This window comes from Puma concolor, chromosome C1 (assembly GCF_028749965.1).
Source record: "Puma concolor isolate L17-30 chromosome C1, mPumCon1.1.hap2, whole genome shotgun sequence".
Taxonomy (NCBI): Eukaryota; Metazoa; Chordata; class Mammalia; order Carnivora; family Felidae; genus Puma; species Puma concolor.
The window spans coordinates 195,675,153-195,819,331 of record NC_141674.1 but is presented as its reverse complement, the minus strand read 5'-3'; the positions used below and the strand labels follow the sequence as shown (position 1 = coordinate 195,819,331).

General features: G+C 37.9%; 1 protein-coding gene and 3 long non-coding RNA genes across 8 annotated transcripts; 2 read left to right on the top strand and 2 right to left on the bottom strand.

Annotated features, from left to right (window-relative positions):
* The first annotated feature begins 56,124 nt into the window (after window positions 1–56,124).
* LOC147578655 (uncharacterized) lies at window positions 56,125–69,441 on the top strand. The gene is made up of 3 exons (XR_015255517.1): window positions 56,125–56,399; window positions 64,155–64,220; window positions 68,440–69,441. It is a non-coding gene; the product is annotated as an uncharacterized LOC147578655 (long non-coding RNA).
* Window positions 69,442–72,922: 3,481 nt separating this feature from the next.
* On the bottom strand, window positions 72,923–108,028 carry LOC112871753 (uncharacterized). Of its 5 annotated transcripts, none has more exons than XR_015255514.1 (6): window positions 107,903–108,028; window positions 102,952–102,990; window positions 96,884–96,957; window positions 96,088–96,214; window positions 74,570–74,713; window positions 72,923–73,060 (listed from the first exon to the last, which is right to left on the bottom strand). It is a non-coding gene; the product is annotated as an uncharacterized LOC112871753 (long non-coding RNA). The 5 variants fall into 5 exon arrangements; XR_015255512.1 differs by lacking the exons at window positions 96,884–96,957; window positions 107,903–108,028 and adding exons at window positions 104,037–104,110; window positions 106,409–106,452; XR_015255516.1 differs by lacking the exon at window positions 107,903–108,028 and adding an exon at window positions 104,037–104,118.
* Window positions 101,794–109,595, top strand: LOC147578654 (uncharacterized). Its single transcript, XR_015255518.1, has 4 exons — window positions 101,794–102,113; window positions 107,537–107,831; window positions 108,095–108,230; window positions 109,457–109,595. It is a non-coding gene; the product is annotated as an uncharacterized LOC147578654 (long non-coding RNA).
* Window positions 109,596–111,366: 1,771 nt separating this feature from the next.
* Window positions 111,367–114,547, bottom strand: LOC147578653 (gamma-crystallin F-like). The gene is made up of 4 exons (XM_086715225.1): window positions 114,392–114,547; window positions 113,848–113,947; window positions 113,477–113,742; window positions 111,367–111,639 (listed from the first exon to the last, which is right to left on the bottom strand). Exons 1-4 carry the CDS (start codon window positions 114,545–114,547, stop codon window positions 111,367–111,369), a joined length of 795 nt encoding a protein of 264 aa, XP_086571351.1.
* Between the last annotated feature and the right edge of the window lie 29,632 nt (window positions 114,548–144,179).

Below are 144,179 nucleotides of genomic sequence, written 5' to 3'. Positions count from 1 at the left end.
TGGGGCGCCTGGGTGGCTCAGTCGGTTGGGCCTCTGACTTCGGCTCAGGTCATGATCTCGCGGTCCATGGGTTCCAGCCCCGCGTCGGGCTCTGTGCTGACTGTCGGAGCCTGGAGCCTGCTTTGGATTCTGTGTCTCCCTCTCTCTCTGACCCTTTCCCGTTCGTGCTCTGTCTCTGTCTCAAAAATAAACAAACATTAAAAAATAAATAAATAAATAAATAAATAATAAAAACATATCCTAAGAATAGCAGATAGTTTTAACAGTTTGCCATTAACATTTGTCAATGAGAGAGAAAAGGATGTTTGTTTTCAGAAACAATAACCAATTTTTTTTCCAATTTTGTGCTTCCTCTTCCTTTATCTTCCCTTTTTTTCTTCTTTTCATTCCTAAATATCTCTCCAGGACAATTTTGTCCTAAAGCCCTAGGTAGAGACATATAGTGAGGGGGAGAGGGAAGAAGCAAAAAGACGGGGAGTGGGGGAGGAAAGTGAGGGGTCAGAGATCTAGGAAGGAGAAAGACAGCTGCGTTGAAGGGCTGCTTGGTGCAGAACCCCAGCAAGGAGAGGAGCAAGCTCATGTGACAGGGCACTTGGTGAGTGGTGTCAGAGCAGAGCGGGGGAGGGCATCCTTGCAGGCAGCAAATCTGAGGTGGGGAGTCAGAGACCATGCAGGGTAAGGACGGGATACATGTGGGGATTAGGGATGGGTATGGAAACCTGAGTAGGCTCAGGGTGCCCATACATACCCAGTGTGGAGCGCCTGAGCCTGAGTACTATGGTGAATGGCATCCCTGCAGTGGTGTCCCATGACCTTGAGCATCAAAGCCCAAACAGGGCAAGGGCAGCATGCACACAGTGGAGACAGATGGCACGGTGTGCAGAGTCACAGCCTGAGAAGCACATTTCTGAGTATCCGAGGCAACTCTGTGAGGGGTGGTGGACATCAAAGTGGGTCTCAGCACATTTGGATTTAAAACTATAGACAATATACCGAAAATCAGATCTACATCCCAGGAAGAAATACTTGGTCTTTATGGTTAGGACACAAAAGCATCCAAGTTGTGATGTTAATAACTGTTTTCAGTCATTGGGTTTTATGAAGCCCCACATCTTATAGTTCTCTTAAGTCAGGGTGTGTCAATGAGAAAGGAAGGGATGCTCTTGGAAAAGCTATCCTGGTCTCCTTGCTTTCTTAGAGAAATGCTAGCCAGAATTTTCCACCATTAGGGTCTGAGACTTCCTCATCAGGTTTGAGTGTGTTTAGAAATTCTGGAATATCCTTCAGACTTCCTCCTTTTTGCCCTTCTTGGTAAGTAAGGCACAATTGGGTTTTTCCACCTAATGCCGTACGTTGGAATGCACTTCATGTAACCTCTCGATGAAAACCCTTAGCTGTTCAGGGTTTCGGAATACCGTACTTTCCACCCACATTTTTACACCTCATATTTAAAAATTCAAACATAGAGTAGAGGTTTTAGGACCACTTGCATCTCTCATGAACTACTGAACAGCATCCCCTGCCCTACCAAGCTCACAAGTAGAGTTTAGGCTTCTGATTGCATATCTCTCATAGCAGAAAACTCATTACTCACCAGATTGCCCATTCTATTTCCTGTTAGAGTGATGGTTTTGCCTTGAAACAAAATTGTCTCCCTGTATCTTTGTCCCATCAGAGGCACCTGGGTGGCTCAGTCGGTGAAGCAACTGACTTCAGTTCTGGTATGATCTCACAGTTCGTGGTTTCAAGACCCGCGTTGGGCTCTGTGCTGACAGCTCAGAGCCTGGAGCCTATTTCAGATTCTGTGTCTCCCTCTGTTTCTGCCCCCTCCCGCTCGCTCTCTCTCTCTCAAAAAATAAATAAACATTTAAAAAAAAAAAAAGAAGGAACTCATTCTGTACCTTAAGATCACAAGAAATGGAATGTACACCATTTTCCCATGCCAATCATTCAGATACTTAGCATATGGCTCACTGTTCACCTGTGTCTTCTCCATAGTAAACAGCCAAAGTCCCTCCCATAGCTCCTTAGACAAGATGGTTTTCTAATCATGTAATCTCATCTATCTCATCATGATGTGTTTCTCTTAACATGATCCCATTTCTTGACCTACATGTGTAGAATGGAACATGATACTCCAAATGATTTTACCTCCACAATTTTGGTATTGATTTAAGAAATTTAATATATCTTTATATGAAAATAAGCTCTGCTCACTATATTTGCAATTTTTCAGTAACCTAAAACCGCTCTAAATAAAAAGTTTAATTAAAAATTGCTGAATTGATTTTAAATACAAATATTAATATTGAAATATTTATTTCAACATTTTTAATATGCACACATTCATATACATGAACACACTTTCATTGTTTATAGAAAAAAAATCTGAAATCCCACTATTAAACTTAATATGTAAGTTTAGTAAGTCATTTAATTTCAGAAGGCCAGTTTTCTCATCCAGGAAACGATATACTTGGATTAGATGTTCCTTAAATTTTGTACAGTTTTTAAGTTGAAAAAGCAACACTTTTTTTGACATATTATTTTCAGTAGAATTTGGAAGTTACACCAGGACATTCCAGATGTTCAGTAACTTAGTAGTACTTCAATAAACTTTTCTGACAGTTTCTGTAATCCTCCATGAGATGGTGCTATGTTACTATAAGAAAATTGTCAAATTTCCAATTTCACAAAGCTTGGCATCAATTATCCTTAGCTGTTAGAGTGCACCTATTTTTTTTTCAAAAAGTATTGGAGAAAAAATATAGTGAATCCATCTAACAAAGGAATTAATTTATGATAAATTTATGGATTAACTTTGATAAAAATCCATTACTTAAATTAGAGGTGGGCAATTTTTTTTAAAGGACCAGAGAGTAAATATGTTAGGATTTGTGGACCAGATTGTGATCTCTTTCTCTACAAATTCAAATATCATTGTTTGATGAAAGCAGCCAAAGACAATTTACAAATAAGTGCATGTGGCTGTGGGCCAGTAAGACTTTGTTTACAAAAACAGACAGTAGGCTCATGGGCTATAGTTTGATGATCCAAGATATAAATCACAGATGAAATTCAGCCACGATTTATGTCTGCTTGCAAACTGGCCTCCATATGCAGAGGGCAAGGAGAGACTGAAGAACGAAGCAGACAACTCCAGATTGGTAGGGGGCAAGTTTTAATAAGCAAAAGAACTTATGTATGATCCTTGCCTTGGGCAACCACAAGATGAGTGGGTCTCTGCACACAGTCTGCCAGAATCTTAAAAGTTTATATGGAGTCTATAACTGGTTAAGTCACATATTCAGTCCCGATGGTCTCAAAAACACCACAGTCTCTCAAGGTTGACAGTTCCCACTGTGAGAACGGTAGGTGGAATGTACATTTCTAAGGCAGGAGAAAGGGTGAGGGGCCTCTGATTACCTGGGTCTAGATCGTCAGTCCATCAGTGGTCATTTCCTCTCGGCAACCTCCCCCAACAATTTATTAGTGAACATGTTTACTGCGCTAACATTGGTACTTCTATAAGATAAACGGACTCCAGAGTGGCTCCTCCATGATCCTTGCCTCCTGGTATTCGTGAATTTTTGTGATTCTTTCCCCTTGTGTGTGGGCAGGACCTGAGACTTCCTTTTAACCCGTAGAATATTACACTGGTGTGGGGATGTTATCCCTGTAATTATGCTTTGTTAGGTAAGAGTCCATTTTGCTAGCAGACTTACTGTGGACGCTGTCCTTGCTGATGTGATTTAAAAAAAAAAAGCGACCATTTTGGGGGAGTCCACATAAGAAGCTGAGGGTCACCTCCAGCAGTCAGTAAGAAACTGGAGCCCTCAGTCCTACAGCCACAAGGAAATGAACTTTACCAGCAATCTAATTGTTGATAAGAGCTTGAATTGGAACATTTCCCCCAGGTGAACTTCTAGATGAGAATCCAGCTTTGCTGATACTTTAAAAAAATTTTTTTACTGTTTTGTTTTTGAGAGAGAGACAGAGACAGAGACAGAATGCTAGCAGGGAAGGGGCAGAGAGAGGGGGAGACACAGAAGCTGAAACAGGCTCCAGGCTCTGAGCAGTCAGCACAGAGCCCCACATGGGGCTCAAACTCATAACCGTGAGATCATGAGCTCATGAAGTCAGACGCCTGACTGAGCCACCCAGGTGCCCCTGGCTGATACTTTAATTGCAGTTTTGCAGAGGACTCATTTAGGCTATGCCTGGATTCCTGACCCACAAAACTGTGAGATTAAAGAATGTGTGTTGTTTTAGACTTCTATTTGTTAGGGGTGCCTGGGTAGCTCAGTTGGTTAAGCGTCCGACTTCAGCTCAGGTCATGATCTCACAGTTTGTGATTTCGAGCTCCACATCGAGCTCTGTGCTGACAGCATGGAGGCTGGAGCCCGCTTGGGATTCTCTCTCTGCCCCTCCCCTGCTCATGCTCTGTCTCTCTTTCAAAAATAAACATTGAAAAAATTTAAACTTCTATTTGTTATGCAGCAATAGGAAACTAATACACCATAGTTTCACATATATGCCTATATCTGTTTATAGCTATGACTCCATACATATGTATTTATGTGTATGTATTACATTTATATCTAAATATTTCTTTACTTCTCTGTCCCACTTCCGAAATTTATTTGGTTTGACTGTGGCTTTTTCATTGTTTCAAAGATGTTATAGGACAAAAGAATAAAAGCAAAGAAGACAGGAATTTTAAAAACTGAATTGTGGTTTTAGAGGTCTATATGTACTCTTAAGAGAACAGGAAAGACTCATGGAAAAAAACCAAAGGTCAACAATTGGTAGTTCATAGCCCAAATTTAGCTTCTGTTGTTTTCCTCTGATATATATTTTCAAAGAATTTGAATGCTGTTTGCCTAGCATCTTCATATTGATGTTATGTGTCTGAAAGCCTTTGAGTTTGAATTTCATGACATGGACAAAAAAAAGGATAACAAAACAACAAACACAAAACAAAGGAAAAAGGGAAGGAAGGAAGGAAAGAAGGGACCAATGTTAGTAAACTATCATATCTAGCTGGAAATGACTTGCCTTTGAGAGAAAGGAGAGGTCTCAATGAAAGCAATCAGAATTGCAAATGACAAGATGAATCCTAAGGTGAGGGATCTCCTTCTCTAATCATCAGGCTGAGTTAGGGAAAGTAGAACATAAAAGAAGGTGTCAAAACTGAAGGGTTCCCAGAGCAGATGTGCTTCCCTGAGACATTAACACCCATCTGGCCTCATCTCTCATGGCCACATAATTGCAGACTGTCGTTTCCTGGGGCCCTGAAAGCTTTGTGTTGGAGTCATGAGACTTGTACTATGTTGTTGTCATGTGGGTTGTGTTGATGTTCATCCTGTAACTATTTTTTTTTTTTAAATTTTTTTTTTTTTCAACGTTTATTTATTTTTGGGACAGAGAGAGACAGAGCATGAACGGGGGAGGAGCAGAGAGAGAGGGAGACACAGAATCGGAAACAGGCTCCAGGCTCTGAGCCATCAGCCCAGAGCCCGATGCGGGGCTCGAACTCACGGACCGCGAGATCGTGACCTGGCTGAAGTCGGACGCTTAACCGACTGCGCCACCCAGGCGCCCCCATCCTGTAACTATTTTTAAAGGTAATGAAATTGATGCTGAGTGGAATCTATCATGTCACACAAGTTTGATTTTTTTTAAGATTTTATATTTAAGTAATCTCTACAACCAATGTGGGGCTCGAAATTATGACCTTGGAATCAAGAGTCCCATGCTCTACTGACTGAGCCAGCCAGGTGCCCCAGAGTTTGATTTTTATTAAGATTCCAAGAATACTAATGCTGGTTGAGCAAACGGGGCATAGAACGACTGGAATTGGTAAAATAAGAGAACAGAGAAATCTGGAGCTCAGTGTCACGTGAAACCAGCAAATAAAAGAACCTCCAAAAAGAGGAAATAAGCAAAGGGGCATCAAGTAATTGAGGGAAGACTGGCCACATGTAAAGTTTGCCCTTGACTGAGTGAAGGTGGTGGTGGGGGTGGGGGCGGGGTAAGCCATGGCATCCACTCCTCTCCTCCCTTGATAAACTGGTTCTCTCTCCTTTTTCACATATGCCCATATCTCTACCCTAATGTTTCTTTTAAGATATGAGAGTATTTCATGATGTTCTGAGGCCACAGTTAACTGCTTAATGAACTGGAAGCTACCCTTAGGCCCCCACATAGAGAATATGAACTGAATGGATCCTGTCACCCTCACTGCATTCAAATTATTCACAAACCAATTACTTCATTCTGCCTTTGTCCTTCCTCTTTTCTCCCTCTATTTCTCCTTCAGTTTCTCCGTGTCTGTCTCTCTTCACACACACACACACACACACACACACACACACACACACACACAGCTTTGTTGAAAAGAGTATTTCCTAAGTGGCTTCCATGATATTGTTGTAGGGATGAAGAAGTGGAAACACAGATCTTTCCCACTTAAACTTGAATTTATTATTGAGTAAATTGCAGTGAAAATGACCAAGAAGAACTGCTTAGAGGACATAGATGTTTGCTGGCCGAGAGGTTTCCATTTTGGGAAAAAAAGCAATGTCAAAATAAGGGAGATAAAATACTGAACTGTGGCAAAATTTTTTATCACATCTTTGGCATGGCAGTTTGAGAATGGTTTCTAATCTGTACTGTAATGGTCTATCCCACAAAAACAATGCGAATGCTTTTTTTTTTCTTGAAGAATTTCAAAGAAAATTATCTTTGTCTTTAAATTTATCGACATAGGTAACTCTTCTTTATGGTTTTCATAACTCCATCATATATCTTTATCAGTGTTTTAGGGAAATATAATTCTTTTGACTTGTAGCAAATACTACCCTCTTCCAGACTCTAGAAGAGTCTCTTCCACATTTATAGGCATCACTCATATTCTGATTTCCATCTCTAAGCTGCTATGTCTCATAGAGAGTCAATGAAAAATGTGTTTTATTTGGATTTTGCAGTGTTAGATTTATGAACACTGCACATAACACAGTGTTAGAGTTATGAAAGATTTATACTAGGGATTCAGGATTTTTTTTAACCAATGTCATCCATTTAAAGATAATACTTATTCATTTGATTAATGACATTATCAATACTGTACAAGTACTCTGTGCGTATATTTTAAAGTTTATTTTCTCTTAGGGAGTTTTGTTTTCTGCTTTTAGTTTTCATTTTCTTCTTTGATAAATTTAAAGTAGATGCTGTAGAATAAAAGGCGAATACTTTAGAAAAAGTCAAAGTCTACACAAGAATATTTAAGAGAGGTAAGATTTATGCCCTACTCTGTAAAGCTGGTAGGCTCTTTATAGTTCCACCTGACGGAGGGCATGATAATCAATGGATCATTGCAAAGGAATGACTGTCGTCATTATGTGGCAACAATGACCCAAGCTTTCTACATTGACAAATTTCTCTTTCCTCAGAAAATAACATTATAATAAGCTTCTATCTAAGGGAAATGATAGCGGATGATGAAACACCCCTTTGTCACTAAATTGTGGGTGATAATAGCATCTGACACTTTGTCTCTCATTGACTACATTAACTAGCAAGAATCAAGTGTGCGTACATGTATACATACATTGTGTATTATTTCCTATTCTGGATTTTCAATTTTTCTCGGATCATAGTAGTTAATTATGAAAGTTAGTGGAACTGTCTGAATAGGTGATGTGATTTGATATATCACTGTCACTATCTGTGAAAGATGGCTGCACATAATTGGATAATTGGAATATAGAGATATAGAGATTTTTTTTCAGAAGCATTAGCATCTATTCACATTGAATCACAAGACAGAATTGCTTCGAGGGATATAGAAGAACAGAAAACAATCAGTTTCAGAATTTGCATTAAATATGAATCTGGGGGCGCCTGGGTGGCGCAGTCGGTTAAGCGTCCGACTTCAGCCAGGTCACGATCTCGCGGTCCGTGAGTTCGAGCCCCGCGTCAGGCTCTGGGCTGATGGCTCGGAGCCTGGAGCCTGTTTCCGATTCTGTGTCTCCCTCTCTCTCTGCCCCTCCCCCGTTCATGCTCTGTCTCTCTCTGTCCCAAAAATAAATAAAAAACGTTGAAAAAAAAATTTAAAAATAAATAAATAAATAAATATGAGTCTGGTGATTCAGTTTACCTCACAAGTAATGGTGTTTATGTAAAATAATGAGTGGTTCGATAAGTCAGTCAGAGTTTACCCTCAGATTAACCCTCTATCAGCTCTAAAACTGTTACAACTATACAGAATGCATTTCCTGTGTGGTTGCGGCTCCTAATATCCTAGAGTAACACAAATTAATATTACAGAGACGGTTAGGCCATAGAATCTCAGGGATGTGTCATCCTTCATGTTCTGAGCGTGACTTTTCTGATCAAGACTGTCTTAGAGATGGAGGCTTTCACAGAACTTGCACTGACTTCAAAATTGCAACAACTTCAGCATCTTTTTCAGCTGCTTCTTATTCCTTTTAACACCGTCAGTCAACCATCTCTTTTTTAGGGCCGCAGAGAAGAAAAGAAAGAAATCATTATTCAAAGAGCTTACAATCTATGAGATGTGGGGGATAAGGTATGATATCTGGAGACTTCTGCAAAATCTACACCAAGAATATAATCATAATGGCAAAGTGTTTCAAGTATGTACCTATTCTTTTAAAGCATGGAAGGAACGTGCTCACATTTTATAAGCCATCTACTGTTGCAAACCTTCTTACAAGGTCATAGAGTAAGTGGGAAACTGGGAGTTGGATTTAACCAGGGTGAGAGGGTGTGCTCTTAGTCACCAGGATGGAATGTGTCTTCTAGCACAAAGTAAAACAATGTTAAACTCATTGACCATCAGCCCACAACAACCCAGAGGGATCCATTGTGGACGGGACACTCCAGAATCTCTTTCCAAACCCAGAGTTGTGTGATACAGCGGGTCTAAATTTTCCAGGTCCAGAAATATGTCATACCAAATAGACACAATCCAGAGAATAGTGAAACCCTCACTGAGTAGAATGTTAAACATCAATTGGCGATATTGTCTGAAGGCAAATAAATTAATTCGAATCACTGGAAGGTAAATGTTGGGAATAGTAACGAAGGAATTCTTCTTTCCTTGAAGTCAGTGGAAAGTTGGAAGATTCAATTTACTTTCATTTCAATCCTCTTTTTCCCTCCTAATGGATAACAGTGAGAAAAACATCAGGATGTATTTGAGGAAGGAACATACTATGTTATGTACCTTTTAACTGGAAATGCAGTGATCCACTTATCATGCACATTGCATGTGATATGCATAAAGATAGAAATGGAAGTTCCTCTCATAGGTGGTGAAATTACACAGTGCTGAGTGCTAAATACCAGTAACATTTCTTTGTCTCCTGACCACATCTATGAAATCAAGAAGAGGCCCAAATATGTTGGACAATGTCACTTAATACTAGTTGGGATTTTAAGTTCTTAGTTGAGATGTATTAGCGAAATCAGATTCTATCATTTTGCAGGGCAGTCAGCATTGAACTTTCCACAGTGCAGTTTATTAGAATGTGAGGAATATTATTTTTGTTATTACTCAAACTTGTATGGAGACAGAACATATCTTTGACGAAGTTGTTAATTCCTGAAAGGGACCTCATAAAAGGACTAGAGCAAGTGCTTACATGCTAACAGATGGATTAAACATAACCAATGTCAGGGGCACCTGGGTTGCTCAGTCGGTTAAGTGTTCGACTTCGCCTCAGGTCAGGATCTCACAGTTCATAGGTTCAAGCCCTGCGTCAGGCTCTATGCTAACAGCTCGGAGTCTGAAGCCTGCTTGGGATTATGTGTCTCCCTGTCTCTCTCTGCCCCTCCCCTGCTCATGCTCTGTTTCCCTCTCTCTCTCTGTCTGTCTCAAAAATAAGTAAACATTAAAAAAATAACCAATGTCATCTAAACCAAGCATTTTTTACTCTCATAAATAGTCAAGAGATAGTGTATATGCATGTGTGTAGGAAGGTGTTTGTATCTGAAAGCCAGACACATTGACTAGGATAGTTAGCATTTTATGTGAGAAAAACTAAGGATAGACCTGATAAATTAGAGTATTTGCTTATCTTGCAATTAAAATTTTTATATTAATAAAACAGGTGTAGTAAAATTTTGTAAATAAATACAAATATAATTATATATACATATACATGTACATAAATGTATATATGCACACTATGTAGATGTACTATCAAACCAAGAAGAGTGAGCTCAGGAAGATTAATTACAAAATTCTATGTCCTCTGGTGCTTTTATTGGAAAATGTGCAATTAAAGTCAAACTTTGTTACACACTTATCTGAAAGAAACTTAATATATTTGCTTATTTAAATTTAAGTCTACAAATAAAATTTTAAGTAATCAGTAATCTTAAAAAGCAGAGATAAAAACTTCTAATATTCATAAAGCTATCCTCCCAACTCATTAAAAAAAGTATATGTGTGTATTTATTTGGGGAAAGAAATCTCTACATACTTTTTTATAGCTTATGATTTTACTCAAAAACAAGCAACTTTCTGTGTCAGCAGACAGACAGCTTTATTTAAAATGGGTTGCATACGTATCTCATTATATGTGCATTTCCTTATATTTGTATATTTTCACAGATCCACTTATTTTAGTATTTCAAAATATTGAACATTTTTGTAATAACTTTATTTGTCCATGTGCAATTATTTCCCAAGAGTATTTTTGATAATTAATACATGCCACCCTTTAGGCTCTGGGTGCATTTAGCCTAGTTAACTGCAGGAAGAGTTCCACTATATTAAGCAATAACTAAATAACATCAATATTTAAGAAGTTAATCTTCCACATTTTCATTAAAAATTTTTTTTAATATTTATTTATTCTTGAGAGAGAGCATGAGTGGGGGAGAGGCAGAGGAAGAGGGAGGAGACACAGAATGGGCAGCAGGCTTCAGGCTCTGAGCTGTCAGCACAGAGCCTGACATGGGGCTCGAACTCATGACCGTGAGATCATGACCTGAGTCCAAGTCGGACGCTCAAATGACTGAGCCACTCAGGTGCCCCCACATTTTCATTTTAATGCTATTCATTACTAATGGCCTATAAGCACCATAAATTATGATAAATCTTTGACCTTCGTATTTTCTGTAACCTGATAGATATGGTGTTTCTTCTATGTAGTGTATCTTTGTTTGCCTTTTAATCCAGGCTCAAAGGCTTTTTCTCATTGGAAATGTTTGGTCTACTTAGAGCTGACATAACGGGCTTATAACTACATTTTACTATTGTTTTATATTTGTTCCTCCTATTTTATGTTCACTTCTTTCTCCCTTCTTTTATCTCTTTTTGACTTGTGTTTGGAAGTTTTGTTTTTTTGCTATTTCCATTCTACGAACTTCCTTTTGTTTTAATTTTTTTAACCTTTATTTATTTTTAAGAGACAGAGAGAGACAGAGCATGAGCAGGGACAGGGGCAGAGAGAGAGGGAGACACAGAATCTGAAGCAGGCTCCAGGCTCTGAGCTGTCAGCACAGAGCCCGATGCGGTGCTGGAACCCACTGAACTGTGAGATCCTGACCTGAGCTGAAGTCCGACGCTTAACCGACTGAGCCACACAAGTGCTCCGCACTCTACAAACTTCTTAGTTTTACATCGTGATTCTTGTTTTAGTGGTTACCTTGAATGTTATAATATGCATCATTGTCTTATTGAAATTTAACATAAATTATCACATTTACCACTTCTGTCAAAATTCAAGGACTTTAGAATAGTTTAACTTAGTTTGCTTCCCTCTTGTATTTTAAAAATCATTTTGACATTTTTGTATACGTGTTTCAGACTCTCAAAATATTGTTGCCTATACAGCCAATATCCATTTATATTATTATACAGTTACTGTTTTTGATTTTTTTCCTGAGGCCCTCGACTTCCATCTAAGCATCTAAATTCATTTTCTTTATGCCTGAAGAATGCTTTTTTAGTAAAAACTGCTACTAATGATTTCCATTATCTTGTTTTTCTGAAAATGTCTTTATTTCACTTTCATGTAGATGGCTGTTTTTACTCTGTATCAAATTCTAGATTATTTATTTATTAGCATCTTAAAGATGTCATTTCATTCTTTTCTGGCTTCCATGTGTTCTGGTGAGAAATTAACTTTTGGTTTCATTGTTGCATCTTGGACAGTAATGCTTGGTTTACAGCAGTTTTACTATGATGTTCTCAGATGCAATTTGCTTTTTATTTATCCTGCTTGGAGTTCAGAGTGCTTCTTGCATCTGTGGTGTTCATTACTGGATCCATGAGATATTCCTCTCTTCCCTTTCAGTGATTCTAATATATATGTTAATCCTACCTACCTTTTCCTATAATGTTCTTATGATCTCTAGTGTGTTTTCCATGCCTTTTACTTCCCATGCTTTACTTAGTATATTTTCTATCTTCCAGTTTGGTAATTTACTGTTACATATATCTATGAAGTTCATAATTTTATTTTATTTTTTAATTTTTTTTAATGTTTATTTATTTTTGAGACAGAGACAGAGCATGAATGGGGGAGGGGCAGAGGGAGAGGGAGACACAGAATCGGAAGCAGGCTCCAGGCTCTGAGCCATCAGCCTAGAGCCTGACGCGGGGCTCGAACTCACGAACCGTGAGATCGTGACCTGAGCCGAAGTCGGACGCTCAACCGACTGAGCCACCCAGGAGGTCCTGAAGTTCACAATTTTAATTAGTCGTAGCTTTTAGCTCTGGACATTCCATTTAGCTTGCTTTTATGGTTTATGATTCTGTGCTCAAATTCACTATCTTGTCATTTAAATTCTTGAAAATACTAATCCAAGTTAGTATAGGGTCCATGTTTAAAAACTCCAATATCTGGATCTCCCATGGCTCTGTGTTTATTTTTGCCTGTTTTTATTTCTCAGGTTTTGCTAAATTTTCCCATTCCACTAATGTAGAACATGACCACATGACTTATTTTGCCAGTGGGATGTTAGTGTGTATGACACAGCAGAACAGCGAAAGGTGCTTTGTCTCTTAGATTCCTGTCACTACCAAGAGAACATGTTTTGGGTAGCCTGTTAGTCTCAGGAGAATGAGGCACATGAAACAGACCCACACTGATCCTGAAGTCTGACTGCAAGCCTTCTTTTTTTTTTTTTTTTTTTTTTTTAATTTTTTTTTAACATTTACTTATTTTTGAGACAGAGAGAGACAGAGCGTGAATGGGGGAGGGGCAGAGAGAGAGAGGGAGACACAGAATCGGAAGCAGGCTCCAGGCTCTGAGCCATCAGCCCAGAGCCCGACGCGGGGCTCGAACTCACGGACCGCGAGATCGTGACCTGAGCCGAAGTCGGACGCTCAACCGACTGAGCCACCCAGGCGCCCCATGGCCTTCTTGATTTTACGTGCAATCAGCTGAACCCCAGCAGATCTTAAGTCAGGCGACTGGAAACAAATCCTTCCTCTAGCGCACCATTGAGTTTTGGGGTTGTTTGATATACACAATTTGTGGAAATACTTTACAGATACACAAGTCTATAAATAATTTGTTAGTATTTGCTTGCTTGAAAATAATTGATAACAAGTTAACTCTTTATTCTTTAGTACTATTCACAACTCCTGGACTAAAATGCAAGACTAATTTGAATTCTGAGTAAATTCCAATCAGTTTTACGGGTTCTAAATTGGTTGTCTGCATCTCTTAGATTATTTTTTCTTTTCGCTTCTATCGATGTGGCCTTATCCATATCATGTTTTTCTTAGAAAAACTCTTCCAACTAATTTTCAATGTACTTCCCTTAAATTGGACAAATAATATTATTCAGAATTCAAGGGAAAGGTATTTTCTTTTATTGAATGACTCATATGGCAATTTCTTAGGCTGCCATTGATTATTTTCCAAAATGTTTTTAAAAATAAATTATTTTCTGTTCCATAGTAATCACACTAATTAGAATTTTCCAAGCAAGTATATTCTTAGAATTTATTTTAATGATAACATAACAATATGGAACACATGCTGTGCACTATTGCACCTTAAGTATTTAACCTGAAAATGAACAACACTCCAGTGCATTATCTGCTGATAAATAGTATCTTAATAACCTCAAGAATTATTAGTACATACATAACTTGCTATTATGGGGTAGTTTCAATACACATAAAAAAGGTCAAATTTTATGGGGCGCCTGGTTGGCTCAGTCAGTTGAGTGTCTATCCCTTGATTTAGGCTCAGGTCATGATCGTAAGGTCGTGAGATCAAGCCCCATCTCAGGCTCCACGCTAAGCCTGGAGCTGCTTAAGATTTTCTCTCTCTCCCTCTGCCCTTCTCCCCCACTAGTGCACTCTCTCTCTCTCTCTCTCTAAAAAAAAATTCAAATTCTAAGTAATAATAAAATCAATACCACAATGTTGAAGTTGTGTTTGCAAGGTGGTTTTTAGAGTCACAAAATTTGAGACTTAATTTTTTCAAGGTGTAAACACATCCCCATTTGTAAACTTCTCATCATATTGAAATTTTATTATGATCTCAGATTTTTAGGGTCTCTCGATGTCCTTCAGTCTCTACAAGTCAGTGTGACTTTGATAAATCATTGGTTGTGTTATAGCGCCCTATTGTTCACTTCTATAGGTAATACAGCAACTGATGCTAAGTGGGAACGAATGAGAGAAAAAGATAAAAACATTCTATATTGGGTCATTCTAAACTGAAAACATTGAAGAGACTCATGAGTGCTTCCTTCTCGTGTATTTAACACAGAGGCACAGATTGTTCTCTTTGCAGGTGCATACCTTGAGCCACACCACAATACCTGCATTAGGTAACTCTTCACAAGAAGTAGCATAACTATTTTTGTGAAACCTTCTCTAAGTGACCCACATAGATAGAAAGTCTTTGCCGCTCTGTTCCCCTTCCAGTTAGCTACTCTATTGTTTGTTAACTGCCTCTATTTTTGCTTCCCATTAGATGGTAAACTATGAGAGCAGAGAGCATGATTCACGCTAACATAATGTTAGGAATGTCCTTGAGACACAGAATGTATCTGTAGAATTAAAGGAAAACCTCAGACTCGGAACTAAGAAGAGGGATCTAGTTTTCCCCTTCTTTTGATATTGGAAAAATAAGCTACATATCTTAGCCAAAAATCTTCTTTCAACCACGTATATGAGTGCTGTAAGAGTTAAATATTTTTACTTCTAGTTTATTTGCTATTAAGTTGATATGAAAAAAATTGGCTTTGTGGTTTGGGCACTTGAGTGTCTCATGCATACTTAACAATATTCAGAATTATCTGGAGTACTTGCAGATATGGGTTTTTCCCATTTACTGAGCTATAAAGTTGGATCAAAATACTATCTTTGAATGCACTAAAATTATGTTCTTCAAAATAATTTCCCAAACCACAATAAGCGGTATCATTTTCCTGCTTACCTATTTCTTTATAAACATTCTAGCCCCTATTTCTTGGGAATTTCTTTTTCCAGCTTGTTACCATATGGCTTTTATGTTTTTCCAATATCATCATATTTTCTGCTCTTCTCAGAATTTTGACATAAATTATTACTTATTCCTTTCTACAGAAAATGTAAATGTTATATGATACTTGAAATGCAGTGAACCAAAGTTGGCAAAAGGCAGTAGCTCTTCTCTAACAATCCTCTTTTATGGCAGACATATTTCAGTTAATTCCACACCAAATAATTTAGAATACACAACAATAAAGTTTGAGGGGTGTCTGGGTGGTTCAGTTGGTTAAGCCACCAACTCTTGATTTTGGGTCAGGTCATGATCTCTCGGTCATGGGACTGAGCCCCACATGGAACTCTATTCTAAGCACAGAGCCTGCTTGGGATTCTCTCTCTCCCTCTCTGCCCTTCCCCGCTCACATGCATGCTCTCACTCCCTCTCTTTCTCTCAAAATGAATAAACATTAAAAAAAACCCGTGATGCTGAGCCTGCTTCTCCACACACATAAGTGGAGATAGAACCCTAAGGCTATTAGCTTACAGGAGATGGAGTGATAGTGTAAATACTCTAGGAAGTTACAGAATTAAGCTAATAAATATACTTTACATTTTAGTATGGTAATTGTAAAAGCTGAAAATGCCTAGTAGTTCTATGTTCAGACTTTTTTTTAAACTAACATTTGTGAATATACTCATGAGAAAGAACTGTTCATTCTACAATCAATAAGCTGCTAACAGGTTCTTAAAAGGGATTAACCATCTTGCTGATGGTGAGAGCAGGTGTTTCCAGGGTGTCTGCTTACCATTGTGTCTGCAATTCAGTACGTATTCAATGTCAAAACAGTCCTTTACGAAGAGAATTGTGGCTTTGGGTGCTAGTGGGAGACAGATGGTTAATATGACAAATAATAGATAGAAGTTTCATTAAAGCAATGTGTTTCACATATTTTTAGGTATGGACATATGCTCCATTGAAGGGAGAATAAATTCATCACTGGGAAACGTCTGGAACAGAAATGCATAGACATTCCAGTGCTCACGAGGTGCTGTGTCCACACGTTTGCACTAACTCCACACGAATCATCACCCGCTTCTGAATCGCTTCATCTCCCAAGCAGACAGAGTGTGCTGCCTTCTCACACTAATCATACACATTTTAAATATGTGAGGATGTGATACAATCCAGTGATTGGCCTTTTCAGAGAATAAGAAGAAATTGATCATTCCCTTTTTTTGGAAACCTATTCAACTGAAAAGAGTTTAGTTGAAAGGAAAGGATTTAACTGACGTGGATTTTTTTTTTTTTTAAATAAATGCTTGTTTCTTTATCTTTGTGTTTAGGTGTTGATGGAAATCTTTCAACTGCCAAAGTTGCCAATAGAAGGTGGTGTTAATTTTTAAATTTGGGGGTTTATTCTTTTGATCAATCAAGTAATTTTATCACATGGAAAGAAATAAGTCACAGACGCTAAAGACACAAATTGAGGATTTAACATCAGAGAAAAATGTAATTAATGTACCTGACTTCCCTTCAAAGGGAAAATTTAAATCCAACCTTAGCAGATTGAGTAGCATTATATCACAACAATTTGTCTTTAAGTTTTTTTAAAAATGTTTTAAAATATAATTTATTGTCAAATTGGTTTCCATACAACACCTGGTGCTCATCCTTACTTTAAGTTTTAAACTTACTTACCCAGTTGTGGGGATTTAACAAAAAAACCTTCTATCTTTAGATAACCGTTTGATTATTTTCATCATTATCTAACATGAGCTATGAAAAATTATAACATGCTATACTGGGTGTTCAATTCACTGAAAGGATCTATGCAATATGTGAGCTTATTGTGTCGGTTATATTGAACTGGTATCTGCTAAAGTTTACAAATCATAGCCTATTAGAAATGAAGCCACTTTTTAAAACAAATCGGTTTAAAAAACCAAATTGGTTTACTTTATTCTTGTTTACATTTGGTTACATCTTCATGAAACCATTGGAGATATCGGCCACCCATCATTATCACACTTATGAAGCTGACTTATGAGAGACTCAGTAACAATGAGACATTTCTGTAAAAGAATTATATATCCTGTTACCCTTATATTTACTCTTTCCTTTTTGCCTTAAAATTTCTCAGAGAGTGTCCGGAAATTTGTATTCCTTTTTTTTTTTTAAGTTTTTTTTTTTAATGTTTGTTTATTTTTGAGAGAGAGAGAGAAAGAGAGCACAAGCAGGGGAGAGGCAGAGAGAGAAGCAGACAAGAATCCAAAGCAGGCTCCAGGCTCCGAGCTGTCAGCACAGAGCCCATTGCAGGGTTTGAACTCACAAAAGGTGAGATCATGACCTGAGCTGAAGTCAGATGCTCAACTGACTGAGCCATGTGGAATTTGTATTCCTAATTACGATCTTCCCAAATGTTTCTGTCATTTTCTTGAGTCTATGGAGTGCATGAAGTTGGTTCTGGAGGAGGGTAACTTTATATATTACTCTTCGCTCACCTACCTGGTTAAACCCAGCTTCCCAGCTTTTTCTTGTCCTCACCGGGACCTTTGGAAGGCTGTTGTAGTCTTGGAAGCATCATCGTTGGCCAGCTGTCATTTACCCTCCCAGAAAAGTGGCTAAAACCCACCAAGGGACTAGCTATCTTCTTCTCTGGAATTGAAACTCATGGGGCAGTTTGTACATCTGCTGTATCTTGACATGCATGTCCCAAGCCTTAAAGAAGGAACCCAGTTTGTGATTCAAAGTACATTCGTATTTTTTACACATATTTTTAGCTTAAACTGTGCACTTGGCTGTTAGCTTCCATGGGCCCCTTCTGATTGGCCTGGAAAATTGAATGCATAAGCCTATTATGCACATTTTTTCTTTTGCTTTCCTGGCTTGGGCTGAACTTGCCCGTGTTTTTACATTTGTCTCACATCTGGATCTTAACTTTGACTTTATGTGATAGTGACATATTCTATTTCTAAAAGGATTATTCCTTGATCATAGTCAATAGGCTTTATATTGGCCTGAATGAACTTCCCTCTTGCCCTCACCTATTTGTAGATCTCTATGACTTTCTCTAAACAATGACCACAATAACCACATAGCATAGATTTTCCAGAATTATCTTCATTTTTACTGTATGTCTTATTATCAGGCCAGGTGACAGAAAATGTATGCCTATTTTTGATTTAGGAAACAAGAGTATCTAGGTTTGATCATAACCTACTGCTAGAGATTACTAAAGAAAATGAATAAACTTATAAAAAAGAAAGTAAAAAAGAACATCAGACTAGCCCCAATCTGAATGATCATTTATTCCAAATTAGAATGTTTTAGGGAAATGTGAATTATTTGTATATCTAAGACACTCATTTTCAAATATGACAGATAATAAAACATTTTCCAAAAACAAAATTAAATAGTTTTTCCCTTTTCTGGCAATTTGCGAATGATGGTATGTATAATATTCTGTTTTTAAATAGGGTTCTTGAATGTGTAAGAGACGACTCAAGAAACACACTATTCTATTTGGGTTCATCATATGATAAATATGACTTGAAAGATCTAGGTATTTGCTTCTCTTATTTTCTTGCTTCCTTATAATTCTTCCTCTCATTCATATCCGTTTTATGCTTGTGTCACTTTCCCAAAGCTACTTTCTGTTAAAATGACCAGTGGACTATTTGCTAGAGCTGCCATAACAAAGTACCACAGCCAGGCAGTTTAAACAAGTTTGTTTTGTTTTGTTTTGTTTTGTTTTGTTTTGTTTTGTTTTTCTCCTCACAATCCTGGAGGCTGAATATCTGAATGTAAGGCGTTGGCTAGATTGATCTCTTCTGAAGCCTCTCTTCTCAGTTTGAAGATGGCCATCTTCTCCCTGTCTTCACACTTTCTTATTGGTGTATGTTTGTGTCCAAATTTCCTCTTCTTATAAGGACTTCAGTCATATTGGATTAGGCCGTTATCGGATGATCTTATCTGAACTAAATTACCTCTTTAGAAACCCTATCTCCAAACATAGTCCATTGGCAAACATACGGCCATCTATAAACCATCTACAAACCCGGTCTGTAATACTTTGTTTTGGCAGCACTAGAAAGCTAAATTAAATTCAACGGATTAAATTACTCCTTGTTTCAGGTAAAAGGTGAAAATGTTCAGTGATTTTATTTACCACCCCACGTTTAAAGCAAGGTAGCTCACGAAGCATGAAGGAGGGAGGTAGTAAAAAGAAAACTTGAGATATAAGAGTGAGGCGTTTTTAGATAATGTGTTAGCCTTGGGACTTGTAACTTTAATAGACACAATATGAGACATAGATGAAGGCCACGTTCCTCTGAGTGAAGAGAGACTTAGAAGCCAGGGCTCGGCCATGAGGCGTTATTCAAGATCTATGGCCCTGGAGGAAGGAGGAAAGGAAAGCAATATTTGTTGGCAAGTAGGAGAGATATTTTTTCTTCAGAAAAGAGGAAAGAAAGAGAGGTGTGTGAGAATAAAGAGCAAATTAGTGGGTAAGATTTAATATATTGCCCCTAAGAGGTACATAAAATAAGGGCTAATTCTTTAAACCAAACAATATAATTTGAAAGACGAATTTTAGATTTCTGTGTGGATACCTGATGGAGATATTTCTGGATAGGGGTTTTGCGACATTCTACCCAGGTGGCTGCTCTATAAGATCAGCCTTGATTTTCTGAGAAATACCCATTAGAAGAGTCCTATTAAGTATGTTTTATAAACCTTCATTTTGAAGTCAGAAAGATTTTATTGGAAGCCTGGCTCAGTTCTTAGAGAGTTATGTAGCTTTGGGCAGGTTAATTAACATGAAATTGTTCTCTTCTATGGAATGTGAGTGTATAATGATGTCAACCTCATGGAGATGCTGTAGAATTCAGTGAGCCCAGGCATACTGAGAAGGCAATGATCCTGTTATGATCGATAGATGTTGATGTCAGCTGACTCTGCTAGAGCAGCACACACATTTCTTGTTCCTCTTCAAGCTGCAGATTTGAAAGCGAATTTAATTTAATTTAAATTAAAAATCAAGGGGCGCCTGGGTGGCGCAGTCGGTTAAGCGTCCGACTTCAGCCAGGTCATGATCTCGCGGTCCATGAGTTCGAGCCCCGCGTCGGGCTCTGGGCTGATGGCTCAGAGCCTGGAGCCTGTTTCCGATTCTGTGTCTCCCTCTCTCTCTGCCCCTCGCCCGTTCATGCTCTGTCTCTCTCTGTCCCAAAAATAAACAAACGTTGAAAAAAAAATTAAAAAAAAAATTAAAAATCAAAAGGAAAGTGCTGGCTGTAGAGACGAGAACCCAGCGTTCACAGAGACAAAGTCCAAGAATTATACATATACTTTCTGGTGTCTATTAGCTATTCACCATTGTATGAAATAGTTAGAAATAGAAATAGAAATAGAAATAGAAATAGAAATAGAAATAGAAATAGAAATAGAAATTAACTAACTAAATAAATACCTTACAAAATTGACTTTCTTTCCTTCCCACAAAAAGAGTGGTGGGAATTTTCGGAGAGTATTTTGCAGACTGTAGGAAATCTGTTTAATACTGATTTATACGATTTAATACTGATTTATATTGATTAATATGATTAATACCATATGCTTCCAAATCCATTAGTTCTCAAGTTGTATTTCACAGGACATCTGAAGTTCTACTTGTGATTGTCTCCATTTTGTGGAAGGAAGAAAAGGGGACTAGTGGTAGCCTAAAGAGGCAGAGAGTTCTCAGCAGAACATTTCTATGGTTATATACCTTTGGGAGAGAAGTTAAGAGCCAGTACTGAATATGTTCAAAGTTAGATATTGAGGGTGTTAAGTTTTAAAGAGGGAGGCCAGGCTAGAGGAATTAATTTTCCACATTATATAAAGTGACTGAGTCATTAGTCCTCTTCTGAGTATATGGTAGGAGCAAAGGAGGCTTAAAAGGCAAGCTCCCTCTTGTTGTGATGTAGAGACCTGAGAGATTAGAAGGGTTCAAAGACCTGTTTCTAGTAGGCAGGCATACAAAGGGATGCTCCAGAGAGTCGAGGGAGGATCCAATCCTGAGTGGGGAATGGAGTCTGCTTAAGAAGATTAGAATTGGAGGCTAAACAAGGCCCCTATGTAATAATCTAAAACAGACATGCCATAATCCAAGAACGAGCAGAAATATCACATATGTCAGCAGCCACATTCATCCTGAGAGAGATGCCTGAGCCAAGCCAGTGCCCTCTGCAAGGCGACAACAAGGGAAAATTGTCTTTGGTGCCACTCGTGTGATTTCCTTGCCTACAGAACCCTCATGCAGTTCCTCGCTGTTTTCTTTTTCCTCTTTTAAAAAATGCTGGCTGTTACCATTTAAACCAAAGGAGGATAAGAATGGTTTCAATGAGGTAGCTCAGAGACTGTTCTGTTCATCAAAGTCAGTGAATGCGAACCTGGAACTTTGAGCCCTGTGGTCAAAGCGTGGATATCAGTAAACAACCTCACGTCACTTGTTAAGAGCAAAGGACATTTTGTATATTTAAAGTTTATTTATTTTGAGAAAGAGCGTGAGCAGGAGAGGGGCAGAGAGAGGGAGAGAGAGAGAATCCCAAGCAGGCTTCATGCCTTCATTGTGGAGCCTGACATGGGGCTCGAACTCACGAACCGTGAAATCATGTCATGAGCAGAAACCAAGAGTCGGTCGCTTACCCTACTGAACCACCTAGCTCCCTACAAAGGACATTTTATATGACTGAAGCAGCGTTCGTATTCTCTCAGCTTTCTGAGCTTTCAATGAGGTGATAGCTTCAAAAGACACACTAAATAAGAAAAATAGAAACAAAATACAAAGTAATGAAAACACGATTTCCCACATTTATCTACTGAGCAAAAACTTGCTCTTCCCAGGTTGTCATTCTGTTACCTTTTAGAAACTTTCCTTAGCCTAAAAATTTGACAAGGATGAAGTATTTTGACTGAGATCAATTTATTATCCCTCCATTCCAGTGTAAATGGAAAAAAAAAAAAAAAAACCTAAAACTTCAAAGTCACTAGAATCTCTCTTAACCACAGTGGAAAGATTGCATGAAAGCCAGGAGCATTTTTCCCCCCATCTGTGTCAAAGATGTGATTACTGAATTGTGTGAGCAAGATAATAAACCAAATGACATTCTGCCTGAGTGTCAGTGTGCAAGCCTTACAAGTCTTTTGTTTTTTGTTGTGACAATGGAGGCACATTGAAGGCTGACACCAAATAGAAAAGTTAATTTTTGAAATCATATTAGTTTGATGAGGACTCCCTTGCCACTTTTCCGTCAAAATATGTTACTCTAAGAACCTCCACTCTGCTCTTATGGAGTTTGTATTCATTATTATTCCTGTCCTGGATGATAGGCCTTCTCTCCAAATAAGAGGTCCTATCTTCAGTCACATATCTAGATTATCTCAAAAGAGTAAAGTTATTTTTGCAGTCTTTTTTATAAGTGAATAAAGGAGCCAATTCTTCGACGTGTCTTCTTACATAATTACTAGTTTAACATTTTCACAGCAATTTTGAGAAGTTACTTAAAAGTGTTATGTATTTTATTGGATTAGTTTTATTCATTTTCTAATTGGTAGAAAATCTTTAGTATTGGTATACAGATTTATATGGGCCCATCAGATCATTCATATTTAAAAGGACTTGTTCCTGGGGCGCCTGGGTGGCACAGTCGGTTAAGCGTCCGACTTCAGCCAGGTCACGATCTTGCAGTCCGTGAGTTCGAGCCCCGCGTCGGGCTCTGGGCTGATGGCTCAGAGCCTGGAGCCTGTTTCCGATTCTGTGTCTCCCTCTCTCTCTGCCCCTCGCCCGTTCATGCTCTGTCTCTCTCTGTCCCAAAAATAAATAAACGTTGAAAAAAAAAAAATTTTAAAAGGACTTGTTCCAGTAACCACATCTACTTTCTTCCCACTCATAGATTCTGTTAATCAATTTCCTCACCTAACTGCCCCTTAGAAGGGAAAACAAAAATCTTTTTACATGCTCAGCCACACAGGGAACCATTTTGAAAAGCTTTTCTATGTGTTGATAGTTTTAAATTCATATTTTTGCCTGAAGCGAATAAAAATAAATACAGATAAGGAAAAATAGTAATATAAATAGTTTATCTTAGAGTCATATTAAATCCTTAAGAAGTTCCTTTGTTCTATTCTGTCTTTATTATAGACATTAATTAAACCATTTTAATGTATTTAATTTTATTCCTCCATTAAAATGAATTATCTTACTTCCCTAATTTCTCTCTGGAAGACATAAAGCTCATGCAGTGGTGACAGTGTTTCCAGGAATATGAATAGGGCTTGAGGCGCATAGTGGAAGATGAGAAGGAAAGGACTTTTAGCAGTACTGAAATAGTTGGGGTCACAGTACTGAGTCACAGTGGTGACTAGGAGTATTTGGAGACTGTGGCACAGCAGTAATGGACTTCAATTACTGAGGAAGGATTCAGGGCGGTGGACTGTGCATTTTAGTCAGAACCACACTGCTCTCGGCTTTCCATGTAGGAAACGCAATTTTAGTCTTTCCCCTGGCGATGATGTTAGAGTTAGGGAGGTGCATCCGCATTACTATTTGATTTCCCATTCACAAAGTAGTGGAAATGGTTTCCCAGAGCTAGACACTCAAAAGCGAATCCCCATGTTTCAGGGAACCACTTCAGATTCTAATGGAAATACAATTCATATTTATGTGGCAATGCAAAGGACCTTAAATGGTTGATCCAATTTTGAAAGACAAAGAAGGTAATTAAGACAATGTGGTATCACAATGACATTGATGGAATTGCTGATGTAAGTGTAAGATTTTACAAACATTTGGGAAACTATCTGGCAGTTTCACATGAGTTGAGCTAGTCATGCCATCCTTACGCAGAGACCAAAGAAGAACGAACGCATAGCCACGTGGCTAAAAGACTTGTACAAGAGCGTTCATGGCAGCGTTATGCCTAAGAGCCAAAACATGGAAGCAAGCATTGACAAGGGGATGGATAAACATATTGTGATATACTCATGTAGCAAAATATTCAAATCGCAAAATGCTCAGTGTGAAAGAGAACTGGATAATGACACATACGACAGTAAGTATAAATCTCAAAAACATGCTGAGGGAAGCACATGATGAAAGCCAACCTCATCACCACAAATACACAAGCATCAAAGAAACAAAAATTGTTAAGTTTGTCTGTTTCCCATTCCCTCGTTATGAAACTTGCTTGAATTTGTTTTCTTTTGTACCTCAGCTGATAGCTGAAGTATCTGCTATTTTTCTTCACTAGTGTTTCCCCCATTCTCTAGCATAAATGCCTAAATGATAAACACTACACTGGTTGTGTGATGGGATTTTATTTTTATTTGAAGAAGATTTGATCACATCTTATATTCTTTGGGGGCCAAAAAGAACTAGCTTCTTTTAAAAGAGTCTCTTGAAGTTGTATGGCAGTAAAGCAACTAGCTGTCAAACTTGCAGGATAAAATGTCCTCCTATATAAACCTTTTTAACATTTCAAATTGAATGCTTTTTCTTATAAAATATTTTGTTCATAATTGATCTGTAGCACTATTTTTTTAAGACTGAAAGCTCACATGAGAAGAAACAGGCAATGTGAATAGGCCTGTGCGTATTTGAAACTTGAATAAATAACTACTAATCTTCAAATGTAGAAAATCCCAGACTCAGATTTACTGACTGTTGAATTCTACCAAACGATTCGGGAAGAAGTTACACCAATTCTCTATCATTTCTTCCAGAAAATACAATCAGAGGAAATACTTCCCAAGTCATTCTTTGAGGTCCAAAATAAAATACTCAGAATAGTCTGCACAGTATTTAGGGAGAAGAACAAAGTCAAAGGACTGATTATTTGCAATATCAAGATTTACTATAAAACTGTGATAATAAAGGTATGTTATATTGGTGAACAATAGACAAATAGACCAATAAAACAAAGAGCTAAGAAATAGACCCAACAAATGTAGTTAACTGATCTTTGACAAAAGAGCAAAGGCAATAATATGGTGGAGAAAAGACAATCTCTTCGACAAATGGTGACAGAAAAAAAAAAAACCCTAAAAGTTATTATCTAGAATTTCTATTGTATTTTAGAATTTGAGGAAAAAAATACTTCAACTGGAATTTACAACAGTGCTATAAGATAGGGCTATATATTTTTCTTTTTTCTATCGCAGTAATGACCTCAAGCCCAGCAAGGTTTAATAAGTTGTTCAACACTTCTGATCATGTTAGCAATATGGCAGGATTTTAAATAACATCTAAACGTTAAACTACAGTGTTGTCTTTCCAACAAAGTAGAAATCTTTTTACCACGGGCACAGATTTCAAACACACACACACATACATTATTTGTTCTAATTCTTATGAACATAGAATTCTACTTTTTCATGATATAAATATATACATATCTCCGACTTCATGATTGTAAGTTACTCTGGGTTATTGTGAATACACATAGGAAAGTCCTGATAGATTTATGGGGGGGGGGGGATATTCTTCTCTCTTCCACTACTACAGCAATTGGAAGATTATCTGATTATCTTCCACATATGAAACAAATATCATTTATTTATTTGATTCTCATATTTAGTTAAAATGTGTATATTATTGTCAGTTTGGTATAATTTTGATGATCTTGATACTCATGAAATTTGTCTAAATTTGAATTAAAATTTTCCTCACATACTGTCATATTTACTTAGACACTGCCTTAGATGTTAATTAGCACATTATTACTATAGAGGAAAAGTACAAAGGTCAGACTCAAATTATCAAGTACAAAAATTAGCATATTGAAGAATGTCACCAGTTGCAAATAAATCAAGATGTTTAATTTCATTTCATCAGCAAAAAGTCCCTTTGCCACCTAAGGTAACAAATTCACAGGTATGAGGAATTAGGTCATGGGCAAAATTATTTTTTGCACAAGAGGGGTCACAAATCCACCTATCACACTTCTGTGAAAAGGTAGACTTGCTTTGAGCACTTTAATAGGGTTAAGATAATTTCAATCTGCTTCCTTCAGTTGTGAAGGAGTGGGAAAAATATTCATTATATTAAGATATTAATTCAGTACCTAGAACAGCATCTTTCACTCATAATTAAAAGCATCAAAAGACCCTCAAGAAAATAAATAAATAAAACGTTATATTTAACATCTACATTAAAAGTAAAATTGATCTGACACAATGTAATCATTTATGTGGAGGAGAAATTCTAGGCACTCACCCTGAAATTGGAGTAAAAAAAAAAAAGAAAAAATAGACAGAATGGATAGATTTAGAAATTAAATATTTTCTATTGAAGTAATAGTGATAAAAAATAATCTAGATTAATATAACAGAGATAAAACCTAGATCTAAAATTAAAATTCAAAAATACAGAGTTGGAGCTCCCAACTGCCAAAGCTAGAAACAGTTGGGCTACTAAGCATTTGTATTTTTGCTACACTCCCACGAATCATATACAGGGATAAAAATGAATAAAATAAATATCCCGATTTCATAATGATATAAATAACCATTTAAACGCATAAATATAAGAAAGGACACCCCTTCCTTACAAAACAGTACCACTAATTCATGTACAGAGAATGAGGGTGCCGTGGTCTGAATTGTGTCCCCCTAAAATTCCTACGTCAAAGCCCTAGCACCCAATGTGACTGTATTTGGAGGTAGGGTCTGTAGGAAGTCATTAAGGTTATATGAGGTTTTAAAGATGGGGCTCTAATCCGATAGAACTGGTGTCCCTATTAGAAGAGGAAGAGGCCAGAGATGTCTCTCTCTCCTTACTCACACAGAGAACATGTGAGGACACAGGAACAAACTCTATTGGTGCCTTGATTTGGGACTTCTAACCTCCAGAAGCCTGAGAAAGGGCATTAGTATTGCTTGCGCCACCTGGTCTGTGGTGTTTGGCCTTGGCCGCCAAGCAGGTTGAGACAGAGGAGAATGGAAAGTCACCATTAAAACCACCACAGTAATCCTTGCCGCGGTCAAGACCCACTGATAGATGCTAAAATTAGCGAGCACAAAGTTTGAGACATGGCATCTTTGCACAGTCTGAAAACATCTTCAGCAAATATACATACCCATTAAATATAAAGAAAAAAGTAATGAAAGTAGAGAAACCTGGCAGAGAACCACCTTAACCAAGCGAATGAATGAATGCCTGATGATACCTCATATGAATGGAATCATGAAATTATTTGTCTTTCTGTGGCTGGCTTATTTCACTTAGCATCGTGTCTTGCAGCTACAGTGACATTTCATTCTAGCAGGAGCAGCTAATCCCACTTGGCTCTTCTCCCAGCCCCTTGCACCAGCCTCATTATGCCTCTCAAAAATGTCAGCACCAATTTTGGTGCTTTCTCCTCAGATGTCTGGCTCCACATCTAAGGTTCTGAGGCCATAAGAGCAGCCAAACAGCACCCCCTCCTCAGAGATCTGAGTCTCAGCTTTGTTCTAGCTGTCATCCAAGCATCTATGTTTCAAAATTACAAACTGTTCCTCTTGTTCCCTCCTATTAACTTCTTTCTGCCCTGATTCCCAAAGTGCTACCATTGTGTTCTTCTTTTGCCCTTTGTTTCCTAATAACACCCAGTTAATAATTCTTGATAGTAAATTCTCTCCCTGTTGAAACAACAGATACGTTTCTGTATCCAGACTAGACTTTCATTGATACATATTCTATTTCTATGATAATAATATAGAGATAGATTATAGTCATCTAGTCTTGAAAAAAATTGGATACCATCAGCTGTGGACTTGCTGTAAGATTATTTTTGCCTCTTTTACTTTTGCTGATACACAGTCAGCTCCAGAGCATTACTTGTGTTTTGTGACTCATTGAAGGGAAATTTTATCTGAAATACGAAGGAAGTGTTGTCATAAAGCATCAGTTTATTTATCAGCAATAGTTTATTGCTCTTCTTCACAATTCACCGCATCCAACAGATTTAGAAACAAAATATTCTTTATAATGTTGGATATTGTAAAATTTGCAGCTCTTATTTCTCAGTTTATCAGGATAAATAACCTTTATCAAGAGAATTTTTAAAAAAAGGCTCTATAATTTCATTACTAAAAGTTTACCTATGGTACTTTAGAGTACATAAAGGTACTTTCTAACTGCTACTTCGCTCTGAAAAGTACTTAAATTGTCAACCTGAGATGAGGCCCTCACAGCAAATGTTTGGCCACATTGTGGCCACTTGTTGGCCACATTCTTTATGCTAAAGTGATGGCTTTCAGGCTGATTGAATGCTCTATGTTTATAAAATCCTGACTCAAACTCCAAAAAGTTTGTCATCATTACTTGATAAAAATGCTATAATAACCTGTAGACAAAAAAAAAAAAAAAAAAAAAAAAAATCCTATTTCATTTCTGCAATTGTTATTGACTTTTACAAGTAACCATTCTGATAATGGCAGTTTAAGTTCATTTTCACTTTTGTTCTTGGATTTTTAAGGGGAAAACACAAATGAAATGAATTGTCTCCAAGATATTATTTCATATAAATGGAGTCATGGTTGGCCTGTATATATTTTAGGCATCATAACTGCAGGGCCTGTGGATTAAGTTTGGCCCTTACTTGTTCTATCTTGTTGTTTTTCAATCTGTTGGACCATTTTGGATAATTTTAGGTAAAAGTGGAAGAAACATTTTTCAAATTGGCCTAAATAATAGGGAAGAATATTATCGCACAGAAAAGAAAGTCAGGAAATAGCGTGGATTTAGGGTCAGTTGACCAATGGCTGGAAGATCGATCACATCAAGTTCCCAATATTTTGTAATTAAATATTTGAGTTTACACAGCTGGTTGGCTCGGCCAATAATTGCTTCAGGGTATTTTACGTGCTATTTTATTTCTGGTTGAGAGTGGAATGGAATTAATCCTTAAGCTAATCAAACCTCAGTTCAAGAGCAGAACTTCAGCTTTTCCAAGGCACTTGGGTCATGAGTGTGTGTGTGTGTGTGTGTGGTTGGGGGGAGGAAGAAAAAATAGATTTCAGAATGATATCCAACGCTCTTAGGAAGGAGAAAGGGGAGAATGGATTTTGGGTAGGCAACCAAAATTGTTAACCTTTAAACACCAGAAAATTATAAATATTAATCTATATTTTTAGAGTATTTTGAAAAATCAAAACTCTGGTAAATTCCTGAAAGGAAACAATTGGCCAGAACTTCAAAACAAGGAACCCGTGACCCCTTAACCAGGACACCCTCTTGGGTAAGGTCTGTATTCCTCATTGCTTTTACTTTACTTGTTTAATTGTTGACTGGCTTTGCGAATCAACTGAATTTATGGCTCATGTTGAACTTTAACTATATTCCATAATATATGTTTCTTTTAACTTCCCTTGGACATTTTGTATCCTAATTCCTAATTCATGTGAGATTTTTCTTTCTAAGTGAAAACTCAAGATCCAATAAAGATCTTTAAACATCATTGTTTTCAGTATTAATGTTGTGAGATTAACACTTTGAAACTTCTGATTTTACTTCCAAAGTCAAGTTTGCTAAGAATAATAACCTCATGTGAAATTTATGGTATTCAGTATTGAAATTTAGACTTTTTTCCAAAACAAAATCAGCATTTCAATTACACACACACACACACACACACACACACACGCACACGTGTGTGTGTGTATAATTTTTTGTTTCTTTATTCAGCAATCCACTGTAAAATTTCTACATGATTTACAAATTTGTGTTCCTTACATTATCATGCCGTTCTACTTTTTATCTAATATAAAGAATAAATGAGCAAATAATTCAAATGAAGTTAAAAATTATTTATATACAACTATGAAATCTAAAACTTGAAGTATCCTGAAAGATATGTATAACTCATCAAATGTAAGAGTTTTATATTTCTGTGTAATTTTAGACCATGGCATACTAATATTACTATAACACTGTTACATATGCCAATGTTTTAAATCTTATTTTCCTTAAATACAATATTTTCCTTTTTATGCCATGTTTGCAATTAAAATTACTTAAGCATTAATGATTTTAAAATCCATTTCTCATCAAGGCTATGATAGAAAGTTGAAAATAATTTCCATTTTGTAGGTCCAAAAGTGGTCACCGAAAAGCATTCAGAAAATAATTTGCAATTGTTGTTTCAGCAACAGTTTTTTAAACAAACTGCTTTCACAAAAGGTGATTATTTTTCCACATTGCTTAATATTTTGCTTTTCCACGTCCTACAATCAGATGCAACATCTTGTTCAGGAAGAACAATGACTTGTGATTTGAATAAAACACCACATTTTATAATGATAATGTTCTGGTGAAAAAAAGAAGAAAAATAACAGGTACTAACTCCCCACAAAACCCATTTAACCAAGAACGTAACTCAACCCAGTATGAAGTGGGATGCCATGCTTACTCTTGCTAGCTCGCTTTATCACCTCCCCAGGAGGGTGAATACTTACTGTTGGAAAAGTGAGCATAAAATTATTATGGGTTAAAGTTAGGCTCATAGTTGTGTAAAGGCTCTTAAGGCTTCTATCAAAGTGGGATGTTTCCTTAAAAAGAACACCGGAAAGCAAAATTCTTGCAGCTTTATATAGTTCTACTCCTTCTACAAAGCTACTTTGGATCTTTCACTCTATCCAGAAATCCATTACATAAATAGACCATTCTTATACAGGTTCAAGTCACCAAATATTCTCCTGAGAATTTTTCCTGAAAAAAAAGTTCAAAGGGCTGTTAATTTTCCTTCAGAAAAATTAAAGGGTGGTAGGTTTAATGGTCAGATAAGTTTAGGAACGACGAAGTAAATTAAGTCAGTATTATGAATCCCAAGAATGGGGAAACTCTCTCTGTATCTGTTTCTGCACTTTTCATCACGAGTGCCTTAGAATATACTCCTCTCTCACGTTCTTAAGATGTTCCATATTGCTATTGCAAGATTTTTTATCTTCATGCATTTTAAATCTACAGTTTTCACCAAGACAGGAAATTCCAAGAAGCACATTTTCTTGGAGATGTTAGTTAACGTTTAATGGCATGAAAGTGGCCAGTGAACTGTATCTTGACAGTCTGTCCAACTCTCAAATGTAATGACATCACCCAAGAAATACTGAGAAGATTTTAAAGTTATACTTTGAGTAGAACAGTGCATTCTTTTAGAAACTAGTTATGTGAGATAACACTGATTAGCAACAAATATTTATGTTGGAGTTTGTAGATGGGATAATGATATTATTTGCTCTTCATGTCTGAGATGGACTCAGACGGAGGACTATTCTGACAAATGGAATTTGGCTTTGGTCCATCAGCCACCCTCTGGGGCCTAATATTCCCTCACATTTGTCCTTTGGGAAATCCCATCTGAAACTAAAATAGAGGACAAAAACAAAAGACCTAAATTGCAGAGCAGATTTACCAGAAAAGTACGAAGGGAGTTAATTTACTGCCTCACACTTACTTGGTCTGTTGGCCCAAACAGAGAAAGATGGGCCTTCGCATCTGCCTGATGAAGAAAAACTTGGATATCTCCTGTTGTAATTGCTGGCTAGATGGTGGAGTAAGGCAAGGCCCACCTGCTTTTGAAGCAGATAGTTTTCAAAGGGTCTGAGCCAGGCAAAAATCACTTTCTTTGCCCAGTCTCAATAAATCAAGGAAAAATTTAAGACAAGCAAAAATACAATCTTCTAAAGAATAGGTTAGGTGATGGGGTGGGGGAGAGGAAGGGCAGAAGATACCTTTCTAAAATAGTTTGACATCTTGTATTTTCTTTCAAATATTTCTAAATACCTAAATTTTAGTGTCAGGTACACAAAATGTTTAAATAGTCATCTATAATTTTAAATATTAATAAACTTAACATGATATATTTATGGGAAAATTTAATAGCAAAGCATTTTGGCTAAGGTCATTTAACAAATGGGGTGGGAGCTCTCAAATACTTACAGTCTGTGATATACAAAGCTCAAGTTGTGTTTCATGTTGGTTTAATGATGTTTTACTATCATCAAACTATTGAATAACACATGAAACATTTATCTAAAAAGTTGTTTATAAAAAGTAACTCTCAGGAACTCAGATTAATAGATGTAGCAAAAGCAACAACCATAGAAATACGACTATATTGAAAATATGAATGTCTATAGGTGATAAATGTACTTGAGTCAGTACATATAAAATAAACTATGTCATACATAAGCAATAAACAGTTTCTTATGTATTATGTAAGAAATATTTTGCTATTTTTTCATAAAACAGTTTCTTTTTCTTCAGAAAGTTCAAATTTTGATTGAACAACTGAGGTTTTATTTTTTTAAATTTTTTTTAACGTTTTATTCATTTTTGAGACAGGGAGAGACAGAGCATGAACGAGGGAGGGTCAGAGAGAGGGAGACACAGAATCTGAAACAGGCTCCAGGCTCTGAGCCGTCAGCACAGAGCCCAACGCGGGGCTCGAACTCACAGACGGCGACATCATGACCTGAGCCAAAGTCGGATGCTTAGCTGACTGAGCCACCCAGGCGCCCCTCCTTTTTTATTTAAAGACAAGGACTTTGTTGTACAATGAGAATGGGTTTTAACTATAATAGGCATGGTTTTTAATTTTTAATTTTATATAAAAAATGCATTGTTTCATACCAGCCAAAATCTGTGGTTTCATGTTAGGTATACAAACTAATGTTTTCCATTCATTTTCCATCAGGGTCATATATTTATTTGTAGTAATTCCTATTAAATGAATTTAGGACTAAAGACTTGGACACTTTGGAGTTGAATCAAGTTCTGCCATTTTTAAGCAGGATTGTGTAGAAGTAAAATATGTGACTTTGGAGTCAGGCAGCCTTAGTAGACTCCAAATGAATATTATTTTTAATTAATTTAAATTGTTTTACCACAACCGGCAGATTTTGAAATTGGTAAGGTAATTTTAAAAAATCAATGTGTTCTTTTTGCACAACACATGTAAACACCACATTTACAACGAGAACACGTGTAAATAAAGCTAGAAATTTTCAAAAAGATATTTTTAGTTAAAGCTGGAAGCATTTTAAATATTAAAATTTTATTTCAAATTAAAGTCTTTATAGAAAGAAATAAGATGGATCTAGCACATGGTCTGAAATTTCTTCTCTTGAAATTACTGCTCAAGGGCCTATGATTAATGAAAATCCCACGGAAAACATATCAGGGAGTAGGGTCTTATTGTATGAGCAAATGCCTGGGGTTGGGCTGCGGAGGTGCGGCGAGGCATGATGGGAAAAGGAGTGTGGAGATGGGGTGGTGTGCAAACAACTGTCTCTGGGTGTGAGAGGGCAGCTGATTTTTGCTTTTCTTCCACTTGTATATGCATTTAGAAACGCGTTTAATAGTAAAGGTGAATAAGTTTAAATCATAAAAATAGTCTAAATTTGTTTTAATATTTTAGTACCTGCACCCTCCTGCACGTACATGAGAGTTTATTTATTTATTTATTTATTTGTAATTTTTAAAAATGTTTATTGATACTTGAGAGAGAGAGAGAGAATGAGCGGGGAAGGGGCAGAGAGAGAAGGAGACAGAATCCAAGCAGGCTCCAGGCTCTCAGCTGTCAGCACAGACGCTGGCGGGGGGGGGGGGGGGGGGGGGGGGGGTGCAGGGCTCTAACCCACAAACTGTGAAATTATGACCTAAGCCAGTCAGACGTTTAACTGACTAAACCACCCAGGCACGCCCCAAAATTGTTTAAATTTAAAAAAAAAAAATGATAATTTAAATATCCTCCTACAATTCAGTTAGTTTTTTTTCTTTTAAATTAAAGAATTTAGAGAAATTTAAACTAAATTCTCTTTCTCTGAGGGAGAGAGAGCATGCGAGCAGGGGAAAGGAGCAAAGAGAAAGAGAGACTCTTAAGCAAGGCTCCACCGTCAGCTCAGACCTGGGCATGGGGTTCAATCCCACGACCCCAGAATCATGACCTGAACGGAAATCAAGAGTCAGACACTTAGTTTGAGCCACCCAGGTGCCCTTTAATGAATTTTTGGTACTTCAGTAATAGATTAGAAAAGAAGTTAATGCTCTTTGTATGTTTAGTTCCACGGGCCCATGGAATGTATGTTCATATTGTTTTGCCCGAGGGTTGGAAAGCTGTACCGAAATGCGCTTGACTTTGCTTGTATTTTGTGACTGATGGAATATCCTGGTGAAATTCTGGTAGAGGTGTTGTCTTCCTTGTGACACCAACACACCTGCTGTAGCTGGCGAGTGCACTCATACTGTGAACTTTATATACCCTGAACTTCATGTCACTGATACACTTGCAGAGTGAAATTTTTACATAGTTGGTAACCCTGAAAAGTTCAGGGTTAGTCTACCTTAAATTTTTTTCTTTCTGGCTAATTTTAAAGACTTTTAGGGGAGTTTCAGAGTATTCTGAGAAATTAATTTCTCCATTATTTTAAAATGGAAGTTAGGTGATGAATATATATGATTGTGTTCATAGAATAACAAAGAAAGTGATTAAACAATATATAATATCTAAATTTAAAAAAAAATTCCCCTGAGACCATTAAGTGACTGCTAACAAAATTTGCTTTTGCTAACAAACCTTCCCAACCAGTTTTTTGGATAGCATTTGTTGGGTGCTAACTATGTCAATATTGGATGCTAATAAATCCTATCAATGTATTTACTCATTGAATTCTTGAAAAAAAAAAAAAAACTTATGGGATAGGTAGTCCCAAGTTCCCGTTGTACAGATGAGGAAAATGAGGCATAGAGGTTAAATAACTTGCCCGAAGTCATAAGGCTAGGAACTGGTGAGCCAGGATTTAAACATAGACAGTTGGACTTCAGTTTTTACATTATTAATCTTTACACTGCACTGAAGTGTGATAAGAAATGAAACAACATCTTTAGCCTTGTTTTTCTTTGTCAAGTTATTCTAAGCAACTAAACATCTTGGATTCGAATGTGGGATACTAAGATACCTAATTAAACTGTCATTTATTTTTTAAATTTACTCAAAATCTACTCTTCGTGTTATAGTCCTGTCTTTTGTGGCATTTTATTAAGTAAGAGTATGACATGTTAAGTGGTATTTCCTGCCAGTTTAAAATTTCCAGAAAAAGAATTCTTCTTAAGATTTGATTGAGACATAGTATCTATTGTCACTAGTTTCAACTGTAAATGTTAAGTGAGAACAAATGCTTGTACTTTTAATGTCTTTTAAATTACCCATTAAGACTATCTTTATATTCTAACAAGCTTTTCTAAGTGAAGCAGGTAGTTTACAGAACTGTTTCAGGAAAACTAGGAATGCCTTGGTCTCCAACTTTGACATTCAATACTGTAAGTCCTAGAGCTAATTAATTGCAGACTAATTCCTGTGAATTTATATTCATGCTTTCATGTTGTACTTTTAACCATTAACATCATAAAAGTTAATAACAGATTCCAAATGACTAATACATAAGACCAAATTACCTTTTATAATAAAGGCAAAGGCGGTAAAACCATGTACCAAGGCTTAAAATCATTAGTGTTTAGTTTGATTAACTACAGATCAATATAATAAGTAAAACTTGCCATCTTCCGGAAGTCTAATCTTAGAATAAACCAAACTGATTGGATTTGCTTAGTTCAGATAACATCCAACAAGTATGGCATAAATGTGCCCTGTGTTTTAACGAAGAAGGTTTGTTGTGAAAGGTAGACGAAGCATTCTGACGCTGTGAACTAGGTTGGGGTTGCTGCATTCTCCCAAACAGCTCATAACACAGCTATGCTTTATGGATTTGTGAGCACACGTTAATATTCACATGCCTGTGACCATATGCTCCAGGACCCGAATGCCTGGAACACAGCAACTGCTCAATAGTCATTTTTGAATAGACAAAAGAAAAACAGAATCCAATTAATTAATCTTTCCATGGTTTTTATTAGGAACAATAATTTCCACGTTGGAAATGATTACACAGAGTAATTAAGAGAAAGCTCAAAAGAGACGAGAAACATGTCAGATAACAAATAGCTCTTTCAAATGAGCACAGGAATAAGTAGATTTAATTTTTAGGTGCTAAAATAATTTCTTCTCTGAAGTCTATTTCTTCTTTTTCTTTAAATCTTTTTAAAAACTGTTTATTTATTTTTGAGAGCGAGAGAGACAGACCGTGAGGGGGAGGGGCAGAGGCAGACACAGAATCCAAAGCAGGTTCCAAGCTCTGAGCTGTCAGCACAGAGCCCGATGTGGGGCTCGAACCCATGAACCATGAGCTCATGACCTAAGCTGAAGTCAGATGCTTCACCGACTAAGCCATGCAGGTGCCCCAAAAGTCTATTTATTTTTCTTACTAATGTACCAACTTCATCAAAAAATGACATGGAAATTTTAAAAATTTATATTTCTATTCCTCACTTCTCAAATTTTGAATTTAGTTTGAGATGGAGGTCCAGGAATCTTTATTTTGTCAAAACTTCCCAGATTTCAGAATCACCGAAAGTATGAAGCAAAGGGCTCAAGATTTGCTTTGCTCAAATGGAAATCACATTAACCCCGCATGATTTAAAGAAATGTTGAAGCATTCTCACTGCCTCACGTTTGTCATAAAGTGACTGACCGTACATATTCTGTCTTCCGCTATAGTTTCTCCCGTGTTTGAAGCAAAAGGTCCAAAGGTCCCATATTTTGACAGCAATTTCTATTGTTAGTAAAAATTAGAGATTCTCAAGTTAAGTCTACTTTTCAGCATTAAATTCCCATCTCTATAGTAAGTTTTTTCTGTACTAAATTGTCTCCTTTCCGTAAGTTCCTGGCATTGTCATGATCTCTCTACATAGAGATATTTAATGAATAGCATGGTGGGGAACTCGGGGACATTATTGCCTTGATATACAAATGGAAAGGGATGTGAGATTTTAGCGTTTTAGCTTGTCAAATGTTTTTATAGCTGCTGAGAAACAGACATTTAGATATTGTTCTCATGACTTTAAGTAATAAAAATGGTGAGTTCAAGTTTCCGAGAACTAACTTACCATGAACAATAGCACTTACCATTCATTCGCCTCGTATTCACTGCTCCATTTTACTTCAAGTGCACCTTGCTATTTAAACCACAACTTTACATCTTTTTAAGATACTCCACAAATATAATTTAATTTCTTCATGTAGGATTTCTATAAGTGTACATGTCTTATTCCTCTATGAAAATAAATCATTATTATTATAGGAAAGGAAGGAAACGTAAGTAGATTGTAGCATAAGCCTCCAGCAACTTACGTCGTTAGTAGGGAAGTGTTCTGGTAATTGTCATTATAGCATAGAGGTATTTGTTTTTTTCCCTTTGGAATCGCAGAACAGTAGTGAAGTTTTGATAAAAGTAAGAAAATGTTGGTCACTTTGCAGAATATCACTAAACATATTTTTATTTCTAGCAATCAGATATAGAAGCCGTTTTGTGACGTTTGATTGCATGATAGGCTTTCTGTAATTTTTAAACATTTTATTTTATTTTTTAAGAGACAGAGAGGGACAGAGCACAAGCAGGGGAGGAGCAGAGAGAAAGAGAGAGAGAGAGAGAGACAATCAGAAGCTCCAGGCTCCAAGCTGTCAGCACAGAGCCCCACGCAGGGCTTGAACCTGTGAACTGCAAGATCATGACCTGAGCTGAAGTCGGACGCTCAACCGACTGAGCCACCCAGGCATGCCTGCTTTCTGTATTTCTGAAACAGTTGAGCAAATTATTTTTTCTGTGTCCATAGAAAACAGTGAGACGCCCTTTGAAGTCCACTTTGTGTCCTGCTTTCTTATCACTTATGGCCTTTGTTATTTAGGTCTAGTATTAAAAATTTTACATGAATACCATCATAAAGCCTATTTCTCAGTATTTCTCAAATGAGATTGCACAGTATTCTGCTGTTGAATTGCCATTATTCTTCATCCACGTCATCAAATACAAATGAATGGAATAAACTTAAATGTATATTACTAGGCAAAAGAAGACAATATGAAAAGGCTGTATACTGTACGATTACAACTGTATGACACTCTAGAAAAGTCAAAACTATGGAGACAATAAAAATATCAGTGGTTGCTGGGGCAGGGGAGAGGGAAGGGGTGAGCAGGTGGAGCGCGGAGAATTTTTAGGGCAACAAAAATACTCTATGTGATGTTATAATTGTGCAGATATGCCGTTATACATTTGTCCAAGCCTATAGAATGTACAACACCAAGAATGAACCCTAATGTAAATTATGGACTGTGGATGATAACGATGTTTCAGTGTAGATCCATCAGTTGTAAAAAATGTACCACTCTGATTGGGGGTTTTGACAATGGGGGAGGCTTTGCATGTGAGGGAGCAGGGGATATATGGGAAATCTCTGCAACTTCTGCTCAATTTTACGGTAAACCTGAAACTTATCTAAAATATAAAGCTTATTTAAAAATGAATGGAATGCTAGTATATAAGATTTTTCCAATTCATCGTAATTTCACTATTTTCCACTGTGGTAACAAATGATGTCTATATTGTAAATTTGGATAATAAGCAAGCCCTTTGACAGAATAAAGGAATATGTTTTTCCAAATAGTAGCAAAAACGATGGATTAATTTGTTGCTCTATTCATAAAGAAAATAACGTCAAAGCAAAGATATCACTCAGACAGATTGGAGTTATACTCAAATCAGATACTTATGTTTGATTTTGATACAAATTTTCTGCATGGAAATAAAAAGTAGTTTTTATTATTCATTCAAACGATTTTGAAAAATTCAACCACAACTTCCTCCTTAAAACTGATTGCAACAAGTCAGGATAGATGTTCTGAATAGGATAGATCTTCCAGCCATATTAATTCAGCATGCAAGAATATGGGACAAGGGTGCATATTTCTGTGGGGCTGCCCGTTGCAGTGACACACATATTCAGAGGCGGCATCATCAGGACAGATCATGTTCCTGGGAACAAGCCACCCTAAACCATACTTCTGGAGTTGCCGCCATCTTTGCCTACTAGAATCTCACCTTTATAAATTCACTCATGGATATCTGTCTATATCTCAGAGCTGTTCAAGAATGACTCTTTGGTTATTGGCTGTGTAGATAGATGTACCCAAGCCTCGCAACCTAAAAGGTGACATGGTTTGAGGACTCTAACCCGGTAAGAATGCTCTGTGTTAGATGGTGACTACAGAATCTATTCTGATCCTCTTTCTTGGACATTGTGATGTCTAGAGAGGGCAGCAGAAGTAAGAGCTGCATGTAAACATGAGTTATTGGGGCAGAAACTTACAGGGCGCTGGTTTGTAAGCAGAGTGGAGTCACTGGAGTTGGAAGGAAGGGGAAGCTGGCTTTCAAAGGGATGATGAAACAAACAAGCACTTTTTGTTCATCCAAGTTGTCATTGTCTCTTGAATGTTACAAGTGGTCCTCCAGTCCTCCACAGGCTCAAATGGTTTCCTCAATTTCTCTAATTTCTGGGATACAGTTAATAAATCTCTGTCTGGTGACCCTGGCATGCCCTGCTCCTTGTAAAGTGAAAGACTCTATCACAGTGGTAAAAATGAAAGTAGTAAATGAAGTCTGTACTGGGACAGCATACATTCTAACAGTTGGGCAAAATCACACCGTACTTACTATTATAGTTTAGCCGTATGATGCTTCTAATGTACTATAGGAAACAATGATTATATTTTTGCAAAAATTATATGAGTAGTATTAACTGTTATTAGTTGAAATAGCAGCCCTTTTTATTACAACAGATATTTGTTTAAGAAGCTTACAAAGAAAACTAACTAGGAAATCTTGAGAAGGGATTTTATTATCTATGCTATATTAGAATGGTTATTATTTGAACTACAATATATACTTTAAAATTCCCTCTTGGAAATTTAAATAAACTCAAAGGAGACAAATAGTCATTTTCTCCATGGGCTCTCATTAACTGAAGATTAAATACTTTTGCAAACCTTCAGTATATTTGCAGTTAAAACTTCATGTCACCACAAGAATTGATGAACAGAAACACACACAGAATATGCAAAGTGATTTTGAAAGTACCTATGACTTTTCGTTAGATATTTAAGACTGACATTTCAACCCACACAGGCAATTAAGTAACAAGAGTACTAAAAGAAAATCTTCATCTGAATCATCTACATATTTTGGCTATTTCCAGGGATCTAGTATGCAGTTTCCATAGCTCATATTAGTTAGCAGATTGCCTCAGTTGTATTCAAGTTTAATAAATGTGGGATCCCTGGTTTACATTTTTTGTCCCTTCCCCATCTTGCCATATACTCCCATCCCATCCCCTTTCCTGGAAAATGTCTTTTAAAGAATCTACTCAATTATGCAAATGCATTTTGTCCCCTGGACAAGATTGATAGCTTTCTTTGGTACCTACAATCAACTTGAACTCTGGTAGAATCTAGATCATTTTTTAATAAAAGATGATAGCTGTTTTAATTTATTTTGCTTATAAATTCAACTTAGGGATATAGCACTCTACTCTTTTTAGATAGAACTGGCTAATTCAGGTCATATGAAAATATGTTTCCTTTTCCTATGTTACACCACTCTGCGGATTTCAAAGCATTTTACAAAGGTGACTAATTCACAAACCCAGATCTGTCATGCACATGTTATACTGGGAAAACAAAAACAAAAACAATAAGAGCCCTACAAATATATAAAGGTTAGATATATGCTGGCATTTTCACTATAAATTCACACACAAGAAAATAAGAACCTTAAAAATGCAGGAAAGTGACAAAAAGCTAATAAAGTATTACTGCCAGATTTTCTTTTTTAGCTCATTTTTTTTTTCTTTCCAGTCCTGAATGTACGGACTAGTATATTTGACTAGTTTAACATCCTGGAAATACTATGCATGCCCAGAATCTTGTTTTATTACTTATAGATTTTTTTTTTATTGACCCCTACCATTTTCACATATTTACTCAATAAAAAAATAATGTCTCGCATATGAAGACTATTTACCAGGGGAAATTTATATTTGCTCCAATAGTATTTTAATATGTTGCTACTTCCTTTCAAATATTTGTAAAGACTTCAGTGCATTCTTGAGATATATGTCCTCAGCTATTCTTTTTGGATTTTGTCCAACAGTTATTGAAAGTTGGAACATGATATCAAGCAGAAAACGTTGCCTTATTGCCTCACAGATTGCTATTTTGTGTCCTGAAATTCCACTCATATGAAAATTGGAAAAAAAATTCCCTCAGAACATTCAAAATATTTATTATGAAATGCTGCCAATTCTCAAGGTACGAAATGTATTCCATCTTTAATCAGAGGTAAAATACTAGTCTTTCTTTCAGAATTAATCAAATTGCCTACTTTTTCTGGGAATTTGTGATCATAGAGAAATTAAAGATCTTCATAAACCAGAAATATTATCAAAAGTGTATTCTTTTGCATCCACTTAAGTTATCCTAGTTAATTAAATGGAAAATTAACTTATATAAACATTTTCCAAAGTAAACATCATATTAACTTATGACATGTGCAATAATGGCTAGGTATCAGGGCTGTTAACATTCCCTGACAGCCTTGGCCATGAGTGTTTTGGTCTCCATAGATCTCTCTTGCAAAACATTTTCAATTAATAATAATTCCCCATTTTCATGTCACCAACTCAATAAAAAATTGATTGAGTATATTAAATAGTAAACTCTTTTAATGGCACCAGCGGAAAAATAGTAAAAATCACTCTATAGAAACATAGAAAAATATATATGTCTACTCAATACTAAGATACTAAAATAGTTTTATTGTTCCTTCAAAATTCCTCTTAAGTAAAAATCTGGTTGGAATTTCATTCTTAAAGGCAGTACCTTGCTGTAATGTGGTGGGAGGTGTTGAGGACAGGTGAAATCACCTGGGATCTGAGGTCACCTTTGCAGCTCACCAGTTCTGTTTTTTTTGTTGTTGTTTGTTTAATGTTTATTTATTTTTGACACACAGAGAGAGACAGAGCATGAGCGGGGGAGGGGACAGAGAGAGAGAGGGAGACACAGAATCAGAAGCAGGCTCCAGCTTCTGTGCTGACAGCTCAGAGCCCGACGCGGGGTTCGAACTCACAGACGGCAAGATCATGACCTGAGCCGAAGTCGGTCGCTCAACCGACTGAGCCACCCAGGCGCCCCACCAGCTCGCCAGTTCTGATCCCGGGACTACTCACTAAACATCTTGAAGGTTTGGTTCGCTTGTTTATAACATGGACATAATAATAGCTACCTTGCACGGTGGTTGTGAGGGTTAGCGACGATATACATAACTGACCAGTACTTGGCACATCAGTACGTTGCACTTCAAGCCGTGTAACAGAAGAAGCAGTTGACAACTGAAGATGTTGACCCAACTCCGTCGTTCTGTCTACACATCCTGCAGCTCCTCGGTGAGATTCTCAAGTGTGACTGCAGTTTATACCATCACCTGTCTTGAATGTTTAATAAGTAATAAATACCAGGCTAAGTTATTTTAAATGACAGTTTTTAACATTTATTCATTTTGAGAGCAGAGAGAAACAGAGCATGAATGGGGGAGGGGCACGAGTGGGGGAGGGGCAGGGAGAAGGAGACACAGAATCCGAAGCCGGATCCAGGCTCTGAGCTGTCAGCACAGAGCCCGTGTGGGGCTCGAACTCACAGCCCATGAGATCATGACCTGAGCTGAAGTCCCACACTTAACCAACTGAACCACCCAGGCGCCCCTAAGTGACATTTAGTGAAAACAGTTGCTGCCTTGCTGGGTTTCCATGGAAAACATTTTATATGAAACCAAGTATGGTATTAATGTTCTTTACACCTACTTTTTTTTGTTTTTTTTGGCTATAATATGGAGACACAAAGGGAGAACCATCTGAAAGCACATTTATGCAATTGAATGACGATATATCATCATAACTTTTCTAATTAGTCAAGGCTTTCAGTGATTCACTTAGACCCTGTTCTTTAGTTAATCAACTTTGGGACTAAAGAGCAAGTATGCAATTATTACCTGCCTTTTAGGAATACATTTACATTTTTCAGAGTCATTGAAGAGGCAATATAATAATATAATAATAGTAGTAAATATTTGGCTTAATATTTTTAATGGATTCTTAAAAACCTTAAGAAGGTTTTGAGACTTAAAATGGATTCAAACTGCATAGCTTAGAGATAATTGGTATAGAGTATTCCTTGTAGAAAATATCTAGTGTATTCTAACACAGTGAAAAGTATCTGAATTATTCTAAATCAATTTCAGCATTCCATTGGCTTTTTTCCAGATTTCATGCAGGCTCTCAATATAAACTTGAACACTATGTATCTTACATGAGCCGCAGATTTTTGTAGTAGCTAACCCATAGTTTAGTCATAAATATTAAATAAACAGCACAGGGCAAGTCTCCCTGACACAGTGTAGGTTCCCCCTAAAATGTTAATTTCCTCCAGCCTCTGTTAACATCAAGGACATTTATTTCTTTTCTTTTTTTTTTAAGTTTATTTATTTATTCTGAAAGAGAGAGAGAGAGAGAGAGAGAATGAGCCAGGGAGGGGCAGAGAGAGAGAGAGAGAGAGAGAGAGAATCCCAAGCGGGCTTTGCACTGTCAGGGCAGAACCCAACACCAGGCTCTAACCCACAAACCATAACATCGTGACCTGAGCAGAAACAAAGAGTCAGATGCCGAACCAACTGAGCCACCCAGGGACCCAAGGAACATTTATTTCTAAGTTAAATTTAAGAAGTTTCATGGAGTTACATAATGAAGAAATGCACCCAATATCGTTCACAGACTAAAATTCACAGACTACTCTTTTGTACATCATGAGAACACTTATAAGGGAATTTAAAATTTTTTAAATGCTCCTTTATCTTATCTCACCAGGGCTTTATCATGCTTCATGAGGCATGAATGACAGTAATTTTTTTTCACTTAGTATTATGAAGAAAAAAATACTTAGTTTCATTTTAGATAGAATCACTAATCATGCATGTATGTGATACTGTCTCATCTTATTTAAAATATTGATCCCTTTTCCATTTGGGGAATAAATATTTCCCTGAACACTCCTCATAGTTCTGTAGGAAGAGGAAGTCTCAATCTCCTTTTGTGTGGTTCATGCTGGTCTTGTGGAAACAGTAAGCTGGATACATTTGTATGCTCAAAGAGCTAAATTTCTCTTAGGTGGGCTAATCCAAAGTATACACTGGCAGTAGTTAGTAGATTGAAGCTATATTCTCTAACATGAATTTTACAGTATTAGAGGTGATGGCTTGATTTCCATGTGCTCAATTCCTGTCTGTGTCTGTAAACTGGTTCTGAATTTATTTGGTGATAAATGGTATGTTTTCTCTTCTCAATCCCCAACACTACTTTAAAAAGGCCTAAAGAAGTCAGTAACTACTCAAGTTTACACAGCAAATAGGACATTCAAATTGCAAGTCTACACCTTCGTATACAAAGTTCAGAGCTCTTTCCAAAAATATTAGGCAATGTATTTATAGTGCGTTTTTTGTTCACACATGTATATTTTGCCTGGAAATATTATTTCTTGGGCCGCTGCTTACTAGCTCTGTGATTTATGGGCTTTCTGAGTCCCAGTGTCCTTTCTACAGTAGAACTAGAAATAAAAATAGCCTCACCAGTCTGTTATAAGGCGTGTGTGTGTATGTGTGTGCGTGTGTGTGTGTGTAGAATATATCAAATATATATGATCAGAAATGTGTCCTCAGAAATGTGACTTTCTTTTTCTCCTTCACTCTATTTGTATAACTTCTAGTCCAAACAGTTTTATTTAAATGTTGAAGTTAGACTATTTAATTAAAATATGTTTCTAGGGGTCATCACTCCTGGAATTATGCATGTTCCTATTATTAATCTATGTAAAAAAAAAAGAATATCTCATTTCTTGAATGATTAGAAAAGATCACATAATTTATTTCATCAACTTCTTATTTATTTCTCTTATAATATAAAAGTACTTTATTCACAAATTTTGAATGAATTGTAGTGAGTAATCATTCTGCTACCACTTTAAATGTAGAGCAATTAAACCCTCCTCTGGTAATTACTATTTAAACAAAAAATAGGACCTTGAAAAGAAAATGTCACAAGACATATTTTCATTGAAAGTTTTGTTAATACATGAAAATCTCTTTGTAGAATACATGCAAATGGAGAAGCCAGCTCAAGAGATTGGTTGCCAATAACAGTGGGGGGGGGGAGTTTCTAGAAACTCACTAGGTCTCATTGTTTACTCTTTCCGCCTCCATGCCCTTTGTAGTTTCTCTCCCCAGTGCAAGTGAGTGTTTCCTCACCCCTTTCTTCTAAAAGATCACGTGCTTTGCTCCGCTCACTAAAATGTGATGGAAGTGGCAATGTGTTAGTTCTGAGCCTAAACCCTAAACACATTCCGGCTTGTCTGCTGTGCCTCGACTATCAGTTCCATGAGAATACAGACCAACTGGTTGAAGTGGGTGAGAAACACGTGGAACTCGGTTATCCCAGCCTACCCAAACCTTAAGCGAGGGGCAACCAGTGTGCAGGACACAGGGCCACCTAGCAAAGCACACCCTCAATCAACCAATCCCCAGCTGACCTACAGCTCTAAAAGCAAAAATGATTATTATTTAAGTCACACTGAAAGGACTACATTCGAAAAGGGAGTGAAAAGAAAGAAATGCCCTGGGCTTTCTCTTTTCCCACTCTCCTGCCTGTGGCTCCTATTCATCCGGAAGCCAGCTGGGAAGAAAGCACAAGTAAGGCAATCCAGAAGGGTCAGTCTCCCTTGTCACAAAGCAGGGCACAGATAGGTAGGGAAATCAGATTAGGAATGGCAGGCAGTTAATTGAGAATGAGCAACATAATAGATATAGGAATCAGGAGTTAGTATTGGGTTTTGACTTGAAAGAAATTTTTTTCCAAGTTTCCTCCTTCTGCCTTTCTTATTCATTCATTCATATTTTGTTTATTGAAAACGTTTGCAAGTTGGTAGACTTCTGTCCCATGCCACAGGACAGCCTTGGCTTGGGCAGTGGAGACTTTGACTTGTTTAACAGACATATATGTGTAATACACACATGTTGACAGATTATCCAGTTAATAAACATTTATTGCAACTTAGGCACCTTATTGTTATATCTCTGTCTATATATAGAGAGAGATACATATACAGATACATAGATAGATAGATATAGATATACAGATAAATAGATTAATATATATATTTAAAAATCTATTATTCCTGGATGGATGATATAACATACTTTTAGTGTTGGAATGATGAAATTTGTTCTTAGAAAGTAAGATGCTATGATTTGAGAGGAAATTACATTTATAAGACTATAAAAACCAAACAGCCGTGTATTTTACCAAAATGCTGTAAGAAATGAGCTAGTATATTGTGGAGTCATATCCAGGATTGAAGAGCACCATGATTTTTGTTTTATATAAGGCTATAAAAACTATTAAAATATTTTGATAGATCTGCCTTTAAGATATCTTTTGCTTAAATATAGTTTTCTCATTTCCAGCTGAACTGGCCTTGCAAAACTGCAGGGATTATGACCAAGTTCAGGCCATTCATCTCCCACACACTGGTAATTATTAAATGTGGTGCAGCATTGGGCCAGAAGGCACAGCATCCCAATCTTCAACTCGGAGCTTTTCGAAACCTGTTTTTCCTAGCTATTCATTTGAAGACTTTGTTTCTGTTGACTTATTTTCTGGGCATGTTGCCCACTTGGATTCACGCTTATAAAGGTCTATTTTGGTTTGGGAGGTTGGAACCATGAATTTTACATCTATAATCACTGCATGGTACTGTAATGTCAAAAGTCTTTGAAAAAAAAATAAACAAGTAAAGTATCTATACATTTGAATAGTTTGCTGCTAACCGGAGCATTGTTTTCAAATATCAAGCCACCGTGAACAAAACTTAAATACAGAGAAAATAATATACTGAAATATGACTCTGTTGAATGTAAACTAAAATGATTAAAAATACAAAAAAGTAAATGGTATGATGATAATATAATAAATATACAGAGCATAAAAGACTTTACACAATTCTAAATGTCACATAATTCAGACTGCCTTTCAACTTTCACATCATCTAATGGTACTTAATACCAATGATTTCTAAAGATTAATCTTCTTTTATATAAATTGTAATCTTTTCATTAACTTTTCTTTTGGTAGGATTTGTCCCACAATGCCTAGCATCGCATTGTCTTTCAGTTTATGATGGACATGTACTTAATAGATTAAACTTTAGTATTATTTGACTTTGAATAAAGTTAATTTTGGGGTGTTCTAAGTCAGGGTCCAGGTTGTACTTACCAATTAGATAAGCTACCTCAGTTCCTTACATGATTGTAGAGATGTCCATACGGGGAAACAAAAGACGAACAAAGGAAGACCTAAGAACCTTGAACATCCTGAGATAACAAAGTCACAGAATTATGCAGAATACAAGAGAATTCAGAAGCACTATGTACATGATACAAACAGTTTTTTCAAAGTATCTCCAACATTATTATATATTGAAATATTGAATAAACGTAAAGAAAAAATGGCCTATCATTCTTGTAGGATTTCATTTCTCATGTACCCTTTTTACTTCAAAAAAATCACTAGGTAAAAGAAAACAATAAGTGCCTAACTTTTGTTGAAATGGTGTCGTGTCTCAGGATCACATCCAGAATTTCTTTTTCTTCTTAGTATTTATGACTTCTTTCTTAAGATAAGCACTTTTGTATCTAGTGATGTTTGGATTCGTAACAGTGCTCAATAAGAAAATTCATCACAGGAATTGGCCAGAGGATTACACAGGGTAAAATTTTACCTTTTGAAGTAGTTTTACTGATGTATGAGCTTGAAATATGTTTGGCCTTGTGGCCTCTTTTCTGTGATACTTACATATCCTTCCATGAAGTAATTGTCTTAATTTCTTAACGAGATGTGATGATGGAACTAATACCACTGCTAAAGGAGTACAAGTGCTTTCTTAGGGACAAAAACGAAAAAATTCCTTTCAGTAGTGAATCAATATATTTTCAATTTACAAGACATACAGCAGACTACAGTTCTGACATATCACACTTTCAAGGAATTGGAACTGATCTGAGAAGAGATCACGGGCTCTTTTCAGTATTACCTATACAAATCTAAAGGCGTGTTTATTTTATTTACCAGAGATAAGTTGCATGTCAAATAAATGCTGAGAAATGTTTATGTCTAATCTCCTATGCAAAATGAGTCTTGATAGTTTCTATAAGGACATAGTGAGAAACTTTATTCTTTTTCTGATGGGGGGCAAGTTTTCTCATTTCAAATAATATTTTGACAGTAAATACTTCAGAGTTAGCCAATAAGAGGGAAGTATAACTTTTTGCAGAACAAAGCACATAGATTGATAGGAAACAGATTACAGTTTTTAATATCTGACTTTGCCATGTAGACATGCCTATGTGTGTCTCTTAGAGCCTCTGCCTTCTAATTCATTTTTCTTAAACCACAAGCAGCACTGTCTCAGTGTGCTGCACTGACTTCTACAAACCTTTACAAATGAACTAGAACTCTAGATAAAGAGTTACGAGAACTCTGCATTATCCATCAATCTCTGTATGTATAAATGGACGTTATACAGTTGGACAAAAATAATGGACAATTTAGTGCACACATTAAATCTATTTTTAGTGAGGACATTGGGAAATAAGTCTTTTTCATATAGCAATATTCTAAAAAATATTTTCTCAAAGGAGAATAAATATATTTCTTAAAGGAAAATAAATGAAAGGATATACCAAACCTAGGTTTTTGATATGTATTTCTGCTGATGTAACATATGTTTTTAACAGACTTTAATTTTGCATTCCTGCGTGGCTCAGTCAGTTAAGCATCTGACTTTGACTCAGGTCCAGAACTCACAGTTCATAAGTTCAAATCCCACATCAGGTGATTTCCAATCCCCCATTGGGTGAACTCATGTCCCACTTCAGGTGAACACGAGCCTGCTTTGGGTGAGCCCTACTTCTCTTTCTCTCCTCTCTATCTATCTCTTCTCCCTCTCTCTGTCTCTCTCTGCCCCTCATGGGATTCTTTCTCTCCCTCTCTCTCTATCTTCCCCTCACTCATTTGCAACCTCTCTCTCTCGTAAGGAGCATATCAGTTTATATACTCACAAATAAATAAATATATAAATAGACTTTAATTTTTAGAGAAGTTTTAGGTTCACGCTGAATTGAGTGGAGGTTACAGACGTGTCCCATATACCTCCTTCCCCTCCACATGCATAGCCTCCCCCATTACCAACATTTTCCACCAGAGTGCTACGTTTGTTATAATTAATGAACCTGCACTGACACATAATTATCACCCAAACTCTATAGTTTACATTGGGGTTCACTCTTAGTGTTGTACATTCTATGGATTTGGATAAACTTATAATGACATATACCTACCTTTATAGTATCATACTAAGTAGTTTCACTGACCTAAAAATCCTCTGTGCTCTACTTACTCATTCCTTCCTTCTCCCTTACCCCTGGCCACTACTGATACTTTTGCTATTTCCATAGTTTTGCCTTTTCCAGCATGTTATATTTTATAAATACATAGTATGTAACCTTTTTAGATTGGCTTATTTCTCCTAGGAATATGCTTGTAAGTTTTCTCCTTGTCTTTTCCTGGTTTGACAGCTCATTTTTTGATATTGAATAATACCGCATTGTCTGAATATATCAGTTTATCCATTCACGTATAGAGTAACATCTTGGTTGCATCCAACTTTTGTCATTATGAATAAAGTTACTATGAACATCTGTGTGCAAGTTTTTGTGTGGATGTAAGTTTTTAATTCTTTTGAGTAAATACTAAGGAATATAATAGCTGGATCATTTGGTAAAAGTATATTTAATTTTATAGAAACTGCTAAATTGTCTTCTAAAGTATCTGTACCATTTTGCACCACACTAGTAATGAATGAATATTTCTGTTGCTCTATATCATCACTAGTATTTGGTGTTGTCAGTGGTTTAGATTTGGACCATTTGTAGTTGTATATCATTGTTTTAATTTGTATTTCCTTGATGACATATGATGTGGAACATCTTTGCATATGCATAAATGGCCATCTATATATCTTTTGGGGGAGGGTAGATAAGTTTTCTGACCAATTTTTAAAGTGGGATTGTTTTCTTATTGCTGACCTTTAAGAGTTCTTTGTATATTTTTGGATAATAATCCTTTATTAGATATGTCTCTTACAAAAGTTTTCTCCAAGTTAGAGGTTTGTCTTTTCATTCTTGACATTGTCTTTCACAGAATAGAAGTTTTTTTATATTTAAATTCAAGTTAGTTAACATATAGTATAGTGTTGGTTTCAGGAGTAGAATTTAGTGACTCATCACTTACATATAATATCCAGTGCACATCTCAACAAATGCCCTCCTTAATGCCCCTTACCCATTTAGCCCATCCCCCTACCCTCTTCCCCTCCACAACCCTCAGTTTGTTCTCTATATTTAAGAGTCTTTTATGGTTTGCCTCCTCTCTGTTTTTATCTTATTTTATTTTTCATTCCCTTCCCATATGTTCATCGGTTTGTTTCTTAAATTCCACATATAAATGAAATAATATGGTATTTGTCTTTCCCTGACTGATTTCTCTTAGATACACTCTAGTCCCATCCACATTGTTGCAAATGGCAAGATTTCATTCTTTTTTATGTCTGAGTAATAGTCCATTGTACATATGTATACCACATATTCTTTATCCATTCATCAGTTAATGAACATTTGTGCTTTTTCCATAATTTGGCTACTGTTGATAGTGTTGCTATAAACATTGGGCTGCATGTTCCCCTTTGAATCAGCATTTTTGTATCCTTTGGGTAAATACCTAGTGCAATTGCTGGGTCATAGGGTAGTTCTATTTTTAACTTTTTGAGGAAACTCCATAATGTTTTTCAGAGTGGCTACACCAGTTTGCATTCTTACCAACAGTGCAAAAGTGTTCCCTTTTCTTTGCATCCTTGCCAACATCTGTTCTTTCCTGAATTGTTAATTTTATCCATTCTGATAGGTGTAAGGTAGTCTCTGTGGTTTTGATTTGTATTTCCCTGATGATGAGTGATATTGAGCATCTTTTCATGTGTCTCTTAATCATCTGGATGTCTTCTTTGGGAAGTGTCTATTCGTGTCTTTTGCCCATTTCTTCACTGGATTATTTGTTTTTTGGAATGTTGAGTTTGATAAGTTCCTTATGGATTTTGGATACTAACCTTTTATCTGATATGTCATTTGCAAATATCTTCTCCCATTCCATGGGTTGCCTTTCAGTGTTGTTAATTGTTTCCTTCACTGTGTGAAGCTTTTTATCTTGTTGAGGTCTCAATAGTTCATTTCCACTTTTGTTTCTCTTGCCTCCGGAGACATATGTAGTAAGAAGTGGCTGCAACTGACGTCAAAGAGTTGCTACCTTTTTTCTCCTCTACGATTTTGATGGTTTCCTGTCGTACATTTAGGTTTTTCATCCACTTTGAGTTTATTTTTGTGTATGGTGTAAGAAAGTGATCCAATTTCATTCTTCTGCATGTCACTGTCCAGTTTTTCCAACATTATTTGCTGAAGAGACTGTATTTTTTTCCATTGGATATTCTTTCCTATTTGTTGAAGATTAGTTGGCCATACATTTGTGGGTCCATTTCTGGGTTCTCTATTCTGTTCCACTGATCTGTGTGTCTGTTTTTGTGCCAGTACCATGCTGTCTTGATGATTACAGCTTTGTAAAACAATTTGAAGTCTGGAATTGTGATGCCTCAGCTTTGGTTTTCTTTTTCAACATTACTTGGCTATTCAGAGTCTTTTCTGGTTCCATACAAATTTTAGGATTGTTTATTCTAACTCTGTGAAGAATAGGGATTGCATTTAATGTGCAGATTGCTTTGGAAATTATAGACATTTTAATAGTATTTGTTCTCCCAATCCATGAGCATGGAATGTTTTTCCATTTCTTTATTTCTTCTTCAATTTCTTTCATAAACTTTCTATAGTTTTCAGTGTACAGATCTTTTATTTCTTTGGTTAAATTTATTCCTACGTATTTCACGGGTTTTAGTGCAGTTTTAAATGGGATCTATTCTTTGATTTCTCTTTGTGTTGCTTCATTATTGGTGTATAGAAATGCAACCAATTTCTGTACATTGATTATATATTCTGTGACTTTTCTGAATTCATGGATCAGTTCTAGAAGTTTTTTTGGTGGAATCTTTTGGGTTTCCATGTAGAATATCATGTTGTCTGTGAAGAGTGAAAGTTTGACATCTTCCTTGCCAATATGTATGCCTTTAATTTCTTTTTGTTGTCTGATTGCTGGGGCTAGGACTTCCAGTACTATGTCGAACAACAGTAGTGAGAGTAAATATCCTTGTCATCAGAACAGAATTTTTTAAGCTTTAGTGAAGTCCAGGTTACCAATTCTTTCTTTCATAGATCATGCCTTTGATGTTACATCTAAAAAATCATTGCCAATACTACTGTTATCTAGATTTTCTCCTATGTTATCTTCTAGGAGTTTTATAGTTTTGTGTTTTACATTTAAGTAAGCAATCCATTTTGAATACATTTTTGTGAGTAGTGTAAGGTCTGAATCTAGTTTACTTTTTTGCATGTGGATGTCCAGTTGTTCGAGCACCATTTATTGAAAAGACTACCTTTGATCCATTGTATTACCTTTGATCCGTTGTCAAACATCAGTTGATTATACATAGGGGATCTATTTCTTGTCTGCCTATTCCACTGATTGGTTTATTTTTTCACTCATACCACACTGTCTTGATTACTGTAGCTTTACAGTAAGTTTTAAAATTGGGGAGTGTCAGTTCTACAACTCTCTTCTTTTTCAATGTTGTGTTGGCTATTCCGGGTCTTTTGCCTCTCCATATAAACTTCAGAATCAGTTTGTCAATATCCACAAAATAGCTTGCTGGGATTTTGACCGGAATTGCATTTAATCTATGGATCAAGTTGGGAAGAACTGACATCTTGATATTACTGTCTTCTTATCCATGGACATGAAATACCTTTCCATTTATTTAGTTATTCCTTGATTTCTTTAAATCAGTATTTGTAGTTTTCTTCATATATGCCTTATAGATATTATGTTAGATTTATACCTGAGTATTTTTTTGATGATGATACAAATGGTAGTGTGCTTTTAACTTCAAATTCCACATTTTCATTGTTAACATATAGGAAAGTTCTTGATGTTTGTGTATTAACCATATAACTTGCAACTCTGCTATAATCACTTATTAGTTCCAGGAGTTTTTTTTTTTTTTTTCTACATAGATAATCATGTCATCTGCAACCAAAGACAATTTTATTTTTTTTCTTTCCAATCTGTAAGCTTTTAATTTTCTTTTCTTGTCTTATTATATTAAGTAGGACTTCCAGTAAAACGTTGTAAGAAGGGATAAGAAAAAAAAAAGGTTAGAGAGGGAGGGAATCAAAACATAAGAGACTCTTAAAAACTGAGAACAAACTGAGGGTTGATGGGGGTGGGAGGGAGGGGACGGTGGGTGATGAGTATTGAGGAGGGCACCTGTTGGGAGGAGCACTGGGCACTGTATGGAAACCAATTTGACAATAAATTTCATATTAAAAAAAAAAAGAAGTGGTGAGAGGGCACATCCTTTGGGAAGGGTATGAAGTAACTTAAGTCTTATTCTAGAACAGTTTTGTCCAAAACAAATATAATATGGTCCATATATGGAATTTAAAAGTAATGAAGAACAGGTGATTTTAAGAATATATTTAATTTCAGGGTGCCTGGGTGGCTTAGTTGGTTAAGCATCCGACTTTGGCTCAGGTCATGATCTCATGGTGTGTGAGTTTGAGTCCCACGTAAGGCTCTGTGCTGACAGCTCAGAGCCTGGAGCCTGCTTCAGATTCTGTGTCTCCCCCTCTCTCTCTCTCAAAAATAAATAAACATTAAAAAAAGAATATATCTAATTTAGTCCAATGTTTATCAATAACAATGATATAAAATATAATAGTGAGACACTGTATATTCTTTTTGTTGTATTATCATATTACATAAAGTTGGTATGTAATCCTTATAGCACATCTCAGCTTAAATACTATATTTGCAACAGAAATACATTTTAATTTGTGCGTATTAAGTAAATCCCCTAATTGTTATACCAACATGGTATTAATATTGAAATGAAGGAGTATTGAATAAATTGCAAAGCAATTTTAAATTTTGTATATAGCAAAGCAGTCTTCCAACTTATCTTGCAGATTTTGCAGCAAGTTTACATAATACTGCCGATAAAATTAAGATCTTCTGTATACTAATGTTAGGAATTGTTTAAAATTATTTGTACTGATTTGTATTAAGCTATTTTTTTTAATTTTTTTTTTCAACGTTTATTTATTTTTTGGGACAGAGAGAGACAGAGCATGAATGGGGGAGGGGCAGAGAGAGAGGGAGACACAGAATCAGAAACAGGCTCCAGGCTCTGAGCCATCAGCCCAGAGCCTGACGCGGGGCTCGAACTCACGGACCGTGAGATCGTGACCTGGCTGAAGTCGGACGCTTAGCCGACTGCGCCACCCAGGCGCCCCTGTATTAAGCTATTTTAAACTCACTATAAATTTTGGAGCCTCTTTAATAAGTCAAAAATAAGCTTTTACTTTCCTTGGAGCTTCAAATTTAGCTTGTTTATCTGTAGTGTGGTAGCAGTGAGAGAACATAAGTTACATTACTGTATTTTTGGCCTTTGAATATTGAATATTTGTCAAGGATTCTTTTTGTTTCAAACAAATTTTGTATAACTCTTCTGAAGTTAACTAATGAACATTGGCAAATAATACAAGACCATTAAATAAATCATCTTCTATTTTTCAATAACTGCATAAACTAGGGATAATTTGCATGTATATACTGCACAATGTTAATCAGTGTATCGGAGGCATTTTGTACAGCTTGCTTCAGGGGGATAAATAAATATGGATCACATAGTGAAATGTTGCAATAAAGGCAACAGAAGCTTGTTCCTAAATTTCATAAACTGAAGCATCATCCACCAATGATTAAAAATTCGTATTTTCATATCGAGCTAAAATTTTTCTTTAATAGGTGTAAGAAATTTAAGTTTCTACATCATGAGTTCAGTATTCTAGGCGGCAAATCGACATCTCTATAAATATTGAGGTGCTGATGTATTTTGAGATGGAGGCAATCAGAGAACTTGAGAGGGTTGTGGACAGTGCTTAGCACACAGGTGTCGCACACCACACTACCCAGGGCCTGCCTTGGCTGGTGGCTCTTCTGGACAGCAGGGAACTTTGAGACCACTCCCCGAGGACCCAGGGCGCCCCAAGAGACAGCGGGTTGGAAGCCGGTACAGAGTGGACAGAAGTAGAGACGGCGGGAGCTGCGGGTGGCGGCAGCAGCGCCCAGGGTCCGTGGCCCTCGGGTCCTCTGGGCTGCGGGACGCAGAGACTTTGAGGAGGAGTGCGAGCGTCCCCCCTCCCCTCCTGCCTCCACGCGGGGCGCGCCGGGATCGGGGGCGGGGGGGTGGTGGTGGTCCGAGAGCGCCCCCCTCTCCCACGCGGGCCTCGCGGGGCGGTGAGTCAAGGCCGGGAGCCGAGCCGCTCTCCCCTGCAGACCCGACCGAGGCGCGGGCGGCGGCGCGCAGGACGGGCATCCGAGACGCGCTCCCGCCGCCCCAGCTGCGCTGCGCTCCCGGCCACAAGTTTGCCCCGCGTTGGCCAAGTTGCGAGTGGGGAGCCTCTCCGGGCTCCGGGGTGAGCGTCCGTCTTCTCGCTCGGGCTGGTCCGGGCATGGCCGGGCCGGGAGCCTCGCCCCACGTCTGGGGGTGACTGCTGCTCGGAGGTTGCCTTCTCGTCGGAGCCCAGGTAAGAGTCCGTGCCCCGCGGCACCTGCTTCCCGGAGCCTCGCGGCGAGGCTTTAGGGAGACGGAGACCGAGGCACGCTGGGCTCACGCTGACACATCCGAGCACACACACACACACACACAGGGAGGAAGAAGAAACGGGAGGAAAAACTTTGTGATGGTAGTGGAAAATATTGTGTAGTAAAAAAAAAAAAAAAAAAAGAAAAAAGTTAAGTCAGTTTAGACGATGTGTGCGGGCTTATTTCACAGTGGAGCCTCTCCAATATGAAAATAACTGTTCATCCATAGATCCACTGAACCAAATAAAATGTCAGGTTTTCACTTACCTTTTTCGTTGAGTGAAAGAGTGTGACAAGTGATACTAGAGAAAGTTAATTCTGTGTTATTTCATTTTAGTTACTTCATGTTTTAACCACAGTACCATAGGGGGCGCGCTGAGACTGTCCAATGAAAGTCTAACGCGGCCAAGTCATTGATTCCTATACTGGTATGATCCAAAATAATACTGTATACACTTGGCTTTCAGATGATGAACGTTCAATTATTACAAAATACGACGCCCCCTTTAAACTACCTGTAAGTCCAGATAAGCTATTTCTACTAAAATAAAGGATCTTAGAGATCAAAAGTCTTTGGCTTTAACCAAAATATGGTCAGAGGTTTAAAATAGACTGATTCTAAAACCAACTCACTTGTGTTTGGTGTATTGGGTAACTATATGAGCAACAAATTTTTAAAAGTATAATTAACCTCACAATTAATTAATCTACTCTGAATTTTGCCCTGAGTTAGTGGGAGGAACATGAGTGCAGGGAAATCTATGTATCGATTTTGGTACTAAATTTACATGATAGTGGTAGAAAACAGATGGTCTTTAAAGCCTTTCTTTCTATTTCGTGAGAAACCTATGATAAATGTTTAAACACATTTCTTCCTATACATGATGCAAATGATGTATTGCCTTGTATGTTATTTATCAAATGTGTTCCAACTTACTTTTTCTAAGATAGTGGAAAGTCGTATTTTGTTGAGTAGAGAGAAATCACTACAGATTATATAATGTACAGTGTTTTGTATTGATAACCACAATTTGCTCCTAGCTTTAAATCAAACTATAGCTTTAGATAAAACTATAGTTGTAAATTTGGGCGCCTGGGTGGCTCAGTTGGTTGAGCATCTGACTCTTGATTTCTAATCAGGTCATGATCTTACAGTTTGTGGGTTCAAGCCCTCTGTAGGCTCTGCACTGACGGTGAGGAGGCTGCTTGAGATTCTCTCTCTCCCTCTCTCTCTTTGCCCCCTCCCCTGCTTGCATGCACACTTTCTCCCAAAATAAATGAATAAACTTAAAAAAAAGAAAAATACTTTATAAAAAACTATAGTTGTAAATGACTATATTTGCAATAATAGCTTCAAACTGATGTATATTTATGGTTGTAACTTGTAAATTATTTAAAATGATAATTTTTGATGACATACAAAATGTGATCAAGTGTTTGGTGCTTCAAAAAAATCTAAATGCTAAATTAAACGTGTTTACTTATTTATTTTTTTAATATGAAATTTATTGTCAAATGGGTTTCCATACAACACCCAGAGCTCATCCCAACAGTTGCCCTCCTCAATACCCATCACCCACCCTCCCCTCCCTCCCACCCTCCATCAATCCTCAGTTTGTTCTCAGTTTTTAAGAGTCTCTTATGGTTTGGCTCTCTCCCTCTTTTTTTTTCTTCCCCTCCCCCATGGTCTTCTGTTAAGTTCTCAGGATCCACGTAAGAGTGAAAACATATGATATCTGTCTTTCTCTGTATGACTTATTTCACTTAGCATAACACTCTCCAGTTCCATCCACGTGGCTACAAAAGGCCATATTTCATTCTTTCTCATTGCCACATAGCACTCCATTGTGCATATAAACCACAATTTCTTCATCCATTCATCAGTTGATGGACATTTAGGCTCTTTCCATTGGCTATTGTTGAGAGTGCTGCTATAAACATTGGGGTACAAGTGCCTCAATGCATCAGCACTCCTGTATCCTTTGGGTCAATTCCTAGCAGTGCTATTGCTGGGTCATAGGGTAGATCTATTTTTAATTTTTTGAGGAACCTCCACACTGTTTTCCAGAGCGGCTGAACCAGTTTGCATTCCCACCAACAGTACAAGAGGGTTCCCTTTTCTCCACATCCTCGCTAGCATCCATAGTCTCCTGATTTGTTCATTTTGGCCACTCTGACTGGCGGGAGGTGATACCTGAGTGTGGTTTTGATTTGTATTTCCCTGATGAGGAGTGACGTTGAGCATCTTTTCACGTGCCTGGTGGCCATCTGGATGTCTTCTTTAGAGAAGTGTCTATTCATGTTTTCTGCCCATTTCTTCACTGGATTATTTGTTTTTCGGGTGTGGAGTTTGGTGAGCTCTTTATAGATTTTGGATACTAGCCCTTTGTCCGATATGTCATTTGCAAATATCTTTTCCCATTCCGTTGGTTGCCTTTTAGTTTTGTTGATTGTTTCCTTTGCTGTGCAGAAGCTTTTTATTTTCATGAGGTCCCAATAGTTCAATTTTGCTTTTAATTCCCTTGCCCTTGGGGATGTGTCAAGTAAGAAATTGCTGTGGCTGAAGTCAGAAAGGTTTTTTCCTGCTTTCTCCTCTAGGGTCTTGATGGTTTCCTGTCTCACATTCAGGTCCTTTATGCATTTTGAGTTTATTTTTGTGAATGGTGTAAGAAAGTGGTCTAGTTTCATCCTTCTGCATGTTTCTGTCCAGTTCTCCCAGCACCATTTGTTAAAGAGACAGACTGTCTTTTTTCTATTGGATATTCTTTCCTGCTTTGTCAAAGATTAGTTGGCCATACTTTTGTGGGTATAATTCTGGGGTTTCTATTCTGTTCCATTGGTCTATGTGTCTGTTTTTGTGCCAATACCATGCTGTCTTGATGATTACAGCTTTGTAGTAGAGGCTAAAGTCTGGGATTGTGATGCCTCCTGCTTTGGTCTTCTTCTTCAAAATTACTTTGGCTATTTGGAGCCTTTTGTGGTTCCATACAAATTTTAGGATTGCTTGTTCTACCTTTGAGAAGAATGCTGGTGCAATTTTGATTGGGATTGCATTGAATGTGTAGATAGCTTTGGGTAGTGTTGACATTTTAACAATATTTATTCTGCCAATCCATGAGCACGGAATGTTTTTCCATTTCTTTATATCTTCCATTTCTTTCATAAGGTTTCTGTAGTTTTCAGCATACAGATCTTATGCATCTTTGGTTGGGTTTATTCCTAGGTATTTTATGCCTCTTGGTGCAATTGTGAATGGGATCAGTTTCTTTATTTGTCTTTCTGTTGTCTCATTATTAGTGTATAACAATGCAACTGATTTCTGTACATTGATTTTGTATCCTGCGACTTTGCTGAATTCGTGTATCCGTTCTAGAAGACTTTTGGTAGAGTCTATCGGATTTTCCATGTATAATATCATATCATCTGCAAAAAGTGAAAGCTTGACTTCATCATTGCCAGTTTTGATGCCTTTGATTTCCTTTTGTTGTCTGATTGCTGATGCTAGCACTTCCAACACTATGTTAAACAACAGCTGTGAGAGTGGACATCCTTGTCGTGTTCCTGATCTCAGGGGGAAAGCTCTCAGTTTTTCTCCACTGAGGATGATATTAGCTGTGGGCTTTTCATAAATGGCTTTTATGATGTTTAAGTATGTTCCTTCTATCCCGACTTTTTTGAGGGTTTTTATTAAGAAAGGATGCTGAATTTTGTCAAATACTTTTTCTGCATCGATTGACAGGATCATATAGTTCTTATCTTTTCTTTTATTAATGTGATGTATCACATTGATTGATTTGCGAATGTTGAACCAGCCCTGCAGCCCAGGAATGAATCCCACTTGATCATGGTGAATAATTCTTTTTATATGCTGTTGAATTCGATTTTCTAGTGTCTTGTTGAGAAATTTTGCATCCATATTCGTCAGGGATATTGGCCTGTAGTTCTCTTTTTTTACTGGGTCTCTGTCTGGTTTAGGAATCAAAGTAATTCTGGCTTCATAGAATGAGTCTGGAAGTTTTCCTTCCCTTTCTATTTTTTGGAATAGCTTGAGAAGGAAAGGTATTATTTCTGCTTTAAATATCTGGTAGAATTTCCCTGGGAAACCATCTGGTCCTGGACTCTTATTTGTTGGGAGATTTTTGATAACTGATTCAATTTCTTTGCTGGTTACGTGTCTGTTCAAGCTTTCTATTTCTTCCTGTTTGAGTTTTGGAAGTGTGTGGGTTTTTAGGAATTTGTCCATTTCTTCCAGGTTGTCCAGTTTGTTGGCATATAATTTTTCATAGTATTCCCTGATAATTGCTTCTATCTCTGAGGGATTGGTTGTAATCATTCCATTTTCATTCATGATTTTATCCATTTGGGTCATCTCCCTTTTCTTTTTGAGAAGCCTGGCTAGAGGTTTATCAATTTTGTTTATGTTTTCAAAAAAAACAACTCTTGGTTTCATTGATCTGCTCTACAGTTTTTTTAGATTCTATATTGTTTATTTATGCTCTGATCTTTATTATTTCTCTTCTTCTGCTGGCTTTGGGGTGTCTTTGCTGTTCTGCTTCTATTTCCTTTAGGTGTGCTATTAGATTTTGTATTCGGGATTTTTCTTGTTTCTTGAGATAGGCCTGGATTGCAATATATTTTCCTCTCAGGAGTGCCTTCACTGCATCCCAAAGCATTTGTATTGTTGTATTTTCATTTTCATTTGTTTCCATATAGTTCTTAATTTCTTCTCTAATTGCCTGGTTGACCCATTCATTCTGTAATAGGGTGTTCTTTAACCTCCATGCTTTTGGAGGTTTTTCAGACTTTTTCCTGTGGTTGATTTCAAGTTCATAGCATTGTGGTCTGAAAGTATGCATGGTATGATCTCAATCTTGTATACTTAAGAAGGGCTGTTTTGTGACCCAGTATGTGATCTATCTTGGAGAATGTTCCATGTGCACTCGAGAAGAAATTATATTCTATTGCTTTGGGATGCAGAGTTCTAAATACATCTGTCAAGGCCATCTGATCCAATGTATCATTCAGGGCCTTTGTTTCTTTATTGATCCTGTGTCTGGATGATCTATCCATTGTTGTAAGTGGAGTATTAAAGTCCCTTGCAATTACCACATTCTTATCAATAAGGTTGCTTATGTTTGTGATTAATTGTTTTATATATTTGGGGGCTCCCGAATTTGGCACATAGACATTTATAATTGTTAGCTCTTCCTGATGGATAGACCCTGTGATTATTATATAAAGCCCTTCTTCATCTCTTGTTACAGCCTTTAATTTAAAGTCTAGTTTGTCTGATATAAGGATGGCTACTCTAGCTTTCTTTTGACTTCCAGTAGCATGATAAATGGTTCTCCAACTCCTCACTTTCAATCTGAAGGTGTCCTCGGGTCTAAAATGAGTCTCTTGTAGACAGCAAATAGATAGGTCTTGTTTTTTTTTATCCATTCTGATACCCTGTGTCTTTTGGTTGGAGCATTTAGTCCATTTACATTCAGTGTTATTATATAAAGATATGGGTTTAGAGTCATTGTGATGTCTGTAGGTTTCCTGCTTGTAGTGATGTCTCTGGTACTTTGTGGTCCTTGCAACATTTCACTCACAGAATCCCCCTTAGGATCTCTTGTAGGGCTGGTTTAGTGGTGATGAAATCCTTCAGTTTTTGTTTGTTTGGGAAGACCTTGATCTCTCCTTCTATTCTAAGTGACAGACTTGTTGGATAAAGGATTTTCAGCTGCATATTTTTTCTGTTCCCCGCATTGAAGATTTCCTGCCATTCCTTTCTGGCCTGCCAAATTTCAGTAGAGAGATCAGTCACGAGTCCTATTGGTCTCCCTTTATATGTTAGAGCATGTTTATCCCTAGCTGCTTTCAGAATTTTCTCTTTATCCTTGTATTTTGCCAGTTTCACTATGATATGTCGTGCAGAAGATCGATTCAAGTTACGTCTGAAGGGAGTTCTCTGTGCCTCTTGGATTTCAATGCCTTTTTCCTTCCCCACATCAGGGAAGTTCTCAGCTATGATTTCTTCAAGTACACCTTCAGCACCTTTCCCTCTCTCTTTCTCTTCTGGAATCCCAATTATGTGTATATTATTATGTTTAATTGTGTCACTTAGTTCTCTAATTCTCTCCTCATACTCCTGGATTTTTTTAATCTCTGTTTTTCTCAGCTTCCTCATTTTCCATAATTTTATCTTCTAATTCACCTATTCTCTCCTCTGCCTCTTCAATCCAAGCTGTGGTCACCTCCATTTTATTTTGCAGCTAATTTATAGCATTCTTTAGCTCCTCCTGACTGTTTCTTAGTCCCTTGATCTCTGTAGTAGATCTCTGTAGTAGATGGGACATCCAACATTTCTCTGTTAAAAAAATGATGAAAAAAAGTATCTTTTTGTTTTCAATATGTATATTGCTTACTTCATTTTTTTCCTAGTCTTATTGTATTTGTAAGGCTCAGTACAGTGTTGAAAGGTAGTGGTTACAAGTGTGAAGTCTTACTTTAATACAGAATATCTAAAGTTCGTTTATGAAATGTATTTTGCATAACTATTTGGTAGGTATCATATCCTTTATAATCGTGATGATTTGACTAAATGTAATAAGAGTTTTGAATCAGAATCACCAGAAGAGATATAATTTTGCATTTAAAATTTACAAAACTTAACTAAAAATTACAAAGAATATACCATTTATTTTGAACATATGTAAATAAGTGATATGGGCCTCCTCATCCAGATTTTGGGCAGAGCAAGAAATGACCCTTCATAACTTGCTCAATGTGACTGGCATCTAGCAGACGCCCATCAAGTGTTAGATGATGTCTGTCTGGCTGTAACTATAAAAGCTATTATATACTTCACGTTGACAGTTCTCAGCCAACAGGTCAGAACTCTTGATAAGGAAGAGATGCAAACTGGTCACTTGAATTATTTATCTGGTTAGATTGCCTGTTTCCTATGAGGGAAAGTTTTGAGCTACTTGTCTTGCAATGTATTTGGACCAATTGAATGGGCATGAGATACTTCTGAGCTTGCAAATGTTTCTGCTTACACTAAAAGAAAACATGGTTTCTATAGTTGCAAAAAATACTCATACATATAAGTGGGTTCCAAAATGTAACTTCTAGTGTCATCACATATTCTGGCAGCTCATTTCCTGGATGAGTATCTGCAAGTTTATAAAAGCCTTCAATAGCCTGTGGTTGTCACACATGCAAAACTTGAGTGCATTTTTTTTCATATTGACTAACGTGGCCTAGAGCTATGTGAAAGTCTAAAGACATCTCAAGTGAAAACAATGCATGAGAAATTCTCTGGTTCTTTTTCTGCAAGATAAAGAATGTCTACGAAATCCATTTCAAGTATATCACAGAACGCCATTACCCAGCAGATTGGTCACATATTTGTAATGGCATTCTGTCTGTAGGCTTATTGCCTTTGAGAACACACACAGAAGTTGTTATATACTTTCTTGTATCGCAAGTACTTGAGAATGTATCATTCCTCCTAAACTAGCTTGATGGTTATAACTTTGGCAATGTCCATCACCTTCTGCCATGGTGCCCCCAGGAATATTTTTGCATGCGTTTGTGGAACAAATGAACTCAATAGTCCTTGCTGATGCACCAGTAGAATTTGGTCCAGAATGTAGTTGAATAACTGGCTAATGGATTTTCCACTCTTAAAATTCTTTTTTTCCTAGGTCATTTTATTTTCAAAACAACACATTGACTTAGATGCTGAGCACAATATTTATTGTGAATGTCCAGTGAGGAAGCCATGACCCATACCCCAGAGGAGCTCAGGGGAGGACATAGATGAATTGACACTAATGCCAGGATGTGCCCTTTGCTGCCACCCTTGACTTCGGTGTCACTCTCCTTTTCCTTGTCCTTAATGTTTATCATTTATGTGTTTCTATAACTTAAGTCCATGTGTGTGTGCACAGTGGATGTTATGCTTAAACCAGAGATGAAAAGGCCTACTTGATATATGTTAGGTCCTTCAGTATTTTAAATACTGTTGCTAAAATGGAAATTCATTTTCATACCACCTCTAAAAGATGTAGTCTCCTTGTGAAGGGAATTGGCCAGCAGCCTCCTTCATGTTAGATTTCTTCTCTTTGTATCTCTCCCCTCACCAAGTCTGTTCCAAAAGTTGTTCCCCAGTTTGCAAATACAACCGTGTTGTCCTGTCTGAACTAATTTCTCCTTGCCCCAGGAAGCTCTCACAAACTTTAACCCCTTGAAACACCTTTGTTTTTACAAGATGTTTAAGATTATATATTCAATTTATCACATTCCTTTCTGCTTTCCTGATTTTCTCTGATGTTATCTCTAATGTCCAAGAACAAATCCACCCTTTGCAACTTCTTTTTGGTCCATATCCAGATGTATTTTTATGACTATAACCGTTTATCGGAAATTAGGAATGCCAAGCTTTCATTCCAACTTTTACTCCATTGTTGAGTGACCATAGCAAGCAGTTCAAAATCCCAGGACTTCTTGGCCAGTGTTCTCCTGTGTGTGGTTCTTAAGACACATGTGGGATAGTTATGGACAATGAGGAATTGAGGTTCTAATTTTTCACTTTGGATGACTTTGCCTTATTGTTTTTGCACCAAATCAGCCTCCACATTGCACATTGCTATAAAAGGGGAGTTTCCACTAAACTGCTGTTACTTTCCAGATGCTCACGGCCATGTTAAATACCAAAAAGATGGAAATCAGCATCTCATCCAGTTTACTAAGGGAAATATTTTGGAAGCCTGGAGTAGTTGCACTTGTTACTTATGGTCATAATGGTAGATCCTACAGCCTGTCTATGTTGGCTTGGGGCTTGGTTCTCTGTTACTTCAAATTCTAAGTACCAAAGGCCTGAAGGATGTGATCTTTATGGGTTATTTGTCACATCTTTGTCAGAAAAGTACACTGATGCAGGCACTACTTTGGAAATACCCAAACAATCAGGAAATAGTAAAAATTTACAAAATAAGAATCCAGAAAAACTGGATTATGGATAATAAACCTGCTACAACCTTTAAATAAGATCTAATATTCACACTCCATCTGATCATCATCTAGGCATAAAACTTAAAAAAAATTTTTTTAATGTTTATTTTTGAGAGAGAAACAAAGCACAAAGAGGGGAAGGGCAGAGAGAGAGGGAGACACAGAATCTGAAGCAGGCTCCAGGCTATGAGCTGTCAGCACAGAGCCTGTCACAGGGCTCAAACCCATGAACCGTGGGATCACGACCTGAGCCATGAACCGTGAGATCACGACCTGAGCCAAAGTCAGACGCTCAACCAACTGAGTCACCCAGGCACCTCTAGGCATAAAACTTTTAACAACTGTAGTTCTTGGCAAATGAAGGGTATAAGAACTTTTCTTATAAAATTTTCTTTTCCTAAAAATTAGAGCTCACTGACTTTCATTGTGGCATGTGGGCCACTTTGAAATCTCTTGTGATGAGACAGCTAAAGTTGTCTTTTGTTATGCCAGTGAGGCAACTTTTGGACTGGGCTTATGGATGGGAACTGGTTGCCAGTTGAGCTAATCATGTAATCACATGATTAGACACACAGTTGAAACTTCAAGGCCCCCCTGTCCCCACCACCACCAACACCACCTCTGGGACAAGAGAGAGGCTGGAGATTGAGTTCTATCACCAATGACCAATGATTTCATTAATATGTTTATGTAATGAAACCCAAAACCCAAGAGAACTACTCAGGAGAGCTTCCAGGCTGGTGAACATGTGGAGGTACAAGGCGAATGGCTCCCTCAGAAAGGGCATGGAAGCTTGGTGCCCTTTCCCCACTCTTTGCATCTCTTATATCTGCCTCTTCCTAAGTTGTATCTCTTCATAATAAACTAGTAATCTAGTCAGCAAAATGTTTCTCTGAGTTCTGTGAACCACTCTGGCAAATGAATTGAACCCACAGAGCTGGTTGACCTATAACCAGTTGAATAGAAGCACAGGTGACAATCTGGGGCCAGAGGGCAGTCTAGTAGGACTGAGCCTTTAAACAATGGGACGTGGTGCTATCTCCAGGTAGACAGTAGGACTCCCCTACTCCCAGGTAGACAGTAGGACAGTAGGACTCTCCCAGTGTCAGAGAACTGCTTAGTGGTTTAGGAAACTATCCTGTCACACATTGGAATTGGTGACAGAATCATAATTGGGTACAGAACTTTCAGTGACTCTCTTCAGGAGGAGATAATTGCCAAGGGCAGAGCTGTTGGTGGTCAGTACTCCCCCAAATTGGGGGTGATAAACCTTCTGTCCTGAAGAGGATATTTCTATAAATTCTTGGGACAATAATTATAGTGGTTTTAGGTTGAAAGTGTGACAATTATTTGTTGCACATTCCACCTTTTATCTATTCACAATTGAGTGAAATTTTCTGGGAACTAAGAAAATTCATCTTTTGAGTGTGAGAGTGATTTCTCTATCAAGAAAATTTGTTGTATTTTATTTTAATGACAATAAAAGTAACTTTTTATTCCACTATACTTAGGAAAGTCTTACAATTTGCTCAGTTGTTCTTGTATTCTAACTATTTAAAAAATTATTTCAGAAATAATTACAACAGTTCCCTTCTTGCAATGGGTCAGTTAATAATATGGAGCTCAGAACCCATTAACCCTTCATACTTTTGGTTCTTTTAAGTTATTTTTCTCCTTTTTTTCTTTAAGCATCAGCCTATAACCAATTTTATTTAATTCTCATTATCTGCTTTGCTGATTGATTCATTAAAGCTCTCATTACAGATGCTGGGGACATAGTGTTGGAGATTCCAGGTGACTTCATCAACACTCAGTCCTAGAAACTATGGTGGAAGTTGAATAGCTTGAACACATACATATATAAAGAAGAATATTTGAAAGGCACTTTATTTTGATTTTGTGAGAGGTAGAACAGAGGAAACAGCCCAGCCCATTCATTCTTCTGACCTATAGAACTATGACATAATCAATTTGCATCATTTTAAACCACTAAATTTGTGATGATTTGTTACAACAGGAAATATATATATATTCTATAATTACTATATATATATAATATGATTTATATAATTATATAATATATATATATTTCCAGAGTGATACCTTATCCATATTCAAATGGAATAGCATGAATGATTTGTTTCTCTGCTTTGCCTCATTTTGGGAATTCAATTATTCAATCAGAAGCCTTAGAAGCCTTATAGGCATGGTGTGAAAGCAGAATTTTATAAACAAAGACTTAGGAGAAGGAAGTCTGTGGAGTGCAATTTTATTTTGAGCATAAATTAAATATTTAAAATCATATCTTTTCTTATCACCTATGTATCAAAACAAATCTAAATAAGCTTATTAAAATAAAATAATGAGCCTGATAGCATGTAAAGCACTTAAGCCCATCTGCATGGATATTACCTTCTCTGGAAGATTGATGATACTCTGTTAGATTGAGTTAATCTCTTGAGTGAAGTTGAAAATAAAAGGTGTGTGGTTGACTTGTGTTTGAACACATAAACACACATATGCACACAAACACATACACACACATTCACACACAAAGATTTCTACAAAACAAGTGTAACCCTCTTAGTACAGTTTTATAAAATTGAGCCTTGGATTAATTCAAGTAGTTATTTTAAATCAATATTGATGTGAAGAAAATCAAGGAATGATTCAGACCAAACATGGTAACTAACATTTTTTCCCCTACATCCTGTAACTCAGTGTCTTTGTGAGGCAAAACGCAATGGTGATTAGCAAAAGTGGATGAACATATACAGGAAAAATTCAAAATTTAATAGAGAAGTAAACTTGATGATTCTTTTTCAGTTTATGCAGATGTCCAATACGCATTAAATTAAAAAATTGACTTTTTTGTTTATGTATTTTGGTATAAATTACCCATTATTTATTGTATCATATAATAACAATACTATGTTTTAAGTCTGAAGCCACTACTTTCTTTTTGACTTTTCCCAGCAAGTACTCACCATCCCTGAGCCTCTTTCCTCATGTGCAATGGAAACCTTGAAAGAATGGTGTCTGGAAGAAATGAGACAACAGGTGCAAAAGCCAAAGCACGTCCAGTGTCTGTGCTCAATGGGCAGCTGCTTCATTTAGAGAGAGAACCTTTCTTGTTATACATACTCATCTAGGTACTTAAAAAGAAAAGGTGAAAGATGATTAAGACATGTCCCCAACTTTGGAAGAACCCACAATCTAGCAGATGGAACAGAAAACCAATCAGAGCATTAGAGTAAAGCAGATAGTGCCAGGAGGGAGTGTATATACAAAGTGCTGTGGGGATGTGGGAGAGAAGATTGCTTTAGCTTCAGGCAAAGTCAAAGAGGTTTTAAAGGAATGATGTTTCACAAATCAATGTGATACATCACATTAATAAAAGAAAAGATAAGAACCATATGATCCTGTCAATCGATGCAGAAAAAGCATTTGACAAAATTCAGCATCCTTTCTTAATAAAAACCCTCAAAAAAGTCGGGATAGAAGGAACATACTTAAACATCATAAAAGCCATTTATGAAAAGCCCACAGCTAATAATATCATCCTCAGTGGAGAAAAACTGAGAGCTTTCCCCCTGAGATCAGGAACACGACAAGGATGTCCACTCTCACCGCTGTTGTTTAACATAGTGTTGGAAGTGCTAGCATCAGCAATCAGACAACAAAAGGAAATCAAAGGCATCAAAATTGGCAATGATGAAGTCAAGCTTTCACTTTTTGCAGATGACATGATATTATACATGGAAAATCCGATAGACTCCACCAAAACTCTGCTAGAACTGATACATGAATTCAGCAAAGTCGCAGGATACAAAATCAATGTACAGAAATCAGTTGCATTCTTATACACTAATAATGAAGCAACAGAAAGACAAATAAAGAAACCGATCCCATTCACAATTGCACCAAGAAGCATAAAATACCTAGGAATAAACTTAACCAAAGATGTAAAAGATCTGTATGCTGAAAACTATAGAAAGCTTATGAAGGAAATTGAAGAAGATATAAAGAAATGGAAAAACATTCCATGCTCATGGACTGGAAGAATAAATATTGTTAAAATGTCAATACTACCCAAAGCTATCTACACATTCAATGCAATCCCAATCAAAATTGCACCAGCATTCTTCTCGAAGCTAGAAGAAGCAATCCTAAAATTCATATGGAACCACAAAAGGCCCCGAATAGCCAAAGTAATTTTGAAGAAGACCAAAGCAGGAGGCATCACAATCCCAAGCTTTAGCCTCTACTAAAGATGTAATCATCAAGACAGCATGGTATTGGCACAAAAACAGACACATAGACCGGAACAGAATAGAAACCCCAGAATTATACCCACAAAAGTATGGCCAACTAATCTTTGACAAAGCAGGAAAGAATATCCAATGGAAAAAAGACAGTCTGTCTCTTTAACAAATGGTGCTGGGAGAACTGGACAGCAACATGCAGAAGGATGAAACTAGACCACTTTCTTACACCATTCACAAAAATAAACTCAAAATGCATAAAGGACCTGAATGTGAGATAGGAAACCATCGAAACCCTAGAGGAGAAAGCAGGAAAAAACCTCTCTGACCTCAGCCACAGCAATTTCTTACTTGACACATCCCCAAGGGCAAGGGAATTAAAAGCAAAATTGAACTATTGGGACCTCATGAAAATAAAAAGCTTCTGCACAGCAAAGGAAACAATCAACAAAACTAAAAGGCAACCAACGGAATGGGAAAAGATATTTGCAAATGACATATCGGACAAAGGGCTAGTATCCAAAATCTATAAAGAGCTCACCAAACTCCACACCCGAAAAACAAATAATCCAGTGAAGATATCGGCAGAAAACATGTCTTCTCTAAAGAAGACATCCAGATGGCCACCAGGCACGTGAAAAGATGCTCAACGTCGCTCCTCATCAGGGAAATACAAATCAAAACCACACTGAGATACCACCTCATGCCAGTCAGAGTGGCCAAAATGAACAAATCAGGAGACTATAGATGCTAGCGAGGATGTGGAGAAACAGGAACCCTCTTGCACTGTTGGTGGGAATGCAAACTGGTTCAGCCGCTCTGGAAAACAGTGTGGAGATTCCTCAAAAAATTAAAAATAGACCTACCCTATGACCCAGCAAGAGCACTGCTAGGATTTTACTCAAGGGATACAGGAGTGCTGATGCATAGGGGCACTTGTACCCCAATGTTTCTAGCAGCACTCTCAACAATAGCCAAATTATGGAAAGAGCCTAAATGTCCATCAACCGATGAATGGATAAAGAAATTGTGGTTTATATACACAATGGAATGCTACGTGGCAATGAGAAAGAATGAAATCTGGCCTTTTGTAGCAACGTGGGTAGAACTGGAGAGTGTTATGGTAAGTGAAATAAGTCAGGCAGAGAAAGACAGATACCATATGTTTCACTCTTATGTGGATCCTGAGAAACTTAACAGAAGACCATGGGGGAGGGGAAGAAAAAAAAAAGAGGTTAGAGAGGGAGGGAGCCAAACCATAAGAGACTCTTAAAAACTGAGAACAAACTGAGGGTAGATGGGGGTGGGAGGGAGGGGAGGGTGGGTGATGGGTATTGAGGAGGGCACCTGTTGGGATGAGCACTGGGTGTTGTATGGAAACAATAAATTTGACAACAAATTTTATACTTAAATTAAAAATAAATAAATAAAATCCTAAGGAAATAAATAAATAAATAAATGAAGGAATGATGTTTTCGAGTAAAATTGTCAGTTGAAATTGACAAATTCCACTCCAGGTGGAAAAATTTCAGCAAAACAGCACAACGCAACGAGAGATCCACAGCAGTGCTGGTCCAACAGATGTGACTGCGGAAAGACATGAAGTGAGGAGAAAATATCACATATTGGAGAACAGTAAGTATCGAGGTCTCATTTTTCTGAACAAGACCTGGGAATAAAACTTTTTGATTTCTTTCCTTTCGTGGCTTTGACATCAGACACACAGCCACCTCCATGTGCTAGGCTGAAGCTAGAAGGCTATCATCAGTCAGTGCACTCCTGAGTCTTCCCATTAGACGGCTGCTCCTTTTCAGAGAGCTGGGCTGCAAAGATGTGGGTGGTTGTGCAAACAGTTGGATGGGTGACCAGATGTACGTCCACTGAATCTGTGCCCCAAGAGCTAGATGACTGTGTCAATGGAAAGGTCTATCTTAATGAGTGAAGAGACGACATTGCCCAATGCATATATTTAAAATCTGGCACAACAAGTAACTAAGTTCGCCATTCGCTACATTGAACCAAACTGGCTCTACACTTGTACATCTGTGAGTCTTTCACACCATATGTCCCTATGTTCCACTTTAACTTAATTTTCCGATGCCAGTATCTTAGAATAGGAACAATTGAAGTCAAGTTTTATTTAGGGGGGAAAAAAACCTTCCAGGAGTATGTAGAAATTCATAAAAATAGAGAGAAGACAAATTTCTATTTAGAATAATGTTGACTCGAAGACTCGAAGGTTTTTTCTTTTTTTGAAAGTGTAATTAACACTGTTTTCCCTTGACAGTTGTACTGAATTGAATTATAATGCAAGGATTATCCTGGTGCTCAGCCCAGCCCAGGCAGTGATCCAAGAAGGCACCCAAGTAGTTATGGCTTAGAAGTTGAATGAGCTTATTCCAGGGAATACATGACCGTTGAATTAGGAGACAGTTACAATTAAAGCTAAGGCCATATTAATCCAGTGCCTTTAACTTCATGGATATTTATTCCTGGATGCAGCCACGGATACAATGAAGTAACCACGTCTGCCTTAAAATTGTCCTTAGCTTGCCTAACTTCAGTCTTTCTCCTGTTCCTAGGCCCTGAGCTCCTTTCATAGAGCATTTACTTTAGAAAACTTGGAATTACAATGCTTTCTTTGCCCCTTTGTGTTAAAAATCTTTTTAAAGCCAACTAGCCAGTTTTATAACCCAGCACTGTATTTCTCAAAGACCTAGCAGCATATCTTTGAAATGTAATCTAATCATCAAGGAAGCTAGCACTCCCAGCTCCCAGTTTCTGTGGGAGAGGAGGAACCTAAATTTGGTGGGTGCCTTGCTCTAACTTATACAACTACCTGCTGTTTGAAGATAGGAGAAAGTTGTCTTTTCCTTTGTATAAATCCAGCTAGCAAACACATAGGGCCTACTATCTCTCCCTCATCCCAGCTCTAAAAATTTTTCTGTTCTTTGTTTCAGCAGAGTGAAGTGCAAAATGAATAACCTTGAATCAGGTTTTCCTAGTCTGTTTAACTTTGGTGAAGCTTTCGCTTCAACAGAGTCTAAAACTGTGTTTTCTAATTGAATGGATGTTGGTACCTCACTGTGTGAGTGAGGTAAGAAGACAAGGGACAGCTAAAACAAAGGGCACACTAGGGCTCCAGGGGATCTGTGAATGTGAATGAAGCAGATGGCCTTGAAACAAGAGGAGCACGTGGTCAGTGGAGAGATGAGAAAAGCAAAGGAGAATGGGGCGGAACACATGTTCAACTGCACACATTCAAACTGGACACTTGTCAACGATTGGTGCTTCTTTTGAGTTCCTGTATGATTAGAAGACAGTGATGTGATCTGGAAAATGGATAATAAATTATTTAGTAACATCGTAGAAGCGTTCCTATAGACTTTTTTTTTGCATGTTATCTTCATATATTAGAGATAATTAAACCAAGTCAAGTAATTTTTTTCTACACCTGCCAGCCAGATAATGTAAACCACTTATTTAATTGAATCCATTTCTCCTTATTTTTGATCCACTGGGCTTTCAATTCATTTACATTTCTTGTTTCAAAAGGGGAGCACCTAGGTGGCTCAGCTGGTTGAGTGTGTGTCTCTTTGAGTTCGGGTCAAGTCATGATCCCAGGGTCATGGGATCGAGCCTTGCATTGGGCTCCATGCTGAGTGTGGAGTCTGCTTAAGATTCTCTCTCTCTCTCTGTCTGCCCCTCTTCCTTGCTCACATGTTCTCTCTCTCTCTAAGACAAAAACAAAACAAAACCTAAAGGGAAGAAAATGAAAAACTGTTGGAGGAAAATCTAGAAAGAAGGATATTTAAATAGTCTTGGTTTAAAAACTGAGCTTCTCAGGACTTCAATGATTCAGAGAGTTTTCCTTGCCTTCAAGGGAAAAAGGGAGATATTTGAGACATTGAAAGGAGTCCTGATTTAACAGTATATTAAAAAAAGTAAAACTAACAAAATAACCAGCACATGGGTTTAGGAGGTGAGGAAAAGAATGGAAGGTCCTGTAAAACGCAAGAAGATGTATAAAATGTGCAACGTGTATAAGTTGCCAGCTTTGGGGATTTATTGGAGATTGTTGGTGTTGGTTTAAAAATGGACAAGAGAGCTGTATAGACAATTTGAGATATAATGCTTGCTGGTGAGGGAATGTGTAGAGAAAGAGAAAGAATGGGAAATTGACAAAGTAAATGTCCCAGGGAAGGGGTGCCTGGGTGGCTCAGATAGTTAAGCATCCAACTTCGGCTCAGGTCACGATCTCACAGTTCTCAAGCTGGAATTCACATCAGGCTCTCTGCTGTCAGCGCGGGGCCTGCTTTGGATCCTCTGGCTCCTCTCTCTCTGTCCCCTCTTTCCCCCACTCTCTCAAAAATAAACATTAATAAAAATAAATGCTCCAGGAAATAAATACAATTAGAGAACCAAAAAAAAAAAAAAAAAAAAAAAAAGAAAAGAATGCAATACGTCCCCAAGAAAACTGAAACAAAACAAAGACAAAAGGTGGTTAATTTGCAGTGATAATGATAATGACTGTTTATTGTTAAACAAGGTTTAGGACAGAGCAGAGGCATTTGAAAGTAAAATGAAAACTGTATCATCTAAACAATTAGAATGTAAATGAGGTTAGTAAGAGCTAGGCACTAATAATTATAGGAAGTAAAAACAAATGACCTTATTGAGAGTGGATAGGACCGAAAGAGGAGGGAGAAAAGTAAATGGTGACAAGTAGAAACAGAGAGGAAGAAGAAAAAGAATACTCTTGGCTCTAGTAAGGTTTGCCCCTCCCCCAAAGCAAGCTATCTTTACTAAAAATCATTTGAGTTGATTAATAAAAGACTTGCCATTGTCTTTCTGGAAACTCCACAGATGGACTCTGGTCCAGGTCCTGGTCTCCGGACCACATCACATCGTATCATATGCCTGCTCCACTCTTTCCCTGGGTGCCAGTGGGAGATCTGGATACACTGTGAACTCTTCTTCAACTCCTTTCAGGAAAAGAGTGCTTTTTGGAGATCTTGTTCTCATAAACGGCTTTTGCATCTTTGCACTCTCCTCCCCTACACCCTCTTTTCTCTGGTTTTAAAGCACTTGCTGATTTATAAGACTTGATGCACCCACCCGACTTAACTTTCTTACTTCAACTCAAGTCATGCTGGCCCTTGCCCATCAAGATCCCGCCATGTCAGTTTTCTTTCTATGACTCAAATATACCAAGCATATCCCTGCCTGAGGACCCTGTACTCGGATTTCCTCTGCCTGAAATGCCTTCTCCTTAGTAGTCTCAGTGTTGGCTCCTTTTCATTCAGATCTCATCAGCTGAGACTTTCCTGAAGTCCGATCAGTCATCCTCTAACGTAGCTAACACATCACCTCTTTTAATTACCTGCATAGCCCTTTTTACTATATTTTATTATTTTTTGGTGGTTATTTGTCATATTTTATCTGAACCATCTCATGCCAGAATGTACCCTCTGAGAGAACAGGGACCTCCTATGTCTCTGTCACCATATTGCCATCACCTTGAATGGACCTCGCACATGGGAGGACCAAATACATATTTTGAATGAATTTTATTTTATTATTTTTTTAAAGTTTATTTTTGAGAGAGAAAGGGAGAGAGTAGGGGGGTGCACACAAGTTGGGGAGGGGCAGAGAGAGGGAGACACAGAATCCGAAGCAGGCTCTAGACTCTGAGCTGTCAGCACAGAGCCTGATGCGGGGCTCGAACCCACACACCATAAGATCATGGCCCGAGCCAAAGTTAGATGCTTAACCGACTGAGCCACCCAGGCACCCTGAGAATGAATTTTAAAAATAACATTTTTGGCATGTAATATCTTACCCATTGTTTCCATGACTCAGAATCCAAATATTTATGAGTATACATGGGATTTGCGTCTTCTTTTCTTTTTTTGAATTTGCATCCAAATTAGTTAGCATGTAGTGCAACAATGATTTCAGGAGTAGATTCCTTAGTGCCCCTTACTCATTTAGACCATCCCCCCTCCGATACCCCCTCCAGTAACCCTCTGGAGTTACTTACGTTTTGTCCGCCTCCCTGTTTTTATATTATTTTTGTTTCCCTTCCCTTCGTGCATCTGTTTTGTCTCTTAAAGTCCTCATGTGAGTGAAGTCATATGATATTTGTCTTTCTCTGACTGACTGATTTCCCTTAGCATAATACCCTCCAGTTCCATCCACGTAGTTGCAAATGGCAAGATTTCATTCTTTTTGATTGCCGAGTAACAGTCCATTGTATGTATATATACCACATCTTCTTTATCCATTCATCCATCGATGGACTTTTGGGCTCTTTCCATACTTTGGTTATTGTTGATAGTGCTGCTATAAACATGGGGGTCCCTGTGTCCCTTCGAAACAACACACCTGTATTCCTTGGATAAATACCTAGTAGTGCAATTGCTGGGTCATAGGGTAGTTCTATTTTTATTTTTTTGAGGAACCTCCATACTGTTTTCCAGAGTGGCTGCACCAGCTTGCACTGCCACCAGCAATGCAAAAGAGATCCTATTTCTTTCTCTGCATCCTCGCCAACATCTGTTGTTGCCTGAGTTGTTAATGTTAGCCATTCTGACAGTTGTAAGATGGTATCTCATTGTGGTTTTGATTTGTATTTCCCTGATGATGAGTGATGTTGAGCATTTTTTCATGTGTCAGTTGGCCATCTGGATGTCTTCTTTGGAGAAGTGTCTATTCATGTCCTTTGCCCATTTCTTCACTGGATTATTTGTTTTTTGGGTGTTGAATTTGATAAGTTCTTTATAGATTTTGGATACTAACCCTTTATCTGATATGTCATTTGCAAATATCTTCTCCCATTCTGTCGGTTGCCTTTTAGTTTTGCTGATTGTTTCCTTCGCTTTTACTTTGATGAGGTCCCAGTAGTTCATTTTTGATTTTGTTTCCCTTGCCTCCAGAGATGTGTTGAGTAAGAAGTTGCTGCGGCCAAGATCAAAGAGGTTTTTGCCTGCTTTCTCCTCCAGCATCTTGAGATATTGTATTCTATCATATGTTTGGTAAATTTGTCTCTAAGAACAGGACTCAAATAGGAAAGAAAGCAAAATAAAGTTTGACTTTTAAAAGACTGGGAGATTGGGGTGCCTGGGTGGCTCAGTCAGTTAAGTGTCTGACATCAGCTCAGGTCATGATCTCAGAGTTTGTGAGTTTGAGCCCCGTATGAAGGCTGCTTTGTATTCTATGTCTCCCTGTCTCTCACTGCCCCTCCCCTGCTCATGCTCTGTCTCTCTCTCTCTCTGAAGTAAAGAAACATTTTTTAAAAAGACTAAAATAATAAAAATAAAAGTGAAAAGATAAAAAACTTGGAGAGAATAATTTTATATCTTGCTCAAGAAATCATGAAAAAGGAAGTTTTTTTGAAAATTCATGCATTTTAACAAAAGACAGTTTAGTGAATTTTTAGTTGCCTGAACATTCTGATTTCTTGTTCTCTGGGGTTTCTTTGTGTCTATTATCTACTGCTCCAGTAAAGGAGAGGTAAAATTAAAAGAAGGACACCCATTCAGAAAGTTCAACTCTGGTTTTGTTTTTCAGTGATTACCATCAATTGGATTAATAATTTCTTTAGACTCACCAGGAATCAAAGAATAGAAAATACACAAAAGGAAATGAGAGAAAAAATCAAAGCATGTCAATGCAAAATTTGATGAAGCACAAAGGAATGTAGCAAGAGAAGAAAACAAAGAGAAAATAACAAGACACAAAATAATTAAAACAATAGTCTTTCCTTATTAGTAATTACTTTAAATGTAAATGGATCAAACTCTCCATTTGGAAGACAGAGTGGCTACATGGATTAAAAAATAAGATCAAAGTCTCTTCTGGCCGCAAGAGACTCACTTTAGAGGTAAAGACACACATAGGCTGAAAGTGACAGGATGGATAAGATACTCCATGTAAACGGTAACTGAAAGATGGCAGAGGGGGCCATATGTATTAGGATGGCTACTATCAAAAAATACAAAATAACAAAATAGCAAAAATGTGGGGAAATTCAAACCATTGTGCACTGTTCATGGGATTATAAAATTATACAACCACTATGGAAAAGGATAAGAAATTTCCTCAAATATTTAAAAATAGAATTAGCATTGGATCCAGCAATCCTACTTCTGGGTATACATCCAAAAGAATTGAAAACTAGATCTTTGAGACAGATTTACACCCATGTTCACTGCAGCATTATTTATAATAGCTAAATTATGGAAGCAACCTAAATGGAAATGTGCTATAGAAATGCAATGGAATATTATTCACTCCCCAAAAAGAAGGAGGTCCTGGCATATATGCCTCAACAAGGATGAACCTTGATGACATTATACTAAATGAAGTAAGTCAGTCACAGAAGGAGACATCATGCATGACTATACTTACATGACGTTCTCAAGTAATCAGACACTTAGAAAGTTGAATGGTGGTAGCCAGGGTTGGTGGGGAGGGAAAACAGAGTTGCTCAATGGGTGCAGACTTTTAGTCATGAGAAATGAAAATGTTCCAGAGATCTATTGTACAATAGGGTGCATATAGTTGACAGTAATGTGCTGTACATTTAAACATTGCTACAAGGATATGTATTTACATTATGTGTTTTTTACTGCAATAAAAAAATTGCTAGAACGCACTGATATTTGGAAAGATAACACAACAGTTTCATATTCTAACCCATCCTTAAAATTGCATTCAATTGAAAATTCTGTAATGTCATTTTTGGGGGTCTAAAAATCTATTAAAATAGTTATTTGTCTTTTAAAACTTTAATCTGGCGATATGACAAGCTTAAATAGCTTAGGAAATTCTACTTTATATCTTTTTTGGATATTCAGTCGGTGTTCACCGACACTGTTGGATGTGTTTCACGTTTCCTTCTTTCAAATTTTAAATAGTTTGTAAGCCTATAATGAGAACTGTTCCAGTAGACTCCCTGCTGTTTCTTGCCTGATAAAAGGACTGGAAGTTACTGCATTCTACCTTTGTCCCCATAGAAAGACTTTGAATGAATGGCATCTCATTGAATGTGTATGTGTGTGGGGCAGGGGGGGAGGGGGTGTCTGTGTTATTTTGCCAATTGGTGACGGGGACATATTTTTGATGAAAATAACTTTGTTTTTTTCAGGTGACTTTGACTGATTTTCCACTGTCTTCAGTGGAACTTCCAAATTAGTGTCCTCTCGAGAAGTTGCAACAAGCACAATACAATAGCAGTAATTCAATTTTAGTATATGTGCTGCCGAAGCGAGCATTCAATAGCAGTAATTCAAATGCGAGTCTTGCCCTAACAAATGTATTCCTAGTGACCCTTCTTTCCTTTTGTTCCCTCTCTCTTCTCCCACAGTCCTTCCCCGCCTAGGAGAATCACAAGGAGGGTAGTCTACTTTCCCAGCAAGGTACTTTCCATACCAATCTTCTGCCCTTAGTGGGTGCTGATTTGTCCCTTATTCCTTCTAAACCCCCAGGTCCGCTTGCTTCTCTACAGACCTATCTCATATTTCTATTACTGTATTTCAAGTTATAGTGGAACACTGACCTTGAACAAACTCCTTAACATCATTTAAAAATACTTTCAATTTCAGGGGCAACTGAGTGGCTCTGTTGGTTAAGCCTCCAACTCTTGATTTGGCTCAGGTTATATCTCATGGTTGTGAGATTGAGCCCTGGGGTCTGTGCTGGGCACGGAGCCTGCTTAAGATCCTCTCTCTCCCTCTTTCTCTCTCCTGCGGGTGAGCACACGCGTGCACGCTCTCTCTCTCAAAAAAGAAAATTCAAAAAAAATACTTCTAATTTGGAAGTGATTTTATTAGATTTACAGAAGTGTTAGAAAACAGTGCAAAATTCCTTTGTATCTCTTGCCCATCTTTCCCTAAATTAATATCTTATAAAATCATGGTAGATCTATCAAAACTAGGAAATTAACATTGGAATAAAACTTTAAACTACAGACTTTATTCATATTTCACTAGTTTTCCCCTAATCTTAGATTCAGTGTTTCATCTTTAAAATGGATATAATGTCACCTACCTTGTAGGGTGTTTGTATAGAGAGTCTACAGTTAAAATCCCTGAGACACAGTGAACCCTCAATAGTATTTGTTATTTTGTTGTTGCACAGAAACGCTGTTCTTTATGCATTACAATTGTTGTTATAGAAATGGGCCAAACATCTGTCCAACAAGGTTGCAAGGACTCCCTGGTACACAGTGTGTGTATTGTGGCTTAGGTTCAGTCTGAGACGAAGATGTGGCGCGGGTGGGATCTCTCCATTGAAACGAAAAAGGCGCCCCCATGTGGTGGCCACAGATAAGGCTCAGTGCTCACCACCCATACTGAGCACCCCAACCAGTCTTGGATAATGGTGCTCATCCACCTCAAAGTGGCCAAGACAGTCAGCAGACACTGAAGGTCTTTAAGATGTCAGCATGGATAATTTATAACGTTATTTTGCAATTTCTCCAGAAGGGGTAAAAGACTACAGAGAGAAGTCACATTTTTGCTGGAAGAGAAAGGGCACAGAAAATCCAGATTATGGTAATGATACTCAGAGAAGGGAAAGCTTTCAAAGGCCACTCTTTTACAGAGCCCTGTGGTAGAGAAGGACACAGAGTATCTCTGGGGTGAGAGGGTGAGTAGTGCAAAATCAGAACAAAGAAGAGGGGGAGTCACAGACGACAGTCTGTTTTCAGAGGCAAGCTATGGCAGTAATCAAAAGATTATTAATCAAGCGTATGTGTAATCAAGTGTACATATAGTAAAAATAACACAAAGCATTTGGACATTGGATAGTGGAAGAACTAGGTTCCGGTGGAAGGGTAGACCATGTAGCTCGCCTGCAGAGAAGTGTGGAAACAGTAGGTCACATTAAGAATAATTATATCCCAAAACTCAGACATCTTATTCTGTGCTACTTATGGTGGTTGGGGTTGGATGGGATTGAAAACTGGAAATAAAAGGAAAAAAAGAAATAAAACAAAGGTGTCCTGCAGACTGATGACATTAGTGGGCCACAAACTGGGGACTGCAGCTTGGAGCGTAAGAACTTTCTGGGCAAACAAACTACAAGTCCAGGCTGTTGCAGTGTACATAGATATTTTCATGGTTCTCTTCTTAGCCCACTAACCTCTAGGGCTTTTCCAAGCACAGGAGAGCAACGTTTAGATGATCTTTGGTAGTATCGTAAGGCAGTATCTGCCTGTCTCCATGGTCACTCAAAATAGATGAATTTTTATAGATCTGATGTCAAGCCAGTGAGATTACCGATACTTTTGGCAGCCCTTAATGGCAGAGCTCATTAAGTAGGTTTTCACTATTACATGAGAGAAAAAGGAATAAAGGCAAAACTAATATTATATTACATTCATAAGAAAAATTATCATTTTGTGTCTCCTGGCCAAGAACTTACGGAATGAAAGAGAATAATAATGTTTTAAATTAATTATAAAGGTGAAACCAGAGCACAGCTCATGACTTTCTAGTTTGAGTAATGGACAATATTTTTAGAGCCATTTTCTTTAAATAGTTCTAATAAATAGCCTGTTATTCTAATTGAAGTCTTCTCCCTCAATGCTAATTTTGAGGTGCCTAGTGTAAATTGAGAGTCCTTTTGTTTTTAGATCAGTAACTTAATTTTTCTACAATAAATGCTAGTTGAAATTATCCAGACATTTTTAACATAGTTCTAAATAAATCAGACAGATGAATCATAATGTGGTTGGAAAAGATTCTCTTAATATAATGGTAAGTTTAAAAGGCGGATCCCAGAACAATGTGCATTAATTAGTGTCTTTTTTTTTTAATAAAAGTATGTGTTCATAGGTTCTTAAAGTTTTTGGAAGTTTTTAAACAAAATGCTAAACCTGATCATAAATGGATGATTTTTGGACTGTATATAATTTGTAATCTTTTCTCTAGTAAAACCTTGATTAGTTGCATAAAATTTTCTCTTCAGAAATTTAAAAATTTCCTCTTTAGAAAATAAAAGGCAAGACATATTTAAAGCATGGCCACATAGGATAGCATTGCTAAGAAGTCCTGTGATGTAGGTCTTTAAGAGTAACAATAATAAGACTTTCATAATTTCTTGTTAAGGTTAGAAATAGTATGAGAAATACACCAGGGTGCTTTTAAACACATTATATCATTGTATGGGAAGTGGAGAGATCTGTCCAAAAGAGCTTACTTTGGTGTTTTGATCACAGTAGCATAGTTACATAGTAACAAATTATTGTCTAGATGGACATTATGCACAGAGACAAAACTGGCATTTATAGGTCTATTGTACCATTTTGGAGAGTTTCTTTTTAAGTAACAGAAACTCTGACCCAATGTGGCTAAAGAAATAAGTGCAGAGGTAAGTTGGACTCAGGAGTTCATTGATAAAAATGGACTAATGTAGGCATCAGGGACTCTGCTTCTGTCTTTCCCTAGGCTCTACTATCTTTAATGTAACTTAACTAACATTAACTTAACATCCTTAACTTTTTCCTCCGGCTGACTGTAGAAAGGCTGCAGCAGTCCCAGGCATGATAGCCTGATATGACAGAGTCCAAAAACATCATGCTGTCCAATTCTTCTTGTGGCTGTCTTTTGGACTTGAAGCTGTCTTTTGGACTTGAAGCTAAACTTTCTAAGAAGTGACCAGAAAACTCTCCCATATCTGATTTGCCTTTCCTGAATCAATCTAAGAGTAGGAGTGAGCATTGATACAATATCCCCAACATGTATCACTTACATGGAATCCTGGTTGAAAACATTAGAAAGCCATAGTGTAGTAAAATGAATTCATGATACGAGGGTTATTTCCAGTTTGGGGTTACAATAAACTTTTCTGTACGTGTTTCCTTGGGCACATATATTAGTAGTATTAGAACTGATGGGCAGATATCTTTTCAATGTTATTAATTCTAAACTGTCCACAAACCGATTGAAATAATTTCCCTCCATTTTTTATTATGTGAGGCTTCTGTTGCTTCTTATTTTCACAAACACTTGTTAAAGTGATTTTTAACCATTTGTTATGTGAGCAATATCTTGTTATGATTCTATTTGTCTGGTTGTTAATGAATATATATATATATATATTTTTTATTTTATTTTATTCAACTCTTTTACACATTTTGTACTGGTTTTCTCCTCTGTTAGTTTCTTTTTATTTTCTAGATTCTAGGCACATCCTTATACTATCTTTTGCATATCTCCTTAATATTGTATTTTAAATTTATTTTTAATTAAAAAAAACTGCAGTCATCAGAATTCATGTTTTTGGCATACAGCTTTATGAGTTTTAAACATGCACAATTTTTGTAACTGCCACAGTGCAAAACAATTCTGACATCCCAAAGAATTTCCTTGTGCTGCCTTTTGTACTCAGACCATCTTCCCATCTTTGGCCAATGGTAACAACTGATCTGTTTTCTATTTTTCTATTTTTGCCTTTTTAAGAATGCCATATAAATGAAATCATCTTGTATATAACTTTCTGGAGACTGGTTTCTTTCATTCAATTTACTGCATTTGAGATTCATCAATGTTGTATCAATAATTCATTCTTTTTGTAATCGCTTAGTAATATTCTACAGTATAGATGATCACAGCGTGTTGATGTAGGCACTTGTTGAAGGACATTTATGTTGTTTTCAACTATAGGCATTCCTCGTTTTATTGTGCTTCACTTGACTATGCTTTGCAGATAGTGCGTTTTTTTATTTGTTTGTTTACAAATTGAAGGTTTGTGGTGACCTTGCATTGAACAAGTCTATTGATGCCATTTCTCTAACACCATGTGTTCACTTTGTGACTCTATCACACTTTGGTAACTTTTGCAATATTTCGAACTTGCATTATTATTATATTTGTTATGGTGATCTGTGATCAGTGATTATGACCTACTGAGAGCTCAGATGATTGTTAGCATTTTTTAACAATAAAGTATTTTTATTTTTTAAATTTAATTTAATGTATTTATTTTGAGAGAGAGGAAGCACACAAGCAGGAGAGGGGCAGAGAAAGAGGGAGAGAGAGAATCTCAAGCAGGCTCCACACCCAGTGCAGAGCCCAACTCAGGGTTCCATCTCACAACCATGAGATCATGACCTGAACCGGAATCAAGAGTCCAATGCTTGACCAACTGAGCCACCTGGGCGCCCCAAGTATTTTTAAATTAAGGCATGTACTCTGTCTTTTTGGACATAATATTATTGCACACTTAATAAACTACACTATAGTGTAAACATAACTTTCATATGTATTGGGAAGCCAAAAAATTTGTTTGACTTACATTATTGCTGTATTTGCTTTGTTGCAGTGGCCTGGAACCAAACCCACAATATCTCTGAGGAATGCCTGTACTGATCATTGCAAATAATGATCCTATGAGCATTCATGCACAGGTGTGTGAAAATGTTTTCAATTCTCTATGATAAACCCTTTGAATTGGAATTGCTGGGTCATATAAGTGTATGCCTAACTTTTTATGTTTATTTTTTTTTAATGTTTATTTATTTTTGAGAGAGAGAGAGAGAGACAGAGAGCAAGCAGGGGAGGGGCAGAGAGAGAGGGAGACACAGAATCCGAGGCAGGCTCCAGGCTCTGAACTGTCAGCACAGAGCTCGACACGGGGCTCGAACCCACAAACCGTGAGATCATGACCTGAGCGGAAGTCAGACGCTCAACCGACTGAGCCACTTAGGCGCCCCAGTGTATGCCTAACTTTTAAGGAAACTATTAAAATGTCTTTTGATGAAAAGAAGTTTATAAATATGAATTTTGGACGTTATGATTGGTGTTTTTGTGTGTCTTGCTTAACAAATTCTTCCCTTCTCTAGAGGGAAGAGGGATATCATGGAGATATTCCCTTACATTATTATCTAAGTGCTTTACAATGCTGGCCCTTTCGTTTAGATCTATAAACTACCTGTAATTGAGGTACAGGTGTTAAAGGTCATTATCTAGATGTTTAAGCATTCTGGCAATATAGTAGACTAATGTTTTGGTTTAATTTGTCAGCTATTTTTTCTATAAAAATAATTCTATAATAATAATTTTGCTGCTATTTTTCTATAATAATTTTCTATAATAATAATTCTGTCTAATGTTAAAAACTATTTTAAAGGAAAAACAAAGTCAAAACAAATTGGAGTGAATCTCACAATATTATTGTCATAAAATTGAAATGAATGCACAGATCTTATACATGGCTTGCTTTTTTAATTGTTTTTAGTGTAAGAATGATAATGGATACAGAGCTTTACTTTTCAAAGTAGGCAGCAAAAACATCGTCTTCTCTTTGTATTTTTCCCAAGAAGAAATAGTATTAATAAAACATTAGACAAATAAGAAAGTTAGCAGGAGTAGAGAAATATGATCTTGATTGAGACTTAAAACAAAATCATGCAATATCAAGTTACTTGATCATCGCTCTTGAAAGAGTTATCCTGTGTGAGCTTGGTTCACTACAGTGGAATCTTTCCTAGTAGCTGTTATGAAATTTTTGTATGGCCTTATTCCTCAGAATATAAACAGGCAAATGTTAACCTGAGGCTCTTTCCGTGAAATATGTTGAGGGCCATTTTGGGCACCTTTCCACCTGAATGTTATCTTAAGCTTGTTTTGGGGATCTGTACTACTTATGAATATATCCTTCATGGATTCAGGCTTCTGACTCCTGATATTGACTTTACTCTGTTGGTGACAGCTGTCAGGAAAAAACAAAAACGAAAAAACATGGACAGAAAGATCTGATGCGCCTAAGGCCTGGGTAAAACTAACCTCCTCAGCAAGACTTTTGAGTTTAAATTGGCTTTTATGAGAGTATGAGGATATGAGGACACAAGTTGGTGAAAAGTGGTTTAGTTCCCAATGTCACAGGAATGGATGCCCTTCCTTGCCTTTCAGGAAGGAAAGGAGAAGCTAGATTGGCATCGTGCTCTTTTTTCTGATTCTTCCTTTCTTCCTTCCCTGCAATCAAGTTAAGCTAACAATGTTTAACTTTTTCTTTTGAAATAAGTCACTTTTAATTTTGGTTAAGTCCAATTTATCCATGTATTTCTTTTATAGACCCTACATTTGGAGTTGCATCTAAGCAATCTTGCACTTTGAGACCCAAGGTCTCAAATATTTTTCTTTTTATAGACTATGCTCTACCTTTAGACTCTGTTCTGTTCCGTTGATCTATCTTCATGCGAGTACTGTACGGTCTTGCTTACAGTAGCTTTTGAAATCAGGAATTATTAGTCCTCCAATTTAGTTCTTTCTCAAAATTATTTTGGTTCTTCTAGATCCATTGAATTTGCATACAGATTTTGGAACCATTGTGTCAATTTATCCAACAACTTCGTAAAGTTCTGGTTCGGACTGCATTGATTCCACAGATCAATTTGAATAAAATAGACATTTAGAACATATTTAGTTGCACAACCCATGAGCAAGGTATATCTTTCCATTTATTTTGGTTTTCTCTAATTTATCTCACCAATGGTTTCTAATTTTAAGTATTCAGACATTCTACACGACTTGTACATGTTTTGTCAGATTTATCGCTAAGTATTTCATATTTTTGGCATCCCTATGAATGATTTTCTTTTTTAAAATTTTAATTTCTGGGGGTGCCTGGGTGGCTCAGTGGTTGAGCGTCCGACTTCAGCTCAGGTCATGATCTCACAGTTCGTGAGTTTGAGACCCTGCGTCGGGCTCTGTGCGGGCAGTTGGGAGCCTGGACCCTGCTTCCGATTCTGTGTCTACCTCTCTCTCTTTTCCTCCCCTACTCACGCTCTCTCTCTGTCTCTCAAAAATAAATAAACATTAAAAAAAACTTTAAAATTTCAATTTCTGATTGTTCACGTCCAGCTTATAGGATTACAATAGATTTTCAGATACATTGATTTTTGTTTCATATTAATTTGGGAAATGTTGAGGGTGTTTGTTAAGACACCTTTAATAGCAGTTAATATTCAAATGTCAAGAGGAGGATTTTCTTACTTTACCTGAACTATTAAGGATTTTCCCTTTGTCTGTTGTCAGCAGTTTGCATATTGATGTGGCATGTTTTTGAGTATGCATATGTGTGTATGTATTTATTCCATTGTTCTCTGAGTTTCTTACATCTATGATTCCATATCTGTTGCTATTTCTGGCCACTTTGTACCTGTCATTTCTTCAAATACTTCTTTTGCCCTGTTCTATCTCCTGTCTCCTTCCAGAATTTAATTATGTGTATGTGAGGACATTTGGTATTTTCTTATAGCTCTTGGCTATTTCGTTCTGTTTTGGGCAGTCTTTTTTAATCTTTGTATTTTGGTCTGGGCTATTTCTTTTGACCTATGTTCAAGGTCATCGGTTCTGTGGCTCTGCTGATTCTACAGATGAGCCCACTGAGGGCATCTTTCACCTCTCTACTATGTTCCATTGCTAGCATTCCCACCTGACTCATTCCTATAGTTCCATCTCTCTGCAAATTACCCATCCTATCTTGCATGGTATTCACCATTTCTGTTAGAACCTTTACCATGCGAAGCATAATTATTTAAATCCTTTTTCAGATAATTCTAATACCTGTGTGTTAATTGAGTCTGGTTGTTGATTAATTTTCTCTTAGCAAAAATTGGTTTTCTTGCATTTTCCATGTCACGTAGAACAGTGGAGTGAGGTAAATGCTTAGTTTGGAAATGGGCCTGAGCTCTTTCTGGTAGGCATTTAGCGTGAGATCTTGTTAGTCTAGTTGCAGTGTGATTCACATTTCTTTTCGCTGTACTTATCCTTGGTGCACAAGCTTCATAATTCTCTGCTGGCACCTGGTGTTTAGGGTGGGGGCTGATTTACTGGAGGATTTTTCTCAAATGATGCTTTTCCCTCAGTTTTAGTTCTTTGCTTGTTCTGTGCCTCAGAGACTATACATCTTTTGCAGCTTTTGAACAGTATTCGATTATTACTTATACTCCAGACTTATTAGCATAATGCTGGAAAGTAGCTAGGGGATGTCAAAAGACATTTTTGTCAGGGCACCTGGGTGGCTCAATTGGTTGAACCTCTGACTTCGGCTCAGGTCGTGATCTTGCGGTTGATGAGTTCGAGCCCTGCATCGGGTTCTGTGATGACAGCTCAGAGCCTGGAGCCTGCTTGGGATTCTGTCTGTCTGTCTGTCTCTCTCTCTCCCTGCCCCTCCCCCTCCCCCGCTCATGCTCTGTCTCTCTGTCTCAAAGATAAAATAAACATTAAAAAAATATTTTTTTTTAATTTTTTTTTTCAACGTTTATTTATTTTTGGAACAGAGAGAGACAGAGCATGAACGGGGGAGGGGCAGAGAGAGAGGGAGACACAGAATCAGAAACAGGCTCCAGTCTCCGAGCCATCAGCCCAGAGCCTGACGCGGGGCTCGAACTCACGGACCGCGAGATCGTGACCCGGCTGAAGTCGGACGCTTAACCGACTGCGCCACCCAGGCGCCCCTAAAAAAAATTTTTTTTAAAAGACATTTTTGTCTGCCAAAACTGGGCAGTGCTTTTAATATCTTGCATTCCAGAGTACAGCATTCCGCCAACAAAGATTTCTCTGCCTCAGAGTGTCAAATAGTGTCAAAGTTGAGAAACTTCCCTAGAGCGTAGAGGGATTTTTAGGTTTCTTTATTTCTGTTGCCATCTCTTAGCTGAAATGGGTTTTCATGAAGTCCTTAAGGGCTAGAGTTATATTATTATTTGTTTTTCTTTTCACCTTCTTCCCACTTAGATTCTTTTGCTTTATAAAGAAGGTGAAGATTCCAAGTAGTGTTTCTTCTCATTCTGGGGCATCTTTATTCCCAGGACTGTGCCCCTTCAGGTGGAAAGTGCAGAGAGTAAGGTTTGCAAGAGTGATGGAACCCCCTTCCCACATCACTCACGAGTTCTTGCCAGCCACATTCAGCTTCCACCAGTTCACCGCCAGTTTTAGCTGAATTATTTTTACCCCTTGACCAGCGGGGCTCCAGGTAAGAAGCATCCCTTTTCATCTAGTCTCTCCCTACAGGTCCCTGTCTCCCCCTAGAATTAGGGTTAGTTGGGTGCTCTGCTTCCTCAGCTCTCTTGTGGGGTCACAGAAACTCATGAACTTGCAATTGGCCTGAATTTATTTTTATTTTAAAGGTAGGAGCCATGTTCTTTCTAGTTCTTTTCAACCCCCAAGCAAAACTTGGAAATTGCACCATCACGTTTCTGTATGAAAATTAACCAGCGAGGCATATACCTTCTGAAGCAGATAACCCCACTTCAATATTTTGAAGTTTGATTTTGACATAAAAACATTTCAAATGACATTTATCTTCCCGCACTTCTTTTCTCCAGTATTTGCTTGAGTAAATAAGTAAATTAATGCAAGATTAATTTTGAATAATGTTCTCTATGTAAAAATATCCCTTGATATTTGTACCTAGTTAAGAAAATAATAAAAGTATATTCATACCTTTACGGTTGTTTTAAAATTTTGCAATGTGAATACTGATCTAACAATATCTACGAATTCTGCCTTTTTATGCATTTCATTGATCACTATTGACACTGCACATATTACCATACCATGCCTGTAACTCGGGAGTAGCTGAAAACCGGATAGCTGGAGGAATGGTTCTTTGAAGAATGCTCAGAGTATCAGAAATTTCTGTATTTTGTTCTCACTTCCTTGACCTAGAAAGACTTAAAAATAGATTGGACAATAGGTGGGTGACAAACGCTTTTCCCTTTCTAAAGTGTTCGAAACATGCTTGAAAGGAATGAGGTTGGAAAAGGGAAAAGAGTGAAAATGGGATCCCCACAACAGACATTTCTACACAAGGGTTAAAAACTCTGAATGAGTTTTCTCTTTTTGCCTCTTCCCCACTCTCCTTCCTTCCCCTCATTTTCTCCTTGTTTCACTTTTCCCAGAGACTGGACTGAAATGTTTTGATGTTCTCTGCTTCGTAATGAAAAGTAATTTCTTTCCACTTCTTTAATTATTTCAAAGTCATTAATAATTCTTGTACATGTGTTTAAACATGGAATTGAATGCAATATTGCTACTAATTATATTTGTTCAGCTGAAATTCTCTGTGTGGGAAGAACTCACTGTCAAAAGGGGAGAATGACGAATCACTGTGGGAAGGTTGAAAATTATCTAAATCTCTCAAAATGTCATGACCAAATTAAGGTTTAATTAAAAGCTAAAAAAAAAAAAAAAGAAAAAAAAAGAAATAAAGAAAGAAAAAAAGAAAGAAAAGTCACCTGATGTTGAATCCCAGAAAACTGTTTTAGAAAATAACTCTTTGTGATATTAGAATTCAGTATTTTAGCCTGTTTTATAATCCACATGTTATAAATTTGAATTTCAACTATAATGGATGCCTGCCTTTTTTGCAGCTAGAATACTAGGCATAACCTAAGTTTTACCCCTAGAAATTTTCTCTACCATCCAGCTCTAATGGAATTTTCTTGACTCAACTGGTCGATAAATGTCGCCGAATGTTCTCAGCGTAGGATTAGGGCACTTATAGCATGGTAACCTTGCCATAAATGCTGTGCTCTCTCCTTCTGCCCCACTCTGTTCTCACATAAATTGCAAAGCAATGAGGTGAAAAAACTAAAGGAATATAAGATGATCCTCAGACTGTAGATCTCAATAGCAGGGAACTAACTAACCAAAACGAATCAAAACAAGAGTAGCTGTTTAAAATACAAAGTATTTTAAGGCCAATGTATTTTATTTTGCATGTTAAGGCAAGTATAATATGCAAATAAATGTACATGTGCACAATACAGGTGTGCATTTTATAACCTCTGGCATGTGGGAGAGGATTTTAAATACCTACCCATGGATAAAGAACTATTTCTCACTAACCCCATCTCTGAATCAGGTGTGAAAATATGCCTATATGGGTGAGGTTGAATATTCTATCAAGCGTTTTATACCTTGTTAATGTGAAACTACTTAATGGAATTAAAATAGGTCACTGGAGGTGAACTTGTTATTAAGCTCCAATACTGACCAGCAGATACTATTTGGGATATGTTGGGTTTTCTGAAATTATTAAGTATATGAGAGATTTTCAACCAGTAAACATTTGTCCAACATTTGCTAGATGCCAGGTACTACTGTGGGCATATTGGAGGTGTCCACCAACAAATGGATAAAAATCTCTGCCTTTAAGAAAGCAAGGCTGGGGCTGGGGTGCCTGCACTAGCATGACCCTGAGCATCTCTTTACCTCACCCTAGACCAGCCCTATGACATGAACCTTATATTCTACAGGGGAAACTGGCAACACACAAGATTAGTGTGAAAAATATATGGCATTTTCTCTCTCTTTTTTCTTGTTTAAAATTTTAATTTCATTTAGTTAGCATACTGTTATATTAGTTTCATGGGGAAAATATAGCGATTCAACAAATATATGATATTTTAGGTTATGATAAATGCTATAGGGTAAAATAAAGTAGGAAAATAGATAGTAAGATTGGGGGGGGGCAGGAGGAAAGTTTGAAATTTCAGTTAAGAGTGTCCACGGGTGTTCTACTTGAGAAAATGGCAGTTGGGCAAGCCTGAAATAGGAAAGGTAGCAAATCACGTGGAGACCTGGGGAAGGCACTCTAGACAAAGGAACAGCAAGCCAAGGAATGGGGTACAAACTTACCTAGTATTCTAGAACAGCAGAGAGGAAGCCAGTGGTTGGAGTAGAATGAGCAAGAGAGTTGTAGGGAATCAGTGATAAGACTGGGCCCAGATCAAGAGGGAAATTAGATCACAAGAGGACTTTGGCTTTTATTCTGCGTGACACAGACAACACTGGAGAGTTTTGAGTCAAGGATTACCATGATCTAACCTACTTACCTGTAGTGCTCTGTGGCTGTCTGCAGAAAAGACATTAAGGTTGCTAGTTCCAAGTGGTGAGATCAGAGAGAAGTCTACAGCAAGACATGAAGTGAATGGATCCTGGATATATTTTGAATGTAAGGATTTTCTGTGGGTTGGATTGGAGGGAGAAAGAGAAATAGAAGCATCATGGACGACCCAAGGTTTTTGACTTAAAAACCAGAAGAATAATGTTGTTGTTAATTGGCAGGCAAAGACTGCTCAATTTGTAAGCTGTTAACTTCAAGATTTAGATTAGACATCCTTAGATGTCAAGTAGTTGATTCCCTGTAAGAATGTTGAAAACTGAAAGGAAGCATGTTCCTCCAGTGAAAGAGGGTCTCTTAAAAATCAAAAACCAAACAAAACCTGCCACTGCCTAAGCTCACATCTCACAAGGTCTCCCCATTCAAAGAAAATCAATAGTATAAAGAAATGTGTGGAATCAATGAAAACATCTCTGAAGAAACTTGAGCAAAAGGCAAGTGAAAATAATGAATTGCAAGAGACTCACTAAATGAAGAAGAGGAAGACATCTGGTAAATAATTCTCCATAGTCAGTCCCAAGTGAAATATTATCTAGAAAAATCTCCACAAAGGCACAGTGAGGTTTAAAGGAAAGATTAGAAGACAAAAAAAAAAAAAAAAAAAAGAAGAAGAAAAACAAACTAGATGACAGTGAGGAGGAAAGGATGTAAAGCAAAAACACTCCAGAGGCAAAGTCATATTAGAAGCCACAGGAAGAAGTACTTTAGAGTGAAATTGTAGTCAGGGTGATAGTATTCAGGATTGAAGAAATTTCAAAACTCAGTAAGGTAAAGAACATATGCAAAATATAAATTATAAAGATTATGTATGTAAAAGATAAAGAAAGTTCAGCATTAACCTGAGTTTTCCTAAGATAGAAGCATGTAGAATTACAAACCAAGGATATATGGGAGAAACCTTTCCCCAAAATAAACATGCACTCTGTAGATCAAAAAACTTTCCAGAGTGAAAATATAGACAGAAAATAATCAATACCAAGAGGCAGACTTGTAAAGTTTACAACAATTCAAGAATCTTAGAATATCAAGGCAGGAAAACTTAGTCTTGAAGAAAGGAGAAAAAAACTTCTCTAGGAATAATCATAATATGAGAAGAGAGTGGAGTGATGTTTACAAAAAGATCTAAGTACAGGGAGCATCCAACTTCATCTCATGTCATGATCTCACAGTTTGTGACTTTGAGCCTCACATAGTGCTCACTGCTGTCAGCACAGGGCCCGCTTCACATCCTCTGTCCTCCTCTCTCTCTCTCTCTCTGCCCCTCCCATACTCATATTCTCTCCCTCAAAAATAAGTAAATATTAAAAAAAAAGAAGGAGGGGCGCCTGGGTGGCGCAGTCGGTTAAGCGTCCGACTTCAGCCAGGTCACGATCTCGCGGTCCGTGAGTTCGAGCCCCGCGTCAGGCTCTGGGCTGATGGCTCGGAGCCTGGAGCCTGTTTCCGATTCTGTGTCTCCCTCTCTCTCTGCCCCTCCCCCGTTCATGCTCTGTCTCTCTCTGTCCCAAAAATAAATTAAAAAAAAAAAAAAAAAAAAGAAGGATCTGAGTAGCAAGATACGCTGGTATGTTTTTGACATAAACACAAGAGGTGTATATTCTCAAACATTTAAGAACTCAGGGAATACAGCATCTTGAACACTCATGAAAACCTATTGGACCAAACCCAAATATTAAAGACACAAATCAGAACAAAAAACTCAGGTATATTTGTTTCCTATTGCTGCTATAATAAATAACACCAACTTTGTAAATTTAAAACAGCACAAGTTTCTTATCTTCCAGTTCTGTGGGTCAGAAGTCCAAAATGAGCCTTCCTGGGCTAAAATCAAGAGTGGGTGAAACTTCTAGAGACTCTAGAAAAAAATCAGTTTCCTTGCCTTTTCCAGAGACTAGTAGTTGCCTACTCTCCTTGGCTCATAGCCATTTTCTCTCTTCAAATCCAGCAGAACAGCATTTTCAAATCTCTTTCTGACTCTCACGTGCCTGCCCCACCCCCCGCCCATTACTTCTAAGGATTCTTTATATTAAACATTGTGTTGTGATGATATTGGACCCACCCCAGATAATCCTGGATCATCTCCCATCTCAGGGTCCTTAACTTAATCATATTTACGATGTCTTTTCCGCAACGTAAGGTAGTGTATTCACAGGTCCTGGGGATTATAGGGTGGATATCTCTGGGAGCCATTTTCCCGCCTACCATGTCAGTTATGGAGAAACTACAGTAAAGGATGGATGGAATACTGACTCTACCTCCATATTAAGTTTTTTGGAAATATAAAAATCATGAAATTATAGAAAATGGGATATGGAAGAAATTGTAAGTACAGTAATTGCCTTAGTGTTTTATAGTAGGAGTTCAATAGTTAACATGGGAAGTTGAAATATGTTAGTACAGGCCACTTTAAAAAAAAACTCAACTTAGATACTTTAGTTCCTAAAATATCTTGCTGTGAAAATAATTTCATATATCCATTTCAATTTTCTTTTGATAAATTCAAGTACATTTTCTTTCTTCCTTTTTAACAAAAATAGAATGGGAAAATGATTTAAAGTAAAAAAAAAAAAACTTACTTCTCTTTATCCTATTTCCAGTATAGACACTTGTTTGAAAAAAGCTCTAGTGATGTAAAAATTATTACTCTTAATGGATTTGAAACTGTTTCCTTTGCTCTTTTCTATATTGTTTGATGGTAATGATACCATTTTATATAACGCATATATAATGAATGCCAAATGTATAAAATCCCCAAAGATAATACCCAGCTCTAGTTAAAACTACAATTTTGGTTTTTTTTTAATTAAGGAGGAAATAGCTAACATATTTTTAAGACACAGATATGTAAATAGTGATGATCTCTAATATAATGTAACCAGTGATTGCCTCTCAGTGGTGCGATTTTTGTGACCATAATTTCTTATTTATATTTTCCCTTATTTTTCCCAGTTTCTATAACAGATGATACTGGAATTAAAAATATATACATATATGTATAGAGGGACCTGGGTGGCTCAGTTGGTTAAGTATCTGACTCCTGATTTCGGCTCAGGTCATGTCCCAGGGTAGTGGGATCAAGGCCTGTGTTGGGCTCCTCGCTAAGCATGGAAACTGCTTAAGATTTTCTCTCTCTCTACCTCTTGCCCCTCTTCCCTGCTCACGCTCTCTCTCTCTCAAAAAAAAAAAAAAACCCATATATATATTACATATGTATGAAAATGAAATGTCACCTACCAACACACACACGTATATGCACACAAACATAAAACCAACAATGTACTGATGGAGATATCAAAAATCCCTACATTATGGATATATACAAAAAAAGGGTAACATAAAACAATATTTCATATAAAATCTAAGCCATGGCATCAAAGCTTTTTTGTTTTGATTTGTTTCACTGATACATTTATCTCATTTGCTATATATTTATTATTTTTATTGAAGTTTGAATTAGAGGGAAAAGAAAGGAAAGAAATCAGGGAACTGCAAAAAAAGAAATGATTTATGGAATAGGAAGAGATCAAAGAGTGAAAGAGACAGATCAGCAGATAAGGAAAAAATACAGATGAATCATGGAGCTGACTTATCCATCGCTCTTGTTTTGCATCAGGATTTGGTAAAGTGAATGACAAACGGTTGTCATGAGTTAGATATTTTTATTTAAAAACCCAGTGGTTCATAAGTGAACCTCTATTAGACATTCCGTTTAAGCTGAGATACTGGGGATGATAAACATGTCAACTACCCAACATCCTAGTCTCTGTGTGGTTCCATGACAAACACATATTCCAACAAAATGGACTAAAATGAGCCATCGCAACTCAAATCTCCGTTTCAGTGACTCACTGTCTTAACATAAAGAGATACATTTGTTGAGTAAATTATCATGTGCCAAGTGCAGTTCAGTGGACAAGGAAATCATCAAGTAACACAGCAAAAGTTTATGTCCCTGTGGAGCTTAACTCTAGTGGATGGAGACAGACTACAGTAAAAACTAATTTAGAATATGTTCAAGGGAGGCAGTTTCTATGGGTCATCAAAAGGAAAAGTAGAGTAATGCTGACTAGTCACACTGGAGCAGGCAGTGAATTGGAAGGTTTGTAGTATGGAATGGGATGATCCACAAGAGCCCTTTGAGCAAACTTGAAGGTTAGGAAATTGCTAGTCAGGAAGGTATCTGGAGAAGAACACATCAGGCAGAGGGTATAACTAAAGAAAAACCTCTAAGGTGAGAGCCTGCTGGCTTGCTCCATCTAAGTGTTTCAAAGTAAAATAACAAACAGAAGAATAACAGGGAAGGAAGCCAGTGAGATAACTGTCAGATCATAGCGACTTTTAGGCTAAAAGAAAGACTTCAGCTTTTACTTTAATTGATGGAAACACGGTGCCAGAGTTTTAGCAGAAAAGTAACATAACATAACTTGTTATAAAAGGATCATACCGGCTCCTTTGTTGAAAGTAGACCGTGGAAGAAAAGGAGATGCCGAGGGCCTTCCACGAGACTATTTATTGTCGTAAACCCAGGCAACAGATGATGGCGCACTTAGTCCAGCGTGCAAGTCGCGGACCTAAGGAGAAGGGATAGGGTTACGGAGATGCACTGAAGAAAAAGCTGACAGGTGGGTTACATTGGAATAGTAAGGAAGAGGAGTCAAGCATAACCCAAATGTTTTCTTTTTAATTTTGAGTAACTGAAAAGATAAGGGATATGAATTCAAAACCAGGTTTTGAAGGGGGAAGTGACACAGTTTGGCAGCCTGGCAGGTGAAGGATATTTAAGTTAGTAGTAACAAGTGAAAATAACTCAAAACATTGATTAGAGCATCTAGGTGAGGTTTAAACGGGCGTAGCAGTTTTTTAAAGAGTTTTTTAAAAAGTTTTTTTAAAGTTTTTTAAAGCAATTTGTCACTGTATGGGACCTCACATAATACCTGTTTTTACACTTTTTATACTCTACTTCCAAAACTGAAGTGAAACTGTAAATACCTAAAAAGCACAGACACCATGAAAGCAAGAAAGACAAGAATCAAGTTTTTTGAAAAGGTGATTCAAGAACAGAGGTACATATAGCCAACTATTTCACCACAAGATGCTAATTTTGTCCAAAGATAGGAACTGGGAGAGGCTTTACTGCCTGCCAATGGCATGCCTTGATTTCTACTCTGGCTCAGTTATTGGCCCTTCTTCTCTTTGCTTGCTAATCGATATTTATGTTTAGCCAAATTTTACCTCCTTACCAAATGGTAGAGATTTGGGGTTGGGAAGAGGCTGCATATAGCTTCCTTTTCATTCCAGTCGCCAGAGGCCAACACTATTTGACATTGTCGATCAGCCAAACCGTGAAGTGAGCATCCAACAAAGACATAACCAATTGAAACAACATGTAAGCAAATAGAATTTGAAGTGCAGCATTTCTTCTGAAACCTTAGTGACTGCCCCTCCTATTGGTTACCTGTCATCAGTCAGAGCATTCCAGCTCTACAACCACAGGGCGACCTCTGTACTTCTCTTAGGTTGATTTTAATGAAACCTTAACCATGGTCCCAGACTGGACGTGCGTCCTCATTCCTAGAAATGTAATTCATTTGGTGAAGAGGCATAAGGAAGACAAAGATGTGGGTCTGGAAAAGGTGGGATTTTTACGTGCCGACAACATGAAAGCAGGAAAATAAAAAATGGTCACCAAAACGAAGATCAGCACCTTCAACTAAGACATTTGTGAGTCCCTATTCTGTAGAGGAAACTCATGTAGATACCAGAGAGACCAAAAGTCTAAAACAGCTCCAAGCCTTTAAGGGAAGGTAAAATGACAGAAATGTTAACAGGAACAAGAAAAATAAGAAGTTAATGGTACAGCACACCAAACACAGGGAACTTTTAGGAAACTGCTTGTGTTTCTGCATTCCTTTCAAGCAGACAGTTTTCCATTTCATCTGCAGGGCATAGATGGCATTAAGAATTCATTTGATTTGAGGGGCGCCTGGGTGGCACAGTCGGTTGAGTGTCCGACTTCAGCCAGGTCACGATCTCGCGGTCCGTGAGTTCGAGCCCCGCGTCGGGCTCTGGGCTGATGGCTCAGAGCCTGGAGCCTGTTTCCGATTCTGTGTCTCCCTCTCTCTCTGTCCCTCCCCCGTTCATGCTCTGTCTCTCTCTGTCCCAAAAAATAAATAAACGTTGAAAAAAAAAAAAACTTAAAAAAAAAAAAGAATTCATTTGATTTGAGCTATTAAATAGGACAGAGCCAACTGAAACAAGAGTTTCAATGGGTCGCCAAAAAGACCTCTTTAACTTTCAGCCCCTCCTACTCTGTCTTAGAACACTCTGTTCTTTCTATACTCCTAGTTTTCACCAGTATTTTTCATCTCACTAATACACTGAGCACTAAATACAATTCGAAGATCAGTGAGTGAGAGGAGAAAAAATTGACCTCAACCACGGATTGCACCTTCTCTCTAAGAAACCACTCTTTCAAGGAAGAATGAGACACTCTTTTCAAAAATCACAATTGGAGGTGAGAAATGATTCCTTTTAACTTTGGCTTGAATTAACTCCGACTTGTTTGTACTGTATTTTCTAAAGGTCTGGGGTCAAAATCTGTACATTTTTATTTTCATCGAATAAAATAGGCAATTAATTTTAATAAAATAAGCTTAAATAATGAATAAAATAGAAGTCGCGTCCCTGTGACCATATTTCCTTGCTGTTTAATACAATTCCATTTTCTGGGCTTGAGTATTTGAAACCAGCAATTTGAAGGGCTGTGTTGCTAAGAGACCAAGTCCTAGGTTGAAGTCAGAAAACCAGGCTTCTGTTTGCACATCTGTTACTGATTGCATAGGACTTTGTGGAAACCACTTATACGTCCTGCACATCCTTTTGTTCAGAAAAATTATCTTTTCATCAACTTCCTGGTTAAAGCATCAAATATAAAATTTTATTGTAGAGCAAGAAATTTAACAAGAGAAAAAAAAAGGCTTAAAAATTCTAAGATTATTTTGTCTGTGACATTGTGAGCCCAACACCCTGAAGCCGTCCTCTATGTTTTTGAAATGTTTTAAGATATAATTCACATTCAACCCAATCATTCACCCTATCCCTAGGCAACCACCAACTTACTTCCTATCTTTGTAGCTTTGTCTATTCTGGAAATTTTCTATTAATGGAACCGTACAGTATGCAATTCCTATGACTGGCTTCTTTGCTCAGCATTATGCTTTCGAGGCTGACCCATGTTGTGGCATGTACTTTACTTCTTTTTATTGTTGAATAATATTCCACTGTATGAATATATCACATTCTGCCTGTCTGTTGATCAGTTGGTGGACATTTGTGTTGTTTCCATCTTAGGCTGTTATGAATAATGCTGCTATAAACAAGTTTGTATATGAACATATGCTTTCATTTCTCTTGGGTAAATATATAACATTTAACTATTTGAGAAACTTCCAGACTGTTTTCCAGAGCGGCTGTACCATTTATGCTCCTACCAGCAGTGTATGAGGGTTCCAATTTCTCCACGTCCTCTCTAACACTTACGTTTTTTGTTTGTTTGTTTCTTTGTTTGTTTGTTTGTTTGTTTTAGAGCCACCCAAGTGAGTATGAAGTGTTATTTCGTGGGGGTTTGGTTTTGCATTTCCCTGATGGCTACTAGTGTTGAATATCTTTTCATATCTTCTTTGGAGAAATATCTATTCAGATCCTTTTACCTATTTTATTTCAGTTATTTATCTTTTTATTATTGAATTGTAGTAGCTACTCTATGTTTTTCCAAGTTTACATGTCCTGTAACTCTCAGCAGAGTTGGTTTTATTTGATGAAGGAAACCATCCCCTTGTTCCCATCAAGCCACCTTCTCCTGGCTGTACATTTTCCAGCACAAAGTCCCTCCCCTCCGTTTATAAACAAAGGTCCCCATGGTAAATATAACCTGAGGTTTCAGTCTAAGCAAAAATTTATATCTAGAGATGAATGGACCCACTTGAAATTGCCAGAAAATAAAAGCTATGCAGACCATTATGCTTCCCCTATTTGCAGTAGATGCCAGAGAACTTGGAGATAGTTACTTCACTGTCGCAAAGTGCTTTAGGTCTACTCAACTAAAGTGCATTTTGTTAGCTTGAAATGGGATCTGGTTTGTTTTAGATGTAAATGGTTTGTTTCCCTGTCCATTTTAATCTCTAAGTCATCTCCATTCCTTTCAGAAACAGACATGGCAAAACTTTGAAATAAAAATACTGGGAGAAATGAAAAAGGTACTTACAGTTCTTTATCTATTAAAAGTCACTTTTTGTTCTCTTCATGCCATGGAAAGTGAGCAGTGTCCCTGAGAATGAAGTCTAAAGCTACCTGGGGTGTGTGAAATCATCGAGGTCCAACTGTCTTCACCAACACAAAGAAGTCATAAAGTCTTTCAGAGTGTGAGAAGGTAATGGGTGGGTGAAGCTTTTGAATTACTGAAAGTGAGATGCAATAAATTCTATCATTCATAGGACCTGGGGCAGTATCTCTTCCCCAATACCTGCCGGGGCCTTTTGTGATATGGGAACATCACACAGTACCCATTCTTTCCCTATCCCGTAGGTAAGGCCTAGGCAGGACTTCACGGGAGATACAGATTGTTGTTTCAAGTCAACATCCTCTCTGCCCCTTTCAATAACCATGGATTTAACACTATCTCTTCCAGTTCCCACTTTCCCCACCATGTTGTTTTTTTTTTTTTTAAGTTTATTTATTTTGAGAGAGACAGAGACAGTGTGAGTGGGGTAGGGGCAGGGAGAGGGAGAGAGAGAATCCTAAGCAGATTCCACACTGCCAGTGCAGAGCCTGATGTGGAGCTCGAACCCATGAAGCCATCAGATCATGACTGAAACCAAAACCAGGAGTTTGATGCTTAGCCGACTGAGCCACCCAGGGGCCCCTACCCCACCATATGCGTATTATTTTTGATTAAGTATTAGATCAGCAGCTTTTCCTCCATCTGTCCCACCCAGAGATGTTTGCATGCTCAGAGAACATTCTAAAAGAGGAAAATGCTCTTCTCACCGGGGGAATACATTCTCATAGTAGACTAGTATTCTAGGAAAATTTTGGTTGACTCGTTGAACATTTTTCTGTTTTTCTGAAGATGGTAGCAGGTATTTTTCATGGTCCCGCTGAAATCAGAGGCAAAAATATTCTGCACTTGCTTGCGTGCCTAGGTTTTTCATAACCTCACTTCATTGTTTTGATCAAAAGCTGCCTTGCTGGTTGAATCCCTCACCTAATTCGTCCTGCTACATCACTGGTGCTGATGCACAAGCTGCTTCCACACTTAATAGGAGATTTGCTGTCACGGACAATTGTCGAAAGAATATGTCGAATGCTATAGCAGGGTTTCAAAACAAGAATAAGCCCCCAAATTTTCCTGAGCCATAGCAATGTGAATAACTTCTCAGCAGGACCACATTGAAAACTCTGGCACTAACGTTAGTGTTTAACTATGTGTTTAAAGTACGAGTTGTGTTATTATGCAGGTAAAAGTGGTGTAGGCATCAACTTTCGTTATTTTCCTAACGTGGAACATGGAGCGTTTGTGCCTGGCCTGAGACAAGTGAAAACACACCACGGCAGTTTTAATGAAGATGATCTCTTTTGTTCTGCAGCTTGTCTCATGGCCTCTTGGAAAACAGCAGCTGACCAATCTGCCATTCTCTGTGCGTGAATTGCATAAAGGGAGGAACTCTAATACAGGTTCTCCACCGACTATCAACTTTTTAAAGGAAAAGATATGTTGTCTTCACATTGGCTTAATTTCCCAGTTGAAGATTTATTTTTCTTATTTTTTAATGAGTAGGTTTCTGGGGGCGCCTGGGTGGCTCAGTCGGCTAAGTGTCCGACTTCAGCTCAGGTCACGATTTCTCAGTTCGAGCCCTGCATCGGGCTCTGTGCTGACAGCTCAGAGCCTGAAGCCTGTTTCAGATTCTGTGTCTCCCTCTCTCTCTGACCCTCCCCCATTCATGCTCTATGTCTCTCTGTCTCAAAAATAAACGTTAAATGAGTGGGTTTCTGGCCCTTTCAAACCTGCAAATCCTTTTGAAAAATAATTGCAGTCGTCGAATGTAGATCATGCACAAAAAAATGAAAACTCCAATACAAATATACCCACACTGGTGTTTTTTTAGAGGCTTAACTCTCATGTAGGATGCTTTCAGTTGTAAGGCACAGAAAATTCAATCTAAAATGGCATAAGGGAAGAGGAAGCTCACTGGTTTAGTGTAGATACCAGAGCCATATCCGGTCTCATTCTTATCCACTGGGGAATCAAAAGAAAGTTCAGTTCCTCCAAATTTTCCATTTGCAGATCTGAAGCTCTTCCACCCTGATGGGACAGACCTGGTCATGTGCCCAAATCTCAGCCACCAAGTGTGGAGTTTGGAAAAATGTAATCGGATTAAGTCCAGGAGGGCCTTCTCAGGAGCTCCAGGTACAGTGAGTTCTTCCCTGCCTCCGTTACGATGCTTTGGGCTACTTGTAATGGAAAGTCCATCTCAAATTAGCTTAAACTATAAAGATATTTAGTATTTCACATAATAGGAAGTTTAAAGAGAGGACAGTCTCCAAGCATGGTCACAATGGGATTCTGGCTTCTCTGCAATTTCCTTGGCTCTGCCTTCCCCCATGAATTGGCTTTACTAAAATGAGGTTGTTTCTGGACTTTTTTAAGTACTGCAAACCTACCCATGACGTTTCCAGATAGGTAAAGTAACCCAGCAGGACAAAGAGAAAGCTTTGACTCCAACATGTAACAACTGGCTTTTCTTTAGTATGGGGAAGCCAGGTTAGGTCATATGTCAACTCTCATCTGATATCAGTCATCAGGAGAATGTCTTGATCTGTCTGGCTTAAAGCTGAATTCCTTAATTGGATGGGCAGGCAGGATTAACACAATTGGTTTAGAATTCGTAACCACTTCTGAGCTGGGGCTGGGGTTGCCTCCCCTGAGAATCACAGAGAACATGGAGAAGGCTGAACACTTGAGCACAATTTGGATTTTCCAAGAGAAGGAAGAATAGATGGTAGATATGCAGTCAACAGTGGTTGGTCCACATCCACACCACACGGTCAGGAAACTCAGAGAAGAAGAGAGAGTGACTGACAGGAAATACAAGGAAAAATTATCCCCGTGGTAATGTTGTTTTCTCCTTTTAACATTTGACTGATAATGTGAATAAAACCTTGCCCGGGTAAAACATGGTAACTCAGAAGTAGCACTCTAGAAGTAATTAGATTTCAATTTCAGAAAATATTCAAAGGAACCACCACTTACCCGATTTCAATTTTGAGCTTGGGTCTGGTGGAAACAGTACTGTGATGCATCATCCAGGAGGGAAAGGAGAGATGAAATGGAAATAAGAGTTGAATCCATTAACTGCATGTGCATTATGGTCCTTAAAGTTAGTAACAATATAATCATTTGAATTATTATTTTTGTACCATAATCATTATCAGCAGTATCATTACTGAGCCTATAATATCAAAACCTTGTTCTCACGAGTGACCATCTTTCACCTTTTGGAACACTATGATAAAATGAGGATAAATAAATGAATCAGATGAAAGAAGGGGCAGACCCTCATCTTGTCACTTCTTTTTCTTAATTCTGATGATTCCTGACAAGGGACACTGGGACAGAATTTGAGAATCCTGAGAACACTGAGTGATTTTTTTTTTTTTTTTTTTTTTGAATACCAAAAACCTCTGAGTAAATCTCATTTCTCCGCATTCAGTCAGCACTGATGCCCATTCTGGACAAGCATTCTCTTATCCAGTTTATTTTCTGGTTCTTAAAAATGAAGCTTCCAGTTCACACGAGCACTTGTTTCATATCACCATGCACCGACTGGAAATACAGTAGTCTCCCTTTATCCAGGGCCTCAGTTACCCAAGGTCAACTACAGTTTAGAAGCAGATGATCTGACAATATGTCAGAAGGTCAATAGTAGCCTGATGATCCGTGCCATGCCTACATCATTCCCCTCACTTCATCTCACCACATTGGCATTGTATTGTCTCACATCGACCCAAGAAGAAGGGTGAGCGCAGCACAATAAGATATTTTGAGAGAGAGAAAGACCACATTCATGTAAGTTTTATTACAGTACATAGTTATGATTGCTCTATATTATTTTAGTTATTATTTTAATCTCTTCTGTGCCTAATTTATAAATTAAACTTTAACATAGGTGTATAAGTATAGGAAAAACACATAATATATATAGGGTTTGGTGCTATCCACTTTTGGGCATCCACTGGGTGTGAGAGGGAACCCATTCCCTGCAAACGAGAGATCTAACATAATACATCCTGAAGCAAAGAAGACAAAATTATTTATTTATCTATTTACTTACTTACTTCTTTATTTATTATTTCTCAATTCAGAGCAGATTTCAGTTCAGAAGTTCACCGTCCTGTTCCTGGGACACTCCCTTTCTCCATTGATGAGTTTCAAAGGAAAAACAGTTTCAGAATAGGAAAACCTTACAAAAGGATGATAAACCCTGATTGTCCTGTGAATATTTTATAGACTGACCTAATTTACTAATGGAGTTAGTGTAGGAAGTCATTGAGTATAATGTTTTTTAAATTTTTTTAAGGTTTATTTATTTATTTTGAGAGGGAGAGAGGGAGAGAGAGCACAAGCAGGGGAGGGACAGAGACAGAGGAAGCATTGGAAGGCATTAAGTGTAATCTCGTCAATATGTAACAGAGACATTGGAAGTCAGGGAACCAAGATTTTCTGTTCTAACTTATTGCTCTATTGTTTTGTTGTTTAGTGATGGCAACTCACTGGATAAAACCAATCCAATAGCGGAAAGATTAGATTGGTATAATTTGTAAATCTAATATTGTCAACTTTAATCTCAAATACAGTCCCTTTAATATAAGAAAAGAAAGAAAATCAAACTGGCATTTATTACGTGTCAGATAGGTAGTATTTTCATTTTTCTTTATACCTCCATTTGACTGAAATTCATGCTTTTCCTACTATCTTCAACAAAGCAAAGTGTTCCACCATGAATTACCAGGCAAATAGAGCCATCAGTTTTGGTGAGGAAAGGAAAAGACAAGCACAATCATTGAACATCCAGTCTCACTTGGCCCTATGCAAGGCAAATACAATGCAATAGTTCACTCTCTCTACTTGACAGACAAAATAATCAAGACTTTTAAAGGTTTGATAGTATGCCCAAAGGCACACGTCTGTGCCTGGAAGAGCAAGAAGCCAATGCCAATGCTTTGACTCCAAGACCATCCCCAATTCACTATGCCATGAAACAACTTGCACTAAAACCCGTTAGACTAACGTGGACGTGTTCTTACTGGAGCTAAGCTATTAGTAATTAGGAGTGCCATTTAAAAAAATACAAGGCACAAGGGCACGATTAAAGACAAGAACATGGGCAAAGCACACATTTTTATATAAATTGAGGAATATGTGATGTCTTGTCCTCCGATAATGTGTGTTCCGAAGGTGGTGGGCATGTAGCCTGAGACTCTCTTGGAAATTAGTTTCCAAAGTGCTCCACTGCCTACATTTTCACAAAGGAGATATGTGGACAACAAAATAGAAAACAAACTCTGAATCCTGCAGACAGACATACTTTTTTCTGCATTCTCTTATTTCCCTCTGTGATCTGATAGCAGGTTTGATTTGGCTCACATCTGGCATAAGCTTGTGAGTGAACATAACCAATAGCTATGTATTGTGCGTGGTCCTCTTGGGTGAAATGCACACTACTTGTAAGGCTGAACTACTATCAATGTGTATTTGTTATGAATCAAAGTTTTCAGTTTTTCTCTTTCCATTTAATTAGTAAGTATGACCCTGAGCTTCTCTCCTGGCTAGAGTAAAGGTTCTTCATGAGACTAATCAGTACACGTAACTCTTACTAAAGTAACTCTTTACCTTTTCGGGGCTGTGTACAGTTTATCACTTTGTTACTCAGAGTCTTTTATCAAAACTCTAGTTTCCTCCACTGCGGAGAATTCCTTCAGTCAGTCAGCCTGATAGCATCTTTCTTTATTGCTACAAATGTGGCTGGGTGAAAATAATTGCATTGCAGAACAAACAGAAACTTTCCGTTGCCCTCATCTTGTCAAAAACGTACTTGAATCGAGTTTTGAAGACCAGCATATAATTTGAAAAAAAAAAAAAATGCCCCTTTTTGATATGGCGTTTTCTTTGCCTTTGATCTATCAACATTTATTCAAATAGAACAGTATGCAATGTCCAGGCTTTTGGCTGGGCATGTTAATGAATAGTTAGGTTCTCTGGGTTTTATTTTTCACATTATATTCCACATATAGCTATTCTCATCCAGCTATTTGACAAACATTTTCAACTATTTCTGCAAAATATCAGAGCCTGCATTTTGAAGGGGAAAAAAAAATCTCTCTTTGAACTCCTCTATAACTGAAATACAGGATTTCGCTGTCATCCCATATTTGGAACAAGAACTTATTCAAAATCTTATAGATGTGTCAGGACCACTGATAAGTTAGAAGCATCTAGGTCCCTCTTGTTTAATTATGCTTCCTCCCAGACTAGATTCCAATTTCAGGGACTGTCAAACTGGACTCCATCTTATCTGATTATTTTCCCAGTAGTTGGAAAACTAGAGTGAATAAATAGAGGGAAATGGAAATAGATAGAGGGACATTCCAGCATCAGTGACAGTGGCTTCCAGGAGGTTCCACTCCTCTTTCTTACGTTCCACTTTTACCTTTTTAGCAGATTGCTGTTTTTCTCATCATTACAACTTCTATAAAATCTGGTTCTTCCCCTAAGTACTAGCGAGTGATCCTGTTCAGAAATGGCTAAGGTACTGATCTGGCCAGGATAAAGTCAAAGATAAATATATTTTAGACAGTGATTTTTCATGCTTTTTATAAAATCTATAACAATGTCAACAGTGTTTGAAAAGTTAAGAGATGTATTAAAAATCTTTTTTTTTTCTTTTAGAGTTTGATTGTTTCTCTCCTTCAGTTTATTTGATTTGCTTCATTTTTTGTACAAACAATGAATAATTTAAGAGAAGAATCAGAAAATATATACAAGTAAACTGACAAAATAAGACATACGTAATCTCATCTATATGGAGACAACCACTTTAATATCATATGGTATATTTTGGTCAGATTTCCTTCTATACACACATATATGCATATATAATTTCAGATCAATTTCTATACACATTTGTGTGAAAACACACGTAATTGTAATATATCGAATTGTATTTTAAAGATTTATCTTTGGGGCGCCTGGGTGGTGCAGTCGGTTAAGCGTCCGACTTCAGCCAGGTCACGATCTCGCGGTCCATGAGTTCGAGCCCCGCGTCAGGCTCTGAGCTGATGGCTCAGAGCCTGGAGCCTGTTTCCGATTCTGTGTCTCCCTCTCTCTCTGCCCCTCCCCTGTTCATGCTCTGTCTGTCTCTGTCCCAAAAATAAGTAAATGTTGAAAAAAAAAATAAAAAAAAAAAAAGATTTATCTTTGACTGTAAGATCCATTTTATACAATATTTTTAAATGACTCCATAGTTTTTAATTTATAAATGTATAGTCATCACTTAGACAATACTTTATTGTTGGTCTGCATATTACCTAAAATGTGTCTCTCTTATAAATAATTCAGGGCAGCCATGATTGAATGAAAATGAATTTGAAATTAAAATTAAAAAAAAAAACTAAAAAAATCTCGAAGAACAGACAAAAGTTATTTTAAAGCATAAAAGTGTGAAACCTAATCCTTGGTTTAACAAATTTTCAAACGGTTGAGCAAAGCAGTACTGGCAATTTTGATTTCCAACTGGTTTCTTTTAACTCATTGTCTTAAACAATTTGTTTTTCACCAGCTTACTAGGAATTTCTCTCATCTGGGCTCCTTCATCTCTCCTACACTGTTCTTGTATATGTCAGACAATTCTATGGGTTCGCCCATCATCTCCATGAAGATATCTCCCAAGTCTATAGCACTGGATGTAATCATCAAGGACTTTTCACGACCGCTCTGTTCAGATGATCAACTCCCCACCTTGACCTTGAGCACATCTCCCCATTTTATGTCCCACTGCAAGACAAAAGTTTAGTGTGAATATGTGGCACAAGACAGTTTTCTTCTCCTCATATGCATCTTACAAAAGTGAAAAGGTGACTCAAGGATGCAAACTATTTTCAGCAATACTGGGAGGAAAGTAAAAAATGAGAATGTAAAATTATACCTCAGTGGTGCTGAAAGCTGCAGGCTCTTTTTTGATGCCGTACAGGGAGAAGAACAGCAGAGGCTGAGAGGCCAGGAGGGTAGAGAATGTGGCACAATGGGGCAGATCTTTGGAAACTCCAGCATGAATTCACTTCCTGTTACTAATGGGCTCAACGGGGAAATGACAATTCTGTTTTCTTTCATGAAACAGGGTGGAGATAAACAGAAGGCCCACAGAGAAAAGATAACTGAAGTGTTTTCTACCACCATCATGTGAGAATGTAAACTGCAGGCTGAACAAGGCCATGTAAGAAAGTGCATTGAGGGAGTAGCCCAGCTTCAGGCTGGTAAGTGGCCATTTCCTGCCTGTCTGCCTATAGCTCTTAGTGGAAAGTTTTGCTTTAAATTTTTTTTAATGTTTATTTATTTTTTGAGAGACAGACAGAGAGAGAGCAACCTGGCTAGGGACAGAGAGAGAGGGAGAGAGTAAGAAATCCCAAGCAGCTATCAGCGGAGAACCCGACTCAGGTCTCGATCTCACAAACTGTGAAATCATGACCTGAGCCGAAACCAAGAGTTGGACATTTAACCAACCGAGATACCCAGGTGCCCTGAAAAATTTCCTTTTAACTTGGAGGACATGGTTCTATTTGGTCTCTGTGGATAATGAGTTGAACACATGAGAAATGAGCTATGTGAAGGGATGTCCCATGGCCACCAGACTGGGTGGGATTTAAAGGTCTGGTTCCCAAAAACTGTCCTGTATGAAAACCTGTCTCTTTTTTGCCTAAAGCATTCTTTTTAGAGTAGATTGTGTCTGTGCAGAGGTGGCAAAGGAGCAGCCCTTAGGTTCAGATGGATCGTATTTTCCAAGTGTTTTAAACTTGTTGAGTCATAATGCTGTTAAGTAGGACGCGTACTTTCCAGTTAGTCATAAACCTCATCACCCTATTAGTATCTACCAACAGCTTCTCACATTCCCATTACCTTCTTGGCCACCCAAGGCATTTAGACTTACCCCTTTTACCTCACTTAGGTCAAGGTACTGTTTCCAGAAAAGAACGTATTAAACTCTTTTATCCAATCTTCAGAAACCACGGACTCACATATACTTTCTCCTTTTTTGAATGTGTTCATTCAACATCACTGGACCTGCTTTGTATTAGGCACACTCTGCTAGATCCTTCAGAAGATATAAATGTGCTTGAGATATTATCCCTAGCTCTAGAAGTTTTAAATTTGGTAGGGGAGAAAATCATGTCAGCTTCCAGGACAAAAACGTTGTAATTGAATGGCCACCACTGAACAGGGAAAGGGATGGGAAAAACTAGCTGAGGAAAGAAGGAGCTTGCCCTCTAGAGTGGAGGATCATTCCTATTTGTTGTTGTAACTTCAGTTCAGTGTAGTTAGTGGAAAATCCATGTGATGAGACAAGGCAAGGACCCATTCCCTCACTGCCTCAGTCCGTGGCAGGTGACCATGATAACTTCACCAAGTACCTCCTCATAATGGAAGGGATGTTTGATGACTATATAAAACTCAAACATGACCTCTGGCACCTTTTCATTTTCAGGTTTTATATAATTCAGTATTCAGGCTGAGCTGTATCTGAATACAAATTACAACTCATCCTTCAGCCTGGGTGTCTGCTCAATAGGCACAGAATGAGAAACACAAATGGAATCTCAAATTTTCATGAAAATGATTGAAAGAAACAGGTAAAATTAGCTTAATAATAGATTTCATTTAAGTGAATATATAAAAATACTATAATTTCATTTAAATTCATATGAAAAATAATGAGATCTTTGGCATTCTACCTTTTGTACAAGCCTTTGACATCTGGTGTGTGTTTTATACTTAGGACAACTTTGCTTGGGTTCATCTCATTTCAATGGTCCGGTAATGTCATGTGATGACGGCTGTTGCCTTGGGCAGTGCAGATCTAAATGCTCTTAATGCTTCTTCACACACCTAGGAGCGTGCATGTGTGTTAGGGAAGTAAAATGCATAAAGAATATGACTACAGGGGCGCCTGGGTGGCTCAGTTGGTTAAGCGTCGACTTCGGCTCAGGTCATGATCTTGTGGTTTGTGAGTCCCAGCCCCTCATTGGGCTCTGTGCTGACAGCTCAGAGCCTGGAGCCTGCTTCCAATTCTGTGTCTCCCTCTCTCTCTGCCCCTCCCCTGTTCATGCTCTGTCTCTTAATAATAAATATACGTTAAAAAAAAAAAAAGAGTATGACTACGTTATTCCTCTAATGTTGGAGGTTTGAGAAGCAATGTATTTCCTAGCTGAACATATTCCCTTCTTTTTTTTTTTCTCCAAGTAGAAAATCATTTTCAATGGTTCCTTCATAATTGTGGCCGCTCAGCTCACCAAGACCCTATTTCAACAATAGGTTGCCATTCTCACAATTAAGGCAAACCCCTAATTGGAAAGAAATTTGGTTTTTTTCTCAATTACATGTAAACGTCTGAAATTGAGAAGTACTGTAATAGAATACCTACTTAGATTTCATTTGAGGAAATTCATCTGCCAGCAAAGAAATGTTGAACTTAATTAAATGAATAGTGTCCATAAGTTTCTTTTTTTTTCTTTCTTAGTGCTGTTATTATTATTATTATCAAATGCTGACTCATGAATTAGATGTAATGAAGATTGGCCATGTCAGCCTGGCCAATAATAGGTTTACGAACTTTGCATGATTACATTTCATTTTCCTGATCATGTGTACCTTCTGCCTTTACTTTGTCACTCTGTGCTCATTTTAGCAGAGCATAATACCTGAGGGCTCTGTACCTCCCGTAAGTAGAAAAATATCTGGAAGAGTCCTTTGGGCTGTTTATTTAGGTGACACTTTGTTCTTATATTTATGCTCTGGATACATAAATAATAAATCTATTCAGCCGAGTCACATATTTTTAGACCTAAGACATGTCAGATGTAGTTACCTTAACAAACTTATCTATCTCTGTCTCCCTCAGATGCAACTTCACTTAGCTGTCCCACTTAATGCAATCTCCAAAAGTGAATTCTACTAAGAAAGACTAGCAAGAAGGTGGCCAGATGTTTCACCAGCAAGCTTACAGAGCAGCTTCTTAGAAACTACTATATGCAAAGCTCAACTGTGTCAGTGACTTTAAAATAAAAACTCATGGAATCACATCACAACCTTATGAGATGAAGAGTGTTATTACCCCAAGTTTTACAAGTTGGGAAACCGAAGCCCAGAAATGCTAAGGAATGTGCCCCATCACCTATAGCTAGTAAGGGTTTGGACCAGGCATTTGGGTCCCAGAGGCTGCTCTTTTAACTGCTATCCCATACCAGCCTTGCCGCTGGTAAGTATAAGCAAGTTTACATTATTCCCAGCTTTCTTTCTCCTGAGCCTAAAAGGAAAAGAGGACCACGTGATTGCATCAAACACGCAGGAAATATTTTATTAGGTTCCAGATGGAGAATAAGGTGGAGTAAAAATATTTCAGTAGAAATCCATGGCTCTCCTCAAAGAGCCCACTCGGGCACTCGTGGCCCCCCAGTCGTGGTAGCGCCTGTAGTCCCCCGGTCTCAGCAGGTACTGCCGCCCCCGGTAGTTGGGCATCTCGTAGAGGACCCAGTAGCCCTCCAGCACTTGGAAGGAGTGGATCTCACTGAAGTGGAAGCGGTCGTGAAGCGAGGAGCAGTCCTCGGTGATCTCTACCATCTGGCCCCTGTAGTCCTCTCGCTCATAAATCCTGATCCTGTGGGAGCTGGTCTGTGGGTTCAGCAATTAGCAGATGAGGAAAAGTCAGAAAATCTAGCCCTTAGCAACCAGGGACACAACCCCCAAGGGACTGGACGTTCCCTTCTCTTTTCTACATCAAAGATGACAAATTTTAAAGATAGCCAACACCAGGGCAGCTGTGTGCAACTGAATAGACTGTATACTGCAGACCTGAAGAAGGTGTCATTCGCGTAAAGAGACGCATGGTGCTCCCTAGAGCTAAGACCACAACCTATACGAACCATACATACTGGCCCTAGGTAGTATCATTCTTTTTTTTTTTTTAATGTTTATTTATTTCTGAAAGAGAGTGACAGAGCCTGAGTGGGGAAGGGGCAGAGAGAGAGACGGAGACACAGAATCCAAAGTAGACTTCAGACTCCGAGCTATCAGCACAGAGCCCGACACGGGGCTCGAACCCACTGACCTGAGCCGAAGTCGGATGCTCAACTGACTGAGCCACCTAGGCACCCTTAGTTAGTATCATTCTTAAGTAATAATTTATGTATATTTTATATATATCATATACATTTTAAATTTGTTTATTTTATATATTTATTAATTAAATTTATTATTCATATATTATAAATTTATATATTATATATCATTTATATATAAGTAATAATTTATATATCCTTATTTAAATAATTTTTTTTAAATGATCCCTGGAAAAAAAGTTATAATTTTGAATCTCAACAGTATTAGAAGAAGCTAGTGGGAAAGGAAGTCAAGTTGCTTTTCCTTCAGGGGAAGTCACAGACTGGTGGCAATTCAAGAAGAGAGTCCAGTCCAGGCAATCCTTAGACCCTTCCCTTCTCCTTTAAGCCCTGCTTCTCTAAGATCCTGAAAAGCAAGAGCCATCACAAAGATTAGCTTCAATTCTCAGCTCTAGGATATGCTCCTGCAAATCTGCTTTAGGTAATAAACAGGAAATTCTCCCAACCAATATCCTGCAGCATTAAGGGCTGCTAGTGAGGAATCTTCCATGGTCGTCAAGGACCCACGTGTACATCACGTGATTTGGTCGCCACAACAGCCCCACACCTGTTTCTTCTTTTAGGAGAAGCTCGTGACTAGAGCGCTCAGCGTGTCACGTGGAAGGTCGGGGCAGGCACGTGGAAACCCAGGTTTTCAGGCTCCTCGTGCTGGGCTGGGTCTTATCAAGGCGTTAAACCCTCCGAGGGGGTTTCGGACGTGGCCGCAGCGGTACCTTTTCCACAGGACTGGGTGGCAGTCAGGTTAGGGAATCCCTAACTGCAGAATTCCAGGCCGCTGGGGCTTTATTTGGGTAACGGCGGGCTTTGCCGGAGCGGCTGGAATCACACTGTCGGCCACTTGTTTTGCCTGATCGGGAAGCAGGGCGGGAGGCTCATGCTAACAGTGGTGGCTGGGGGAGGGGAGGCTTGCCAGGTGCCAGGTGCCCACCTCTCACCCTCGTGCCGGCCCTGTGAGCTAGCCGCCTTCACGAGCCCCATTCTACAGAAGGAGAGAGAGAGAGAGCCCCAGGAAGTAGCCCAGGCCACCTGATGCAAAGGTGCTAACGTGCTGCTTATTCACCGCCTGGGGCATAGACTCTCGGAAGGGACCGGGTGCCCTACTTTGTCCCAGTAGAGGTGAGTTTGCTTGTAGCAGAGCAGAATGAACTTTTAAAAGAGAAGCGTCCCCTCGCATACTTCTGCAGTGGAAGGAAAGCTTAGCGATGTTGGCAAAGGAGAGGAGACCCTGGCGAGAGGCAGCCAAAGGAGGCCGCCACCCTGCACGACGAATGCCGCCTCTGGAGCACCCATGTGGCTCCGGGGCCCGGCGGGGCCCGCGGGGCCGGACTCACGTGGGGGATGAGGCGGCAGGAGCGGACCGCGTCGCTGAGGCCCATCCACTGCTGGTAGTCCGGGTAGTCCCCGCGCCGCAGGAAGTACTGGCAGCCCGAGTAGTTGGGCTGCTCGTAGAGCATCCAGCAGCCGCTGTCCACGCGCACCGAGTTGCAGCGGCTGAAATAGGGCTGCAGGTTCGGGTGGTCACTGCTGCACTCGTAGTGGCGGCCCTGGAAGCCCCGGTCCTCGTAGAAGGTGATCTGCAAGGCAAGGGGAGGAAAGGCTCAGAGGCCTGGCCCCCAGCCCCGGGGCGCGGGGGCCCCTCCCGGCCTGCGGCTGCGCTGGGCTCACCTTCCCCATGGCTGGTGGATGGAGGTCAGTGATGGGCCGCCGGCGCGCGGGTCTATATAGCACGAGGGCTGCTGCGTTGGCAAGAACAACACAAAAGGGGCCCGCGGGGTGAGGAGGGGATTTTCTCTCGCTCTTTTCTACATAATGACGGCGGGGGTGGGGTGGGGGACTTATTGTATGTTTCCTCTTAGACTCTCCAGTGCTTTCGAACTGATGACCCGCGTTAAAACTGTCACTTGGTGCCTCTGGGGCCTTTAAATGAAGCCTGTTTAGGAATTTGGAACTGAGCAAAGGCCCTTAGCCAGTTAATAATTGTAATGAGGTATTTGGGTTATCTTTTACAGTTTCAAAATGATCTCCTTTTTGACTACGAGGCCTGGCAGTGACTGAGACCGAGGTCAGCATAGGCCCCAGCATGAGGCATCTGGATTAGAGAGCATTTCCTTGGTGTGAGGGTCTGGAGCAGGTGCAAGAACCGCCTTCTCCACAATAGGTTTGAAATTAGATGGGATTTCCCTCCAAGAGGTCCCCTCTCTGAACCTACAGGCTGGCAAGTGGCTACAGCAGATATGCTGACACACTTGAGGAGGGGTGACAGGGGCTTGGACCCCGAGGAAACGTGCTGTGTAGGCACCTGGCCTCTGCTCTGCTTCCCGGACACTGGGCGGGACCAGGGCCATCTCTGGACCCTCAGCTGGGGCACCTCTGGCCAGGAAACCCTCACCTTTGGAATTCATGACGTGCAAGTTTGTTGTTCTTACTCTGTAGCTTTCTATTTAATAATTTTGCTAAGTGCTAAGCTTATTTGTTTGGATCTAGCTGCTAGTTAATATGCAAATATAACAAAATTTTAAATACCACAATTTTGCAAGGCTTTTGTCTTCTCTACCTTTCCCAGCCCTGGGCAAGCCGTGGTTGCTAGGTAGTTAAGGCTCTGGCTCCAGGGGCTGGAGTCTTCTTTCCTCTGCAGCAAGACCAACCCACCCTCCCCTAGCAGTTCCTGATGCCCTACTCTCTTTAGAGCAGACTTTCTCAACCTCAGCACTATTTGACATTTTAGACTGAAAAACTGTCTGTGTGGGTGGCTGTCCTGTACATGGTAGGTAGGGTATTTAACAACATCCCTGTCTATTACACACTGGATGCCAGAAGCATCCTGTTCTGCTTCCCCAAGTTATGACAACCAAAAAAATGTCTTCGGATATTACCAAACATCCCTGGGGGGGGGGGGGAACACCCCCCCCCCCTTGAAAAGTACTGATCTAAAGGTGCGAACCATATACCTAAAGTTCTCCCATTAGCTACTCCACTGCCTTAATAGGATGGTCTGTAGACTGTCGGGAACTGTAGAAATTCCTCAGAGATGCTCTGGAGCCACTCAGACAGCAAGTAGGAGGGAAAGGCAGAGTGCCCCTGATCTCATCCCTCCACTGCAAACTGAGCATCTTCACTTGGATCTGTTTTGTATAAACTTTATTTGACAACAGAGTTTTATCACTAGCTAAGAATAATTTTTAAAAAATAAATATTTGGAAACCATTGATTTTAGGTACTGTGACTCTCACAATGCCTACTGACCACAGCACATGATAAAATTGTCATCCTTTTTTGTATCAGTGTAAATGCATTTCCCAGGACGGCTAGCTAGTTCCTCATGAAAAGATCTTGAGAGAATCAAACATAAGCCTGATAGATTTCGTTGTGATAAAGTCTGGAAACATTGGATCATGGCATCTTGCCAAAGAGAACAAGAATGAGGTGGATTCCACGTGGAATGTTCTGGACAACCAGAGATTAGCTTATGAACAGTGGGCACAGGAAAAAGGGTTTGAAGAGCTGGCAGAGAGAATGTGCTAAAACTGGGCTCAAACAAATTCAGTCTGGTCCAGAAGCTGATTTTAGTTTGGGGCTCTGTTTTGAAGATTTCAAAATATCCTTTATGGTCAGTATCTGAAGATGAAATTAGGGATTTATTGGTTTGTTTACTTTTTTTTAACTCACTAAGGATTAGTTCAGTTATTCATGATGCTTTTTAAATTTCGACTTTAGTACTGAGTAGATTCCTTTTTTGTTTGGTTGGTTTTTTTAGAGAAGGAGAGACAGAGTGTGAGCAGGGGAGGGGCAGAGAGAGAGGGAGACACAGAATCTGAATCTGGATCTAGCTGCTAGTTAATGTGCACATATAACAAAATTTTAAATACCACAATTTTGCAAGCCCAATGCAGGGCTCAAACCCAGAAACTGTGAGATTGTGACCTGAGCTGAAGTCAGACACTTACCCTACTGTGCCACCCAGGTGCGCCAGGAGAGAGAGAGAATCTTAAGCAATCTCCACACTCAGTGTGGAGCCCAATGCGTGGCTCAATTCACAACCCTGGGATCATGACCTGGGATCACAACCCTGGGATCATGACCTGAGCCAATATCAAGAGTTGGACACTCAACCGACTGAGTCACCCAGGTGCCCTTGAGTAGTTGCCTTCTTAACTAAAACTTTCCAGGACACTGAAAATGAATAACACCAATTTCTATATTAGGAAATCTGGTGAAAGACTTTATAACTGTATGAACAGAAAAGGACAAATAGCGTGGAGACACGGGCACATAGCTTAACAGGAATATGTTTTCATCTCATCTCCTCCGAAAGTACTACTAAGGCACTTAAGCTTTATCTCCAAGCTCTTGAGGGAAAAAAGCAAAGCATGAGAAACAGTCCTTTAGAAAATAATGCAGAGTAAAATGGGAATTGAAGCCCTGCGAAAGAAAGCATGTGATACTAAGTATGTTGGCAAGAGAATATGAAAAACTTGAATCACCAGTGTCTTTCTTCTGAAGATGACATGTTTTCCCAAAAGGCTGTAGTAAACTTTCTTCCAACTGACTGCTCTATTATTTAAGCCTTTTGATCAGTGTTTATTTTCCCTAAACAAGTATCAAATAATGAATTTCCAAGTAATTGTATTCTTTCCTGAAGTATTTTAAAGGCATCTTGGGGATTAAATATTACAGCCAACAAATTATGTTTCTACTCCAAATCACAGGCTATACAATGACATTCTGTAATTGGGTTTTGTTTCAGTAAGAGGCACTGCCCTCCCCCAGCACTGATCACAGAGAAGTACCAAGGTTCTCAAATGAGCCATGCAGAGAAATACAAAGTGTTATTAGCCTGATCATTAATCAGTTGAGGCAGGAGTGACTCTGTCCATCACAAATGTCTTTTATCAAAGTCTTACAAACCGTCTGCATATTTAATATAGCTATTTGCTTTTATTGAATTTGCAGCATTCTTGCAGATAGCAGAAAATAAAGGCAATTCATGCTTGATCAGTTTGTGAAATGCAAACCGTACAAAACGTGGATAAAAAATTCACCCCTCGTGTTAGCATGCTAAAAGAGATGCTAAAAATAAAGTTAAATTACCAATTTCAGGTCAATAAGAAAAAGAGGAAAGAAGAGGTACATTGCATCCTATGGATTTTAAGAAATTCAAATTCTAACTACATCTGTGATTATGTATATAATATATATTTAAATAATGAAAAAGAACTCTGACCCCAAAATGCCAGATGAGAATATAAAGTTACAATTAAAGATATGAGATTATTTTTCCTATTTGAAGTGGCTAACCTATTTTTTTTGCCAAAGGATTAAAATGTAATACATTTTAAATATCTAATTTCAAGTATATCAATAAAACCACGAGAAAAGAAATTTTAAAAATACTCAGGGAGCAAGATTGCTGAATTTTTTTTTTACTGGAAAAATTTTAGCCATTACCTTTCTTTATCAAATAGTCACTAACAGTTAAACTAGGAATGATAGCACACTTCTAAGTGAAAAAAAAAATAATAAGGTTTAAGCAAAATAAAAACATAAGCCAATAAACATTGCAAAAAGTGATGATTCGTATCTTGCCTTCCATTTCTTTGTGCTGTTGTTACTAATGTGTAAGAAGCATCATCCCTTTGATGGAATATAAAGAAGAGAATCTAATAATACTGTTGCCCAGAGAAAATCTTTGTAAATTGTTTTCTTTTTTCCCTAAGAGCTTTTTGTATATCAACATTAAGTAAGTAGTTATGTAGATCAAACCTCAATAAAATAAAGTCTGCATTTTTTTTTTCTTAGAAGGAAAGTGAAAAAAAGATACTTGTATGGTTGGTCTAGATATCTAAAAAATAGCAGAGTGTTTTTTTTGTTGTTTATAATAGGAAAATTCAAAACATACTGGCTGCTAGAACAAAAAATTAATACTAAATTCTAAAATTAAGCAATGTTGGTTACTAAAACCCCACAACAGAATGTGTGATACTATATTTGAAAACATAGAGGTTGTGATCTATAATATAATGTATGACTAAAATACATTTTCTGTATTTTCAGCTCTACAGTAGTAAGTAACTCACAAAACCTCTGTGGTTTCCTTTTACTACCAAATGAGGGTGTTCAATTTAGAGATTCTGGAGACGTTCGAGGTCATCTTTAACACATAAAGTTCTATTCATCACGACACAAGGTGAAAAAAGTGTAAGCAAGGGCAAAAGAACAGGACTGGTTTTTTGATCCTTTTTTATTTTAAACTGAAAATTAGGTTACCAAACAAAAGATGTGATAGACTCCCTGTTGTTTTCTCAGCTTATTATTTAATTTAACAGATAAATTAATTGTTTATTTATATGCAAATTACCTTAGCAGAGAACTATTGATCCTTAGAGAAATTTATTTCATTATCATCTTAATGTTGAGACCATTAATTCACCTTGTCTTCAAGAACATAAAGCAGCAGCTAAAATAACTGATTATTTCTTTCCACAGTCCCACTCTAGCTAATATCTAATTTCTAAAATTTGCCTTAAACACTATTTTCTTTCTATTATTTTTAAATCATTTCCATCAGAACAAAGTACACCTCAACTATCTAAACTGGAATTAAATCACCATCATTATAAACCCTCTTCAAAAGAGAAGTTAAGCTTTATTCTTTTAATTATGATTCAGAAAGAAAAGTTTACTCTTACTCAATGTTTATACTACTCTTTGTGCAATTCCGTTCTAGGTGATTGGAATATATCCGCACACAAAACAGGCAGAGACTTCCACATTTTTGAATTTTGTTCTTTTTTAAAATTATTTTTTAAGTGTTTATTTTTGAGAGACAGAGAGAGAGAGGGGGAGAGGCAGAGAGACAGGGGACAGAGGATCCAAAGCAGGCTCCATGCTGACAGCAGAAGAGCCTGAGGTGAGGCTCAAACTCACAAACCGTGAGATCATGACCTGAGCCAAAGTAGAAGCTTAAGGAACTGAGCCGTCCAGGTGCCGCTTGAATTTTAGTCTAACCGAAGGAAGTGGATCCTGAAAGTAGACAAATAACTAAGTTTTATTTTTAAATGTGGTAAGCCATGTAAAAGCTGGAAAGAAAGGAGGTTTTCCCACACTGGATAGTGGGATCATGAACTGATTTTAGCCCCTGGGAGCTCCTAGAACCATTTAGCCTGCTTTTTTCTACAGTTGATTCAGCATGATGAAATATTCTTACATTTCCCTTTCCATATAACTATTTACTGGTGTAACAATCAACCCTGCTTCTTTATTAATCTTACCCAATAAAAGAGAATGTCATCATTATGTTTGTTTAATGTATGTTCATTCAAAAAACAGATCTTTTGAATATTCCCTTACCAAATTCCAAATTAATATTGTTTATTGACAGGATTTATCATAAAGGGGAAAAGTCAGTAACAGGTTAATACACAATAACTCTTATAGACTTTCTTAGACAATTCTTTATGAAAGGCGTATTTTGTTCAATTTGGCCAAACTTGTGTCATGCTATAAAGCATTCATTGTATTAAATATTAAGACTAAACATATATACTGATGGCCAGTGTATTTTTAGTGATTCCTGACTTTGGAATGCTAAGGAAATAAAGAGGTTTTTCTTTTTAACTCCTCTGTCAACTCTTCAGAAAGTAAACAATTCATGAATTAAGAGAGTTACTTTAGAAGGTATAGGAATTCCTTAGTAGATCAAAAGCTAAACATGGTGCTTAACTAAAATGCTTTGTAAAACTTGAAGACAAATCTATGGGGAGCTTAATATTTCTATTGTAAGTGCATAAAATATCACAAAATGGCAGCCAATCAGTTTAAAAGGTTTATGAGGATGAGATTGGAGAAAACCAGACAAGTCAACTAATGGCCCCAGATAAGCTCAAGCAGATTCTTGCCAAAATCCTCAATGAAATATCTCTGTTGGCTGGGTTATTAAATGCTTAAACTTTTCTAGGAGAACAGAGGATGTGGCAATTCATTCTGCATTTGTAACATATAATTTGGGAAGAGTTCTAACTGTGGGTCACAGACTACAATGTTGTCCTATGGTAGTCTTTGAGCATCTCCAGGTAGACTTTATGCAATTGTCTTTTTCTGTGACTTACCAATGTATACTTGAAACCCTGTGTTTATTGTCTGTATGGATTAAAGCATACCTTTTTCAAAATGGCTAAAAATATATTGAATTCTTTATCCCTACTTGTTCATTCTGATTTATATACTCAATGATAGGTAATGCATTTTCTTAGATGGTTATTACTGAATTATATACGGATTTTCTTCTTACGTAGAAAATTCACTATCTCCATCATTCTTAATTCACTCTCCACTCCAGATATAGAGTCAAGTGACTGCTAATTCATGATTCTCAGGAAAAGAGGACAATTGCAAAATTGCTTCCATCAAAGACATTAGAATTGTATTCCCCTTGACGCTGTATCCCTTTATTGTCACATCTTTCCTTTTCATAGTTTGTTTGTTATCCCTTTTGTCATCATTTCCCTCATTACTACTTAAATTTTTATGATTTAGCCTATTATTTTTCCTTGTATTGATAAAAAATCTTTTCTCAATTTGGCTTTCCCTAGGGACAATCCCTGTCCATAATTCAGCTCTCTCGATCTGTTTATAGTGAGACTAATTTAATTGATCCTCGAATGCATTTTGTGGGGTTAATGGTTAACAAACTTTTCTATATATACGCCTCTCAAATGTCCTTAGTGGATAATGTTTCTTTCCAAATAGTCTGAAGGGAGAGGTCTTTTCTGGTGGAAAAAAATGTCTTATCTTAGCTGATGCAAAAAATAATACATCCCATCTCCAGTGGACACAATAAATTCATTTATAATCCTTTGGTAATTATAAAGGCTCTTCTTTTGGCAAACTGGTGGTGATGTTCATGGGAATAAGGAAGACCTACACAACTGCTATCATTTCATATTTTACCTGGATTAATGTTATGGGTAAAGTGGAACAATCTATAAGCAAAAAAGTAATGAATGAATAAAAAAAATAAAAAAGCAAACAAATCCTGGCTATTTAAGGTAAACTCAGGGAGTCATTAGAACTTACTTAGTGATTTTAATGGGACCAGAAAAGATGCAAACTGCATTTTATAAAATTCATCACAGAAAACTAGTAATTCGTGGGTTCTGGGACTTTTCACATAGGTGTAAAAACATGAAAACAAGAAGCTAAAGTAGAAAGACCATGGTTGTGGCAATGTCTTGATTAGAAAAAAATGCAAATTAAAATTTAGATTTAGATTATTGGTAAACCAAATCATACAAGATATGTGCCCTCATGGAATTTAAAGTCTGGAATGTCTTACCTGGAAGCTGAGACAAGAGTATGTTAGACAAAATAAAAAAGTGTTCTGTTTTTGGAAGGAAGATAGGCAGGCTAATATTCAGTCAGTGACAGGCAAACCAAATTTTAAATTATTTAAAAACATATTTTTTCTTATTTTTTAAACTTCCTGATTGTAAAGATTGAGAATGAGTGCTCATGTAAATAAGCTAGTGGGAATGTAGAAAGTTTTATTTTATAATGATTTCTTTTTTTTTAACATTTATTTATTTTTAAGACAGAGACAGAGCACAAGTGGGGGAAGGGCAGAGAGAGAGACACACACAGAATCCAAAGCAGTCTCCAGACTCCAAGCTGTCAGCACAGAGCCCAATGCGGGGCTTGAACCTGTGAATCATGAGATCATGATATGAGCCGAAGTCGGATGCTCACCGACTGAGCCACCCAGGCACACCCATTTCTTTTTTTTTTTTTAATTTGTCTACTTTACATTCTAAATCACATTGTAACGCATCATCAAAAATTACATTTAATAATATAAAAAAATAAAGTTTCTTTTCAATTTTGTAAGGAACAAAGTATTAGATTCCATCTTCCATATGGAAGATTCTGGTTGCCTAGTTAATTTTTATCTGGGAAGGATGATTGGAAGTCTTCTCCAAGTGAAAATTCTTGTTATATATAAAAGTGTAATAATAAAAATATAAATGGTGAATATTTAAATATTTAAATTAAATATATAAATAAAATATTTATATATTTTACTTATATTACTTTCTCACTTATAAGTCTCTTATTTATGGCACTAAATTAGGGGAAACTGAGGCAAAAACTCCATCCAATCTTAGAAATTGCACATTTTATACTATTCACTGTAACTTTTAAATTAAACACCTATATGTTTATAATTTCATTTTTAGGTCTTTTCATCGTGTGATTAATAGATACTGAAAGATCAACTGATATTAAAAGTTATTATTTTGATAGACATACTTGAAATAATTAGCTTTTAATATGTGATAAAATAGCAACAGCACAACATTTGAGAGGAAGGGATGGATTCTATTAAATGAAGCAGATTTTATCATAGATATATTTTGTTCTAAACCTCAACACAGATTAGATGTTATGTTTTTAATTTATTTCATGGAAATTATCCCCAAAGGAAGAGAAAGTTGGGAAAGGTAGTTGGAGGGGGGCACAAGATAGTGCAGGATTTGCATTTCATTTCATTTGTATCTGAAAAAGAACTTGTATCAAAATATTCAAAGAACTCTTACAAATAAACAACCAAAAGTCAAGCCAATTAAAAATATGCATAAAACATGAATAAATTCTTCACAAACGATGTAATACAATCCAACAGTCACAACAAAAAGTGCTTAAACTCTTAATTCTTAAGGAAACACAAATAATACCCATAAGTCATTGTTAATACTCTTTATTAGAGGGAACATATTTTAAAAGCTGAACATTTCTAGTGGGAGGTAGTATTTATAAACAATTGGGGAAACCATTTGAAGTTTCTCATAGAGTTTATCTTACTCCTGCCCTATGACCCATTCTATATGGGTCATATTATGGGTATACCCATTCTATATGGGTATATATTATATGTAAGAGAAATGAAAACACCTATCCACCAAGATTCGGAGAAGTTTTCTTCTTAATGGCTCCAAACTGAAAACAGCATAAATGTCCCTCAAGAGAAGAATAAAGAAATAAATTTTGTTACATTCATATGAATACTATCCAAAAAGGGAGAAAGAATGAGAATGCAGAGAACCCACATGCTCAAGTATACTTGCCAATAGATTCATCTATGACTGGTTACATTTATGACTGATTACTGACTGGTCATCACAGAAATAAGATCACTCAAAAAGCAGAGGAGGATATAAGCTTTGGATGCCCATCAGTAGTGATGGCTTGACTCTATCCCTTCTGTGTGCACTATAAATGTGCATACTAATAAGTCCTGCACAATCACAAGATGGTCACAGTGTCTGGCTACCTTCACGTGGCTCAGAGCCTGGTAGTTTTAAAATGGTTAAATTCTGTAAATAGACAAGGGATTCTCAACTTGAACATGTGGATGGACCGCAGGCAACCAAGCCAAGAACCTCCCACAATGAAAAGAAAATGTTATATGCATTTAGAATCATTTCTACATAGAGAAGCTTTCATCAGAGGCTTTGACAGTTATGAATTGCTGATACTAAAAATTAATGGTGGTCCCATTAACGTACCTTTTCAGAAAAGCCACTGTAAACTCAACAACTACCTATAGAAATAATGTTCTCAATTTTCAATAAGTAATGAGCAATATACCTTCAGTTTTCCAATGCTGTTCATGATCATTAAGTATATTGTTTTAGGGGCACCTAGATGGCTCAGATGGTTAAGCAGTGAAGCATCTGACTTTGGCTCAGGTCATGATCTCGCGGTTTGTGGGTTCAAGCTCTATGTCGGGCTCTGTGCTGACAGCTCAGAACCTGGAGCCTGCTTCAGATTCTGTGTCTCCCTCTCTCTTTGCTCCTCCTCTGCTCGTGGTCTGTCTCTCTCTGTTTCAAAAATAAAAAAACATAAAAAAATAACAATATATATGTATATATTGTTTTAAATTCATTTGATTGAGTTTGAATTTGCACTTCTTAAGCTTTACCCCTTTTAGGTGCTCAATTACATGATTTTTGAAAAATGCATACTGTTCTATAACGACCACCACCATCATTATATACAGCATTTGCAAATTGACAGTCCTTTTAAAAGGCACTTTAAAGGGGCGCCTGGGTGGCTTGGTTGGTTAAGCATCCGATAAGCATCCGACGGCTCAGGTCATGATCTCACGGTCTGTGAGTTCGAGCCCCGCGTCGGGCTCTGTGCTGACAGCTCAGAGCCTGGGGCCTGTTTCAGATTCTGTGTCTCCCTCTCTCTGACCCTCCCCCGTTCATGCTCTGTCTCTCTCTTTCTCAAAAATAAACGTTAAAAAAAAAAGTAAAAAAAAAAGGCACTTTAAAGATGCCACTCTGTTGTCTTTTCACTTCCTTAATTTCTTTTTTTTTTAATGCTTATTTATTTTTGAGACAGAGAGAAAGTATGAGTGGGGGGAAAAGGCAGAAAGATAGGGAGACAGAGAATCCCAAGCAGGCTCCGTGCTGTCAGTACAGAACCGGATGCAGGGCTTGAACTCCTGAGTAGCAAGATCATGACCTGAGCCAAAACCAAGAGTCGGATGTTTAACCAACTGAACCACGTGCCCCTCACTTCCCTAATTTCTAATGAAAAGGCTACTATCATTCCTGTGTTTATTCCCTGGTATAAAATGTGTCTCTTTTCTCTGATGGCATTTAAAATTTTCACTTTATTATTTGGTTTCAGCATTTCAATTATTTTATGCTTTGGAGTGGTTTTACTTCTGTTTATTCTGCTTCAGGGTTATTGATCTTCTTGGATCTGCGTTTTAATAGTTTTCATTAAATTGAAAGTTTTAAGTCATTATTTTTTCTAATATTTTTATACCTCGCATCACCTTTTGGGATCCTATGTACATACTTATCAGACTGCTTGATATTGTCCCCCAAATTACTGAGGCTCTATGTTTTTTCAGTCTTTTGCCTCCTTGTCCTTTATTTTAGCATACTTTATATTGCTGTGTCTTTGAGTTCATTGATCTTTTCTTCTGAAGTATCTAATATGCTTAGTTCCCATCCAGTGTAATTTTCATTTCAGATACAATGTGCTATATATCTCTAGAGGTTCCCTTGAGTCTTTTTTATAACTTAAACTTTTCTACTCTTTATGTTCATTTTTTTTGTACTGTCTTTAATTTACAGGACACATTTAGAGTATCTCTTTCTTAAGTATCTGTGCCTGCAATTCCATCAGTGCTATCATTTCTAGGTCTGTGTCTATTTACTGATTTTTATTATAATTATAAATCATATTTTTCTGCTTCATAACATAGCTGATAATTCTTGATTGGATGCCAGACATTGTGAATTTTACATTTTGGTGCTGGGGGATTTTTTTGTGTATGTTTGTTTTTGTTTTCTGCATATCTTTGTTTTATTGTTTTTTAATGTTTATTTATTTATTTTTGAGAAAAAGCATGAGTAGACAAGGGCAGAGAGAGAGAGAGGGAGACATAATTCCAAGCACGCCCCATGCTGTCAGAGCAGAGTCCAATGTGGGGCTCGAATTCAGGAACCGTGAGGTCATGACCTGAGCCAAAATCAAGAGTGGAATGCTTAACCGGCTGAGCCACCCAGGCGCCCCTGTTTTTTGCATTCATTTAAATAATCCTGCTCTTTGTTCTGTGATACAGTTATGTTACATGAGTCAGGTCAGTTAGAATTTTAAAGGATTACTTTTAAGTTCTCTGTGGACTATACCATTACTCTATATTACGCCTTTTTTTGTTTGTTTGTTTTGTCTTATAGGAACAGGAACTATAACTATGCTGGTGTGATCTTTGGAATCCTGTTGGCCCTTAGTGGCAAAGTGCTTACATAGAAATTTGAATTTGTGTAGGGCTCAGCACAAACCAAAAAATTAAGATACATTATGTGTATTATATCCCTGATTCCCTCAAAACTTCACAATTGTTTTTTCTTTTATATTTTATGGATAAGACTAAAGCATCACTATGAGGCACCTGGGTGGTTCAGTCAGTTAACTGACTCTTGATTTCAGTCATGATCTCACAGTTCCACACTACCAGCACAGAACCTGCTTGGGATTCTGTCTCTCTCCCTCTCTCTCTCTTCCTCTCTCTCTCTCTCTCTCAAAATAAATAAAGATTTTTAAAATCACTATATTACTTTATATAGTTGTTCTAAGGATTAGATGTGAAAATAATCTAGTAAATTGCCTAACTCCTAATTGCTCACAAACTTCTATTGAGTGTCATTAATTATCCAAGTTAATGGCCATGCAGCTAATTTAGAGAAGTGGCTTCCATGATTTTGGTAACTATCCAAATGTAGACACATTGCCTGGAGAGCATCAGGCAGAACACAGAGAGTCTCCCAATTGTCAATGGAGTTCACTACACTAAGCAACATTTATAGCCCAGCAGACCCAGTGTTCTAGACTATGATTTTCATTTGTTACTGTGAACTGTTGCAAATGGAATTGAGAATCTTCTGATCAGATACCTTGAAAGTTCCTCTAATGCCTCACCCTCATGCCTTTTTGGAAATGTGCACAAACCTTAGTCTGAGGAGATGATTTTCTCGTTTTTGAAGTCTTGTGAAGAAGAATCTCAATTTCATGTGGCAAAAAAATTCATGCCCCATAACAGTTTAGGTCAGGGAATGCCTCCTTGAGATTAAAACTTATCTTTTCCATGTTCAGTAGGAAAAGACCCTGTTAATATGTGCCATTTCAGACTAGAAAGGACTTTGGAATTTATTTGGATGAATGTTCTGTTTTGCAGATGAGGTTCAGAGAATTTGTATCAGAATCTAGAGCAGAAGTTGATTTTCTTTAGTGTTAGTTCAATGCTCTTTCTATTATGTTATTCTGTCTCCTTGTAGCTAAACAGAGCTCCAAAGGCCCCAGTCTATCTCCATTCATAGTATGAACAGTGGCACATTTGTATATTTTCTAGGGAACTTTCAAAAAGTTTCTAGAGTACTCAGTGTTACCATCAATAGTGTTACAATGTCAAAAAAAAATGCTGGACAAATGAACCATCCTGACATGGGTCCACATGAATTTAAGAAAATGAATAAAATGTTTTCTCAAAGTAAAAGAGTAGCTTCTTAGTGTTTCAAACATCAGTCCATTAATGTCATAGATGTTCTCTTCCATACAAAAAATAAATAAATAAATGAAAGAAGCTTTATAATTATCAAAGGAATATGAAGTTCTGGAGGCTCCATATTATTATCTAAACTTCTGGTCCAAAAAATAATTACTGTATCTTCAGTGGGTACCCCCGTACAAAAAAAGCTAATAACAGGAAGAAAATAAACACAGACATAATTGTTGGGTATTCCTCGGAACAGGAGAAAGCCTCTATCAGGGGCGGATCTTGTGTTTTGAAGAAAACTGGCAGTTCTTGAATTGTAAGTTTCATCCTATGGACACTGGGTACCTCAGTTTCATTAACTATAAAATAAATGAGGTGATATGGTATCAAAAATTGTTGACAAAAAGATTTCAGATAGGGTACATTTGAATACAAGTAAATACCTGACTCACACTGGGATAAATAATGACATTTATCTTTACCTAAATGTAGGGCAATCTAGAACAATGGTACCCTTAGGGAAATACCATGCTTTAATTAGCATTAGCCAAGGCTCTGGGGCACAAGGTAATGAAATTGCCATGAAACTGGTCGAGAGGAGAATCATCTTTTCCTTAGTCACATCGATTTCATTAGAGAGGGGTGGACACCTAAATCTCATTATTACTTGGTTCAGAAAAAGCAAGGTTGAACACCTGCTAGTTTATGTCCATTGTAAGTGTGTCTATGCCATTACAAGTAATAAAAGATAATAAAATTTATGGATATTAAAACAATTTTAATGTTTATTTTTTGAGAGAGAGAGATTGAAAGCATGAGTAGGGAAGGGGCAGAAAGTAAGGGACACACAGAATCTGAAGCAGGCTCCAGGCTCTGAGCTGTCAGCCCAGAGCCCGACGCAGGGCTTGAACTCAAGAACTGCAAGATCATGACCTGGGAACTCATGAACTGTGAGATCAGACGCTTAACCGACTGCACCACCCAGGCGCCCCTACATTTATGGATATTTTATAAAACATTGGCAAATTTAATTTGAATCTTCCTTGAGCTGTTCCTGGTAGATAGTTGAATTAACCTACCAAAGAAATAATATCCGTTCAAAAACATAATTTTACATTTTTAAAATGAATATAATGTATGGTCAAATTGACTTATATACAAACGCCAGTGCTCATCCCAACAAGTGCCCTCCTCAGTGCCCATCACCCATTTTCCCCTCTTCCCCACCCCCCCACCCACCCTCAGTTTGTTCTCAGTATTTAAGGGTCTCTTGTGGTTTGCCTCCCTCCCTCTCTGTATCTACTTTTTTTTCCCCTTCCCTTCCCCCATGGTCTTCTGTTAAGTTTCTCAAGATCCGCATATGAGTGAAAACATATGATATCTGTCCTTCTTTGACTTATTTCACTCAGCATAATACCGTCCAGTTCCATAATTTTACATTTAAATCCTCTGGGTGTCAACCTCCCATACAATGACAGTTACTTATTGTTCCATTGCCTTTCTCTCAGTATTAATTAATTAATTTTTAATTTATTTGTTCTGGTTAAAATATTGTACAGGTAATAACCTATATTTGTTAAATTAAAAATTAAAAAGTAAGATTTATGATTTTTGTTTTTCCTCAAAATTTGTTTCTCTTTGTCAAGCTTAACTGAAAAGCTAATAAGAATAAGGTAACATGAAATTACCTGAATGACACAGGGATGGGCTATTGTGAGAGTCACCTACAGTTATGCAAATAATTTCTGATTATTTATTATACCAGATATATATGATATACTATGTTAGTATCTTACAACATTACATATTTCTGATTATTTATAATTTCTGATTATCATAGGGGAAGGGGCTAATGAAATCCATTAGAATATGTTATGATCACTCTTTTATCTAGTTTTTTTGTTAAAATTTTTTTTATTACATTTATGTATTTTGAGAGAAAGTGAGACAGAGCACGAGCTGGGAAGGGGCAGAGAGAGAAGGAGACACAGAATCCGAAGCAGGCCCAGGTTCTGAGCTGTCTGCCCAGAGCCTGATGCTGGGCCCAAACCCACAAACTGTGAGATCATGACCTGAGTTGAACTCGGACACTTAACCAACTGAGCCACCCGGGTTCCCCTCTTCATCTAGTTTTAATTTTCCTTGAAAAACTGCTGGAAAATATTACCTATGGAAGTATGGAAAATTACATTTGCGGCCTATGTAAAGCAGTTGAAGAAGTGAAATCTGTTTTGCCAAACTTGACCCTTATTAAACAGATCAGACTCTTCATTATCTTGACCCTTCTAAAAATGGTGACCTTACTGGGCATATGGGTGGCCTAGGAGCAAAGAGGGAGGGACAAGAAAGGTCCCAGTGGGCAGCCCAGTACTTAGGGTTGTATGGATCACCAGGGAAGAGTTCAAATTCAGAACTGCTTTTGGAAATAACATTTTATGAGTGAGTTTTTTTGACTGAAGTTTTGCTGTCTAGCGAGCTGTTATTTAGTTATTCCCACATTAGTGCTTATCACTTTTATTCCTTCCCCCCAACCCCTGTTCAAATGGACCAATTATGCTTTTATTCCCAAGCCAGAAACAGGAGACATAGCCTTCAGACACAGCTTCTCTTTTCTGTGGGGAGGGCTCTGGGAAATTGTAGACCTCACTCAGAAAGTACAACAGAATCATGAGGTAAGAAGGTAAAGAGGGAAGAATCAATAAATTATCTTGAATGACTATATTTTCTAACTTTTCCTTCCTTGTATTATTTTTGTTTTTCAAAATTCTCATTTTGAACTTCAGTTTGCTATATGGTGCCACCTAAATTTCAACATTTTCACACAGTTTTAAATATGTACAAATAAAAAACGAGAGCAAATAAAACCTTCCACCGGCCATGCCTTAGCCCAGCTGGGAAAGAAAGTAGATTACTTACTTTAAATAACCTATAAGCAGTGAATCCAAATCCAAACCTACCAGATCCAGCCCCAGATCTCACACCTGCACAGAAAGTTGTCAGAAAATGTACAGCATGTTTGAATGAGAGGAGTCAGGTGTGGAAGGCTTGGGGGTGGGGGCCAGTGATGAAACAGTACGGTCAACCCTCCAAACCAGCAAGTGCAACTGGAGGAGAGAAATCAAGAGCTTTTAAAAAAAAAATATTTCTGGGGCGCCTGGGTGGCTCGGTCGGTTAAGCGTCCGACTTCGGCTCAGGTCATGATCTCACGGTCTGTGAGTTCGAGCCCCGCATCGGGCTCTGTGCTGACCGCTCAGAGCCTAGAGCCTGTTTCAGATTCTGTGTCTCCCTCTCTCTCTGCCCCTCCCCTGTTCATGCTCTGTCTCTCTCTGTCTCAAAAATAAATGTTTAAAAAAAAAAAAGAAAAAAGAATATTTCTAACTACAGAACTCTGGATAACTTTATCAAAGTTGAATTGTTCTTGTGTGTGCGTGTGTGTATGAGTGTGTGTGTCTGTGTCTTCTTAGCAGCTTCCCTAAGTAGCACATAATACCTTGAGGTTTTGTGAGAGAAAAAGACAAGTACTAATTATTTAAAATAATCTTTACGGGCACCTGGGTGGCTCAGTTGGTTAAATGTCTACTTCAACTCAGGTCACGATCTCGTGGTTTGTGAGTTCAATCCCCATGTCAGGCTCTGTGCTGACAGCACGGAGCCTGCTTCAGATCCTCTGCCTCCCTCTGTCTGCCCCTCCCCTGCTCATGTCCTTACTCTCTCTCTCAAAAATAAACATTAAATAATCTTTAAATCGTTAAATAATCTTTAAAAATAATTCTGTGCATCAGTCTACTTTTCCTGTCTTGTATAAAAGCAAAGTTTATCTCAGTGCAAACTCAGGTCTATAGTGGTCAAGCATAAAACATCAATACATGAAGGAGGTTGACTGTAAATCACCAGCCGCTAAGCTGCCTGCATCACAAAGCACCTGCCTAGTGACCTTGCCTTTCAAACACTATAGAGGTCTATAGGACTAAACTAAATAGCTCTCAAGGCTGGTTGACCTAAGTGTCACTGGTTTGCAACAAGAAGTTTTCTAATATTTGTTTCTTACCAGAAATGAAATAGGAACTGCCTAGCAAGAAAAATTGGCTAAGGTTCACAAAGGTGGAGAAATAGCAAAAAATCCTCAACAAAAATGGCTGTTAATTAAGAGGCTAAATGAGCTCCTGTGGCTTTCTCCATATAGCTGTTCCAATAGTTCATGATCGTGTGCCCTGGACTGTGCGGTGATGGTCTTGGAGTGTTACAGCCGGAGGGGATGTGGGAATATGTGGGCCACACAACTCCACGTGTGAGGTCTTCACTTCTGCACATTCTGCTGGAGCTCCAGCCTATGTGACCCTAACTATCATGTGCAAGGCACTTTAGTGAGGCCATAGCAGGCCCAGGTCCAGAAGCTAGTTATCATGTGTCTCAGAATAGCTTGTTATTTGATATTAGAGGTTGGAATATCAATTTACTCTTGCTTTTCTTTCTACCAAAAAGAAACTCACTTTGAGCAAGTGAATGTCTATGAAAGTCCCATCCCTTTTGGTCACCGCAAAAGATGGCTTCCTTGCTGGCAGCTGCTTGGAATTAAAATTTCATTCAGTCTGTTGGCAATAGGACCAGGACATTAGATGAGAACCAGGTGGATAAAATAGATGCGGTATATAAATACCATGAAATATTGTTCAGCCATGCAAAAGAATGAAATCTTGCCATTTGCAACAATGTGAATGGAGCTAGAAGGTATTATGCTAAGGGAAGTCAGTCAGAGAAAGACAAATATCATATGATTTCACTCATATGTGGAATTTAAGAAAAAAAGACAGATAACACAGGGGAAGGGAAGGAAAAATGAAATAAGATGAAAACAGATGGAGGCAAACCATAAGAGAGTTTTAACTCTGAAGAACAAACTGAGGGTTTCTGGATGGGAGGCGGGTGGGGGGATGGGCTAAATGGGGTATGGGCATTAAGGAGGGCACTTGTTATGGTGAGTATTGTATGCAAGTGATGAATCACTAAATTCTACTCCTGAAACCAATATTACACTATATGCTATGTGTTAACTAACTTGCATTTAAATAAAATCTTGGAAGGGAAAAAAAAAAAAGAACCGGTTGGCAATTTTGGTGAATGCCAGAAAACAGGGAGATGACTTTTTCTTTTGTTTTTAACTTATTATTTTTTAATTTTAAAAAATATTTATTTATTCTGAGAGCGAGACAGAGCATGAGCAAGGGAGGGGCAGAGAGAAAGGGAGAGAGAGAATCCTAAGCAGGCTCTCTGCTGTCAGCACAGAGCCCGATGCAGAGCTTGAACCCACGAACCACGAGATCATGACCTGAACCGAAATTGAGAGTCAGATGCTTAACCAACCGAGCCACCCAGGTGCCTCTTTTTAACTTCTTAATTGTTTCTTGATGCATTAGGGAAATATTACACCCCTGACATTTTAGCCAATTTCAGACAACCTCCAGAAATACCTGTCATCCGGACTTCCAAGGGTTTCTGCAGTTTTTATATCATCCAGTCTAATTCATGGAAAGGTTTTCAGTGCTATTAAATTTATCTCAGTGCTATTAAATTTAATGCTATTAAAGCTTTATCTCCATTGCCTAGATTAATGATATTTTTAAATCACAGGTATGGTTTTGATTTAATATTATGCTTTCTTCCTCTATTTGTGGCAGAATTGCAAGATCCAAAGAATTAAAAAGCTTTTTGTTATATTGTATATGTCCCCATTTAATTGAGCTATCTCTCCTTCGAATTCATGATGAAGGTGTTTTTTGTGTCATTGATGAATGTTGATTAGATTTTCTTACACCAGTCACCACTATGTTATAAGATTTGTGACTAAAAGTTTTAGGCACTAGTCTCAAAGCATGTACATTTTCTAAGAACAAAGCTCTTTCCATTACTTAAGCGTGTTCTTTCTTGTTGCACTGTTCATTCATTCTTCTCTGAAGAATTTAATTCTCTGAGAAGTTGCATTATGCTTATTTCTAAAGAACACTGAGAGTATTTAAAACTAGAACTGTAAATGTGTTTTGATTTAATTAATGCCACTTAAAATTTGATCAAATTTGATGAATTAAAAAGGCTACAGACCTTCAACTATTGATTCTGGATGATTTCATAACAATTTCTTTAAACAGGAAAGCCTCAGAACCATCTATCCATATTAGATTCAAAATGTATCAGGCAAAAATCCTCAAATGTGGGGCATATTTTTAAGAAAATTGTTCTAGTAAAAACAACAAAATGTCCTCTCTACTGATGATGTGCTCAGTAGTAGCAGATCAAAGATTGAAAGACAACGTAGCCTATACACAGTCTGCAAGGATCTTGGGGGTGTGAGAACTTGTGGTTTGTTGCTGTGCAGCTCAGGGCTTGGGACACTCTAAGTGGAAACACATTTTGACTATTTGCAGTAATCTTTATTTCCACTTTTCCTTTCAGACCCTACATAATTATGTAGGCTTCCTGCATAATTAAGGAAACATGTTACATTTTCGCCACATACTTTTAAAAAAATGTTTCATGCTTCTCCAAATTGTAAGAAAGGTATTGTTTGATACTCCAAGTGGGACCATTCAAAACTAAACATTTTTGAGCCCAAAGAGATCTCAAAAGTAATGTAACCTAGTCCCAGTATTTCATTAAGGAGAAACTCAAAGCCCAAGAAGCGACATGACTTTTCCAATGTCTCACCATTACTATGTGATCTAGTCAGGGCTGGTGGTCAGTGTTTATCTACCCCCTCTTTGATGTGTTTTTTGGCAAATCACACGGACTCAGGCATGGACTCTGCCCTTCTGGAGATCACTATTTACAAAAAGAAAGCCTAGAGAAGCCACGGTAGACACATAACGTATGTAGTGCCATGACCACAAGTTTTCATTATATCTCCAGTGGAGTATAGCCAGGGGCTCATTCCAGTCTTACCTCATTCCTGAAAAACATCAGAAATTCTGGAAATATGTTGTTTCCATAAGCTAGATGAGGCATAATTCTAAAAACACACGTATTTAGATACCAAGTGTGTAAACTTCGTACGGATCTTGCGGTTGTCATGAGAATGCGCCTTACAGATACTAAATTTTGAGTCATTGGCCAAGGGCCCAGCTGCTACACTCTGAAATTTTCCCCTAAGTTCTGTGGAAACCACATTTTCCACCTGCTGACTGAATGCAACAGGGCCACTCAGGCAAGCCCATTCATGGAAGACACAGAACTCCTGTGATGACTGAATTTGGCTCACGGACTCCTCAGTGGTCTTGCTAAACCTTCCTTAGACTGGATGGCAGTGTAAGAATCTACATGCCACTTTGGATGTTTCTATTCATCTTTCTCTCCCTATTTCCTTCAGTCAGGGTCACACTTGCTTCATAATCTGAAAGGTCCCCTGGTCTTTGTTAGCTTATTCCCCATCTTCTCTCCCCAGGAATTTCTTGTAATAAAATCTTTGCACATTTTAATCTCTAGGCTGGAGAGTTTTCTTCTTTTAAGTTTATTTATTTATTTTGAAAGAGAGAGAGAGAGGGAGGGAGCACAGGAGGGCCAGAGAGAGAGGGGGAGAGAGACAATCCCATGCAGGCTCTGCACTGTTCGTGTAGAACCCATTTCGAGACCGGAAGTCACGACCTGTGAGATCATGACCTGAGGTGAAATCTAGACTGAGCCACCCAGGTGCCCTTATAGGCTGGAGAATTTTAAGAATCCTCTCCAGGGTTGCCAGAAAAAGGTCATTTGGTTCCTTGGCTGTTGTTCAGCATCTTTGTCCTTTTTCTTCCTACTTTTTGCTTTTGTTGACCAGCTAGTGACTTCTATCCCATTGGCCTCCAGCCCATTGGCCTTCCTGTCAATACCTGATATACCTCTGCAGTACATACATCACTAGACCTCAATTTTGCTTTCAATTCTTTTTTCCTAGTAGGGCCTTAGTAGGCTGTTCATCTACCTCCAAGATGTGATTAGAAGGCTTTTAATGGAAGCAGAAAACAATATTGTCAGGCGGTTCCAAGCTAGCAGCCATCTTCAGCCATAATTTAGAAAAAGCAACCACAGGGGCACCTGGGTGGCTCAGCTGGTTGGGCGTCCAACTTCAGTTCAGGTCTTGATCTCATGCTTTGTGGGTTCGAGCCCTGCATCAGGCTCTGTGCTGACAGCTCAGAGCCTGAAGCCTGCTTCGGATTCTGTGTCTCCTTCTCTCTCTCTGCCCCTTCCCGGCTTGCACTCTGTCTCTGTCTCTCTGTCTCTCTCAAAAATAAATAAACATTAAAACAAAAATTTTTTTAAAAATAAAAAAAGAAGAAAAAGCAACCACGTTTGATTAACAGGAGCCTTACAGATCTGTCTTCATAGTAAACATTTTGGATTTGAAATTATAATAAAAATCTTGGAAGTCAAACAATAAGAGCAGAGTCCAGTGCAAGGAGCTTGGAGGTATTAAAAACCTATGAATACAAAGCTCTATTATTTACTAAGTTACGGGAACAGGGATGAATCTCTGCGAGCAGGAGAGAAATGCGATCAGTGCACACTTGGTGACTACCCAGAGATGGCCAACGGAGGAGTCGTCAGGGAAAAAAAAATCACTAGGGTCCAGCAAGAAATAGAAGTGAGAGGTTATGAGCAGGCTGTGCAATTTCAGAACAACCAAACTGGGAAAATAATGGCACTCCCATCTATAATACCCCAAGTTATTACTTGGAAAAAGGGAAAATAAAAGACTCTCCTGGAAATTGAGGGAGGTGCCTTATATTAATAGCTTGCTATCAAAACATGAAGAAAATAGCCTTCCATAATCCCTGCTTCCTGTCTCGTACTGAAAACATTAATGGCTTCAGGTCCCTCTGCATTGCCTTTTGTGTGAGATGCTCTATATTTTAAAGATCATTATACCCACAGGATAATAACTGAATCTGATTTAAAGGAGGCAAAGTAGTTATCAAAGGAAGGAAATGATTCCCTGCAGTCATCAATTCCAACAGCTATTCAACTTAGATTGAAAAGAAGGGCATTCTTACGTTTCCATAGGCACTTGGATTCTCCACTGGCCTGGCTTTCTTCCTCCTTCATTCAAAAACCAGGTTCAATTCGTGGGAGCTCCAGATACCCCAGTTTTTTATTTAGAAAAATGCTCTTAGGAATAGTAGGGATTTATTTTTGTGTGTGGTTTTCTATGAACATAAAGCTAGTATGGGTCAAAGATATCATTAATAATAACAGCAAACCAACACTGCTACACTGCCTTAATGTCTTTTTTTGTGTGTACTCATATATTCCTCGCAATAACTCTTTAAGATATTATGCTCATTATATAGAAGTGGAAATCAACACACGGGAAGGTTAAAAAATTTAATCAAAATCCCACATTTCCTTCACGCAAAATCACACGCCGTGTGGCACTTACAAAATGCCACCCGGGAGGTGGCGTGGCCAGGGGTCACCCTGAGCAATCCATCTCCAGATACTGTGCTCTTTGCTCCTAGACTCTGGGGTTCATGTTTTCTCCTCATTGTCGCTTTTTAAAATACCCCTTTTCTCTACAATATTTTCAAGCCATCTTTCCAAGCGTTGCTTCCTGTTTGCTCTCAGTCTCAGTTCTCTCCAGTCTTCAAAACGATGTTCCCTTGAGCCCACCACTTCTACGTGGTCGGCCCCTTATGGCTCTCTTTCCTTCAAGTGCATACCTCGCTGAAAATATGTCTTCCTCACCTGCTGCGTCCACTCCTTACCCCTCCCTTCCCCCATCTCCCACCTGACAGATCCTGTCCACTCCTCCCTTGAATACACCCCCACCCCCAACACTTACATAGCCTCGTCTGTCTGTCACTCCCTATGACCTTCTGCTTACCAAATCCAGGGGATTTATCATCGAGTTAACTTCAGCAGCATGTGACAGTACACCTTCCTCATCGCTCTTGACTCTTCATCCAGAGGCTGTATCATAAGCTGTCCTCTCCTGGATATTTGTTTCTTTTCTTCTAATTTCAATTTTTGTTTTGTTTTGTTTTTTTCTTTTTCCGCTTCCTCACTGTAGGTACTTTCAAATGCTCTCTCCTTTGCCCTGGGCATTTCTCTCTATAGTTTCACTTCTGCATGTTCTCCTGACTTGATCTTCCCCGTATCTACATTTCTACCAGCTGCAACTAAACCAGTTACCAAGCAACTAAATGAGAATCTTTGGGTGCGGCCTGAGCACGATATATTTTAAAAGCTATCCAAGGGATTGTAATATACAGGCAGGGTCGAGTAACACTGGCAAAGGTCTCCATACTGATAGTCCATACTGATAGTTTAAATCAATTTTATTAAGCGAGACAGGCCTTTCACAGCTCAAAATGTAATCACTGCTCTAACAAGTAGTAGAGCTTAGGGAGAAAGAGCCTCTGTGGGAGGGTGGCTCCTGTTTTTAATGGTCCTTCCTGGTATAAGCCGCAACACTCACTATTTTAGTTCAGTAAGTAAATTATCTCATCATCCAATAGTGTCCCTCTTGTATACCATCTTACTAGAGATAGGAAAATTGCCTGTGTACTTGATTTTCACAGACATAGACTCTCAGAATACAGGCTTTCCTGAAACTTCAGGGAGATGGGTGTGTGTGGTTTACAGTGCTCAATAGAAACACTTGTAAAGAAAATGTTTTGTAACATATAATATCGTAAAATATCTTTCGGCTCATCCTACCATCGTGTTTCATTGCTTTCTAGGGCCTTTACTTATCTCCTTTAGGAAAGTTCTTTTGGCTTCATCCAAATGCCAATCTTTCCACTTTATTTTACTGGGCAATTCAGCTCTGAAGCCCCTTCTCATCTACAAGCCTAACTCTGTACACCGAAAGGCTCTACTGTGTCCTGTTGTCCAGGTTTCTGACTTTTAGGAAAAAAATAAAATAAAACTGGAAGAGGTTTAGAAATTTTCATATTCTCTCACCGGTGCCTATAGTGTTATGCCCAGAATTCGTGATCCCCAAAGACCACCAGGGAGCCGAGTCCGATGCAAAAGCAAAAGAGCCTTTATTCAAGCTAGCTCAAGCCCAATCCCCTACCTGCACTGACGCAGCGGTGAGATACCGGGGAGAGAGAGCGAGTTTCAAAAGCACAAAGGTTTTATAGGGGTCTAGGGGCAGTTGGTGAGGTAATGGCTGTGGCCTCAGCCGATTGGCTGGGGAAGGGTCGGAGTCCTGTTACGCAGGTCGCTGGGCGTGTTTTGATCAGGAAGTTTGAACGGGTGAATGGGAGGTTACTCAAGGGGAGGAGGCGTGGTCTAGGTGAAGGACACAGAACAAGATGGAGTCGGCCGGCGTAGGCCCGCCTTTTCAATAGGAAAGCGACTTACATTGCCCATGAATACAAACCATGTGCTTTGCTTTAGAACAAAAGGAGTCACAAGCAAGTTTGGTTGAAAATACCAATTTTTCTCTGACAAAGATTGTTTTTTTTAACACATGGGCATACAAAACGTTAACAGTGTTTATCCGCAGGTAGAGGAATATGGAATTTTATGCTTTATTACATTTTCAGGTATTTTCTAAATATTTTATCATGTCTGGAAGTTTTTAAACAGTGCAAAAACCACTCTCGTCCAACTCTGTCACCTCTTATTTAGTTCTCTGTTTCCAAATAATTGCGAGATCGCTCCACTAGACTGATTAGAACTCATACATGCCCCAGACTTCTCAGACCTGCTTTCTTTTCACCACTTCCTCGTGGGCTCCTTCCATGTTTTACTTACTTCTCACTTCCCGTTCCTCTTTTACTCATGCATCTATCCATGCCCTCATTCTGTAGAGATTCCTTGAACTTCATTACAATAGACGCTAGGCTTGGCTGTGTAGCCGGTCTGTGCAATCTGAATACTTCTCTTCGTTTTAAGTGCCTATCTATAATAAAAAAGAGTCTGTTTAAATTCCAGCTTCTTCACTTTCTAGCTATGGAAACCTTGTGCAAGTCACTTAACTTCTCTGCAGAATAAGGATAATGATTCTCAGCTCACATGGTGGTTACAAGGAGAAAAATGCCTTAAAAGACATGCAATGCTTAGAAAAGGAAGCAGCACATAATGAAGGCTGGAAGAGTTTTACCTTGTAATACATTGTTACTTTCACTGTGCTCTGATTATTGGGTTGGTTTGTTTCATCCAATGTTGTCTCCTAAACTGATGACATACTCCTCTTTGTCAGTTGCTTTCTTGGCTGTGGCTTTCCTGCCGCAATGCTTCCTTCATCTGCCTTTATTGTTGGAAACTGTGTAGTGAGCTTTCAACACCAGCTGCTTCCTTGAATGGCAGCAGAACAAAAGAGTCAAAGGCTTTACAATTCAAATCCTGTCTGTGCTGATAACCAGATTTGTGCAATGGTATCAGCCAGCTATCTTCTTAAATGCTTTATGTATACAATCCTGCAGGTAGTATCTACTGTTCAGGTTGCATGCATTGTTGCATGCATACAAGAGCTATAACTGTATAGTCTGGCCAGCCCTTAGGTGTTATATTTATTCCTGTGGAATAGACTCCTTCACAGTGCCTCCAGCTCTGCTCATTCCCACCCGGGGTTCACATCTTCACCTTCCCTAATCTGTCGGTTTGAAATCACACCTACCTTATTGTTCTATGTCCCTGATTCCTGTCTATTTCAAATCCTAATTTCATTTGCATGTTACCTCTAAGACAGTCTTCCTAAAACATTATTTTACCCTTTCATTGCCCTGTGCATTAACAATCCAGCTTTCTTACCCAGTTTTACAAATAAAGTTTCTGAATTGTTTGTCTACTACCACATTCCACAAAAATGACTGGACAAAAAAAAAATCGACAAAATTTGGAAGGTATGTTTGGAATGATCTTATGTAATGTCTGCACGTGTGGATAGACTCAAAATTCAATCAGGACATCTTGAGACAGACAGTTTTAGGACATTCACTACTGAGGTCAGAGTATCTGAAAATGTGAACAATATTCTTGGTGTGATATCACTTAAAATTGGCCCTATGACGTATAGCAAGCTCACTTCAAGAAGTCCTAGTGAATGAACACCTCATATGGATCAGTAGTGATCCCTCTAACCTGTAGAAATTAAGGAACAGTCGCATACCATTCAGTAGTCACATGCTGTAGGGAGGACCCAAACGAGACCAAACAAAAACCAGTGGGTTTTTGGTTTTGTTGTTTTTGTGGTTTTTTTTTTTTTTTGACCTACCAAAAAAACTTACAAGGTCAGAAGGCTTTGGATGGCTGGTGTTGATTCCTAATCAATCTCTTTGTCATGATAGCTCCATGTGGTACAGTCCAAAATGAATAAAAATGAAAGTGACTTTTACATGTAAGGTTAGTTAATGATTTCCCCAAGTGTCATTAGGTAAGCCAATTGATTAGCATATTAAACATTGATCTCCCTGAAAGGATGCCAGATATAAAATTTAAGTCTCTAACCAGAAGTGCCCAGCAAATCACTTGTGGGTGCTTTGAAATAAAGGCCCTAACATCAAAGATTTTGATTCAGCAGATCAGGGATGGCACCTGGACCAGAGATTTTAAGAAACAATGAAAGTAAGATATTTGGATAAGTTCTAATTACCAAGCTTTTTGAAATGAATAAGACTGCTGCCAAATTTGAATTCATTCTTAGCAGGGCTTATATTTGAAAGAATTCTTCTCTTTGCCTCAGAATAAATTTGAACAGGAAAAACTAAAATTATTTTGGTATTTATTGCCTTTAAAAGAAGAATCGTTTTTAAATACACATTTTAGGGCAGAATTCTTTAAAAAGTGAAGTATAGTGAGAGATACTTTAAAAGAAATATACCAAGAGGGGAAAAAACGTCTATAATGTCATACAAATTTTAGCATAAACTCCAAGGACTGAGTAAAAAGCAAGAGAGCTGGGTTTTGTTTAAGGCATGCCGACTGGCTACATTCTCTAAAGTGGGGACAAAGCCTGAGCTACTGGATAGGCAGAATTCTAAGGAAGATTTCTTGCCAGGGGATGGTAAGAAAAGCTAGTTTAGCATTCAAGTGGACGCCAATAAAAAGCCTGGCAGTCAGTCTTCAGAAAATATCAACTAATATCTTAGCCAGAGGTTTTTTGTTTACATTTTTCTCCTCCAATTTCAGGGTTGTCTCCCTAAAGAAAAATAAACAAAGAACCGAGGGTGGATTTTTTTTTTTTTTTTCTAAAAACTCAGATCTAGTAAATGAGTCTTTAAAAATAAAGATGGCTGACAGACTCACTCATTTCCCCACATATAGGGCTTGCACAGTGCTCTCTATTCAACACCTCAGGCCATGTGATATGTCTCTTATCTGGACTGAGGCATGAGATTTCTGGAAGTCACACCTTCATCACAGGGAAACCCATGTGCCCCTCAAAATCTAAATGCTAAGGAGGTTTTCTAAAGTAGTCTTATTATCACCAGGGTGCTTTCACAGACCATCTAAAGATCTGCTAACAGATAGTGATCTTCCAATCCAACTGGCAAATTGGTTAACTCTTAGAGGGGGTTGCTTCACTATAAATAAATAAGCAAATAATACATTTTTGTGCAAATTAAATACAATTTCAACCTGTTTTTCATATTGTTACTTTATTAAGCCTCATTGAATATTTTTACGGGACACTAGCCATCAGTGAAGACAAAAGGTGTCTCAGTAAATATTTGTTAAGCTAATTTGCTCTCATCCCACAGTGGAAGAAAGAACTGCTCAATGTATTTTTATGTTTTGCATCTGTCTTATTTTTGTATGAGACCATTTGCTACCTGAGTGGTCAGCACTGGTCTACCGACATGGTTCTACACCTGATGGAACTTGTTTATCTCCACATGTAGATGGACCCCGCCATTCCTGATATGTTTTCACCTATGCAGTGGCATTTCTAAAATACTTTACTAAAGGTTAACATCAAAAGGTTAATTCAAAGGACATTTTTATTGTATGTTTAACACATGCTAAAGAAAAAAAAAAAAACTACAAAAGAGTCAGATAAAAAGGAAAAGGAGGAAATAGCCCATCATATGAAAATGTGTTTAAAAAAAAACCTTTCCCAACAATTTGAAGGGGCTGCAATGCTCCATAGTTACCTTGAGTGACAGTAAATCAGAATATCTTGGCTTAGATTCAGGTATGACCACATTGGGAGCAAGGAGAAAAATTAAACCTACTTCCCTTGACCATAGTTCCTGTTCAGAAGTCTTTTTAGAGGTACTTAAAAATCCACTGATATAAAAGCATTCACCAAGGAATACTTTTTCTTTTCTTATCAAATTAGTACAAGCTCATCACTGGTGGGTAAGGAAGAAGCAGCGAAAGGCCTGACAGTATTTGCTGCTAGAGCAGGTGCACCTGATACAGGGAAGCAGAGTTGGTTTGAGGTTATCAGAGACCTACAGGCTCCTCGACTATCAGCGTGATCGTGAAATCTGTCTTTCTGCTCTAAGATAAACTTTGGCCAAGTGGAAGGCTGAGTTTTCTGAAGTTCGTGGATTGCCCGAAAAAATATTTTATTGATTCTACTTTGCTTCCAAATAAAGTGTAACGAGCAGAAAGCGAAGTGATGCAAAGAGAAAAGCATTGATGACTGTTGATTTCCAGGGTCAGTTCCTGAACTGTGATTTCACAAGCCCTGACCTGGAAATCATGTTGTCTCAGGGCCTTTTTTCAGCTCTCTGTCCATCCTAACCTCCCTCCAGCTCACTGACCTCAAGGTCGATAGCAGCTGCCCTTGCCTGTGGTCCTGTGACTTTCAGGAAGTGAGTTCTCTTTTGTCTTTTTAGCCTTTTAGTTATTCTTTGCTGGTACGCTCGTCAACCCTCATTTAAAAAGTTATTTATTTTTATTCTTGCAGTTGTAACATCCATCTTTCTGATCAGTGGGAAAAGAAGCTTTCTTGGGAGTAAGAAGATTATGATGCCATAAATGCTTTAAAACATACTTTGTTTACTGCAAGAAAATATGGATTGACACCAATGTTAAGAACCTCTGCCCTTAGAGTGACCCAAAGTGACCACACCATCTCTCTGAGGAGAGCAATTGCCCCTGTATCTTCCATGTTACTTAGAAAGTGAAGGAGAGGCTGGGGCGCCTGGGTGTTTCAGTCAGTTAAGCATCTGACTCTTGATTTTGGCTCAGTCATGATCTCACTGTATATGAATTCAAGCCCTGAATTGGGCTCTTCACTGACAGTGTGGAGCCTGCTTGGGATTCTCTCTCTCTCTCTCTCTCTCTCTCTGTCTCTTTCTCTTTGCCCCTTCTGCTCTCTGTCTCTGTCTCTGTCTCTCTCTCTCAAAATGAATAAACGTAAAAAAATGAATTAAAAAAATAAAGTATAGGAGAGGCCAACATTCATCCTATTGGGAACACGGGCAAGACACTCTCCAAGATCACTCACATTCTTGACTCCCAGTGGCATAAGCCATGACCTGTGTATTAAAATGTTACTATGTAATTGAATATTATTACAAGTCAATGATCTGTTTTCCACATCCTCCATACCATGAAGTAACCATGACATGAAGTTCTTTTGAAGTAGTCCAAATCATATCAGACTTCTAAAGAAAAGAGAGAGGGGTACCTGGGTGGCTGAGTCGGTTAAGTGTCCAACTTCCACTCAGGTCGTGAGCACATGGTTTGTGAGTTCAAGCCCCGCGTCGGGTTCTGTGCTGACAGCTCAGAGCCTGGAGCCTGCTTTGGATTCTGCGTCTCCCCTTCTCTCCGCCCCTCCCGTGCTCGTGCTCTGTCTCTGTCTCTCAGCAATAAGTAAATGTTAAAAATTTTTTTAAATAAATAAATAATAAAAAATTAAAAAAGAGAAATCACAACTTAAAGGTTATGGAGCTATTCTTTTGATTATGTATTTGATAAGTCATTCTGATAATGTGTTTGAATTTTACCATTATATTGCTTTATGATCACAGAAGAGATTATGGATTAAGAACTGTGGCGTTTGCAAAACCCTGAATGTAGGAATGAAGGCCTCA

Bases quoted from the DNA above. Each gene is read 5' to 3' on its own strand.
- LOC147578653 (XM_086715225.1), bottom strand. From the start codon at position 114,547: ATGAATTCCAAAGGTGAGGGTTTCCTGGCCAGAGGTGCCCCAGCTGAG. The intron at 113,948-114,391 runs GTGTGTCAGCAT...GTCATTATGTAG, and splicing joins CCCCTGTCACCCCTCCTCAA to AAAAGAGCGAGAGAAAATCC. The intron at 111,640-113,476 runs GTGAGTCCGGCC...CTGAACCCACAG, and splicing joins CCTGCCGCCTCATCCCCCAC to ACCAGCTCCCACAGGATCAG.